We start from the raw sequence: 144,179 nt of genomic DNA, 5'->3' as shown, positions 1-144,179 counted from the left end.
CCCTAAACAATTGATATTATGAATTGTTTGCAAAAAGTATTATAGGAATGTTTGATTCTTAACTATTTTAAACTCATTCATTCATTCAGCCACCATTTAAAAAAGTACTTACCATGTTCATGGCACTATGCTAGGTTAAAAGGTCTTATTTCTGTTTTCTTTTTCTTTTGGGAAAAAAGAATCAGGAGAGAAATGTAACTTTCAATTATTCCACTTACTAGAGGATTCACTTGTGATAAGATTTTTATATTCAGGAGTAGCAGGCCTTTCTGGTTGCACAAATATTTCTTGTTTGACAGTTCAGTGCTTGTGTAACTTTGATAACACACTCAGCTTTCAGTAATTGTCTAAGTCTTACTTTTTCTGAAAGAAAATGTGAAGATTTGCCTCTATGGTATCATGACACCAATTTAGATTATCAGGAAGAATTATGTTGATATGGTTAATTTAATATTAAATAGACTTTCCCCTCAAACTTTTCTAACTTGGATTGTTTGTAATTCATAGATGAAAACAAGTGTTCCTATATTCTGGAAAATAGAACCTCAAGTTCATTCTTTTTTTTTTTGAAATTGGCTTTGCCTATTTCATCCAGCCTGGAAGCACAGAGGCCACCTATTATTGGCCTGACTGGCATGGAAGTTCTGACCTGTTCTGTTTCTGACTTGGGCTTATTTTCCCTTCCATAGGCAGACTTATGCCACCTATTCCCTTGGGGACTTACCATATCAGTGCCAGACTTAGTATAGAGTTCCAATGAGCTTGATCCCTACTGTAGTTCAGAATCCCCAAACTCAAGTGATCCCCCAGTTGTGGTCTCCCTATGTAGTTGGGACCGTTAGTATTTGTTACTACATTTGGTTCTCTAAGTTCACTCTGTGAAGGCAATGCTGGATAGTGGGAAAGCATAGGACCTGGAGTCAGAAGTTTAGTTTCAGTGATTTACCAACTGTGTAAACCTACAAAACTCTTAAATCTTTCTGAGCTTCAGTTTTCCCATCTGTAAAAATGAAGATAATGGCAATTTCCATAGTTCACATCTACAGTTTTAAAAGTTTTTTATTTGCAGAACCTGCTTTCTCTGGTTGTCCCATATTCTAATTGTTATGCCAATGTGAGGCAGCATTATTAGGAGAAATGTAGTTAATTCAAATTCCAAGAATTATGTTATCTGACTCTTGTGACTCAAGAAAGTAGGACTCAGGCTTCTGAACCCAGCAAGTACAACCCAAGTGATTTAAAAGTAAATCATGATGAATTAAATTATATAGCTGTTAAACTCTCATATATACTCTTGGAAAAAAAGCAAGTTGGAGGATCAAAGTGTGTCTGAACAGCTCTATTTAGTGAAGGTTGCAAAACACTGCAGAAAAAAAGGGCCTCTTGAGAAAGGAACTGGTGCTCAGGGGGACTGGTGTACACTTCAATCAGCATGTGATGGAAAAGAATAAGCCTTTCAAATGAATAATTTTATGGCTTTCAACCACACACATGCTTTTTGAATATCAAATTATTTTAAATAAGAACCTCAAAGGGCTCCACCTGCTAAATGAGTAAAAGCTTCATCCAGGTCCTTAACAAGAAAAGAAATTAAAAAAGAGCATCAAGAGTGAGGTTGCTGAAAGAATACAGGAGAGTGCCAGACACCTACCAGCTTATCTTATAACTGAGACAGAGTGAGAATGCTGAAGAAGTCATTCTCTGCCTGTGGGAGAGACATTTCAAAGAAAAACATTGGAATGATAACATGTTTCTGAGTGAACAGAAGAGTCCCCCAACTCTTAATCCTGACCAGGTTAAAGGTTATCATGGGCACTGGGAAGGAAGGGTAAGGTCTAGAGAGAACTGGGATGTAAGAGCAATGTCAGGCTGATTGCTAACACCCACTCTCTCAGTCTAGGATCCTCTCTCCAGTACTCTATTTCAAGGGGGCAGTCTGATAGCTAAAGTTTTCAGTTTTAAATTTACCCATATTAAATTTTCCAGCTTTAGTTAACCATTTAACAATAGTCAATAGTGATGATAAATGTTGCTCAACTAGCTCTCAAAAAAATGCACCCTGAAATGCTTTTAAGGTCACTCCACAATATTAATAGTTACCATCACTTTCTTAAGTCTAGATATCTAACAAGGACAACCACCACAACAAAGTAATCTTGAGATTACTCATGAATTGACAATATCTACTGATTTCTGAGGTGTAAAACTTAACAATTGGCTAGAGTTGGCTCCAACCTGGTAATAACTGACATTTATATAGTGCTTTGTGAACCTTATCTCATGTGAGCTTCATAAAAATCCTGTGAGATATCATGAATACCATTTTTTCAGGTGAGAAAACTGAGGTTCAGGGTAGTTAAGATGATCTTCCCAGGACCACACAGCTAGGAAACATCAGAGGCAGGATTCAAACTCAATTCTAACTCCAAGTCTGTCATTTTTTCCCCCCATTACATCATCCTGATTCCTTTCTTTCCTTGGTCCTTCTCTCTGTTAGGACCTCCCTAGAAGAAATAACACTTTATTTGGGGGATGAATTTCTAAGGATTTGCTTATCTATAGAGGGAGGAGGTCTGGATTGTTTGAGAGCAGGACTCTTTGTTCTCCCAGAAAATGTGAGCTCTTTCAAGACAGGGATTATTTATTTGGTTTTTCCTCTTTTTAGTCTTGAGGCCTCTCATAGTACCTCATGCATTGCAAGCCTTTAATAAATGTTTGTTGGAGTGAATTAAATTGGCTTTCCTTTCAAACATTCTAGAAAGAGCTATGGAGTAGGAGCAGCCTAGGTTATTAACTAAAGGCATTGAATCAAAAGCTTTCCCAATAATCAACCCTAAACATTTATAGCGAGCTCTTCTTAATGTTCAGGCATCAAGCCAAGCATTGGCTAAAGTCTCATGTTCAAAATCCACTTAATTTACTGCATTTGATTTGATGGGGCTTTTGTTTTGTTATTATCTAAAGATCAATAGGGACTTTATGAATGTATCCATACCTGGAGTTCCTCTTTCCTCTTGTATTCAACAAAGGCCCAACAATGCATTTTCCTGGTCAGGCCAGGGAGAAGACTCTTCCATCATAATGTTCTATCAGAGCCAATCAGGTTGATACCCATGTAAAACACTGGAACAATGAGGCAGGGCCATGAAGTAGGTATTAGCAGTTACCTAAACTTTCCCCTTTCCTTTATTCCCAATTCTTGGGGATATCCCAAAGGAACAGTTTCTCTTTGACCCATTGCTCCCACCCTACCCCAGACATTAGGCATAGCTCATGTCTAGGTTGGCACAAGTGTGCTTAATAGAGTCCATAATTCCCATAAGGGAACTCAGTGTATTGAAAACATATTGGGTATGGAATAGTCTGTTCTTTTTCATCCTATAGAAAAAAACATTAAGATGCAAATAAGCTATAGAAGTCAATGGACATTTTTAGAAACAGAAAATTCTCATTAGACTCCTTTGGAAGATAAACACATTCTGGGTGAATAAGCAATCTTCCCTTCAAAGCCTACTTGCCTCAGCAGGAAAAGCAGTCAAGGTTTAGATCTCCTGCTCAACTTGGTATGATTCTAGTTTTCTAGTGAGAGAAATCACATTGGCAATCTTCTTCCTTTTCCCAGAAGTACACTGTTGGGAAAATCTCTCTCTAGGCAGAAAGTGCCTATAGAAACTCTTGATTTCTTTGAAGTTTTCAGTCTTGGGATTATTCATGAAATAACTTCAAAGACTGGGGAAGACCTCTATCAGAATCTCTTCCTCTCTGGGAATGGATAAGCACATGTCCACTATTCCCATGTACTTTTGTAGGAATAATGTTACTAGTGTGCTGGTTGCTGTTATGCTTGGGTATGTAATGTCCATTTTTTTTAGGTTTTTGCAAGGCAAATGGGGTTAAGCAGCTTGCCCAAGGCCACACAGCTAGGTAATTATTAAATGTTTGAGACAGGATTTGAACCCAGGTACTCCTGACACCAGGGCCCGTACTTTATCCACTGTGCCACCTAGCCGCCCCATAATGTCCATTTTCAAGGGAACTCTAGTCTCTGACTAGGAAGGCAAGGCCCATAAACTCTGATGGTAGTGAGGGAATACATAGACTGTAGGTTAGGTGAAAGAAGATTGAGATAAGCAGCACCAAAGTTAAGGCCAGCTTTAGAGATCCTAAGAACAACCTGAACCATCTCTCATTTTCTGAATCATGAACACAAGATTGCCGAGCTTCTTTGCTTCTCCTTTGGATGAAAGCTTGAAGAAATCCATGGAACAAAGGTTCAAAATACAGTTAAAAGAGGAAAGGAGGAGCAACTCCATAAGAGATCAGAGGATTTCAAGTTGAGAGAAATCTTAGAAATCATATAGCCCAGTACCTTCATTTTATAGTTTGAGATACCTGAGCCCTAGGAGACTTTTAAACAATGTGTCTGTCCAAGGTCATACAAATAGCAAACAGCAGAGTCCCAATTCAAACCCAGATCTTCTGCAAATACAGAAGTGAGCTGAACTGATCATCAAGTTAAGGTCATCCAACAAATGCAAGGTAATGTATTTAATGTCCCCTAGGTGAATGCTGGTAGACATAAATGAACAAGTTAATATTCAATCAAGATATTTATTGGGTGCCAAACATCATATAGTTCTGTTGGGTAAGATTTGGGGGGTAGTTCTACCTTTAGTACTTTCATATAAGATTTGAGGTTGGGATGAGATGAGGTACTCATTGGTATGATGGAGTAGTTAGCCAAAGGAGCTTTACTTCCCTTAAAAATAATGAGAAAGGGGCAGTTAGGTGGTGCAGCAGATAAAATACTGGCCCTGGAAGACTTGAGCTCTAATCTGGCCTTAGACACTTAATACTTAACTAAGCTATGTGACCTTGGGCAAGTCACTTAACCTTATTGCCTTGCCACCCCCCCAACTAATGAGACAAAGAGCAGCACAAAATATCTTTGGACATGGCCCTTGGAGAAGAATCATCAATTCAGAATATGGGGTCTTCAGAGTCAGGTTCTGGGGATAACTTTGTCTCCTTTTAGGGAAAATTAATCTCCAAGGATGAGGAAGGAAGAAGGTCCTGGCTTCCTCATATTGTAGCTAGAGGAAAAGAATCTACACCAGGGAAACATTAGTAAATATTAGTCCTGCCACAAAGACAAAATCTTTTTGTCCTCAGGTAGGCCAGGAATTCACTGGAAAATTCACTACTTAAAATCCTAGATGGCTTTTCTAAGTATCAAAAAATAAGCACAGTCAGTGTTACAGAATTATAGGAGAGCAACAGAGAGAGGTTGCCTGTTGCTAGCATTGGGGAAGGCATTACAAATTACTTGAACTGAACCTTGAAGGAGAGGTAGGCTTGGATAAAGCAAGAGGTAGATAGAAAGAAGGGTATTACCTTATCTGGATAAAGATGAAAAGAGAGAATAACAATTATCAGTAGCTGCATAATGTCTTATGCACATTAATCCTCCATCCTCATAACAACCTTTTGAAGAAGGCAGAACAGATATTATCCCCTTTTTTACAGCAATGGAAACTGAGGATGAGAGAGGATGCATGATTAATAAGTCCCATAGTTAAGTGGCAGAGTTTATTTTAGAGACAGTCTAATTTGGAGCAGAGAATCTTTTTTAAAAATTAAATTAAATTTTACTTTTTTCTAATCAATGAAAATTCACGTTCTCTTCTTCCTCCCTGTTCCCTCCATTATGAAATGGAGGAACACAATACTCTAGTTATAAATATAAATTTAAATATAATCAGGCTAAACAAATTTCTCCCATTAAGCATGTTCTAAAGATATTTCTCAATCTGGACAGAGTGTCTTTGCTCAGTAAGGAGTGAGAGAGATAACCTGCAGAGGGCAGCTAGGGCAGGAACAGTCTGTCTCCAAAAGCATACGGGGAAATGTTTCCATAATATTGCTAGGTCTCTAAGGACAAAATGATTCCATAGATATTACAATGGCCTTTTAAAAAGTTCCTTGTTTACATTAGGTGATTTTATTATTCTTAAAAGTTTTGAATTCACTCAAACAATGGAAATATTATTATTTGGTATGGAAAAGTAGAACAGAAGGAAAGGGCTTCTGTATTTGCAGGAGATTTGTGTTCAAAGTAGGATTCTGCTGTTAACAATTTGTAAGACCTTGGACAGACACACCATTTAAAAGCCTTCTAGGGCTCAGTCATGCCAAACTATAAAATGAAGATATTGGGTTATATGATTTCTAAGATTCCTCCCAGCTTGAAAACCTCTGATCTCTTATGGAGTTGCTCCTCCTTTCCTCTTTTAACTGTATTTTGACCCTTTGTTCCATGGATTTCTTCAAGCTTTCATCCAAAGGAGAAGCAGTCCTGTCTCCTGGGTGTAACATCCTCCTCTGCCTTGGGACTCCCTTGGATCTTGCTCACTCCTTTGCTTTTTCAATTGGTGGTGATACTTGGAAGCTAAGCAGTTAAAATTGTCTGCACTAATACATTAACATAGAGCCCCAGGCAAAGGCAAAGACAGAACATTCTATGAACTTTGCCAAGTTCTATTACAAGTGATAGCAGAGGGTTACTTTTTAGAAACTTGAATTTGTGAATGATCCACTTTAGCAGTGGAATCCTGTAACTTGGAAGGGAACAGAGGAAGGAAAAGGGATAGCAATCAAAGTGAGGGTGTTCAGAAGCAGACTTCTTTCTTTGTTGTTATTGAGGCAATTGGGATTAAGTGACTTGGTCAAGGTCACACAATCTAGTAAGTGTCTGAGGCTGAATTTGAACTCAGGTCCTCCTGACTCCAGGGCCAATACTCTATCCATTAAGAAGGGATAACTGTCCTTTCCCCCTCTATACTTTTGTATGTTATTCACAAGATCTGAAATGCTATTTCTTCCCTTTATTTATCTGTTAAATTCCTACCCATCCTTTAAAGACCAAATAAAATGTCATCTTTTCCATGAAGCTCTTCCTGATTCCTCCACTCTGATAATATACTTTCCCCTAGGGCTTCAGAAAGAACTCTTCCTTTCCTGTTTTATGTGTTCATCATCATTATTAAGCACTTTACTTAATCTACATAAGGAAAAAATGATTTTTGTCACTATCAGTAATACAGAACAAAACGTCACTGGCTTTTCCCTTTCCTCTACTCTTGTTGATCAAATTCTCAAAGGGATTTTCCTGGGCTCAAGTAGTGAGCAGGGGGCATGACTTGAACTAGAAGAAATATTGTCCACTAAATCAAAGAATAACTGAATTCAAAAACCTAAGGCAGAAGAAAGAGAAGAAAGCTCCAGGTCAGATGCTCTATCCATTATACCATCTAGCTGACCCAGCAGTTTCTTTCATTACACACTATGCCTATAGGCCAGTTATTTCTAATCACATTATGGGTGATCCTAAAGCCATCATCCCTTTTTCTATATGTGGACAAGGCACTTCTTGCTGGTTCCCAGTTTTCTCCTTTATAAAGCAAAGGGGTTGTACTAGGTGACTTCTAAGGTCTTCTTCCAACTCTGAAATCCTATGGGCCCCATGATTCAATTCATTAACTGACAGGCTAAATTTGTACAAAAAGTATTAAGTGCTTCCTGCATGCAGAATCTGGTTCTAGGCACTGAGGGAGATATTAATTTGAGAAACTAAATCCCTGACCTTATGGAACTTTTAGTCTATGGTTGAGAGGTGGGAGGGGAATATGATACATCTATAACTTAGCAGACACATAGTAGGCACTTAAGGCTGGTTGATTTTATTTGACTGGACAGGGGTAGCTAGGGACTCCCCTCAATCCTGGGATCAATCCAGATAGTCCTTCAATCCTGGGTTTCCTAAAAAGTAGCCCAGTTTCTCATTACACTTTGGTCCAGGTTCCATTTAAAACTGCACAGTTCCCTAGTTTCCATCAATATCTCAACCAGAGGGAACACTAATTAAAGGGAAGACATTGAAATAACATAACAAGATAAATTACAAGAACATGCTGTCCCAACTAATATTCCACCTCCTACAGGAAGTCTTCCCATAAACCCTTTTAATTGCAGTGCTTTTGTTCTTTTAATAATTTCCTACTTCTTTTGCACATATCTCTTTACATATTTTCTTTTCCATTATATCACGACCTCCTTGAAGGCAGGAGTCATCTTTCTGTACCCTCAGCACTTGGTATGATGTCTGTTACCTAGTAGGCTCTTGATAAATGTTAATTGATTGATTGAAGAACAAGTTCCTCTGTTAACACAGATAACCCTATCCCTGGTAAGAAAGAGAATACCCAGAAGAAAAATGAGTATCTAGGGATTATGCCTACCTAAGGAAGACATGGAAAGTGTGTACCCATGTAGCTTGGATGATACACATGGGAATATGGCTGGAGAAAACAAGTGGATAAAGGTAGATGCACTATCTGGGCCATTCACACTCCTAGGCTGGTCTCCTCCACTGGAACAGTCTCTCTCTCTCTCTCTCTCTCTCTCTCTCTTCATTGTTCCTACTTGCTTCCCTGAAGAACTAACTACATCATTTGTTGGCATGGCCACTGGACTTAGAGCCACTTCCTAAGCTTCCATTAATTTCTGAGTCCTCTGCTGCTGGCTTTTCTCTATTGGGCTACCTCTCTCCACTAATGCCATCTGCTGGTTTTCTCCTGAATTTGAACAGCTATACAACCTTTTTTCCCTCAAAGGGGTGGAGATTCTCAACTCTTTTGGATTCTCGGTCCCTCTCTCCTTCCTTCCTTCCTTCCTTCCTTCCCTCCCTCCCTCCCTCCCTCCCTCCCTCCCTCCCTCCCTCCCTCCTTCCTTCCTTCCTTCCTTCCTTCCTTCCTTCCTTCCTTCCTTCCTTCCTTCCTTCCTTCCTTCCTTCCTTCCTTCCTTCCTTCCTCCCCTCCCTCCCTCTCTCCCTCCCTTCCTTTCTTCTTTCCTTCCTTTCTTCCCTCCTTTCCTCCCTCCCTCCCTCCTTTCCTTCCTTCCCTCCCTCCCTCCCTCCCTCCCTCCCTCCTTCCTTCCTTCCTTCCTTCCTTCCTTCCTTCCTTCCTTCCTTCCTTCCTTTTTTTTATTCAGACCCAGACCTTAGCTCTGGTCAGAAGAATCACTGGAAATAAGACTATCTTTTACTCAGGTTTTCTTCCATTTTAGGTTTTTGAATTCAGTTTCTTCTTTGATTTAATGGGCAAGTATTTCTTACAGTTCAAATCATGCCTCCTGCTTACAACCTGAGTTCAGGAAAATTCCTTTGAAATTTTGACTCAGCAAGACTGAAGGAAAGGGGAAAGCCAGTTACTAATTTGCTCTGTATTCCTGACAGTGACAAAAATCACTTTTTTTCCTTATGTAGGTTAGTTAGTACAATGATTAATATATGATGAACATGTGAAACAGGAGAGAAAACAAAATTCTTCCCAAAGTCCTAGGGGAAAGCATATTACTGACCAGAGGAGAGGGATCAGGAATGGTTTCATAAAAGAGATGACAATTTTGGGTCTTTAAAGGGTGGGTAGGAATTTAACAGATAAAGAAAAGGAAGAGATGACATAGATTTTGGGAATAACATGAACAAAAGTATAGAGGCAAAAAAGTATAGTTATCCCTTCCACATAAAGACTTTCACCATTGTGGTTTCTATCCATTTTAAGACAGCATAAGAAATTAAACGGGATTTCTTGGGAGTTTTGATAAAGCTGTGGACAATACACCATAGTTAGCAGATAACACAGAGCCAGTGACTTAATACTTAACCCAAATTGTGCAAAAAAAGAACTCTAAATATCTCTTAAAAGAAAACAAAATATTCAGACTTCTCTGGTTCAAAGGGAGAGCCAAAATTTTTTCCTGGGATTTTCCAGATTGTTGGGATACTGTTCTCCTAGCTACTATGCTGTAGAAGAGTTAACTGTACAGTGTGTTTGGGGAGCATAGCAGTTCAATTTAGGCAGACTGAAGAGTATATGTGTGGGAAAATGATTAAGAGAAGACTAGCCTGTTATAGTTGGACCCAATTTTGAAGGTCCCTAATGTCAGACAAAGGAGCTGGAACTTTGCTCACTATTTAATAAGGAGTTGGAGAGAGTTTCTGAGTGTGAAAGAATTACCTTAGTGGATCTATGTGTGAGGAAAATTGTTGTATTAATAGGATCAAGGAAAAACTGAAGCAAGGAGGAATCTAACTTTCAAGTTTTTTTTTAGGTTTTTGCAAGGCAAATGGGGTTAAGTGGCTTGCCCAAGGCCACACAGCTAGGTAATTATTAAGTGTCTGAGACCAGATTTGAACCCAGGTACTCCTGACTCCAGGGCCGGTGCTTTATCCACTACGCTTTTTAAGAAGTTATTATATTAGGCAATTGACAATATTGTAATATTGTCAGCTGGAAAGTAGAGCTTCTATAGAGTGATGACACAAGGAAGAACAGGGAGGAAACAAGGGAGAGAGATTATAAAATCACAGGTTTAGAGCTGAAAGAAACCATCAAGTTCAACATCCCAATTTTACAGATGAGGAAACCAAGGAACAGAGAAGCTGATTTGACCACACAACTGTCCCATTTTGTCTGAATTCACTTAGCAAGTGTTCAAAGTAGAATTTGACCTCAGTTCTTCATGATGAATCTTGCACCCTATATACTATGCTACACTGCATAAGGTTTACAAAGTAGTCACACACATTAACTTATTCAAATTTAGATGTTCAAAGAGAAGTACAGAAGATGAAAAGATAGATGAAGGGTTTTTCTGCTCAATTTCCAAGATGATAGGAGACTTCTTATGTTCTGACTCTGGGTCTGCAGAGTTGGTGGCACCAAAGAAGGCTTTGCCAAAAAGGGTGACACTCCAGACTGGAATATGCTTTTTATGTTATCATTCTTAAGCAAGTTAGAGAGTCTAGGGTGAACTTCCCTTGTAGCTGGTTTAGAGAACTGGTTCCCTGGGAAAGGGGTGACACCATCTCCTGGAGCCTGTGACAAAGGAAACTGTGACACTCCCTTTTGGGATTTCTAAGAGTCAGGACTGAGACAGGGAGCATTCATCGGTGATGTCTGTTGGAATAACTAGAAGGAAACAACTCTGCAGATATAGGAGTCATAGAGGTGAGGATCAAAATAGGAGAGCAAGCACTGGAATCCCCCATCACTGTAAGAGATTGGAATTGGTACCTGGACGATATTAATAATAATGATAATTAACATTTGTGTAGCACCTACTGTATTGCTGAACACTGTGCTAAGTACTTTACAAATATTTCATATAATCCTTACAACAACCCTGGGAAATAGGTGTTATTGCTTTCTACATTTTAGACATGAGCCAGACAACTGTTAATTGATTTGCCAAAGTTTACATACCTAATAAGTTTCTGAGGCTGGATTTGAACTCACATCTTCTGAACTCCAGATCTAGCACTCTCTCCACTGTACCAATTAGCTTCTTAGTATTGAATACCATCATTACTGAGATGAGTCCTATTTGCTCTCTCCAAGCTATAAAGTAAGCTCTTGTTTTGAGCTTTGTAATCCTTATGGTAGATGGTGACATCTAAGAGGTAGATTGGATTCCAACCTGGCTCCTTCCTACCTTTCTACTCCCCTCCATGAACTCTCTAATAATTTAATTAATTAAACTCACAAACAGTGATGCTGGATTATTGACTCAGTAATTTCCCCAGTCTGTCCCCCATACCTAGAAGGCTCTCCCTCCTCATCTCCACTTCCTGGCTTCCTTTAAGCCTCAGAAAATTCCATCTTTTCTGAGAAGTTTTTCTCCAGTCCCCTTAATGCTGATACTTTCCCTTTGAGATTATTACCAATTTATCCTGTCTCTGTCTTGTTTGTGCATAGTCATATCATCATCATTAGATTGTGAGCTCCTTTTGTCCTTTTGGACCTTTTGCCTTCCTTTGTATCTTCAGTTCTTAGCACATAGTAGGAACTTAATTTATGCTTGTTGACTTCTCAGGTCTTCTGGGTGGGGGCAATGATCCAGAGCAGGGAGGATATTTCCAAAGTACCCTGGATTCAGACACAAAGGTTCCGCTGAGATGACTCTTGTGACAGGGATGCCTATCTAGCTCTGAGAGCAGAGACAGATTCTGAAAAAGACTGATGTATTACCACCAGTTCTTTCCGCCTCATGCCTATATCGATTGCCTTCTGTCACCAGCTATGGTTTCTTCTTTGCTTCCAGGGTTTGCTCCCTGACTTTGCTGCCAGATGATTCTTCCTGCTTGTATGCAGTGCCCGACAGGGTGACTTGTCTGCCACTTGAAGTCATCATAGCATTGGAAGTTGGCTGTCAGAAGCATCCCTGTGGCCCTTTCTCCTATGCCCCCTTTCTTCCCCCCATCATCCTCTTGTTGTGTCAGTTCATTTGACCATGTATTTATTCATTTGGATTCTCAGCTGTCATCTGCCAGTGCCCAGATCCATGCCCTAGGATCTTCCTGCTGGTTCTACTGCTTTGCCAGTCTGTGACAAACAGTGGTTGGGGATGAAAATGCCCGAGATGCCACGTCAGATACAATGTCTATGTCTGACCCAGACCTCACAGCTGTGTAGGAGGCTGTGCCCACTCATAGCTTTATAATCTTCAGTGTGGAGAGGAGAATTCCACTAAAGAGATCCCTGTTGGCTGATTTCCCAGAGGATGTGCTGGCATTCTGAATTCATTTCTGCAGTGGCAATATATAGGTGAACTGAAGAATTCAGTGATGGCTCACTATATAAGGGAGTCACCTTGACTCCTACTGCCTAAAGGTCATATATATTACATCTCATCCTTTCTTTAGGGTTAACTGGTCCCCTTCAGAGGATTTTTGAAGATTAGGCTCTTTGGATTGGTGCCAGTTCCCACTGATAATGATGATCCTCCATTTGTAGGGGTCTCATCCACCCCAGGGATTCATTTTTGCAACAGCAATATATAGGTGTGTTGTAGAATTCGGTGATGGCTCTCACCTGTCAGAGGCTCTCTATAAAAGGGATTACCTTGATTCCCACTGCCTAAAGATTGTATATATATATACATATATATATATATTATATTATATTTTACCCTAGGGTTATCTATTCTTCTTCAGAGAATTTTTGATGATTGGGCTCTGGATTGGTTCCAGTCCCCATTGATGATGTTTCTCCAATTGCAGGGATCTCCTAAACCCCAGCTTCATCTAATCCCTTAACAGTTAGATTAGCTCTTCTAGCATAGGGTTGTGAGAATCGATTGAGAATAGCATGTAAAATGCTTGGTGGATCTCAAAGCACTATATAAATACTAGTTCTTCATATTCGGAATATTGCAAATGGTTTATCCATGGCTAAGTGTGGTGAGATTTTACAGCTTTATATTAAGGAGTGCTTTTTTAATTTTAATTTTTTAAATTGAATTTTACAATTTTCCTCTTAATCTTACTTCCCTCCCTCCACTCCCCCCCCCCCAGAAGGCAGTCTGATAGTCTCTGCATTGTTTCCATGCTATACATTAATCAAAATTGTTTGTGCTGAGAGAAAAATCATATTCTAAAGGAAAAAATAAAATATAAGAGATGGTAAAATTACATAAGATAACTTTTTTAAAAAAATTAAATGTAATAGTCTTTGGTCTTTGATTAAATTCTACAGTTCTTTCTTTGGATACAGATGGTATTCTCCATCACAGATACCCTAAAATTGTCTTTGATTGTTGCACTGACAAAATGAGCAAATCAGTTGAGATTGCTCATTACCCCCATATTACTGTTGCGGTGTGCAATGTTCTTCTGGTTCTTCTCATCTCACTCAGCATCAGTTCATGGAAATCCTCCCAGGCTTCCCTGAATTCCCATCCCTCCTGGTTTCTAATAGAACAATAGTGCTCCACAATGTACAAAACCCACAATTTGTTCAGTCATTCCCCAATTGATGGACATGCACTCACTTTCCAATTCTTTGTCACCACAAACAGGGCTGCTATGAATATTTTGTACAAGTGATGTATTTACCCCTTTTCATGATCTCTTCAGGGTATAGACCCAGTTAATAGTATTGTTGGATCAAAGGGTATGCACATTTTTATTGCCCATCAACTGCTAGGGATCCTTGAGGACCACAGTTCTGAAATGACAAAGGTAGTGGTTTAAAAGACCCTCTTTGCCTCTTGTTTTGCAAACATATTGACTTGGTTTCTCAGGAGACCAGCATGACCCAAACCCTTTTGCTTTTCCATAAGATCAGCATGACCCAGCTTCTTTGTATCTCCTAACATTGATCAAGAATCACCTTATAGCAAGAGCAATGAAGTATGCATAAGAAAATAAAACTATTTAACCAATATGTAATGACGTAATCCATGTGTAACCTTTAATACAATTGGTGCTTAACCTGCTAGCATGAGTTGTCCAGGAGTCATGGAAGTAGACTAAGATATAAGCTGCTGTGTGCCCTAATAAAATTTGGAGTGCTTTACCATCTCTGCCTCCCTGTCTCATCACTGCAGCTGAGAACAGTTCTCTGCTGGTCAGAGAACTTAAAGTAGCCAGTGCACCTAACAATCAATGATGTATTAATGTGCCAGATTTCCCACACCCTTTCCAACATTGATCATTGTCCTTTTGGTCTTATTGACCATTTCTGGGAGGTGTGAGGTGGTACCTCAGAGATGGTTTAATTTGCATTTCTATAATAAGTAATGATTTAGAGCAATTTTTAATACGTCTATGGATAGCTTTGATTTCCTCATCTGTAAATTGCCTCTGCATATCCTTTGACTATTTGTCAATTGGGGAATGGCTTTTTTTTTTAAATTTGACTCAGTTCTCTGTATATTTTAGAAATGAGTCCTTTCTCAGAAATACTAGTTGTAAATACTGTTTCCCATTTTACTACATTTCTTTTGATCTTGGTTACAGTGGTTTTGTTTGTGCAAAAGCTTTTTAATTTACTGTAATCAAAATTATCTAGTTTGTTTTTAACGATGTTCTCCATCTCTTCCTTGGACATAAATTTCTTCCCTTTTCATAGATCTGACAGGTAAACTATTCCTTTATTTCCTAATTTGTTTGAAATATTGTCTTTTATGTCTAAATCCTGTGCCCATTTTTGATCTCATCTTGGTATAGGGTGTGAGGATTGGTTTTAATATATTAACTTTCCATTTTAAAATGTTGTTTGCAAGTACAAAGTTACATGGGATTTATTAATGAAAATCTAACTGTGTAGAGAGCTCTGCCTTAGTATAATTATACTTTTTGGCTTATCATTAGTTTATGAGGCCATGTTAAGTCCTACCTCAAACAATTAATGAGCATTTATTAAGCATCAAGTGTATACCAGACATCAAGTTAGATAATGAAGATATTTGTATAAAGAATGAAAAAAATTCCCACTCTTAAGGAGGTAATGATCTCATAGCCTGACCATTTTCTCCTCTTAATCCAGTCATAATTTATAATGAAATAATAATGCTTCCTTTTTGTAAATGAAAGTTAAACATGGACACATGTGAACATAAAATGAATATAAGTTGTTGCACTAGACTCCAGTCACTCTGGACAAGTGGGTATGTTTGATTGGGGGGACTCATGGTGGAATTTTGACTCCTTGGGGGTGACTTTCAAAATTGAGGGGAGAAGTTATTGGCAACCTGAAGATTCATGAGAGGAGTAACAAGGAAGCTCAAAGGGACCAGGTTGATAATGACACGGTTGGCTCCTTAAGACAATGAAAACTCCATATGGACTCAAGGTCAGATTTCAGTTAGCTGGAATGAGATCAGAATAGAGGGTGTGCTGGTCTAAAGGACATAACAAAAATTCTAACATTGTCCCAGAAGAGCTAAATAATGTACCTGATGCAGGGATAGACTGAATGACTCCATGTCTATTCAAAAAGTGACCAGGAACTTTGGAATTTTGATTGACAACTTGATTTATTATTATATTTCTTGAATTCTAATTTATAGTAGGCACTTGGTTCCTATATTCTCTTATAGTTTATTACCTAACTGACTTCTATATTGTATTACACATAAATGATTATTATTCTATTTTTATTTGTTTATGTCATTTAGATAAAAACAATCCTAGGGCAAGTCACTATTCCATAACTATTCATTTATTCTCAATATTAGCCAAACTATTAAGCAAGCAGATAAAAGTGAGTGCTTTGGGTAATTGGCTAAAAGTATTGGGATACAAGTTTATCTTGTGCTGACTGCTGAAAGTATCTTCAGGGCTATGATGCTTTATGACTGATAGGGATGGTATGTCCTTTATCTTCTTTCCATGTGGTTCTGTTTTCTACTTCTTCATATTTTGAAGTGGGTGGCATTCCATTCCATTCCATGTAGATTACAGTTAGAAATATCTATTAAAAATGGTATTTTTAACTTTTTATGGGTCAGTATTGTGTCTGGGTGTTTGTGGGAAACAGTCTTGTCTCTGATTACGCTCTAGTTTGAGGACAGTTGATAAATTCTCAAGGATATTTGAGGGTTCATGTTTTGTAGCCTGGGTATTTGCCATATGCTGGTTTATGAGAAGCACTTTGGAGCAGCAGAGAGAAATCTAGTTTTGTAAATCCTGAAGACCTGGGTTCAAGTCTAGTCTCTGACACTTTCTAGCTTTGTGACCCTGGTCCAGTAACAACCTCCCAGAGGTCTAACGAACTCTCTAAGACTATGAGTTGTAAAGAAGGTATTGAGCACATCTGAAGGGGGGGATTTTCTCATTCTCACACTAGATGATAAGGCACATGATGGCAGCACCATGTCATGATAAATGTAATGCTTTAGGTTTGCAAAGTACTTTACAAATTGTTGTTGTTAGTCATTTCAGTTGTGTTTGACTCTTCATGACCCAGTGTTTTGGGGGGAGCACAAAGATACTGGAGTGGTTTGCCATTTCCTTCTCTAGCTCATTTTACAGATTGAGGAAACTGAGGCAAACAGGATTAAGTGACTTGCCCAGGGTCACATGAATAGTAAGTGTCTGAGGCTGGATTTTAACTCAGGAAGATTAGTTTTTTTATTCTATACTCAGCACTCTATCTACTGCATCACCTAGCAACCCTTAATCTACTAATACTATTTCATTTTATTTTCTCAATAATTCTGAGAGATCCATGCTTATTTTTTCCATTTTACAGATGAAGAAAATGAAGCAAAGAGAGGTTAGAGGTTAAGTTTTTTATTCAGGGTCACACAGCTTGGAAATGACTGAAGCAGAATTTGAACTCAGTCTTCCTGACTCGAGGTTCAGTCCTCTATCTACTAGATCATGTAGCTGTCTTTACATGGGAACTCCTTGTAACAATGAAATCACAAGTTCCTAACTGGGCATATAATTTTGATCACATGATCATAACTGTCTGGGTATTCAATAGGTGATAATTTTTGTACTATAGCAATATGCTGCATTTTATACTGTTTCCTCACATAATTTACATTGACCAATGTATCTGGGTTCCTTAAGAATGAATAATCTTTCTATAATTTCCAGGGGAAATGACTTGATCCTGAATTGCAGAAACTTTTCTGTTTCTGAACAAACCACATTACTCATCCATTTGGTTGATGTTTCTTTGCCCATGTATTTTTGAAGTTCATGTGTAAATATTAGCCATGGGATTTTTGATTCCATTCTTGAATCTTGGTCTTTTCATGAATTTCATTTTCAGTTAAATCATTTTTTGACAAATCCATTAGTTGCATGACTATTTTTAGTCTTTAAAACTCAGTGAAATTTCTGTCCTAAAAGTATTTCTATAAGTTTGTTATCTGCTCATTCTGAACACATCTTTCAAATCCTCTTCCTGTTTTGATGGCATAATGTTCATCTCCCTATGTCTCTACGTCTAGGAGTGATAGAACCTATGTTTTCTTAATATTGAGTGGACTTTTATTAGAATACTTTCTAATTTTGTTCTTGTCCTTTTTACAGTTAAAAGATATATGTGAAAATTGGCATTACATATGTAACAGCACCCCCCTGTGGCAGTGCCTCAAAAATTCCTATGCTATATATGAGGAGATGGCTGAAAGAGGAATGGACTTTCGGAAAGGCACTTATTCAAATGGTTGATGGCAGAGACACTTGTGGAGGCAGACTCTCCAGAGAGGCTGCTGAGACAGAGATGGGAAGAAAACTTAAAAACAGAGACCGGAGCTCCCTGAGTGGTGGGCATGTAATATGAGGCTGGTCCCATCATGTCCCTTGACCTTCTGTTCTTGTAGTGTTAGAGAACACAGAATGGACCTTTGCTGGTTGAGTTTGTTCTCTCTCTCCTTGTTCAAACTGAGATTTTTCTTGTCTTGCTCCCAGCTGAAGAAAACTTTATTCTTGTATATTCTTTAAAAAATTCTATACTGCAGAGCTCCGATAGTTTCTGTTTATTGTTTTGTGTGAATCAAACACTCTTCTTTTTAAATATGATAGATTTTTGTTTAACCAGTGTTTGGTGGGAAGGAGGTAAATTGACGAATGTGAAATAAAAACTTCCCTCCCATTGGAGTATGCTCAGGGAAGTGGTTTTCTATACCCTTAGACTAGAGATGTTTGAGGTATAGACCCTGCCTGCCCCTCCCCTCAGCTAGGCTAGTAGTGGTGCTGGTCTTTTTACTCTTCACAAGTGCAGGCCAGAAAGATGCTCATATCTATCCCCTCCACCCTCAAATTGTGTTTTTATATTTAGACACCCACCCCCATCACACATCTATGTATAGATCTACTCTAAACATAAGTATAATAAAAACTACTAATAAAAGCTAGCATTTATATTTATTGCTTTAAAATTTTCAAAGTACTTTGTAAATATTATCTCATTTGATCCTCACAATAATACTGGAAGGTAGGTTATTTTACAGATGAAGAAATTGAGACAGATGATTCACAGCTAGTGTGTGTGTCTGAGGCAGCATTTGTACTTGAGTTTTCTTGCCTCCAGAAGAGTCCAGTACTCTTTCTTCTGTTCTTGTTCTTGTTTTTGTTCTTCGTCTTCTTCTTCCTCCTCCTCCTCCTTCTTCTTTTTCCTCCTCCTCCTCCTCCTCCTTCTTCCTTTCTTCCTTCCTTCCTTCCTCCTCCTCCTTTCTTCCTCCTCCTCTTCCTCATTATTATTATTATTTAGCAACAGTAAAACCTATTGGTTCATATATGTCTATTCAAGTGTTCAGAAAACAAAGAGGAGAAGGAGTCTGCCTCATCTCATTCTGTGCTGGACAGGACCTAGAGTGTCTTTGGCTGAGATGGAGGCTTTTGTAGACCAGACCATTACTGCTGCAAGTGATTGGGTGTAACTGCTGCTGCTCTCAAGGATATTTCTTTTTATGAAGTTAAAAACACAGGTAGGTAACAAACAGAGGTGAGCAGTGTCTTTCAAATCTGACCTTTAGCCTAAAAGGGAAAGAGTGTTCTTCAGTGGACCTGACAGTTAGGTTTCTTGGAATAAAGAGTAACTTTATGACAAATTGTCTCTAAAACATGTATGTCCTTTCTCTACTCTCATCAGTAAGTAGTTCAGGGAATATTTTGAAGAGTCCCTTCTCCTGAATCCTGAAAGACTCCATTATTTCATCAGGCACAAAGGGATTAAAAGCTAAGCTCTCCTGAGTTGGGTAACCCAATCTATTTCTGTAGCTGTAATTTTGTTTGCTTTTATATTCTCTTCCTTTAACTAGTAAAAGCTTTGGGAAAACTCGCTTTTGTATCTGGATGACCTGAGGAAAGACAGAGAGTGACTACTTGGCCAAAATATGTGATGGTAGCTGATGTTTTTGAGACTGGGGTGTGTGGCTGAACCCCAGATGGTACTCAACAACATAACAGAAATTATAGAATAAAACAGAAAGACCAGCAAACTATAGGAATGATTTGAGGATTTCATCTGATCCCTTTTTATTATTATTTCTTCATGTTTTTACTTATATTGCTCATTTGGCTTTTAGCCTATCATGTCTTGAGTGATTTGTTATTGTTTCATATCTCATTGACTAAACTGTAAGCTCAATGAGAGCAAGGACCAAGACTTGTACTTTTTGTATCTTCTCCATCATCTAGCACAGTGACTTACAAAAATATTTTTATAGATCTCTATTACTATGACTACTTTCTTTTAGTTAGAATCATCTTTGATTCTTTCCCCTCCTCCTTTCCTCTATCCCTGGTCCCTAAGTCCTGCCAATCCTACACTCCTAGTTTGGGAATCTAGCTCCCTCCCACTCCTACGATACCAACCTAGTTCAGGCCTTCATTGCTATCCTTTGGGGCACAGGCCCTCATGATCATCCTCTGCATTATAATACCCTCTGCCTCCCAACCCTCCTTGATTCCACATAACTCTCTCAAGACAATCTTCTGAAAGTGTAGCCAGATCATATCTCATTCCCATGCTCACAAAAAAAGTTTCAATAGGATTCAAACCATTGCTAATTTACTAATGGTTCCACTTTGCCTATCAAAGAAAGTCCAAAGATTGACATTTAAAGGCTTTCTATGGAATCTGGCTCCAAATTATTTTTGCAGGCTTATCTTTATCTACTTCCCTTTATGGTTCATATATTGAATGTTTCAATCAAACTGTATTATTGGTGATACCTTCAACTGGTTCCATTTTCTCCCAGCTTCCATAACTTTGCTTTCACTGTCCTTTTCTTGCTCTATATCTGGAATGTACTTTCTCTCATGGGAAATATGCCCCATGCTTCAAGGCTACTTCAGGTGCCATCTTCAGGTATTCATTCATTAATATTAATTCAATAATCATTTATTAAATACTGATTACGATCAGAACATCATACTAGTAATGGGAGAGGTACAAAATTTAGGTAAGTCATGGTCCTTAGTCACATAGAATTTATTGTCTAATGGGGGAATGATGAAATATCGATAATTATTTTTACACTGGGGCTTTGGAAAAATGAAATATTACATGATAAATGCTTGAGAGATAAAAAACAAATTATGTAAGGTCCAAAAGGGAAGGTTTAACCTGGCAAAGGTAAGGGAGAACCTTTTGGAAATGGAGGTAACTGGAAGCTGATATAAGAGAGCACAGGACATGTTTAGGAGGAAAAGAGTTGTTTGGTTTCTCTTTTTTGTGACAGTCTCCCTCAGCAGTGGTGAAACCTAAGGACCTTGCAATCTTGTTTTTAAATGCATAAAATAAAATATGTTGACCTGCTAAAGAAATTAATGATATTGAAATATGGCTACCAAAAATTTTTTTAAAAAAGTTCATGGACCCCAGAGCATAAAGCATCCAAAGGAGGGTAATATGACAGTAATGGAGAGCTAAGATGATATCAATTTGTGGCAGATCTTGGATACCTTGCTCCATATGTAGCAAGGAGTCAGGGAAAGGTTTGAGCAGAGGAATGACCTGAGTTAGATCCAAGAATAAGAAAAATCATTTTGGAAGTTGGTTGTCCTGGATCTTCCAGTCAGATGTAATCTCTCTTAGCCCAATGCACTTAGCACTTTCAAATTTGCATTTACTCATTTTTGATCCTGAATCATCTGCCTTACTAGGATAGGGATGTTATGGTGACTAAGGGGTTAAGGTGGTTGTAACATTGAGATAGTGGGTAGACATAGGAAAGCATTAGCTCTTATGCAACGATAGTTTCTTCATAAAAACACACAACTCCAGACAGCCTTGGGCTTCATTGTTTTGGAGGGCATTGAGTGACTAAGAGATAGGACCTTGGGCCAGGCGCCAGGACCTTTTCTCTTTAAAAAAAAAAAGAAAATAAAGAGATACTGCCCCCCTTTCTACTCATGAGTTCTCCTTAACCTTTGGGATGAGGATAGGAGATGAAAGAATCCTCACTGCAGGCCTACTCTTCATTTTTAGGGGTTCTCAACCTGAAGTTTGTGAATTCAGATTAAAAGTGACTGCAATACTAATTGAAAGGTGTTAGGTACACAGGAGTAAGAGAGATTACATTTTAAAGATGTTTTGATAACTCTATTTTTAATATGCATTTAGAAACATGATTCAGAGGAGATTATTGGACTTCGCTAGATTGCCAAATATCCAAAATTGCTCTATACGATTTGTACATCCTCCCTTCCTGGTTCCCCCTCCCATCCCAGGGATGGTTGAGGGGAAGGGTTGTGATTAAAGAGTTGGAGCAGCAACAGGGTTCTTTTGGGCACAGCTCCAGCAGAGGAAATGTGGCAGAGAGCAAGAAGGAAAGATTCATTGGAAGTCACAGTAGGCAGGGAATATGGTAGTTGAGGGGGCTTTATGTATGGGAGATTTGGGGGAACAACTCTGGGGAGAAGGTGTGCAGGGGTACAATGCTCTGGTTGTATTGTTGACTCTTTTGATGAAAAATGAATATTTTTCTTGTAGGATACCTCTTCAACTGAATAAATAGCTTTTAGGCCTGGGTCTTGGCTGGTCTGGGAATCATCAAAGTTGTCTTGAGTTGCAGTTCTGAGTTCTGGTCCTAACAAAGACTGTCTAATTTATCTTTGTCTCCCCCTCAGTGCTCAGCACAATGAGCCACACAAACAGTAAGTGCTTTAATAAACTATTGAGTTGGCATGGGGAGACGTCAATAAGTGTTAAACAAATGTAATTCCTGAGTCTCTTGTCTCTGGCACTTATTGTACTGATTTTAGCCCTTTCATTTATTTCATAAACATTTATTAATCACTTACTAAATAGAAGTATTACCACAAAAGTCCCATTCTATTCTGTTCCTGCATGGAGTCATGAAGACATTATGTCTATTCTGGAAAAGTTTTGTGATTGGGCATGACTATAGGTCATTACTATAGGTCATAGATCTTGTCTAAGGACCAGTCTTGCTAAAAATGGGGAAGAAAACTCATCACCAGGTTAGCCACCAAATAATTAGTGGATAGAAACAGATATCAGATCTGGGATTTCATTGGTATTATTGACTCCCGGGTGAAAAAACTCCCTCTCTGTAATTTGTTTTAGAGGGTAAGACCACAAGTTATATTCTGTTGGAGGTGGTGGTAGTGGGAGAAGAACAATAGGACACATAAACAGGTAAGGAAATTTAACTTGCTTGAATTAAAGCTCAGTTTGATCATGTTACTCCTTTACTCTATAAACTTCTTTGGCTCCCCACCTCCAGGATAAAATATCAAATCCTCTAGCATTTAATTTTCTTTATAATTAGGTTCCTTCCTACTTTTCCAGTGTTCTTATGCTTTAGTTGCTTCTTATAGGCACCCTAAGATCCAGGTACACTGTCTACTTTCTCTTTTTTCACTCCATACTTCATCTCTGGACTATAGGCATTTGAACTTCTTGTTCCCCTGCCTAGAATGCTTTCTCTACTCTTTTCCCCTAGCTCCCAACTTCTCCAGATCCCTTCAAAATTCAGGTTAAAATCCATTTCTTTAAGGGGACTTTCACTCCTCTTCTTCCCTCTGAGGTTACCTTTCATAGCCTGATATATCTCTTACAGGTGCATTGTGATTTGCAAGTTGTCTATCCAATTAGAATGACCTTCTTCAGCAGGGGCTGATAAGTTTTTTTTTGCCTTTCTTTGTATTCTGAGTTCACAGCTCAATGGCTAAGCCCTTGATGAATTTTTGTCGACTCAAGAAATGACAGGGCAGCTAGGTGGCACAGTGGATACAGCACCAGCCCTGGAGTCAGGAGGACCTGAGTTCAAATCTGACCTCACACACTGAATAATTTACCTGTGTGACCTTGGGCAAGTCATTCAACCCCACAGCCTAGAAAAAACAAACGAACAAAAGAAATGACTCAAACATGGAGTTTGGAGAACAGAGTTTAAGTGAATTATCCAGAGTCACAAAGCCAGTATGTGCCAGAGGTGAACCTCAAACCCAATCTTTCTTGGTTTCCTGGACAGGTCTATATCCATGATGCCATGATGATTGTCCAAGTAATCAATGATTGGTCAAAATCCAACGAGGTTATGAAATGGAAAAATCCATAAAATGGGGCTCAATCCTATTTAGCCTTGTGCTGCAGGCAGGGTGATAGAATGGCAGAACAGGTGTCAGAAGGTACCAAGAAAAACCACAGGGGTCTTAGCCTACAAGCATTCACATTTTTCCTTAATGTTTATTGTGACCATTTTGCTGATGCACACTGGAGGAGTGGAACCATCTCATATGCTGGCATTATTATCATAAATGAACACAAGGGACACAAAGGAGATTCAGCTGAGTGGAAGAACTCTGTTTTTTTTTTTATTTTTAGAGAGTCAAATAAAGGAGCTGGCAGGATTGGAATGAGAAATATCATTTTGTGGGACATTCGGTCTTCTTGACTTGCAGTTCAACCTAATTCAAATCAACTAGATTCAGCTAAGCACCTCTTAAGAGCCAGACGCTGTTAGATGTTGGGGATACAATGATGATCAAAAATTGTCCCTGATATCAAGGAATTTATGTTCTATTTGTGGTGATGGCAGTGGAACATAGATAAATAAATTCAAACATGCAATATATAAACAAATTAGATTTAACATTGGAATGAGTACTAGTAGTTAGGACTTAAATTTCCTGTGGAAGCTTCCATGAACTGAGCTTTGAGTTAGAGATCTGGGGATGGGGGGGGGGGGAGCAGAGGAGGAGGAGGATAGGTGACCTAGGAGTACTGGGTTTGGAGTCAAGAAGACTCATCTTCATGAGTTCAAATCTGCCCTCAAACATCCACTAGTTGTGTGATCCTGGGTAACCTAACCCTGTTTGCCTTAGTTCTTCAATTATAAAATCATCTGGAGAAGAAAAAGGCAAACCACTCCAGTATCTTTGCCTAGAAAACTCCAAATAGGTTCACAAAGAGTCAGGCAAGATTGAACAATGACAACAGCATCAGAGATCTATAAAGTAGAGATTTTATAAGTTCTCCAAAGTATGGAGGAATGGACAAAGTCTATTTAAAGAGACATGGAATGGGTGCAATTAGCAAAAGCAAATAGACTATCTTGAATCAATTAATCAAAGAGTATTTATTATGCCCTTTCTATAGCACAAGCACTGTGCTAGACACTGGAAAGATAATTGTAGCCTATATACTAACATTCATTGTATAGGCTAAAATAGGAAATTTGGTGAAGAATTTAAGGGGCATAAGAATATTATTTGATTTTCCCCAAATTATGTCAACCCATAACTGCATTAACAATTTAATGCAGAAATAGTCCTCAGAGGAGGATGCTGAAAACTATGTTTATGTGGTTTAGGATCAAGAAAGGAAAAAACTAAAGACTGGTTAGAAACCTGACAGATGTAGTTCATGAACAATTTCTTGAAGAAGAGAAATGGAAAGCACTGGGCGTGGTAGATATTGAATATTGAGGAAAATAAACTGTCTTTTAACAGACAAGAAATGATCAATTGTCTGCATGTAGTTAGGTCATTGATTGCATAGGACAAAGATCAAATTGTAGTGAACTAAGAAAAAAGAATTAAGATGAGAAGGTACTGGGTAAAATGATAACATTTCCAACCCAAATGGGCCCTCCTTCTCTCCCAGTGAGAAACAGACTTTAACTCCATTTCTAGAGAAAAATTAAACTGATTTAAACAGGTGCCAGAATAAGAAGGTCAAAACCCTCAAAATCTCCCTAGCTAGTCTTTTTGTCAAACATGGCAGGGAAGGGTACACTAATTAGGAAAATAAACTCACCTTGTAAATCATTATGAAGCACAATGGCAGATTATGATCATTTCATTTTATAAATTAGCAAAAAATGGTTGAATAGAAAATTAAGTCTCTAAAAAGCAAGTGAAATTATAGAAAGAACATACATAAATGAAAGCAGAAGGACTAAAAGCAGGTGTGAAATTAAACAGATTTATTGGCGTTGTTTTTTTTTGCAAAGCAATGGGGTTAAGTGACTAGCCCAAGGTCACACAGCTAGGTAATTATTGTCTGAGGCTGGATTTGAACTCTAATCCTCCTGACTCCAGAGCCCATACTCTATCCACTGGACTACCTAGCTGCCTCCTCTACTGGTATTTTTAAAGTGACCTCATCAGTGATGATAATTAGACCTTCCTGCACTTATACTCTACTACTTCAGTATAAGATGAACTATACCAGAAAGGAGGACTGGCATTTAAGAAGATGAAATTGGTAAGAATGGCTAGAATTAATGAAATTATAATCTGGAGAGATTAATGCTAAAGGTCTCACAAAATTTTAAAGGTACTCATTATTTACAAGATAGATAAAAAAAAGACAATATTTTAAAAGAATGGAAAATGGTTGTCAGCAGAGCTCTTTAGAAAAAATAGACAAGTGAGAAGATACTAACAATGAACTACAATTCTGCCCTCTAATTTCTCTAAGATCTTTATGTGAAGGGTCTAGGGACATCATGAAGGCATTCTTCATGGAAACATGAAGAAGCAGTTGGTAGGTTCTCTATAACAGGACATTAAATAGTATCTATCCATGATTTTCTATTACATGATATTATTGTTTTTACTGCCCAATAGAGATTATAGGATCTCCATGTTTATTTAAAAAATTTAAAAATATGACTTGGTAGAACTAAATGCAACCTTAAAATTTCTCTTCAGTCAAAGTGTTTCTCATGAAAATGTAAATGTATGTCACTATGATAGATGTGGCTATAGAGATAACTTTGTTCAATGATTCATAGAAAGTATGGTGTAAAACAATGAAATGTGTTCACCTAAGGAGTTTTTTAGTATTGTTATCACAATCAGAAAAACAGTCAATTGATCTGTGGAGTGGGAAGGCAGTGGAGGTATCAGTCTTTCTCCTCTTCTGAGGCTGTTTGTATCTAGCTTATTTTAAAAAATAAAAAGCAAGGCTAGTGCAGGGATCTGAACTAGTATTTCCCTGGTCCTCCTACTCCATGACTGTGTTTTCAGAATAGAGGGTTAGGGGGTCAGGTGAGACCTCTGTGTATTTGTGTTCCTTTGTGTTGTATTTGTCCTCATTTATGCAGTGGGCTACTTTGTAAGTTCGTCAGATCTTAAGACATATGAGACACTAGAAGACTTAAGAAATGATGATACTGTGCCACAAGTTCAGTGATATCTGCATCCTTGACAGCATCTTTTGCATCCTTCTTTTTTACCCTAGGTGTGTCTGTGTACTGGCACCTATGCTAGAGGACACAGAGACAAATAACCTTTGTCATTGACAATGTTTTACAGATAATCCAAATAAAAGAAAGATTCCAGATTGACTCAATTCAATTTAACGAACATTTATGGATGGTGAAGTTCTTCAAATGTTCATATTTCCTAATGACATTGTTGCAATTACATCAAACCTTGGAGCACGCAAGACCTCCTCTGTAAAGTCACAGAATCTAAGCATTAATTTGAACATCAATGACTGAGCAGTCCAGACCATACTCTAAAAAAGCTCTACTGGAATATACCAGACAAAAGATTGTCCAGCTTCTGTTTGCAGAACTCCAAGGATGGGAAACCTGCTCCTCTAGGCAAGTCTGTTCAACATGATTTATATGGACATATGTTTAACATAGTAATGTATAACCTATTTTAGATTGCTTTCTGTTAGGGGAAAGAGGAGGAAAGGGAGAAAGGGAGAAAGGGAGAAAAATGTGAAACTTGAGACCTTGCAAAAAAAAAGATGATTTTTAAGGCAGTCTATTCCCCTTCTGGACAGTTTTTCTTGACATAAATCTGAATTTCTAATCACCTTCCACTCCCTACTTCTGGTTCTGTTCTCTGGGGACAGAAAATACTTGAACAAAACTATCATGTACACTATTCCCCACTCATGTCTTTTCTTCTTTAAGATAACCATTTCTAGTCCTTTCAATTTATTCTCATATGAAGTAGACTGCAGGTCCTTCACCAACCTGGTGGCCTTCCTCTGGAGACTCCTATTATTCATAAACTGTGGCAGCCAATATTACACATAATACTCCAGTTAAGGTCTAATTAAGACAGAGTAAAAAGGAATCATCATGTTCCTTTTCCTGAAAGCTATACCTCTCCAAAGCAATAAAATTTGTCTTTATTTAAATCCCCAAGAAACAAAGAACCAATTCATCAATAAGCATTAATTAAATGTGTGTTGGGTGCTAGGTATTCTAAGAGAAAAATGAAACAAGACAAATATGATGCCTACCTTTATGGAGCTTCCAGAGTTTAAGGGAAAATAAGACATGTGGAAATAATGTTGATGTGATATATTGATAAATATAGACACAATGACATAATGATAAATAACATTATGATATTTTGTTGATAAATTATGATAATAACCTCTCAGATATAATAGGAGAGATATGATGTGCTAGGTTCAATCAAAGGAGGGAGAGTGATGCCTTCTGCTTAAATTGGAAAAATTATGATGGGATCAAATGCTTATTTCTATTCTTTGTTGTCTATGTAATTCTGAGAAGTAGAAATAGAATTATCATATAACAATAGTATTCCATTGTTAATACAGCATGAGGTTTGACATGATTAACTGTTTGGCCATTGAAGAGCTTGTTTCTTATTGCTACTACATCCCAAACTTGTTACTGATTTAAAATAAAACAAAATCTAGTGGCCAAGTGATCAGCCTCTCTGGACTACATCCCCCATAAGGCTTTGTGTCAAAGAGTGGCGCTCATTGGTAGAGAGCTCTGGTTGTCACATCTAGGAGGATTATGCATATCCAAGAGGACAGTGGATGTTTCTGAGTGTGGGGGATTTTAATCATGGCCCCGTTATCTAATCCCTAAACCAATCCATCATAAATGGCAGAAGATGTAGTGGCAAGGGATAGCGCAATGCGGAGTCTTCTTTCCTCTCAGCTGCCTCCTTGGTAGAATGGGAGCAGGAAAGGTTCTCATCATCTTATAGTTCCATATAGAGAATCTGAGGTTCTGGTCTCAATGTTTTATAATTCTGGTGCTGAGATTACTGGCAGACCCCAAGAAATAAAGAAAGAAGGTTTCTGAAGACCTTCCATAAGTGCTCAAGCTAGAGATTCTCATGCTATGTTGGGGAGGGAGAAGGAACTAGCCCAACTGCTCACAAACTGCCTTGGGTTCCTTTCCCTGGGTACAGATAGAAAATGGGAGGGGACTTGATTTGCATTAGGAGAAAATGAAGGCGGTTTGCTGTGAGCATCTATTGGATGGGGCATCCCTTTAAGTGTAGGGTATGTTCCTTGTCCTTTATTTACTATGTTCTTTAAGTGTCTTTTGCTTTGATCTAGTTTAGTCCTCTGGTTGATCTGGGTAAAGGAATATTGGTTGGGGTAGGGGTGGGGTGCTCATGATCTATGGCTTTGAATGGATGCCCAAATCCTTGAACCTGTGATGATTTTCAAGGGACCCATCACTGAGAGAGGTCTAGGCTTATAGTGGAAACCTGCTATGAGATCGGAAAATACCATGAGATTGGATTAATGAATGCCCTATAGAGATGCAGCTAATACAGGTGACTGAAAAAAGTTTTAGGTCATAATGAGATGGCTAACTAGATTGGTTCCCTTCCCTTCCCCCTTTCTCACAGGTCTTTTACCAAGTTCACTTGAAACATACCTCATCTATCTGCAGAAAAAAGATATGGTTCAGGTGAATATCCTTCTGGAGTATGTGTACAGCCTATGAATCAAATGAATGAAGCCTTTTACCCTGGCTCCTTAGGCACAGCAGGCTATGGAATTTTGAAATGTAACTTATTATTATTACCTAGGCAGGAGAAATGGGAGAGAAGATATGATATCACTCAGAGCCTTTTTACTTTATTAAAATAAAAAACTCCCCACAAAAACCCAACAGTCCAAAACAAAACCGCTCACATAGTCACTTTCTGTGGTAGCTGCATTATCATTATTTTCGGCACTCAAGGGTACAAAATGAGATTAGTTGTAGAGAAGGGATGAGGGAGGGTGAGCCTTCAAGTACTGGATTTAAATCCAATTCTGCAGGTTGAGCCTGTGTTAATGCAATATTATAGGATTTGAAGGTAAGGGCCTCAGTGGCTTAATCTAAGGGTTTTTCAAACATCTGGGTCATTGGCAATGTCACTGCTGCTTTTATTCTAACTAAATCAAGGGGATGGCTAGGGACACACAGAGAGAGAGAGAGAGAGAGAGAGAGAGAGAGAGAGAGAGAGAGTGCTCCTAATCCCCACAATTACTTGTCTGTGAGCCACCCAAAAGACACTTTTGGCAACAAGCCTTTGTTAGTTACTGGAGACCTGAAATAAAAACAAGGATTTAACCCTTTCCAATAAGGGGACACTGGGATAGAAAAGCTGGCAGCTTTCAATGAGATCCAAACTAATTCCAGATAGGAGAGTCCAGAGATCAAAAAAAGAGATGCAAATTTAATTGGATTTTGGCTTCTGAGCATCTGCACTGGCAACAGCTGGGAGACTTCCAGGGATTTGAAGAAAAGTTAAAATACACATACACATGCACACCTGCCAGATGTGTGTATCTTCAAACAAGTAAGCAATAGTGGCCAGTCTAATGGGAAGCTTGTTGCAAACCAAAGCAGGCTTTCAGATTTATAACTGTATCTTAGTGCCCTTCCACAGAAATGGGATATTTCGTGATGAAAGGGAGATCACCATAGGTTCTTGAAGGCAATGTCAGGTCCCATGAAGCTGAAATGACTTTTGGCATTGTACCATATATTATATATATACTTATATATATGGAGTCAGAAGATATCTATATCTATATATATATTTACTTATATATGGAGCCAGGAAGACCTGGGTTTCAATCCCACCACTGACAATAACTTTGGGCAAATCTTTTAACCTTTCTGTGATTTATGCAATTCCTTAGGACTTTTCTAAGTTGTATTAGAGGTATTTTTTCTAAATATATCACCTGAGCCTAGGAACCATGTTAATCTTTCTTGCAGAAAAATGTCCTCTGATTACAAATGAGGCATTTGGTTGATATTTTATAATGGCCCCATGGACTTAAAATGTTATGAGGCCCTAAAAAGTTGTTGTGGCAAGGTTTGTTGGTTTTTGTTTTTATCTTTTTGGTAGCAAGTTTTTGTTTAAATGATCATTTATTTGATGAGTGAAGTTTTAAAACTTGCTTTGCTGTGTGAAATTTAAAAAGTGTTTTTCCAGGCCAGAACAATAAATGTTGCTGTGCAGTTTAAAGAAAAATTACTGGAGTGACTTGACATTTCCTTCTCCTGCTCATTTTACAGATGAGGAAATTCAGGTGATACATTTCGAAAAGAAATCATGATTTTTTTCTCTTTTACTGTAACAAGCAGACATTGAATTTTTCTTTGTGATCAGGAAAGATGGAATGACTTCTGCCCCTCTCTGGCAGCTATCACCAGTTTTTCACCCATTATCTCAATATTTGAATAGTCCAGCAACTGGAGATAGTTCACATAAGTCATTACAGAAGGCAAGAAGTCATCTGGATTTTGTGTTGACTCAGAGATCTTGTGGACAATTGTCAAAGGAGGATTCAAACTTTGGAAACCATCTTTGACCATCTACCACTCACACACTGAAGAATAATCTTAGCTGCTCATTGTCAAAACCACTGAGAATCTCAGACAGGTTCTTCATAGTATATAACCTTGATCAGACCTACAGCTTTGCATTTGTATTTTTACATTCTAAGTGCATTCCTTCATCTAGAGCCTGGAATATAACCAGTTGTATATGTTCTTCTAAATTGTGAATGGGTGACAGGTATATCATTTCCCCCTTTCTTTTCTTCTTTTCTTTTTTTTCCTTTTGTTGCAAGACAATGGGGTTAAGTGACTTGTCCAAGGTCAAACAGCTAAGTGAGTATTGAGTATCTGAGGATGGATTTGAACTCAAGTCCTCCTGACTCTAGGGCTGCTTCTCTATTGACTGCACCACCTAGCTGCCTCCCTCTCCCCCTTTCTTTAGTTCTATGTTGGGACACCCTGGAAATGTGAAATTCAATCTTAGATCTTAAAGTGAGCAACCCTTCATATTCAAGGTCTCCAGCACACTGTAGACTCTCTTTGGTCTGTGATTTATCTTGATCAAATTTTCTTTTGTCTGACAATATCTTTTAGATGACATACTGATCCTGCTGCAACTGGGTCATGGAAACCTGAGTTCAAATCCAGCTTCAGACATTTACTAGCTATTGTGACCCTGGACAAGTCACTCAACTTCTCTCTAACTCAATTTCCCCATCTATAATATAGGGGAGATATAATAGAATCTATTTCCAAGGTTGTTTTTAAAAATTATTTTTTTTAATTTAAGGCAAATGGGGTTAAGTGACTTGCCCAAGGTCACACAGCTAGGCAATTATTAAGTATCCGAGGTCAGATTTGAACTCAGGTACTCCTGACTCCAGGGCGGGTGCTCTATCTACTGTGCCATCTAGCTGCCCCCCAAATGTTTTCTGAGATAATCTCTATCTAGTTTTAAGCATGTTACTTGGTAATATGTACTATATAAATGATAACTAATGATATGAACCTAATGATGGGCAGAGAGGCTTATCATTAATAAGTCAGACCAATGGGTGATCATTTCTTGGTCCCAGTAATTCACCGAAACACACTGTATGGTCAGAGAGGATGCATCTGTTATTGGGGAGGGAGCACCAGTCTGGATGGAATCACAGATCCTTAAAATAAAGAAGGAATTGAGATGTTCAGAGGAGGCTTCACAGGCAAGTTGAATCCGCTTTCCCACAGTCCTGGCCTAGGGCAGATTGAATTGAGATTTCATCCTCTCAGCAGGCAGCAGCTCCTTTAAGGAGGCTGATAGGTTTCTTACTAGGCTGGCCTCTCAGTTGGAGGGCCCTCTCCCATGGATAGCACTTTCCTTCCTTTGCCTTTTTAGTGAGACTTCACAGCTTGAAATGAGACCATATTCTTAAAGGAAACCCAGTATTTTGTTCCTTTCATAAAAGAACAAATGGTCTAGGAGATCAGGGATGCAGGAAGCAGTTAACCCAAGAGGGAGTCTTTTACTTGCCCAGTGGCAATGTGGTCCAAGGTCAGGTGGGCAGAAGTATTACAAAACATCATGTCTCCAGAGTAAGGAAATGAAGTGGCAGGCTTTTGATACCTTTGGAGAGCCTTGGAAACAGTTAGGGGTACAATGGTTAGAGGACTGAATTCAAAACTCCCCTGAGATACTTATCAGCTACTGGTAAGTCACTCAGCCTCAGTTTTCTCATCTATAAAATGGGGATGATAAACAATCCTTCCCTTATAGGATTGTTGAGAGGATCAAATGAATTAAAGTGAAAGCATCTAAAGAGCCTTTTTTTTTTGCAAGGCAATGGGGTTAAGCCACTTGCCCAAGGTCACACAGCTAGGCAATTAGTAAGTGTCTGAGGCTGGATTTGAACTCAGGTCCTCCTGACTCCAGGGCCTGTGCTCTATCCACTGTACTACCAGCTGCCCCCTAAAGAGCTTTACAAACCTTAAAAGGTTATACCTATTATAATTGATTCCTCTAAAAGGATCTCCCTGCAATTCAGTGGAATGATATTACATGGCACATTCAACAAACATTTTAAAAGTTCTTCCTGTGTGTACCTGGGTGAGGTACCAAAGAAGTGACATAGTTTCTGCTTTCAAGAAGCTTTTAATCTTATACTTGGTTCAAACCCTCTGTCTGAAGTTTACCATCTATATGACATAGTGTTCCTAGGTTTCATCTGAAAAAATGAAGGGGTTGGACTCTATATCCTTTTCTTGCTCTAAATATGGGATCTTCTATGTAATCCATCTTTTGGTCCCCTGGAGAACCCAGGTAATTTACTTGCTAACTAGTTTACCTAGCACTCCTTTAACTCCTGTCCTCTTTCTCCTGACTTTGAACTTGACTTTGGGAAGGAGAAGAAGCTATTGTGGGTGACTGGAGGAAAAGTCATAGTTCCATCCAGGATGGAATAATATTCCCCCACTCCCCTATCCCCACCCCTGCTAGTTCTAATAGCGTTTCCTGTAGCTACTCATTATGACTTCTTCATTCTAAAAGCCTGCTCAAGTCCAAGGTTAGTGGCAAGACTACAGGTATGGGGAAAAACTGAGTCCACTGTCTAGCCAGCAAACAAATGAACTTTGATCTCCCATAGCTTCCATGTCATTGCCCCTGTGGTCAGGGACAAAAGGTAGTTTACATATGATTTTAAGGACCCCATTGTGATGACATTAATATACAATATGCATAAGTCCATAAGAGAGTTAAAAAATATGATATCTGAAGGGAATGGATGAAATCAACCCAAGGATGATGATGATGATAATAATAATAATAATAATAATAATAATAATAATAATAATAATAATAATAATAATAATGTTTGACATCAGGGAGGTGATGACATGACAAGCATATGAAGTGGATTTGAGTGAGGGGCTATTGTGCTAAGTCACCACACCTCACTTTCTCCTCCAGAGCCATCTGGATCCAGTGGTCAGATATGGATCAGGACAACTGGAGATGATGACTGGAGATGACCTAGACTTGAGGCAATCAGGGTTAAGTGACTTGGCCAAGGTCAAACAGCTAGTAAGTGTCTGTTGTCTGAAGTTGGATTCCAATTCTTGTCCTCCAGATTCCAAGGTCAGTGCTCTATCTGCTGCACCACCTAGGTGCTCCACCCAAGGATAGAGTTCTTAGGAGGAGGTGCTATTTGCATTGAGATTTAAAGTATGAGTAGAAATTCAACAATTAAAACGGAGGGAGGAGGGATGTTCCAGATAACAAGAAATTACTTGAGTAAAGTTGTGAAAAGAGAGTTGTACATCTTAGTTGGAGGACAGAGACTTCAGGGTAGCAGATTAATGTGAGAGAAGACTAGGGTGGGGTGGGTATCAGGCCTTGAATGCTAGGCAGCTGCATTTGAATTTTGCTTTGTAGGCAATTAGGGAACTGTTGCTGCTGAGATGATGGCTTAGAGGTAAGGCATAATAATTAGGTAAGAAAGCTTATTTTGGCAGCGGTATCAATGATGAATTAAAGATAGGTAGAATTGAGGAACTGGGAAGACCAGTAAAGAGACTATTATAATACTTCAGACAGGGGCAAAGAAAACCTCTATTAAGTTGGTTCCAGAAGAACAGAAAAGAAAGGAAAGATGAGAGAGTTATAGAAGTGGAATCCAATAGCACCTGTGAATTAAAAATAAAAAATAAATAATATATGAATATAAATAACATATATAAATATAAATAAAATATAAATAATATAAAACAATAAAATGATGAACCAAGCATAGCTTCAAGATTATGACCTCAAGAAACACAGTGAATGAGGATATCATAGCTAGAAATAATGAAGTCAGAGAAAAAGGTCTGGTTGAGTGGCAGGGAGATAAAGAATCCAGAAAATGATGTAATCTCTTTTGGACAAGTTGAGTGATTCTTTATTGTCTCTGGTCCAGGGGTTTTAACCTTGTTTATATCCTAGGTTCCATGGTGAAGCCCATGGATCTCTTTTTGGAATAATGTTTTTAAATTCTGAAAACAAAATATAGACTATTTCAAGGGGAGTTAATTCTACTGAAATAGTTATCAAAATGCTTTAAAAAAAAAACGTTAATGGACTTCCAGCTTAAGAACCTTTGTTCAAGGCAAAATTCTTTAGTCTAAAATGTTAAGCCCTCTTAAGTTATTATGCACTTACCTATCTTCCCAATCTTATCTCATTAAATTGTTTCTTAGTACAATTCTCAGTTCAGATTCCACTGACCTTCTAGATGTGCCAGGGAATATCCAAGTAGAAATGCTCTGAAGGTTATCAGTGGTGTGGGCCTGTTTGGAACTCAGAAACAAGCCCAGGACTGGAGGTATAAATTTAGAAGTCTTCTGCATGTGAATGAAATTTAGAAAGTGAGAAAAAGAGCCAAGGACTACCCATGTTGAAGATTCATAAAGAGGATATTGTTCTAGGGGCAGCTAAGTGGCTCAGTGGAAAGAGGAGCAGCCCTGGAGTCAGGAGGACCTGAGTTCAAATATGACTTAATAATTACTTAGCTGTGTGACCTTAGGCAAGTCACTTAACCCCATTGCCTTGCAAAAACCAAAGTAAATAAAGAAGATGCTGTTTTTCAGTCATGACTGATTCTTTTTGATGCTATTTAGGGTTTTTTTTTGGGGGGGGGGCAAAGAGACCAGAGTGGTTTGTCATTTTTCCAACTCATTTTACAAATGAGGAAATTGAGGCAAATCAGATCAGGTAAAGTGATTTTCCCAGGTTCACACAGTTAGTGTTGGAGGCCATATTTTACCTCAGGAAGAGGAGTTTTCCGGACTTCAGGTCTTCCACTCTATTTACCATACCCATGAAAAGGATGATTATTTGAGAAAGAGTAGTTAGAGAGTTTTGGCGGGGTGGGGTGGAGAACTAGGAGAGTATGATGTCTCTGGAGCCAAGAGAAGACAGGACAACCAGAAGTGCATGAACAACCATATCAAAATCAACAGAGAAGTTCAGGCAGATGAAGACTGAGAAAAGGACATGGAATTGATTACCCTTCAAGTTGTTTCTGGGCTAAACTCTTATGATCCTATAAGGGTCTTATTATCTTATAAGGGAAGACACTCATAGGACTGGGATGACCTGACTCATTGTAGGCAGATGGGAAGGAAGTGAGGTAGTAAGATATTTGAGTATTGGGCAGGACCAGAAGAATAAGGTGCCATAGATAGGAGAATGGAATGGAATCAAGACAGCCAATAGAACTGTAAGTGCTGTTTAATAGTATTTGTTTTCAAAAAGGGTAGAGAAAGTCATGACATTGAGAAGGATTGAATGAGGAAGGAGGGGAGCTGAGGAGCTGGTCCTTATCAAGACCTGAATCTTTTTAGTGAAGAAGGAAGTCAGGACAAGTGAGGGAGTGTTTGGTTTCCAGAAGGGACAAGAAAAGTTTTGAAATCATTATTGGAGGGAGCAGCATAACCTTAGGAGTCATTAGACAGAACAATAGTTGTATCTAGCACAATGAGGACTCAGCTGAAATTATATAGCATAAACTGTGGTTGATGCAATTCCATTATATAAGGGAAAAGGGGCATGTGACCTCCCCCACCCCCCCAGCTCATCTGTGTCGAAACCTCTTTGGCCCTCAACTTCTTCATCTGTAGCTGAACCAGATGACTTCTAAGGCATTTTACTTGTTTCTTCAATGTTCATCTCTGCTCTCTCCCCTTGGGTGCAGATGTTCTGTTTTGTGGGCAGCATATGCAGGCAGAAATCCACACACACACATGATCCTGGATGATGAAATTTTCATGTGGTAATAAGTGATTAAAGTAATTGTAAAATTATGCCTACACTCAATGATCCCTTTATGAAGTAAAACCCTTTTTGTGGATGGAATTAAAACCTCTTTGGGAAAATAAAAATTGAAAATACTTATGCAGGGTTTTAAGTAACTAAGTTCTAGAATTCAAGGGAATATAAGTTCAAGAAAGCTTTGGGAAGAAACATTTTCATGAGTGGGGAATGAATTTCTCTCTCTTCTCCTTTCCTCCATTGGCCATGGTATCTAGCATTAACTTGTCCAGAGAGAAATATGTATCTGCTTATTCTAGGATTCATCAGATCAGGAGTTTAAGGCACAATTTAGAGAGGAGAGATATACTTCCAGAAAGACTAAGATACAGAAAAATGGTATTTTGAGGGAGCAATAAGCTTTGAAGAATAAGAACCCTGGAAGCAGAGGAGAGAGAGTCAGCTATGGACTCAAGAGAGAACTAGCTTTGGTAATTGAGATAAAAGTTGTACTGAGTAACAGACCATGAGGACCCAACTGAGCAACCCATATGCCAGAGATGCTGCACAGAAGATATACTTGAGAACTCTGCAAAGAGAGAAAGGATTTCTAGTCCTGGCAGTAGAGGTAGTGAGTTGCCTTTGCACCATACACACAGACACACACATAACACAGCCTATATTTGTTGTACAGCCATTGCATTATAAGTTTGAGGTCATTCTTCTTGCTCAGGATTGTGGGGGGAGAATGTTTTAGCTACTGTTTTTATTATATCATCTTAATGAATGCCTTTTCTAAGAACCAATTGTTGCTCCTGGTAGAATTTAGAAGGGAAACACACTAGTGGGGGTTTGTAAGCTATAGGAACATGGCTCTACAAAGAAGAATCCTGAAATCTATGAGAGTAATAGTTATCCCCCTGGAAACCTAATCTTTGAGCATAAAGGAGAGGGGAATAACCTAGAGGGATTTCTACATAACTTTTTTCTGTAAGCAGTCCTAGAAAAGGAATGAAGAAATTGGATGGTGGGCTATCTAGGGAAGGGGACAGATAGGTTAGGATGGTGTAAAAAATATGTGCTTATGGGGGTAGCTACTTTGACCTTGACATGAGGATTAGTTGTCACCCCTTTGGCCCTCAGCTTCTTCATCTGTAACTTAACCAGGTGATCTCTAAGGTATTTAATAGTTTCATCAATGATCATCTCTTCTCTTTCCCTTTGGGTTCAGATATTCTGTTTTGTGGGCAGCATAGACAGGAAGAAATCTACTCACAGCTCTGTCTACCTTTCTCTTTCCTCCCCAAATGTGACAATACCCTTGATAGCTTTCCTATTTGGAAAGAACATAGAAGGAAATACCCAACCTTGGACATCTGGGTCATTTTGTGTTGCCTGGCTATCATGTCTATACTGCTGTGGAAGGCCTCATCTCATCTCTACCTTCACTCTCTTCTTCCTTGTGTCACTATATATAGGTCAGCTTGATCAATGGCATTCCAGTTCTGATCCTTCTGTTCTCCAAAATGCCCCAGTTGGGCTAGCATCCTGCCCCAGCTGTTCTCTGCAGCCTGGCAGGGAAGAGCATTCCTGGGGAGGGTCTGACACTGTATTCTGGGTCCCCCTGCCCTCTCTCTGTGCTTTTCCCTGGCAAACTCCAGAGGTGGCCTCCACACAGGTTAGAACGCAGCTCCTGGTTGATTAACATGATTTGCTTGCCAAGCCAGAGATCTGCTGAATTAGCCACAGGAAAATGTCCTGCCTGGGCCTAATCTATTTATCTTCACAGATCCCCAAAGGATGAAAAGCCTGTCTTACAAAAATATCCATCAGAATCTAGGAGTTATCCAAAGGACTCCCTTTGAAGCCTTAGGAAACTGGCTCACAATCTTTTCCAAGCACACTTCTCTTTTTTTCTATCTTTTTCTTCTTCCCAATTAGCTAGACTTTAATTGAACATTTCCTCTCTCATGGACAGTAGATGTTCCAAACCCTCACCGAGGCTGTAATTATTCTCACTGTCCTCCTGTGACCTCTTTAATTTCCTTTTTGAGCCGAGACGACCCACACTGAAACAGTCTTCAAGGTCAAGATGCCCCAGTTTGTGTTATACACCTTTTATGTCACGGATCATTATGGTGTGGTTTTACCCATTCCCAGGTTCTTAATACAGACTAATGGCTCCTGTAAGCTCCTCTTTGAGCTCTGAGTGGACATCATTCTCGAGCTCTTCTTCATGGTACTTTCAAGATCTTTTTTCTTAAGAAGTTATAGCTAGTTCAGGGCCCAACAGAGAGCATAAATAGTTTAAATTGCTCTCTCCAATGAGTGCTGCCTTACATGAACCAATTAACTTCATCCAGCTTTCCTCATTGCTATTGTCTCCATGCCCCTACCCATGTCCTTCCTTGTCCTTCCTATCCTGTGCCTCTGAAAGGGGGGAAAAGAATCACCTAGAAGCACTAGATTTGTACTCAGCAGTTCTGGAGTAGAATCTAGCCTCTGCTACATGTTACACATGTGACTTTTGGGGAAGGTACTTCCTCTTGCTGAGTCTCAATTTTTTCAGCTGTTAAAATGAAGATTAGCTAGATAATCCCTAAGGCTCTTCTCTGCTCCAGATCTATCAACCAATCAAATGAGACTGTTTTGTAGGATTTATTCTTCTTATTTTGTGGTGCATTTTTCTGTGTTCAGAGTGTTCCATAGAAATACATGCATATCAGTCCCCTGCTATAGAGCAGGGATGGTATTCTACCCATCCCTGTATTTCTGGCAGAATTTATCAGGGAAGTAGGAGTTTAGTTAAAATTTCTTGAATGGATGGATAGCTATATCAATATTTAACTATGCAACTATTTATGTATCTATATAAGGGTTTAAATATCTATGTATGCATGAATGTATATATATAGGTCTGTCTATCTATCTATCCATCTGTCTGGCTATCTATCTTTTGGTCTGTCTGTCTGTCTCTCAGTCAATCTACCTATCTGTCTGTCTGTCTATCTATCAATAGGTCTATCTATCTATCTATCTATCTATCTATCTATCTATCCATCTATCTATTATCTATCTATCTATCTATCTATCTATCTATCTATCTATCTATCATCTATCTATCCATCCAAAGGAAAATTGTATCAGTTTGGGAACTGGGATATTAATTTCCCATAACCATAAAAATAAGTAACAATTAGATAACACTTTCAAGTTTGCAAGGTATTTTTACATACTTATTTGGGGGGAGATAACCTTATGAGATAAGTATTTCAGGTATTATCATCCTCATTGTTCATATAGGGAAACCAGCTCAAATAAAGGTTTAACAACTTGCTCATGGTCACACAATTAATAAACCTCAAAATTGGGATAGTAATAATAATCAACACTAGTATTTATATAGTACTTTAAGATTTACAAAGTAATTTACAAATATTTTCTGTTGTGCTCACAACAACCTGGTAGAAAGGTGCTATTATTACCCATTTTACAGATGAGAAAATTGAGGCACAAAGAGGTTTACTTATTTGTCTAGTGTTACTTAGTAAACTAATCCTGTTGAAGGCAGGATTTGAACCCAGAGGCTTCCCAATTCCTGGTCTATCACTCTATCAGCTATGCCATGTTATGTCTTACATGGTATGGACATTTAAAATGTGGAAGTAGAATTTAATGCTAGCTTTAAACAATGCCTCTTTGAAACTGCTCGTTCTACAAGGTGGTTTACATGGGCATATTTTTGCATTTTGCCTGGTTAGGCAGCAATGAGGCAGTGAACAACACCATAAAAATACCAACAAATAAATGCCGTTGTACCTTTCCATGCTTTGAATGATTTACAATTATAGCAGTACATCATTCCCTCTGATTTATGGCATCCTGTTAGCCACAGAATTACTTAGCAAAATCAGTTTGGCTCCATGCAAGAACCTTTCCTTGTGGAGGAAAAATTTCAGCTTGAAGAAAAGATGACATTAATTTAGGAATAGTGGAGCTATCATTGAGTTATCAAAATAAATCTGAAGACATAAATCAATTCTACTGCATGGAAAATGCTAAATCGATAAGACAGAAAGACTATATTGATTCTGGACCTATCACTCAAAGGCTCTTCATTAGATTCCTCAGCCATCTGTTTAATTGAAATGATAATGTTGATAACTTTTGGTAAATCCTGTGCATCATGACTTTGAGGCAGGATTGTTCAAGGTAATAGAGGCGGCTTAGTGAGCTTGACTCTCTCCTTCAAATTCAAGGCAGTAGACCTGTCTGAGTACCAAAATCCTCCTCCCAAATGTCCATCCAGTATTTTCTCTGGGAGGTAGGTCTTGCCATTTGTGGATACTACTCTTTAAGCTACCAGGAATACTGCCCTTTAAGCTACAAGTTTACTGACTTTAAGCTACCAGGAATATCTCAGTTCAGACATGTGCAGAGCAAAATACCCAGTTTTACATAGGGGTAGGGTGAGCTTTCTGGAACTCCCTCTACAGCCCTAGAGTTATTGTGTGTTGTAGAAACTACATTTGGGGGTTGAAAAAAATAAGATATATTTGCTCATGTAATGGAATATCAGAGGCATCTTTAAGCAACAATAATCGTTTGCTATTGATCATGGCCATTGCCACCACCCAAGGGTTAAAAAGAGGGAGGGATCTTCTCTATATACTGTGGTCTTGAGAACACAACCTTGCCCATGGATTCTTCTCATCACCTTCCTTCAGTCATGGCAAACTGGGCCAAGTCATGGTTAAGATCAATGTTTTCCTACCTGCTGTCTTCTTTAAGATGAGAAGGTGTATGTAGCTGTGTCAGACCTCAGTGCCTGGAAGAAAAGAGGTCATGACCACAGCTCTGTTCTTCATGTCTTTGTGATGTGCTGTTTTTTTTCTGGCTCTTTTTAACTTGTTCGATAATTTATTCTTCAGATTTTCTTCCTATTCGACATCATTGGATTTAGCTTCTGCTTGGTTTCTGTTCTTTCCTGCTCCTTTTTTTCCCAATGTTCTTGCTCCCTCCTGGCTTCCCTGACCGCCCCCCCCCCCTCAAATTCTTGGCCTGACTTCCAGGTTCATCCATTAACCCCCTGCTTCCTCCTGTATACTAGAACTGCCTCTGACAATGGTCACATTCAATGAACTGCTTAGAGTTCAAGAAAAATCTTTATCCCAGAAGGAAGAATCTTTGAATAGGAAACATGTACAAATTATAGGCTTTGTTCTTGTGTCTCAGAAGCAGGTTCTCCTCCCACTATATTTCCTTGGCTCATTTTAAATTATTTAAGTTAGGTGCAAAGGTTTTATTCTTTATTCTGATTCAAGTTTATGACTATGTCCTTGGGTCTGGTCTTTTCAAAAGGGTTTCCTACAGACCAAAGGGTAATGACAAGAGAGGAGAGAGGGGCTGCTGAAAGTCAGATACAATCTCCCACAGAGAGACTTGTCTTACCACATGGCTCCTTCATGGAACCACAACCTCCCCCACCCACCCAAGGAAAACAGTGACTGAAGGAGTTCCTAGACAAAGTGGAGCTCCTGGACCAAGCCAAAGATTTGGTTAGAAAAGGGTGGGCTGGAACAGAGGAACAGTGAAGTGTATAGTTGTGACACCAAGGAAGAAGCTTGGATTTGGGACGTCCCTCCATATTAGGTGATCTGGGCATGCTCCAGTCTCTAAGGGTGGCCCCCAGGGCATGCCTAGGATAAAACCTCATTACATCTGTAAAATGGGAATGATAATATCAGAAAACTTACTACTCAAAAGACAAGATGGATATAGATTTTTTTAAATAGAGGAGGCAGCTAGGAGGTGTAGTGGATAGAGCACTGACCCTGGAGTCAGGAGGACTTAAGTTCAAATGCAACCTTAGACACTTGACACTTAGTTGTATGACCTTGGGCAAGTCATTTAACCCCATTGTTCCACAAAACAAAACAAAATAAAATAACAGAGTGCTGGCCTTGGAGTCATGAAGATCTAGGTTCAGGTCCTTTCACGGAACCTTACTCAGTGTTTGATCACTGATAAGTTACTTAACTTCTTCCTCTTTTGTAAATGAGAGATTAATAAAAGAACTTGCCTTATGGGTTTTTTGCAATAATAGACCCTCCCTCAGATGGGATTATGATAAGTGAAGTACTATAAAAATGGGAGCCATTATTATTAAATTGAAGGATTGGAACTCCAATTCAGGACTTCTGAATCTTTTGCCTTTTAGTCCAGTTTTCTTTCCACTACATGAGTTCATTACTCCCCAAAGATGTTAATTGGCCATCATAGATGCAGTCTTAATGACTTTCATGTGATATTTTTGCTATGCTATTTATTATGCCACATCTATGATGAAATCATTACAAGATGTGGAACCCCCAAGAGGACATTAACAGCTTTTGTGGGAATGTTAATCCACTTGCTAAGTGGCAGTACAGACATGGTCTTTGCTGAGGTCTGTTCTCTCCTGCATTGTGGGGAGATAGGGAAGAGGTGGGAGACAACAGGTTGAATTTAAGCTCCAAAGGGTGGTGTGCTATATTCCTGGCCTCTTTCTGAATGGCACCCCATTTTCTTGGGAAAGTCAATTCTGAAAAAAATTATTTATTCTAGAAATAGAAATATAAAGGCAGAATCCATCTACCTCTATAACACTATGTCTACCATACCGGTATGGGGAGTGGTTCCCTCTAAGTCTGAAGGTGAAAGGGAGAGGGAAGGGATCTGTGATTTCATTGATATAGAGAACTCCCTGGTGAGAAAACGCTATATTGCAGATCAGCACCATCTGCTCTCCATCTTACAGTCTAAGAAGATTTCTTAGAGCACTAAAAAGGGAAGTGACTTACCCAGGGATACATATGTGTCAGAGAGACCTTGAACCCAAGTTCTGAGGCCAGGCTCTGAGGGCAACTCTCTATCCATTACATCATGGCTATCTCTTCTTTATGTGGGGGTGTATAAATTAATTGAATACCGTATGTTGAATAATTCTATCAATTACAGGATGTGAAGGTCACATGACAGTAGAAAGAATATTAGATTATTAGTCTGAAGGCCCTGGGCAATGTATTTTATTTTGCTTCTTCATTTTTAAAATGAGAGTGTTCGATCAGGCTAAAATCCCTCTCTTATTTTTATTTTTCAAAAATCTTTCTATTTTAAAAAAGAATTTGTAGGAAGAACCGGAAATTTTAATTCTATTTCTTATAAACTCTGAAATACTTTGGGTCATGTCCTAAAACATACTCTAACCTTATGGAGAATTCTCTCTATTCTGTCTTCTTTTAATGTTTTTTTTTTTTGGAGTAAATATCCCTATAACTAAGGGAGCATCTGGGAACTGGGAATGGGTGCTTTAAGGGGATGCTCGAGGTGGACTTTCCTTGGTGACTGTTACAAAAAGTCTGGTGACTGACTCTTTGGAGAGCACCAGACAGTTGCATATTCCTGGAGTGTAGCTGATAGGAACTGAATGGTATAATTATTAAAGGTGCAATGAGATTTTCCTTATGAATTTAAGGCAGGGAAAGGAAGATGAAATCTGGTGTTAGTTATTTAACTGCTCCATAGCAAGTGCCTATGGTAAGGGCAGGAATTAGGAAAAAATTCTTTATATTGAATAGTAGAGACTATTGCTGAATTATCAGAGGACTAGTATTATAGATATAAAATTCCTAGAAATTTCAAGGTCATTAAAATATTTTTATGGGAAAACAGGGAAATTAAAATATATTGAGTGCTTTTGTTTAAACAGTATGTTTGCTGTATAAACTATATCAAATTGCTCCTCTTCTCAATGGGGAGGGGAAGGAAGGAGAGAATTTGGAACTCAAGTTTTGAAAACAAAGAATGTTAAAATTGTTTTTACACGTAATTGGGAAAATAAATGTTAAATTTGTTAATAAATTAAAAAATAAAATGGTGAATATTTTAAATTAAAACACAGCAAAATAAATAAATAAAAGTAAAATAAATTAAAAATAAGATTAAAAAATAAAAATATGTTTGCAAATGAAAGAATCAAAGAATCATTGCTTTTGAAAGTTAGAAGGACACTTAATGGTCATCTTTACTAACCCATATACTTCAGGAAATGTCTACTGTACCATTCAAGTGGTTAATCACTTTCTTCTTGAAGGAACACAATGAGAGAACTACACTGATCTCTTTACAACTTCCATTCTTGGCTCCTGGTTTTGTCCTCTGTAGTTTAACGGAACAAGTGGAATCCACCATCCACATACCATCCCTTCATATGCTTGGCAATGTGGGTTGTGTCTCTAGGGGATACTAAGTATACACTACTTTCAACTGCAACTCATATGTTATGGATTTAAGGCCTGTAACATCCTTCTTGCCTTCTAGACATTGGCTATTTTTTCAAGCTCTTTCTTAAACCATGATACCCCAAACCAAATACAATACTCCAGATGAGGCCTGGTGCTGTTTAAGTGGGATCACCACCTTCTTACTCCTAAGAAACAGAGTCCTACTTAATGAAGTCCAAGATCATTTTAGTGGGTTTATTTTTTTTTGGGGGGGGGCTGCCATCTTAAACTTCTTACTCATATTGATCTTATAGTTCACTAAAAATCCAGAGCCTATTCAGAATTGTATCCATCCATACCTGTCCAATCTTGTAGCTATAAAGGTGAATTTTTTTTAATACTTCAATGCTAGATTTTACATTTATCCCATTTGAATTTCATTTTCTTAGATTCATCCCAATGCTCTAACTTGTCAAGATCATTTTGGATCTTGACTATGCCATCTAGTATATAAGCTATTCTTTTCAGTTTTATCTGATACTAATATGATTTGTTTTGCAAATTTTTTTGCAAATCATACTAGTTTTTACTTTATCTAAGCCATTGATAAAAATGTTAAATAACACAGATATTTCACTGGAGCTCTCCTGTTACATTGTCATTGAACCATTAACAACTTACTTCTTAGTCATCTAACTAATTCTGGATCTGACTAACTCATACCTCTCCATCTTCTGCATAAGAACAGCATGAGATTCTTGAACAAAAGTTTTGCTCAAATGTATATTAAACGCTATCTATAGCATTCCTTTTTTTCTATTTTATTTAATCCTGCCCAAAAAAGAGAATGAAATCATTTTGTTATGACCTATTTTGATGGGACTATCCATGTTAGCTCTATGTAATCACTACTTCCCTTTTTAAAATGTTTATTAACCATTTCTTCAATGAGCCATTCTAGAATTTCCCCAGGAATGGAAACCAAGTTCACTGCACTGAAATTTATAGAGTTTGTTTTCTTCTCTTTTTTTGAAAATTAGGACCACATTTGCCTTCCTCTTATCTCATGGCACTTTTTCCATTTCCCATGATATTTTAAATATCACTGACCCTGGTTCAGTGATCAAACTTGTAATTTCTTGCAGTAGTTCATCTGGGCCAGGTGATTTGAATTCTTCAATGGTGGGTAAATATTCTCTTACTATTTTCTCATTTATCTTGGGCATTGACTCCCTGTTATTTTTGTTCTATCTTTTCCAGTGTATAGGCCATTCTTATTGGCAGAGAAAACAGAAACAAAGTAAAACTTGAGCCCTCCATTTTTCTTTCTGTTCTCAGTTAGCACAGACTCTTATTCTATAAACAAAAGTCCAATCCCTTCTTCGATCCTTCTTTTTCTTCCAGTATAGACAGCCAACAGCACTTTTCATTGTTGTCCTTAGCTTCCTTCATGAGCCTCCACTCATTCTGAGTTTGAACGTTCTGACACGACAGGGCCATAGTACCCTCTTCTGTTTATCTTTGTTTACCTGGCTTTGCTTCCATCTTCTATATATCTCTTTTAAAAATCTAAGTGGGGAGGGTCTGCCCTAGGAGTTAGTGGGTAAGCCCTCAGTTGGAGGTCTATAACTAACAACTAGTTAGGGATGGTATAGAGAGTATTCTTATTCATAGCTTAATGGGGCCTTGGAGCTTGCCCAGATCCCCTACCATGGAGGTACTCTGCTTCCTGCATTCTCTTATCCCTTGGGTGGGCCCAGCCACCTTCTATTGGCTTCCTAGCTGGAACAGGTTTTCTGAGTCCAGCTGTAGGAATGACTCATGGAAGAGTTAAAATAGTCTTGAGACGTGGAGCTGCCTCACAAAGGAACTATAAACACTCCCTGTAGGGAAGAAGCTGCTTGGCAGCTGTGATTCACTAGAATATGGACTTTTCAGGCTATAAATCTTCCTTATTCCATTGGTGCTCTGTGAATCAATAGAAAAGAGCACCCTTTTGGTTATCGGAAAGAATATTTTCACTTGTTTTTTCTTGCTATTCCACTTTATTAAATGCTTTTTACTAATGATTTCATGTATCAAATCTGATGCAGTTTATGAGAGAATATTCTGAATGGGGCTTGAGATATATTTTTTAATGAATACTTAACTATAGTACCTTGGATCTGGTCTTGTTTTTTAGGGGTTCATGATATGGTGACATCTAGGCTACATTTAGGAACACAAAAATATATTTTAGATAATTGAAGTGTTCTCTTCCTTCTCAAATTTTCCTAGAACATGGTTTTACCTTTTCCTCCCCCTAAACTCCCTTTCTTTATATTTTGCTAATTTCCATACATAATGTGTCCACATTCCATACTATACAATAATATTCTTGTTGGCAGGGACCATTATTCTGAAATATTGTTTTACCAGCTTAGCACAGAATACCCTACACATTGATTTCTGGTCCAGATCTCTACACTAGTTGGGGTAGACAATTCCTAGTAAAGAAATTTCCACTACTAACTGTTCTCCAGGTGATGGTTTTAGAGAGTTGTAGGGGAACTGAGAGGTCTGGGGACTTGCTCGGGGTTATACAGCTCATATTGACTCTAAGGCTAGCTCTCTATCAACTAAAACAAGCTGCTTCTCTTAGTTGGAAATTAAAAAGTATTTGTTGAATTGAATTGATCACACAGTTTCCTACCTTTTATGATCTGCAGAATTAATATAAAGCAGCCCTGGTGCCAAGGAAACTACTGGCACATCTCTAGTCTTAAAAGTCCTCATATCTTTATATAAGATCAACAAAATGTAAGTTCCTTGAGGGCCAGGATGGTTTTATTTTTGCTTTTATATATCTACAGCATCTGTTGTCTAACACATAGTGGGTGCTTAATAAATACTTAAGTTAATTCATTATAATCATATAATATACTATATAGTATATAAATATATATTATACATAAGTATATATAATATAAATTAAGAATCAAATAATAAATACTTACATTAATATATAACATAGCACCTGACACATAGTAGATGCTCTAATAAATACATTCCAAACAACAAATAGTGTCTGACACATAGTAGGTGCTTTAATAATTACTTTAGTTAATACTTAATTGGGGTTGGAAAAAATGTGAGATGAGTAAAAGGGATAACTCCTAACAGGTCTGAAGGTCTTTATGTGGGGCAATGCTCCCAATTGATCTTGTTTGTTTTCAGCCATGGCTCATCTAATGTTAGGTTGTTCCTGGTTTAGGCTGTTAAGTCATTTACTGGGGCAGCTCAGCCATTGTAATCACATCAGAGAAAATTTGTGAGCTACTGTTTCAGATTTAGAGAGATTAATGGATTACTAGAGAAAATATTTTCTGCATTAGGAATTTCCTGCTTAAAGACTGAGACCTGAAAGCCCAAATCTTGGATTATGATGGAGCAGTTCCAATCCATAGTTTTTCTAAGAATATTACTGTCAAATAGATAAGCAAAGTGTGGGATATTGAATTTAAGAAGTAACCCTGGCAATATCAATGTGTCAAAAAAGATTTAGCTTAATTCAACAATAGCAGACCTATATTGTGTACTCACAAATAGATCTTGGGGAGGTTACATGTTGAAAGCAGGTTTTGCAGGAAAAAAATAAACACAATAGCCAGGAGGAAGTCACTACATTTTTACTTGTGAATAACAAGAGAGAGAAAAGGAGGTTGCTTTATAAATCAGAAAGAGCTTATTTTAGGAAGTAGGTACTCTCCCAAAAGATGTATTTTCTCTGCCTTTAAGATCACCTATCTAAAGTGAGCAGTTCCTGTTATTCTCTGCTGTTTTGGTGAATGTTTAATAGCAGGTGGTGGATGTCTCTTCCTTTTTGTGAAATGTGGTAATTTGTGTAATTTGGCACTTGCCTCACACATACCTCATCTCTCAAATTCACTCATTTGCACCACCTAAAATCTTATCTCTCCTTATCACTGCCTCCTGGTGCCCCTTCTTCATTGCTAGCATCTTCCCTCTGAGCATAACTTCCATTTACACCATGTATCTTCTAGGTAGATAGTTATCTGTATGTTGCCTCTCCCATTAAAATATGAATTCTTGCAGGATAGGAATAATTTTTTCCTGTTTTTTTAAAATCCTCAGTTCCTGGAATTTAAAAGCTATTTACTGACTGATTATTCTCATCTCCTCTCCTCTTGGTATAAGGAAAAACGATTTTGTGTAGTTTGAGTCATCCTATCCATTTATTCCAAGGAGATTTTCTAGGGCTTTAAAGACTGAAGGAAATATGGATTGTGCTCCCTTGGGTGGGAGATACCCTGCCTGGAAGCCTGAAGGAAACTGGACGTCAGTTTTTGTTGTCACTATATTTGAATTAGTGGAAGTGACTAGATGCCACCTGTAAATAGGGTTGAGATGTTCAAGATCCCTGGGTGAATTCCTGAGACCAGAGGTGAGAAAGTGACAGTGATCCAGAGGAGAAACTCTGCATACCAGGTCCTATGACTGATAGTATGTTAGAGCTAAGATATAAAGATGATGAGTTACCAGATTTAGAGTTTTGAGAGTCATTTGAAAGATGGCAAAATCTAAACCCAGATACAGGAGATGACTAGCTGGTTTTCTGAACCCAAAGTCCATTACTTGGGAGAACAATATCTCCTGTCAAGACAAGGGAACTCTGGAGGATTTTCATGACAGTGTGAAATTTTCTCTGCCAAAGGGCTAGCAAGACCTGAAGACTGGAAGAGCAAGATGGCCAGAGTGACTGTCATGAGGAGCCATGGTGGGGTGGTGCCACCTGCAGGGAGATTGTGGAGGAGAGCAGCCTCTGATACTATTTGCCGAGAGATCTGGAGGAGGGCAGGAGCCACCTGCCCAGGAACAATACCAGGTAAGGTAGACTTGGAGCCCTGTCCAGGAATGACTCTAACAGACTGAGACACTATACAGGACTCTGGAGAGAGGGCTGCTCCTGGGGGAAGGGGTCTTTACTTTCTATGGGTTCTGTTAGAGTTTCCATTTTGTTTTCTTTGACCCTCCACAAACTCTTTTGAGTTTTGTAAGTCATGTGTTTGCAAGAAGATTGGGGGGGGGGTATAATATAGTGAGTCTACCAGGCTTTCTGAGTCAAGGCCAAGGACTTGAGAGTTGAGAAATTCCCCAAATATGGATTCTTCATCATGAGAACCTGAAACAAGAGACATCTTTGTCTCATAGATTATTGCCTCTTCACTGTTGGGTGTGAATCTTCTGATAGATTTAATGGAAAGACATGAACAAAAAACCCTCAAGAAGCAACAGTGTAGATCAAATAGGATTAATATCAGTGGAAGAAGTCATGGGAAAACCCATGTTCTGGGTTGGATCAGTTCTTTGCTAATTTATGTGTCCTATTGGAACAAAATGACATAGCTGAAGGTCAACAGTTAAAAAAATCATCAAGGATGTACAGCAAGGATATATTTGATGATTCAGTGGAGAGAAGTTCTCCAGCCTTTAAGAGGATGGTTTGTTGGCCAGCACAGAGTACACCTGAGTACTTCCTGACTATTTTGTACTCAGGTGACCAGGAAGCATTATTGAGAGCTTATCCCTTTAATCCCTTGAACCAATTATGTCTCAAGGATGGTCTAGAATCTTGTTTTTAAAAAGTTAGCATAACTTTGTATAGTGTGGCAGAATAAAATGTTGCTCCCATCACAGCACACATTGATGAAATAAATCTTAGATTCACAAAATTACAAAAAAAATTTGTTTTTTCTCCCAGAAGCTTTTGGCCTTCCTGGAATTTTTTAATGACTTCCAGAGATCTCAGCAATCATTCCAAATAGCATAATTTTCACTCACAGAGGTCCAATAAATAAGGCTTAAGGGAAGTGTATGTCTTCATAGCAACCTAATATAGAATATCTGATCTTAAAACGGGGAGGAATTTGTAGTGATTATCTCTTTCAGCCTTCTGCCTTCAGTCAGAGAAGGGTCTTATTTATCTCCATTACACAGAAGAAGTAGCAGAAGTTAAATGAGCTGTCCAAGGTCATACCATCAATAAAGAGGTGAAAAATTGGGATAAGGGTGGCCTGGAACCCCAGTTTTCCACTTTTTAGTGCATTAACCATTTCAGTTTGTAATCTAACGTCTTTTCATGTTTCAATGGGCAAAAAAATGAAAAGGTTTTTAATCTTTATCCTTTCAATTTCTCAAATTATTGAGATAAAAATTGAAACTAGAACCTCTGTAGAGCTGAAAAAAAACTTGTTCAGTTTTTATAACTTTTTCCCCCCATAGATTTCTAGATTGCTTAGAGTGGGATGACCCTTTGAGATCATCCCCAGAGGTTCTTAACCTTGGACTCCTAAGGGGATCATGAAGGAGTGTGTTAGAACCAGTCTGAACTACCTCTGCTTAAGAGAGTAGATAGATGGATGAGCTTTTTCATATGAGCAATTGTCTTAAGAAAAGGATAGAGAAAATATTAGTGAAGCAAATTAAACTTTAATATGTTGTCTCCTTTTTTCCCACCCTCCAAGGTATTGGTTGTTAAACATTTACCATCACTGGATCCACAAATAGATTTCAGGGGGTCTGTGTTGGATGGGGAAAACGCACACATATATATTTTTTTTTATTAACTTCTAAGTGTAGTATTTCCTCCATTTATTTAAAAATGTTATTGTGAGAATGGGTCCATTAGATCCAGACAAAAAATATTAAGAACCTGCAACTGGTTGAATTCTATCCTTTTGCAGAAGAGGTAATTTGAGGCCTGGAGCAGACAAATGACTTGGCCAGAGTCACACAGCTAATAGTGTATCTGGACATCAAATTTGGGGCTCCTGACTTGTAGACTAAGAAATTTTTGTAATTCTTTCCCATAGTCCCACCTTGAGACTGGATCGATTAAAGCTACTGAATTTATTTAGTCTTGCTTGGGGGTTGGGGGAGTGATGATGTCAGAAGACCTCTAATAAGCATAAATAACCTGGCTGGGTGGAAAATCCTTTTTTAAGGATTGAAACCTTTGCTCTTTCAATGCTTTTCAGTCAAATTAAAGGGGAATGATGTTTTGGATGATTAGGCCTGTGATGAAACTGGTTATGGAATCGATTTCAGAACCGCCATGGTTCTCACTTAATTCTGAACACGGAGACAGTCCAAGATACTCCATCTGAAACTATTTCAACCTGTTACGGTTTCATGCACATGTCAATATTCTCTCCTTTGCCAAGGTAATCAATAGCTAAAGAAAAAAAAGTAATTTGCATGGAAAAATAATTTCAGAAATCCTCTGCTATATAAATCTACTAGTGAAAACCTGTAGCCTTCAATTCTACTTACGAATTCCAATTGGGTTTTTAAAAATACATATTCTGCATCCTGAATTATTTTTGTTTTGTAATTGGTTATTTTCTGACTCAAAGAATGCTACTATAATATAAGCAGAATAGATTCAAAACACAGTGAAACTAAGAACTGATAATTATCTGATTGATTTGATTAACCTATTATGAGTCTCAAATATCAACTTTGGAGCCTGAATGTTCCAAACCACTGCTGATGCTTGCTATTTTTGTGACCAAATTCCTTAACCACTCTGGAAATCAGTTACTTTATTTGTAAAATGAGGGGGTTGGACCTCTGAGATCCCTTATAGCTATCTCTAAACAAAGGATATATCCTATGATCTTTGTCTCATATTGCTCTTCTCCCTTAAGTTTAATAACTAGATAACAGTGATATGAAGAATTACTTGAGTGTTCTCCCTTAGAACCAGAGTCTTGTGAATTCAGAATCTTGTGACCTTCGAAGTTTGCTTCTTGGAAGATTACAGTCAATAAATCATGCCCATGCACAGTGATTTATTCTTTAAAACAAGGGTGTATTTATCAAACATGGAGCATTGATATATATATTCATCCTAAGGAAACTTGAGCTCAAAATAAATATGCCTATTTATTAGATGACTTCATATTGTATGGGGAAAAATCCTATGAGTATGCATTAAGATAGGACCTAGAAAGGGATTATGAAATTTCCAGGGTCCCTTTGAAGTTTGAAGCTCATTATCCAATATTTTAGAAGCTCCCCCCCCCCCAACCCTCAGCATTATGAAAATTCTCAATCTCTGGAAAAGAGAGTATAGAAAAAGGCCTAAAGAAATGTTGGTGGGGTTGGGGATAGGAGTGGGGGGTATGGGTCAAAAAATCTCATTTCCTAAGGTCCTACCACCTCCAGACTACACTTAGTAGGACTTAGCATGATACAGTTGTAAATTTAGTGACTAGAATTGGAAGCCCTGGGTTCAAATCTCACCTTGATTATTATTATGATTGTGGACCTCAGTGGTCTTGTTTACACAATTTGAGAGTTGGAAAAAGGAATAAGCAAATTTTAAGTGCCTACTCTATCATTTGCTCTTCACAACAACCCTGGGAGGTAGGTGTTCTTATTACTCCCCCTTTTTTACAATTGAGAAAACTGAAACGGAGAGAAGCTTAAATGACTTACCCAAGGTAACATAACTACTAAATATTTAAAGCAGGATTTGAAATCAGGTCTTCCTGACTCCAGATCTGGCACTCTGAGGTTGATTCCAGGTCTAATTTAAGCCAACTAGAGAAGGGAAAAGGCAAAAAGGTATACCTTAATACAGAAAAATCCAACTTTTGGTACAGCATGTGAGTTTTGATATGTAAGTAAATATTTCCATGGTTCTGAAAATTCTGATATGATCTGGAGTTCATATGCATGAACTTGGGATAACTCTTAGTATGTTTTATGCCTATCTGAATTCCTATTCATCTGTGATGAGGTAATTAGGTAATTACCCCAGATATAATTCTATTTAATTCAATATAGATGGTGCAGTGGCCTTGGAGTCAGGAGAACAGGAGTTCAAATCCAGCCTCAGACATTTACTAGCTGTGTGACCTTGGGCAAGTCACTTAACCCTGATGACTTTGCATCCCTAGGTATCTCTAGTCAGTCTGATTCATATCCATCCTGGTCACTGGACCCAGATGACTCTAGAGGAGAAAATGAGACTGATAACAGCACAGCAATGCCTCACTCAAAGCCAATTCATGTGCTTGTCATGGCATCACCTCCCTGATGTTGTGTTCTTTAAGAATGAAGGACAAACATCATCATAATCATTATTATTATTATTATTTATTTAGTTTGATTATTGTGGGGTATGGATTTAGATAGGTGATTCTAGGTTAAGAGCATGGACAAATGAAATAATCTTCCATTTCTTAGACTTCTACTAGTTAGTGTCCTTCTAAATTTTCTATTACTAGGTTCAGACAGTCTAGAGGGCAAACTCTGGAATAATGTTAGAAACTATCAAATTTATAAAAACTCTCTCACTAGTTTCTTTAGTGAAAGCCAGGAAATTACCTTCTCCCAAAGGCTAGTTTTCTTGCTCTCAATCTCAAACCCCAAACCTATTTTCTTAGACAAAAATCAGTTAGCAACTATAGAATTTATTAGCAGAGATAAATAATAAAGAAACGCAGTTGAACTTTTAAATTGGTATATCTGCAAAAGGGAAAGAGTTGCTGATTGGACTTTGCTCTTTGGGACAGAAGGTACTGATCCAAAGAATGTTTCAAACTGAGTGACTTTTCTGGGATCACACATTTGAATTCCTTCTCTCTCATAGATATTACGTGAAAAAATGGAAATATTAATAATTGCACCACTTATCTCAACTGAGAACTCTGTCTGGTCCTTGGTCCTATATATTCCTCCATCTTGTGACTTTTTCTCCTCTTGGATAATATTTCCTAAACTCATCTGTTTCTGTCTTACTTTTGTCTCACTGTTTCCATTTTTGGAAATCCAAACACTGAAGCTACTGGATCCTCAGAAAAATGGACCTTTCCTGAGTCAACTGAGCTCTTTAGAACTACCAACTCTCCCATCCCATGATTCTTTTACTCTTCTTAGCAAAGATTCTTCTTCCAATGATACTATGATCCTGGGTGTTGGTAACCTAGAACTACAATTATTAAGCAATTCCTATGCAAAACATGGTGGTGGGTCCCAAAATGGCAAGTTATTTCAGAGTGCATTTAAAAGACCAATTATATTATGTCTTCATAGTTTTAGCTAACTTCTCCCAGATATTCAAAGAACCACATGGCTCCAGGATTATCCTTATATAACAACCACTTTCTCAAAAGTACCAATCAATGAAAAAAACATTAACTTTGAACAAAGCTGTCTTAAAGAATTTCCATTTTGCTGCTTCATGGGATTTGGTTTTAAATGTAAAATAAGTGTAGCAGGGAATTGGCTGGCTATGGGGGAGTGGGCAAAGCACTGGGCATCAGAAGATGGTGGGTTGAATCTTGGCTCTGTCAGATACTAATTGTGTGACTTTGAGCAAGACACTTAATCTTTCTATATCTGGGGCTATAGAAAGGGTATAGCAAACAAAGAGGACCCATGAAGTTTTATTCCTGGGAAATTACATAAATTGTGGTAAGAATAAGAAAGGGGTCTGATCCTCTTTACCTATTTATTGTTCTTGTCCTGCCTTCATTTGCCTGCCAATCCAAGAGGATCCTGGGAGAGGGATTCACTTCAGTGCCCAGCACCTGTGGGTTTCTTGAGCTGTTACTCAAATAGGTTTGGAGGATACAGAATCCTAATCAGGTATGTAAGATGAACTAAACCTTGTCAGATAGTTTTCTAGCTCTAAGAATTGAATCAGCACCAGGAACAGGAAGTTAAAAGGGTGGGTTTTTTATTATTTACTTTTTATTTATTGTGTGTGTGTGTGTGTGTGTGTGTGTGTGTGTGTGTGTGTGTATGTGATGGACCCCTTTAGTTCTCTAATAAAGCTTAAGTTTCCTCATCTGAAAATTTAGGATTGTAAACTTCTTGAGGGGAAGGAAAGATTTGTCTATTTTTTAAATCTCCATTACTTAGCATTGAGTCTAGAACATTGAAGACACTGTGATCCCTAAAATTGTAAGAACCTCCAAAACTTGGGGTTAAAACAAACATAACAGAAAACTATAGATTAGACCTGAAGTTTTATTCTCTGGGATTTACCAAACAGAATTTATGGGTAATGGAGACCATTCCATGATGATCACAAGGAAAGTGGGAAATTGAGTGGATTCTTTTGTCATTTGGGAAATGGGAAAAATTCTTAACATCTTTGATGACCTAGGAATTTGCACCATATTGCTAACTGAAACTAATCTACAAAGATTATCATTTTTGTATGTCTTCCTAAATTCCTCTCTTGTCTCTTCCTGGGAGGATGGTTTCCTTACATTCTGAGCATTGGTCTCCCAGATTTTTTGATTAAAACCGGTACTTCATTTCTAACTAGCAAGGCAAGATGATCGGATAAAGACCTAGTATTCTCTAAAGGAAATTAATCTTGTATCACAATATAGTTATGAGAAATTATTATTGCTTTGACAAGACAATAAATATTTGCTGATTGAATTGGATGAAGTAGTTAAATAAGATGAAAGGTCTGAGAAACAGAAGGCACCTCTGGGTCATCTTGTTGCCACTGGGATCTGGGGTAACCAGATTAGCATAGGAATTTGGGGTCCACTGAAAAGCAAAGGAATTTGTATACTCTCTGGGATGTTAAAACTGGATTTTATTATGAAATATAACAAAGTAAACAGGTAAAAAGCTTTTCTTCCAGAGGGGCCTGGTTGGCAGAGAGTGAGGCAGAGACAATAAGAGGGAGATAAGCTGCCCCTCTCTCTCTCTGGCCCAGTTAGCTTTCTCTGACATCTTTCCTTATCTCCCTCTCACTGTCTCTGCCTACCAGGCTGCCATACCTAGCTTTTTGTTATTCATTTTGTCTCAAAAGCTTGTTGATCCTTCAGAAGGAAAGGGTTTTTTTTTTTTTGCCTGCTTGTTTTATTTCATAATAAAATCTTGAGCGGTTTTAACATCCCAGAGAGAGCATGAGAATTCATTCCCTTTTCAGTGGCCTCTAAATTCCTGTGCTTATCTGGTTATCCCAGATCCCATGGGCAACAATCTGATCTGTTCCCTGTCTACTGGCAGGTAAGGTATTACTATTATTACTATTCAAATGAATCAGTTTTTAATTTCCAGTTCCTCTATTTATTACTTCCAATTTACACTGTACAGTATACTGCTTATAATGTAAATAACTATGAAACTGTGGGATCCTTTGGGGCAGGGATTGTCTTTTGCTTTTCTTTGGAACCTCATCATATTACTCTATATCTGGCATATATTGGTGCTTTAAAAATGTTGATTAACTTAACTACTGGAAGACTTGGCATTTCATGATTTTACAGTTTTCTAGGTCTGGATTTTGGGATAAATCACCTGGGTCCTCAATTGGTTGCTTTAAGAAGCATTAGAGAAAATGTCTCAGTTTCCAACAATCAGGAAACTCAGATGTTTACAATTTTTTTTCTTGTTAACCCCAAGAATTAAAAGAAATCTTGATCACCTGGAAACTTCTCCCTTCTTTCTTCTTTTCCTTTGACTACTTCCAATGTTAGTACCTCCTCTCTCTAACCCTAGCCTTTGTTTTCACTGTTCTGGACCCTGCCTCCATTATCACTTTCTCTATATGTTTTTGCCAGTTTGCTTTTCTCCTTTAGATGTCCTATGGACCCCTTTAGGTATGTTGGAGTGGGACTTTGCAAGGCAGGAATTCCCTTAGATTTTTTATAATTATACTTTTTGATATTGCCAAGTTCCTCTTGGAGGAAAGAGGACAGGTCTCTCTTTTCAATGCCACACAGAATTCGCATAGCTATCCCTATCTTCTCTTGGAAAAGTCTTGTGGAAGAAAACAGTCAGTATTCTTAGAAAGCAGCCAATTATTCTTTCCATGTTCTATGTAGTGAGTGTGAAATAAAAAGATTGATTTAGAGGAGACAAGGGGAAAGGCCACCCTTTTCTTAAAAAAAAAAACCCAAAACCTTCATGCTTCCCCCATAGAACTTTCCCTTGTAATTAAGAAAAAAAACAGCTAAGCAAAAGAAAAAAACCTCAGCAATAATAACAACCTCATAGCAATTTGGCATGATGCCATATTCACCATTCTGCATCCATAGTTGCTACTTTTCTACTAAGAAGAACATTACTGCTCTGTCACCAAAGAACATTACATTTAATCTGAATTCTGCTGTCTTTTAGTGTTGTTTCATTTCCATTATAGTGGTCACTGTGGGTATCATTTTTTTGGTTTTACTTCAATCTGCAGTTGTTCACATAACTACCAAGGGAGAGGGAAGTCACTCTCCTAGAGCTTCTTCTAGACAAACAGGTTCAGAGGAACTCAAATATTCAATAGAGTCTTTTCTTCTTGGTAGCCTTATGTTGACCAACACTAATCAATAAGCAATCCCTATGCTGTTCAATACCAATCAGTAAGCAAAATGTTCTTTTTGGAAAGACTTTATGATAAGGGACTTGCCTAAATTCCTTTGAAAGTGAAGGGTTCTATTTTTTTGGCCAAATGTTTCTGAACCTTTGCTATTAAACAGAGGTGTCAAAAAAGGGTATTTATCTATACACTGGCTCCTCAAGGGTATGTGTCAACTCACTGGTGTTGTTCCCATAGAAAACAAATGAAACAGTTTGGTCTCTAGTCTCTGGGAAATCATGGTCATTGAGAAGTTCACAGAAATTAATCTGTCAGATTTGTTTAGAATAGCTGCTTATTTATCTGTCAAACTATCCACCTTCATCCAGAACCCTCTTTCCCACACTACAATCCACTTCAGGATGACAGCTTGAAGCAGCAAGCATCCTTTAATTTTGACTAAAAGGAAGTAATGCTAATCTTAGTTCTGTGGCAACCCAGCCATTTGAGTAGAAAAGTGCTTCTTGTGAGACATGCCCGGAAGGGTGAGTGAGTGATGAGTTCTGTACTAGTCTTTCTTCTTTCTTTACACTCTCTCTTTTGTTGACCCCATCACTTCTCCTGACTTTAATGATCTACACACACACACACACACACCACTCCCAGATCTATGTACTCCAGACAGTACCACAGGCCTTTTCCCTGAGCGCCAATCCTGTATTAACAACTACTTGTTAGACATTTCAAACTAACTATCCTTTAGGGATCTTTAAACACATGTTCAAAACAGAAATTAGCTCTCCCCTTAAAAACCTTCCCTCTTCCAAATTTTCCTGTTTCTGTTGACAGCATCATCATCCTTCCAAGAAACAAGGTTTATAGTTAGAACCACCCTAAAGTCCTATCTGCAAAACAATTCTTTCATCTCATTTCTTCTCCATGTCCATCCACTGTCCAAATTCAGTATCTGGAGTATTACAGGAGAGTCCTAATTGACTTTCTTCCTTGCTTTCTTCTCTACAGTGATTTTCATAAAGCACAAATTTAATCTTGTCTCTACTTAAGGAATTTAATCCAGACTATTCAAGGTCAAATATTGAAACTTAAATACTTTGGCCACATATTGAGAAGACAGGATTCGTTGGAAAAGACTCTGATATTGGGAAAGAGTGAAAGCAAAAGGAAAAGGTCACGGCAGAGGATAAGATAGATAGAAACAATGAATATGAACTTGGATGCACTTTGAGAGATAGTAGGGGATAGAAGGGCCTGGAGTTTCATGGTCCAAAGGGTCATGACTAAATGACTAAGAACAATCATCATTCCTTTGCTCAATAAACTCTTGTTGTTACCTATTGCCTTCAGGATAAAAATAATTCTATTATTTAAACCCTTAATAAGGAAGCTTTATTCTCCCTTTCCAGCATTATTAGACATCATTCCTCTTTACATACTATATGTATTATTCAAATTAGCTTTTTCATGTTATTCTTCAAATATAATATTATCACCCATCTCCAAGCTTTTGTACAATCTGTCCTTCAGCCTGGAGTATACTCCCTCCTCCCTTTCACTTTTTAGAATTCTTAATTTCTTTTATAATTCAGCGGGAATACCACTTCCTATCTGCCTTTCCTGATTCTCCCACCAGATAGTGCTATCCCCCAAATTACCTTGTAATTTCATAGTGTTCCAAACATCCCTTTTTTTAAAAAGGTTTTTGCAAGGCAAATGGGGCTAGGTGGCTTGTCCAAGGCCACACAACTAGATTATTATTAAGTATCTGAGCTTGGATTTGAACTCAGGTACTCCTGACTCCAGGGCTGGTGCTCTATCCACTGAATGATGCAGCTGTTCTGTTCCAAACATCTTAATTTAGTTTTAAACTTTTATAGATTTTATTAATAGTTTTTGTTATTTATAGCTTTTATTAAAGCTTAAAATTATGCTAACACTTTTGGGGATATCCTGTATTGTGTATATACTTCTATTTTCCCATATTATTTCTGCCCAGGAAAGTGTAAACTGTTCAAAAATGGGATAATTTCATTTTAATTTTTGTATCTCTCATATCTGTCAATTTTTGATACTTAATGTGAACTAAAGCTAGAAATGGAGGCTGGAAGTAATGGAGATTCTAGAGTGTAGTCTAGGATTTTATTCATAGGTTCAAAGAAGGACTGTTGAAGGTCCTTAAGCAAAAGAATGACTGGAAATAATGATGTTATATGATAATTATTTTAGTATTGATTAGAGAGGGCTTGGCATTAGTGGCAGAGAAGAATAATAAGACTGATATGAAGGCTATTGTAATAGTCCAGGCAAGACATAATGGAAGCCTGAACTAAGGTGATGGCATGAGGGACAGAAAAGAAGGGAAAGATCTAAGAAATAGGTTCCCAAGGTGCTTGCTGTTCTTGTAAGGTGCCAGCTAACTCCCAAGATTTTTTGATCAAGCTTTAGGCACTGGGTGGGTCAGCAGTAAGGAACTGGGGGTTTCCTTTAGATCAGAACTTCTTTTTGGAGTAAAGAGCTAGATTTTCTCATATCTGGTAGTTGTGAGAGATGCTCTGCCAGCCCTTTGAGGTATGGGATTTCATGGGGAGCACTCAAGAGGCAACTGCAGGTCTGTTGAGCCTAGGCCAACTCATGGGGAAGGAACTGGAGTATAAGAGGCCTTAGTAATTCATGACTTTTAACTCATGGTTGATGGATGGGACATGGTGGATGGCTAATACTTGGGGTGGCAAAGAATGCATCAGAAGTGGAAGTACAGAGCTGATGCTGACTGAAGGTCTTCAGTGCATCAGGATGATACAGCAACTTGGACCATAGTTGCAATAATTCTTTTCCTTTCATTCTTTCAGGAACTTTCCTATTTTAATTTTTTAAATGTTTCATCTTTTCTCCTTCCTTTCCATCTGCTTCTTGTGGGAACTTAGGGTAGCATTTCTATGTTATTGAGGAAATATAGCAAACTGGTTCTTATTACTCTGTCCTTTCTCAAACTTCCTTTACATTCATTGAATTTGCAAACACTCTTAAAGTCAATGAAACTTAGTACTGGTGGGGTTGGTGAGAACTAACTGATAATGTTTCAAACTGATGGAATATGTGATGTTACACAACAAAAGTTACAAAAATAATCCTTTGACTGAAAACATTTAGTTGTTGGTAGTATATCCTGAAAGTGTTATCAAAAATAAATTTTCAAAAAGACTCATCTATTAAAGATTTTCAGAGCAGTATTATTATAATTGGTAAAAAAAAAAAAACTGGAAGCAACTAATGTCCACAATGGAGGAATGGTAAATAAATTGTGGTACATTAATGTAATGTAATGCCATAATACAATTAAGATCGACAAGGATGAGGAATATAAAAAATCGTTATGACATTTCATGTACTGACATTCATTTATTTAACTATAAATAGCTGCAAACTGAGCTTAACTGTATTGATATTGAATATTAGGATAATTCATTATGCAAAAGTGACAAGACCAGGTATTAGATTTGAGCAGGAAAGTGCAGGAAAGGAAAGACTTGGGGATAAAACTAGTTTTGACTGTGAGTGACTGGCAGGATGATGGTTCCATTAACAGAAATAGGAAAACGGGTAGATGGAAGAGGGAGTTTGTGAGGGAAGATGGACAATTAGGGTTGAAAGACTGGGTGAGAGACAGAAATTTAGACACCCTTGATTTTGAGGTGACAGTTGGATATTTTGGAGTAGAATAGATTGCTAAGAGGAAAGATTGCCCTCAGGATACCTGAAATTCTAATATTTGGGCAAACATCCTAAGGGATTGTATTTTAGGTGAGGTATCATGGTGAGGCATGATAGCAGAAAGGGTAATGACTTGAAGTCAGGAGAGAATATTCAGACATTCATTGTGTTACTGTAGCTAAATTTTTTTTTTGAGACTTAGTTTCCTTATCTGTGAAATGAAGGTAATTGTTGCTGTTCTTTAGTCATTTCAGCCATGTTTGACTCTTCATGACCCTTTTGAGGTTTTCTTGGCAAAGTTATTGGAGTGTTTTTTCATTTCCCTCTTTAGCTCATTTTTACAGATGAGGAAACTGAGGTAAACAAGGTTAAGTGACTTGCCCAGGGTTACACAGCTTACTAAGTATCTGAGATCAGATTTAATTCAGGAAGATGAGTTTTCCTAATTCCAGGCTGGACATTCTATCCACTGTACCAATTTACTGCCCTTTATTTTGCAATATTACTTGTTTAAATATTCTCTTTCTTTATTTGAACTTGTGTGTCTTCTGTTTGCTCTAGTGAGTTCAGGGCCTATGCTTTTCAGTGGATGCTAACCTTCCTAGAGCAATCCTTGCACCTAAGTGAGCTTTCTTGGGACCCTCGATGGAAAAGAAATCCTAACACCATATTGTGCATAAGTTTGATTAGCTTCCCCTTCCTTTCCTTGCTCCACCCTCAATCTTTTGGTGAGCAAATGAAATAACTGAGATAGAAGAAGTGTTAGAATGCAATAGAATGGCAGAAGAAAGGGGAGGTGGTAACAGAGAGGTGTGTGTTGGGGGGAGGGAAGAATTAAAAAAAATCCTGTATTTTTTATAATTTTCTCCAGGACAAACCCTGTTAGCAACAATCCCCCCCCCCCCCACTAGACCAAGGGCTGCTGAAAATTTGATTTGGTCTTGGATAACAGTTAAGCCAATTGAATTGGGACGTGATAAGGTTGGTCCAAACCCCCAGTTTTCCCCGTTAGCTCTTCTGAGTCTGTTTTTGTAAGAACTACTGGCCTATTTGAACACCCAGTGACAGGTTTAACAGCTTTTAGCCCCCTTGATTTTCTTTGTGGGATAAAGAGACTTTTCGAATAGCTGCCAGTCAATGGATTTTTTTTTTTGTCTTTAGATGACATGAATGCCTTTTTGTCACATTACAGAGCTCATAATGAAAGGGCAGATTAAGTTTCTGATTACACGGGTCTATTGGCAATTCATCCTTAGTTAAATGAGAATCATTGGGAATCACAGGGAGAAGGATTGTTTGATTTGGGTACATTATAACAATGACCCTTTTTAACCAACATACCCTTCAGCATCTTAATCCTTAGTCAAATATAAGCCAGAGAATACTTGTTAAATCCTAGATTCTCTGATGTTGATGGTTAACATATATTCTCATCTCACCAGATGCCTTTTCATTATGTTTCTCAATTGATTTATTCATTTTGACAACAACCTTTGATTGACAAAGGGCTTTGTGGGTTTTTGCAAAGTTGGACCTGTAACCAAGTAACCATTTCAGTTCTTAAATGTGATTTCATGTTGGGTTTCAAGCTGAGATTTGTGCTCTAAGCTAGTTCCTGATCCTTAGGTCTAATTTTCTGTTCTACTTTACCCATTTGATTATGTTCTAGCCAAGCTATTTTATCTTCCATCATCCACACGTGCTTTTTCCCCTTTCCCCTTCAGTTCATTGCATGCATCATTTCTCCAATCAGAAGCTTTTTCAGAAAACCAGGGTCTGCTATAACCTTCATGCTCTGCCTTTAGTTTACAATGTGACCTTGGGGAAGCTGCTTCAACTAGCAAGACTTCAGTGGAGATTTAAAAATGAAGGGATTGGATTAAATGGTTTCCAGGGCACTCAAACACTCTGTGATTCACACAATTACAGAATCTTGGACACTTAAGGGTCCTCAACCGTCATCCAGTACTACCTATACTTAGGAAAGAATGACAGCTACAGCATACTCAGCAAGTGGTCAACCAGTTTCTGCTTGAAAGTCTCCAACAAGTGGGACCCCATTCCCACTGGTAGTCCATTTTACTTTAGTATAATTCTAGTTATTAAAATTTTTTTCCTGATGTTAAATCTCCTTTGGTTTATTTTCAACTTTATTCCTCCTGATACTTTTCTCAGAAGTCAAAAGAACGAGTCTAATTCTACTTAGAATTAGACATTTGAATTACAATGAATGTGACACCCTTTAAAATATTCAAAGAGCTCTACTATGTTCCTTATCTATAAGGTGGGAATAATTGTTGTTGTCCAAATATTTCAGCCATGTTTCTTATTCCTAGGTTAAATACTCCCCGTTCCTTCAATTAATTTTCTTGATGTGGACCCCCCATATCTTTCATTATTTTGGTTGCCTTTCTTTAGGTGGTTGTTCAGTTGTGTCCGATTCTTTGTGGCCCTGCAGACCATAGCATACTCATGCTGACCATGAGGTTTTCTTGGCCAAGATATTAGAATGGTTTGGCATTCCTCTTCTAGTGGATTAAGGCAAACACAGAGAGGTTAAGTGACTTACCCAGGGTCACACAACTAGTAAATGTCTGAGACTAGGTTTGAACTCAGGTCTTTTTGATTCCCAGGTCCAGTGCTCTATCCACTGAGCTATCGCCTTGATTCTTTTGGATACTCACCAGATTATTGATATCATTTCAAAACTGTGGCTCTTAGAACTATGCACAATATTTCAGAAGGAGTCAGACTTTTCAGGAAGAATTCAGAAGGGCTGTCATGTCCTCATTCTCTGAAACTCTGCTTCTTAATCCAGTCCCAATACTATAGTAATATAGTGCTTCAGTCTACAGTGGTAGGTATTTTGGCTGCCATATCACAACATGCACTTAGGTGGCAAAATGTACAGAGGGTTGAACCTTGAATCAAAAAGACCTGAGTTCCATTTCAGCTCCAGACATTTCTTAGCTTGCCCTAGGCAAGTCACTGAACATTTCCCTCCCTCAGTTCCCTTATCTGTCTGGACCGAGATGACTCTGGAGGAGAAAATGAGGCTGGTGACTTAACACAGCCCTCCCTTACTCAAATCCACTTCGCTTTCCTTGGCATGGTCTTCTTTGGGAAGGAAGGACATATAACAGCAACAACTAATTACAACTACCACTAACACCACCACCACCAAAGCAACAACTGTCTCCCTTATCTGTAAAATGAGAATAATAATAGCACCTATCTTACAGGGTTGTAGTGAGGATCAAATGAGATTTATATGAGCACTTTGTATCTATATGTGTAAATATATATATATGCATATACATATGCATACATCCACATATACCTACATTTATTTGTATATATATATAAACCTATTCTTATACATATATATTCATATTTCTACATACATCATAACTCACAGAGCAATCACTCCCTGGGCCCAGGCATCCTAGAAGCTAGAATTGGGTTGACCTTGGTTGCTTCAAGAATCAATGATCATAGAGTATGTTGGTTCTGAAAAGGCACAAAAGGAGCAAGCATTTTTTAAACATCTACTATGTACATAGTCATCTCTAAGATAGGGAGGGTTGGGAGGGAAGAGAAAAGAAAAAAAGAAATTTACATAATAATTTTGTTTATTGGGAGAGAATAGAAAGTTGTATATGGTAGATTTGCAGGTTCAGGTGCAAGCATCTTTTTTATTGTACTATATTATGGAAATGTTTGTTTTGATCTGTAAATTGAAAAGAAAATAAATGTTAAAAAATGAAACTGAACAAATAAAATAGAAAAAAACCCTTAAAAATCTCTATTAAATTTCATCTTGTTAGATTTAACTCAGCCTTCTAGACTAGGGGTTTGCAGACTATGGCTCATGGTCCAAATCCAACCCACCCCTAGGTTTTGTACAACCTGTGATCTAAGAAGACTTTTTTCCTTTTAATTTAAAATGTTAAAAATATTTTTGGCTTATGGGCTATACAAAAACAATGATAGGTTGGATTTAGTTCGGGGTTTGTTGATATCAGGTCTGGACTTACAAAAGAGAGGGAGATGTTAATATTCAGACTTAAAAGTGTTTTTGTAGTATACCTCCTCTCTTCTCACTCCCCATCTCTAGCCTTCCCCTGCCCAGAGAACCTGTTTTTACTCATTTACCAGCACATCATGGGAGGGGCACTATCACTATGGGCTCCCTTCTAGTTATGACAACCAAGTATTTTTCCTTTTCTCTTTTCTTCCTTTCCCCCTGTGATACATCAGATTATTTTGGGCTGTTTTGAACTTCTGAATAGCAGTAAAAGACTTAAAAAGTAAAGAGAATATAAAAATGCATGACTTCAAAAAAACTCCCCAAGAACTCTCAAAACATCTTAGACTCAACGAAAAATTATAGATTTTTTTTAACTTGAGTGGCTGACTGGCTAATTGGCTAATTATGTGGGCATTTAAATAAATTGATTGGGAATAGTTCTGGTTAGGTCTCAACTTCCAAGAAGAGATTTTGAGATCAAAATCAGATGATGAGAAGAGAGAAGGAACTGGGACAATTAAGAGGCTGCCTGTAGTATTTGCATTCAGATTCAGGGAAATGAGAAGAAAAAAATGAAAGTCTTGGATTATGACCATGGTCAACACTTGGTTTTCATAATTTTCATTCTTAAATAGATTTTTGGAAGGAATGGTTTGCTATGAAAAGTTTGGCAGGAAGGCAAGGCAAGGCAAAGCAAGGCATCAAAGTACATGTTATAGGTTTCCCCTTTTAAATTTGGTTCTCTTTGAAAAAAGTCTGGGGTTTCCCTTACCCCAATCAAATGAAATAATGCTTTTTAAAGCACTTAGCAAAATTGTACATAGTAGATGTTTAAAAATACTTGCTCCCTTTTTGCCCTTTCAGAACCAACATACTCTATGATCATTGATTCTTGGAACAACCAAGGCCAACCCAATTCTAGTTTGTAGGATGCCTGGGCCCAGGGAGTGATTGCTCTGTGAGACAAGTTTCCAGCCTCTATTTCCTCATGTACCAAAATGTCAAGAAGACAGAAGCTGAGAAGGAACTGAGGTGGGCAACAAAGGAAGTTAAGGCTTACCTGCATGTATTCACTTTGCATCCTGAGATATGCACCTGAGTGGGATGAAGAGCCTTCTGTGAGGGAGGGGAAGAATATAGAAGAGTTTATTGGGATGCTTCCTGGTGGGAGAAGAAGGCTGTAACTGGGGATGGACCACAGAGAACAAGCTCAGAGTTGCTGAGAGATAGAGGGTTATCTGCTGAGATCCTGTGAGTGTACAATAAGATACCCAGATTAAGATAATTCAAGATGAAATTTATAGTATGAGAAATTTAGGCTAGCTAAAATGCAGTGTTTCCTGACAATGAAGACAGCCAATCATTATAGCAGTGGCTCTTTCCAGCTTTCATCTTCCATGAGTTCCCTAACCCTGGAATGGGAGTTTCAGTAGAGACTCTCCCCCTACTCTTCACTGAGGAATGGGATTCTAATCCCTGAGTATGTGTATACTGAGAATGCTTTCCTATTTCTTAACTGTTTTATTTTTGATTAAGTGTTTATATTTTATAATGCAAAGTAAGTGGCTCAGTGGATAGAGTGTTGAGCCTGGAGTCAGGAAAACTCATCTTTCTGAGTTCAAATTTGACCTTAGTTACTTACTAGATGTGTGACCCTAGGCAAGTCACTTACCCTTTTCCTTCATCGTAAAATGAGCTGGAGAAGGAAATGGCAAACCACTCCAGTATCTTTGCCAAAAAACTTCAAAGAGTCACTGAAAATGGCTGAAGAAAAACAAAAACAAAAAAGGTCCCTTCATTAGTCTACTAGATAACCTATAAACTGAATCAAAGTGTTCTTAGCTGAGCTGGAATGGGGGCTGGAGCTAAATTTATATGAATTACACAACATTGAATGTAGTTCCTTTGAATATTCTGTTAGGTGATAGTTGGGTAGGGATAGACAAAACAACAGACATAAAAAGATCACTATGGAAGAAAAGCAATTTGTGATAGCTTACACTATTGCTCTCCCCCTGGGAGGAAAAACGTGACAAACACTTAGGATGATAAGAATTACTTTATCACTGTTGCAAAAATAGAAATAAATTTGTTAAAGAGAAAACTTTGCTATAATTGTCTTTGCTCTAATGGGATTTTACCTGTGATAGGATGATGAAAATGAAAGGACCTAGGTTATTTAGCCTGGAAAAGATGGCTGAGCAAGGGATTTAATAACATTCTTCAAGTACCATAAAGTGAAAGACTCACCAGATGCTTCCCATCTCCACTGAGCAGAGAATAAGAGCATTCAAGATAAAATTTGTAGCATGAGAAATTTAGGTTAGTTACAAAGCAGTGTTTCCTGTTGATGAGTTCTGGCAATCATTATAACAGGTTGTTGAGGGAGGTTTTCACATTTCCTTGGAGGTCTTTAAAAGCAGAAGGTCTCAACTATTTGGGATGATTTTGTCATGGTCTTGCTTAGAGAAAGTACAGTAAGGAGGATAAGACCAGAATTATGGATCTCAAAGAGCCCATCCAGCTGTTTGGAACAATCTCCTCTCTCTCTCCTCCCTTCCCCTCCTACATTTTCAGCCTTTTATCTCCTTGGTTTGGATGAAAATACATTCAAGATAATAAATTCTTAGTAAGAGAAATCAAAGGATAGTTATAGGAATAGATTAGTGACACTAACAAAACCTCTCTGGACTATCATGACCACCCAAGTCCTTTTCCCAAATCATGTTTTCATGATTACTCATCTTCTGCAAATCTGAGCTGTGTCCATCATTTCCTTATTCCTCTGTTTGCTAGATGCCCCATGGGCCTCTTTAAAGAAGCCATATGAAAATTATAAAAATTAACTATAGGAAAAATATATGCCCCAATGTATTCTTTTTATGCAAGTCTAGGCAGTGGTAATGGGGAGGGATGGGAGGTTCATCTTTGTAGCTGTTTTTTTTTTATGAGCTGAATTTGGTCATTTTCCTTTATGTAGTAAAAAAAGAGGTACTATGGGTATATTTGCTGGTGGTTCTGTTGTGCAATTAGATATCTATCAGATTCTACAAATCCAGCCAGTGAGGATTTATAGGTTGGTCTTCCCTCTATCACATGGGATTAAACTTGGCATCCTATTTCCTTTATGAAGCTGGTGTCAGTTGGGTAAGCTATACTTAGTAGTTCCCATGGAAAGTAGTTTCCCCTCTTTTTTTCCTTCCATGCACAGGAGTTGGGGATGTGTGCTTCAGGCAGATATTTGAGAAGACATGAAGTCGCACTGTGAAAATAAACTCTGCTCTCCTTGCCTAAAGATATCTGGGAATATATGAGATGTAACAGGTTTGGGAGTTCTTGTTTTTGGGACTAGTCACCTGAGCTCTTTAGAAATGGTGGTTGTGTTCATAGTCCATTTAGCCTGCAGCCACATCTTTTTGTGACATTAGGTAGCTGTGACCGCAATTCTGATCAGCCAAGGTGCTGAGGAAGTGGGAGGTAAGGACAGGAGGGTGACGCAGAGGGCAGAAAGATTGGGACAACAGACTGAAAGGGGAGCTAGCCAATTACTTTCTTGTCAGAAGGGATTTGTGTGTGTGTGCGTGTGTGTGTGTGTGTGTGTGTGTGTGTGTATGTGTTTGTGTTTCACAGATTCATGGATAAGGCTGGAGCTATGACTAAAGACTACTTACTTGCTCCTCATCTTTTGTCTTTTTTAACCACATCCCCAAGAGACTCTTGGATCTATTGAATACTTGTCTTAGTGATGCCCTTTTGCAAAATGGCTGGTTTGGAGGGTGACTTAAAAAGTCATAGATATTATTTTTTGTGTCTTTTGTTTTTTATCGTATAGTAATATTTTGGACCATTCCTCCATCTTGTCCCCAATTCTGGACTTTATGATTCTTCCTTTGGGGCAGCGAGTACCACTCCTGGAGTCAGGAGGAGCTGAGGTCAGATACTTTATATTTACTAGCTGTGTGACCTTGGACAAATCACTTATCCCCATTTCCTTGCCAAAAAAAGAAAAGACCCTTCCTTTAACAAAGAACGGTTAAGTAAACCAGTCTAATATGTTGTTAATACCCAAGATAAATAGGGAGATGCGGCAGGTAGAGAACACCTAGCTGTCTTTGTCCCAGATGAACTATAGGATACAAGATACAGAACTCAGGATACAGAAAGAATGGCTCAATGATCATCAAAGGTTTCTGAAAAGTTATAGAAGCAAGAAGAATACTTCAGGTCAAGACAAATACAAATTCTGTCTCAATTTTCAAAAAAGGGATAAGAATGTAGTCTGCATAATGAGCTTGACTTTAATCCCATAAAAATTCTGCCATCACTTACAGAAAATATGGCTGGCGAACAGCCAGAAGAGGAAGCAGTGATCATGAAGAATCAGTTTGGGCTTTATTAAGAACAGCTCATGGGGCACTGATCTCATTTCCTTTTTTGACAATGAGACTCGATCAGGGAAAGGCTATAGGAAGAGTTTACCTAGTTTTTGGTGATGCATTTTACAAAACTTCATGGTAATATTGTGGGCAAGATTGAGGACTAGATTCTGGTTGAATATACTCTAAACTGGGTGATGGGTCCGATCCAAAAAGAAACCATTAGTGGTTTATTATTAATGGAGTAGTGCAGGGATTTACAATTTAATATGGAAATTTTTGTTGTTGCCATTGTTGCCCATATAACTTTGTATCAAGCATTTTTTTTATTTACTCAAAATGAGTGGGGGGAGTCAGAAGGACAGAATAATAAAAGATTAAAAAAACAACAAAAGATAGTTAAGTCATGATAAATCTCATTCCAATATAATTTATTGTTGTACAATTGTATTTATTTAAATTCAAAATTGAACCCTGAACCACATCACCAAAGAATTATCTTGTAATAAAAAATTAAGCGTTTCTATGCATCATCTTCATAAGGCTAGATTTTAACTAATGTCAAGAAGATATGAATTGAAATCTCATTTCAAATATTCACTGGCTATATGACACTGGGTAAATCATAACTTCTCTCAGTTTCAGTTTCCTCATCTGTGAAATGGGAATAGTAATAGTACCTTACAGGGGTGTTGTAAGGATGAAATTATATATATATATATATATATATATATATATATATATATATATATATATATATATGACCATCGGGACATCATCTCTTGTTTGGGCATCAAGGTGACTGGTGAAAAAGCAGGGAGTAAAGAACAGAAAAATATTAAGTGCTAGACTTGGGGTCGGGAAGACCCATGTTCTAATCTCACTTTTGATGCTTCTCTGTGTTACTTAAACTCTAAATCTCAGCTTCCTCATCTGTAAAATGGGGGTAATAATTCCTGTGGGACCCCACAGATATGGAGTAACTGGAGTCAATTTAAAATTTTCAGTGTGGGCATTACTAGCAAAAAACACATCAGAGTTTGGTTTATTGTTTTGTTGATTCTCTAGACTGAAGAAAGTGATGAAGAAAAGTTTAATGCAGATTAAATATAAAAGTTTGTCTTTCTCTCTCAACTTCCTCTCCCCCATTAAAGATCTACCTGGAGCACCATTGCCTATAGGGCTCTTATTGCATGAGATACTAAAAATAAAACTTCATCCTCTCAATATTAAAAAGGAAAATTTTGGTGCTCATTTACCTGGGGCATATCTCTGCCAGGGCTAAAGACCAAAGATTATCTAATAACAGTAGAGAAAAAGCCAATTAGCCACATTTTTAATGAGAGTCTATTATATTCAACTCTAATCACTGTTTCTTTTAACATAAAATCCACTTTCTATTGTTAGTCTCGGGTGTCTGAGTAAGTGAGGAAAATCAAATGATTCTAAGAGGTGCCAAATCTCTATTAAGGCCAGTCATTATTACTGGGAGGGCAAAAACCATAAGTCAGAATCAAAAGTCATGGCCAAGTACTGCAAACAATTGCTTAAAGGGGCTGAATAGCAATGGTAAGAGTCTAGAGGGCAGAGACAAAATCAAGCTTAAGGTCCCAAGTAAAGGGAGGTAATCAGGATGGGTTGTCAGGGAACCTGAGTGAACCTGCATAAATTAGATGATTGGGTCATCTACTGGCTTCTAAGCAAGGGAGCATTGGTGCTACACCTGATCCACTTTTGGGCCTCTTAGAGGTGGTGGCAGCTCACTTTCTAATTCTTCCAAATGGGAGACAGGGGTCATCAGCAGACAACTGAAACTTAGAGGGAATAGTTCCTTTGGGAGAGGTCCATCCCCAATATTAGAAGGCATGAAGGATACAGATTTGTCTAACAATTTGGAAACGGGAGAATTATTTTTGAGATCTTATCCATCACTTCTTCATCTTCCTCTGCTCTCCCTCCCATGTAACTCAATGTAAAATTTGGTCTTCAGAGTAGATCCATGTAGATAGTGGCCAGAAGCCCTTGTGGCTAGAGCTGTGAGCTTTGTAGGGAAGAGCTGTAACCCCAGGCTACACTAGTCCGCCAGTCAGCAAACATTTAATAATCATTTACTATTTCTCCCTCTTACTCTAGGTCCCAACTTTCTCTGAACTTCAAGATCATGCTCCCTCTACTGTTGGCTTATACTGGAACATCACTTATGGCATACTCATCCTGGACCACTTCCCTGTTTTCTCTCTTTGGTGAGTTCCTTTTGAGACCTCCCTTTTGTAGAGATGCTCAGGCTGAATACCCTCATTCCTCTCCTGGTCCCATCCCGGTTTTTTACTTTTACTGAACTTTAACATTATACCTTCCCTAACTTTCTGTATATTTTCTTCCCCCAGTAGAATGTAAACCCCTTGAAGAAAGGGACTATTTTTCTTCTTGCTTGCATTTCTATCTTTACAAAGATACAATATGCCTGGCACATTACTACTACTTAGGATATCCTTCCTCCCTCCCTCTCTCCCCTCCTCCCCTTCTCCCTCCTTTCCTCCCTCTCTCCCTTCCTCTTTCCCTTCCTTTCTTCCTCCCTCCCTCTCTTCCTTTTCTGTTAATCTAGTTTTATATAAAAAACCATCAAAGGACATAATTAGCTTATATGAAAAAAGATTTCAAAACACATTTGTTTTAGTTCTACCTTCCTGTTGCCTGTTAGGTCCCTGTCTTTGTCTGACTTGGAAAATGAAGTCTTGCTGATAGAACAGTTTTCAGAAAGCTGACTTTTTCAGTCAATATTCTGACCCCTGAATAGCTGTGGACTCCTTATGTCTATACCATTTGATAGTATTAGACAAAAGGACTTTGTTGGAGAACCATAAGCATTATTCTAAAAAAAAATTCTGTGCTTTCAAGGGCAGAGAAAAAGCACATTCAGTTTAGTATAAACTTTTTGGCCCTGCTGCTTCTGCCTTTTGTATCTCTCAGTGGTAGCTGGCCATTTCATCCTTCTACCTCTGCCTCCATAGAATAAGAGGAAATACAAGTAACCTGCAGCAACATGTCACTTGAGGCAGTAGAAGGTAGTAGATAGGGTCATCTGATAATTGAGAGCTGAATTCAGTAGAGGAAAACAATTATTATAATCCAGTAAGACCCTAGCAGAAGAAGACTATTACCTTATTCAGGAGTTGGGTAGTATCATCATAACTTAGATCAAGTATGGTAGGTAGATGAAACTTAGAACTAGGGTATACTGGCCACATGATATTAAAAAGAAATTAGTACCTACTGGAATTTTACTCATTGAAATAATAAGAACTTATGCCTTAGTTTTAGAACTTGAAGGTTTCTTGGAGATCATTTAGTCCAACCTCCTTCATTTTATAATTGGGGAAACTAAGATTCAGAGAGATCTGGGATATGCTCGAAGTCCCATAATAAGGCATGTGACTCAGACTCAGTTTTGCTGATCCTACATCCAATGTTCTTTCTATTACACCAGGTAGAAGATGCATAGCCAAAGACAGTAATTTTTAGAACTGGGAACAGTGGTAGAATGAATATGGTTGGAGAGGGTAGGCTCACACAAGGATGCTGATTTCTAGGGGAGAAAACCCTCTTGGGACATGGGGAGCTTCCGAGATTCTAAAGGGGAATCCCAATCCCAAAGTTGCTATTCGGGAACAGATCAGCAAGGAAGAAAACCAAAAGAGAGATAATATCCTTTGAAGACTCTGTGAAGTGAACAGACTCAAAGTCATAGTACTTTCAAAAGAGAATAATGTCTCCTGAAGGCTTTCCCCCGCCCCAATCATCCAAATACTTTTTTTTCACAGTGAGATTGATGTTACTAGAACTGAAAAATGAATCTGAATATGGGATAGTAGAGGTGGAGAGAAATGTTCTATTTGACCTTAACTCTGAGTTGGGGAGAAAGGACCCATTGCTCTTAGAGAAAGTATGGTAAATAGATGAGTTGTGAAATCCATGGGCTAAGAAAATACAAGATTAGAAGGGATTCCAGTAGTCATCCAACTCAATCATGCCCCAAAAGGAATCACTACTCTCCTGTGTCCAACAAATGATCATCTAACCTAAATATTGGAGACTTCTATGAAGGCTCTTGAAATAACCCATTCTACTTTTCAATAGCTCTCCTTGTTAGGAAGCCTAAATTTGCTCTTTCCCATGGCTACTCCAATGTTCTTGGTTCTGTTATCTGGAGTCAAATAGGAAAAACCTAATTCTTTCTCCATATGATATAGCTAAGCACTTCCAGAATCTTCATATGATATCTCTGATCTGTGACAATAGCCTTTAGAAGAAAAGACTCTTGGGATGGGAGATGTAATAACTATCTTCAAGTAAAGATCTATCATACTGAGAATATCCAAAGGAAGACAGTTTGTCAGTGTTCTGCAGAAAATGTGGCACCAAGACTTAAGCACAATATTCTATATGAGGTGGCACTAGAGAAGCATACCAGGGGAACAATAGTTTCCTATGCCTCAATTAGTGTAATCCAAGATCATATTAGATTTTATGGCTACTTGATCACATGACTGACTCATAATATGCTTTCCACTCACTAAAACTCCCAGATATTTTTAGATAAATTTCTGTCTAGCCATATTTTGTCCTCTTGTATTTGCAATGTTGATTTTTGAGACCAAATATATAACTTTATATTTATTCCTAAGTTTTTCTTTTATTTGATGGTTTGACAATCATCTGCCAGGCTAATGCTCTAGCCTGTCAAGACCTTTTTAGATCCTAACTCTATCTTGTACTATTTTATCTCTCCTGCTGAGCTTTGTGTCATCTGTGAATTTGATGAGCATGCCATCCATGCCTTTATAGAAGTCACTGATAAAATGTTAAGTGCAAAGCCAAGTACAGATCCTAGGGCATCATTCTCTTAGAGATTTCCTGCCAAGGTGATATGGAACCAATAATGAGAACTTTTTGAGCCTGGCTATTCAACCAGTTCCAAAGCCTCTTAATTATATGACTGCATTGTCCATATTTCTCTGTTCCAGAAAATAAGAGGAGAGTTTATCAAATCCTTTGCTAAAATCCAGGTAAACTATAACTTGGAAATGGATAAGCTGTTTTACAGAACTGGCCCTATGATTTTATTAATATAGGGTTATCTGAGGAACCAGTGTGGGTTATCAGTCTTTATACACAAACAAATCCCCCAAATTGAAATAATAATGACCTTCATTCAAGCTAGTAGGAAACAACAGAGATACAGAGAGAACCAAATGCAAAATATTTGCCAATTAATATGGTGATGATGGAGATCACTGATAACTTTGGAGCTCAGGTAGGAAGGGACACTTGAGTTGAACCTTGAAAGGAGGCAGGGATTCCAAGAGGATAGACATGAGGAGAAAACATTCTAGATATGAGAGACAGATTGTACAAAAACATGGAAGGTCAATTGGACTTCTCTATAGTGTGTGAAGAGGAGCAAAAGCTTAGAGCTTAGGGAGACAAAATATCGCATGTGAGAAATAACAAATAGGTCAGTTTGACTGAAACAGAGAGTACATAATGGGGAGTAAGGTGAAATCAGTCTTGGAAGACAGTTTGGAGCCATTTTGTCAAGGACTTTAAATGACGAAAGGAGTTTGTATTTTATCCTACAGGCAAAAGGAAACCACTGAAGCTGATAAAAACAAGGAACAAGTGCCAGCTTTGAAAAGTACAACCTAAAAGAGTTGGGGGGGAGGTTGCTCTTTATTTTCACCAACTTGGTCTTCAAGGTTGACATTTCTTTTAAATTTAGATTGCTTATTCTGTGAGCCAAGGTTATCTTGGACAAGGGAAAACTCTCTGTCAGACCACCTGCCAGCCAATGGGTGTTTGGAAGTTTGACAGTCTCTGAACTGATCCCACTCTTGCATGAAAGCTGCTCTATCTAGCCTATAATTAGAAATGAAATAGTTTTAAATGGCTTCTACCCAGCTTGACTTTCAAAGAGGATCCAGTTACATATAACTTCATATAAACAGAGAATCCTAGAATAGAACCTGAGAGCATAGTTCTTTCTTACTAATGACTGGGAGGCCAGGACATCTGGTTTCTATAAAGGACAGGTCAGGTAATCCCTCTAATCTATGACCCTTTGTGGCTTGGGAAGACTTGTTCATGATTATATATAAACTTCTTAGGAGTTATTAAAAAACTACATGGATTCAACTTGAATGTAAAATCTAATTGTCTGGAATCCTATCCTAACCATAGGCAATTACTTGGGGAGAGATATTCTACTTTATAAAATAAATATTTTCCCTCTAAAGGTTACCTCTTGCCCTGGCTTCAAGGGCATAAATTTCCCTTAATAAGTCCCAAACACTCAAGTTCCTTCTCTATTTAATGCTCAACGATTCAAGATTTTGCATTCCAAATGAATTTAGCATTTTGGAAAAGATTAAATATTATGTAGTCTCATTTAATTTTTCTCTTTTCTGCCCTCCTATTTTCATTGTGAAAAGGAGGCACAGTTGTGGGGTTGGAGTCATTGGGCAAATACCTCATTTGTGGTCTGAGGATCGCCCTTTGAAAGTTTTTTTAATCTCTTGAGCTTCTGAGGATCATTGACAAAAGAACAATGATGCATCCAGTTACAGCCACCAGTGACTGGCAAACATGATAGGAATCCTACATTGCCTAAATTTTTTTTCCCTTTTCTTCCACAGTCCTTGAAGCACTTGACAGTGATTCTTAGAGCAAATAACTATAAGCAGCCTATGTGTGTGCCCTGTGCCTGTGAGAGAGACAGAGGAATATAATTTGTAAAATGGTTAAAAGAACTACCATGTACTTTCCTTTCAGGTCTCAGATTAGGGATCTGATTGGTCTAGAGAGAGAAGGGTTAGACCATCTCTTATCCCTTTGCTGCCTATTCAATCCCTATTTATCTTTCAGGGTCCTCTGTTTAGCCTTATCTGACTACATTAGTCTTAGGTTACAGTCATCAAACTCACTCTTTCTTCCAGAGTCACAGAAGTCCAGTGACAGGACAAGGATGACTGGAGATGGCCTGGGATGCAGTGGATGACCTTGGTGTCTTTGATATATGGCCAGGCTCTAAGAGTTGCACAGCAATTACTTAAGCACCTTCATAACCTTGGGACAAATTGTTCTCATCTGCCCATTCTACCAGGTGAAGTCTTCACATGTTTGAGGTAGATACTCCACTAACTCATCAATGGGTTTAAGGTCTGTTAGTTTCCCTCAGTCTCATTTATCTTGCTTTTAGAGACAATTTAATGGGGTGTGGCTGTTGCATATGCTATAGTTTTGCAACCACAGGTGAGAATTGGGAGAAGGTGGACACACACCAAAGGTATGAGAAGCCCTGGAAAGGTCTCAGCAAATCCTCGCACTAGAATGCTAGTCCTCCCTGAACATGTACCCCAAATTAACATGACATTTCTTAAAGGAAGATACACTTCAGAAATCTTTTGGGAAAATCTCTATCATTGAAGGAATACTTTGCTATGGCACTGATCTACTTTGATACTCTAAAAATCCTGTACTCATCTTGATCTGTGAAAACAGAATAATAATATTTTAGGGAAGAATTCTGAAGTCCAAAGAACTCTTTCACATAGACTCCTGGGATCATAGCTTTAGATGCAGAAGGTATTGTAGGGGTCACTGAGTCCAGCCCTTTCATTTTTCAAATGAAGAGGCTGGGATCCAGAAAGTTTACTTGAGCGATGAGTAAGACACAAGATTCAAATCCAAGTCTCTCTGACTCCAAATACCACATTCAATTTATTGTATGACCTTGCTTCTCCTCTTCATCTCATTTGATTAATGCTTTACTGCCAAACCAGAAGAAGTGTGGAAATTTTGTCTTTTTAATCAAAGATATTTAATAACATGGTATAGTTAGAAAAGTAACAAAATGTTTGCTCTATAAACTTGGAGCATACTTTCTCACAAATGCTGAGGCCATCAGTAGTAAGAGTGGACTCATGTAGGGAAGAGAAGGGAGTAAGCATTTATTAAGAGCTTGCCATGTCCCAGATATTGTGCTTTTATAGATATTCCATTGGATACCCTCTGCTATTCATGGTTTGTTAATCAGAGTTAGAGAAGAGGAAGCCTCTGAGAAAGAGGAATGGAGAACTGAGGGACTGCCTCAAAGTGATGGAGCCTCTTTCCTACTTGGAGATTTCCTGTACTCCTTGCCTTCCTAGTAACATCTGGGCTAGCCTATGAATCTCCCTTAAAATTTGATGGCATTCTTTTTGTCGGTGATACTCGACCATTGCACAAAAACTGAAATCATTGAAAAGCTGATCCAATCCTCAGCATAGCCTAATTTGCTCAGAAGCATAGTCAATCTAATTATTTTGAATCTTGTCAAGATAAGATCAGACTGACTGAAAACACCCCAATCCACACACCTCACATCAGCTGATCAATGTCTATTAGACATGGCCTAATGCATTTTGAATGGTAAATGACCAATTCTTTGTGGTTTGTAGTAATGTGATTTTTCAAATTATTCTAAATTTTTGTTAGTCATTTTTTTAATGCATATACTTTTATTCTCATGGTGGTATGGTATTATTTATGCATATGCATATGTATATACTCTTCTACTTCATTAAGTAATTTCATCAAAGCCTATGAATTTAATTAACATCTCTAGGTTGAGGAATCTTGGAAATACGCACTCTGTCCCAGGCTCTCTACTAACCTCTGGTCTTGCATCTCCTCCTACCTTTCAGGCATCTCAAATAGATATCTTAAACTCAATATTTCCAAAATGGAACTTATTGTATTTCTCCCTAAATCCTCTCCTTCTTCTGACTTCTTTATTACTGTTGAGGGCAGCACCATAGCAGTTTAGGAGTTATCCTGGATTCCTCCTTCTCTCTTACTACCCCTGTCTCCATGGTCATAGCCAAGCTGGTGTCAAGGCCTGTTCGTTTCCATTTTGCAACATTTCCTGAATATGCTCCTTTATCTCCTCTATCACTGCCCCACTGTAGGACAAGTCCTTATTACCTCATGCTTGGATTATAGCGATAACGTGTTAGTGGGTCTGCCTGCCTCAAGTCTCACCGTATTTCACAGCTTCAACCATGACATCCCCTGATTACCCCCCCCCCCCCAATAAATTCTATTGCCTCCAGGATCAATTCTAAAATCAAATGCCTTGTCTTCAAAACCCTTTATAGCCTAGCTCCCTTCTACCTTTCCAATCTTCAACCTTACTCATCTTTATATACTCTTTGATCTAGTGATACTGGTATCTTTGCTGTTCTGTGAATAAAACACTTTATCTCTAGGCTCTGAGCATTTTCTTTGGTTGTCTTCCAAGTACATGTATGTGTACATACCATCTCTTTTACTTCACTAAGAAATTTCATCGGTACCTATGGATTTAATTATCATTCATCTTCTTTATCTCTGTCTACTTCCATCAAGTTTCAACTAAAAATCCCATTTTGTATAGGAAGCTTTTCTTAATCCCTTTAAATTCCATTGTCTTTTTCTGTTAATTATTTTCCATTTCCCCTCTATATAACATGTTTGGTATATTTGTTTTATTTTTGTCTCCTCCAATGGATTGTGAACTCCTTGGGGGCAGGGATTATGTTTTACATCTTTTTGTATTCCCAGGTCTTAGCACAGTGCATGATCATAGATGCTTAACAAATATATCAATAGTTGGTTGCTTATTGTCCTTTGTTCTTGAAGAAGACCAAATGACAACAATGACTGTGGTTGATCAGACCAATCCAAATTCAGAAAGCTTGACCATAGGTCAGGCACAAATAGTTCACATATGTCTGTGTATATACTTACACTCATGTGGGTATAGATGTATGGGTATAGATGTGTTTTTTCTGTATAAACATACACATATGTGTGTATGGATGTGTCTTATTTATGACTGTGTATTCATTCATTCATTCATTTGGTCATTTGTTTATCTATCTATTTATCATCTATCATCTGTCTGTCCATCCACATATTCATCTAATCCATCTATCTAATCTATTTATCCATCATCTATCTATCTATCTATCTATCTATCTATCTATCTATCTATCTATCTATCTATCTATCTATCTATCATCTATCTATCTATCTATCTATCTATCTATCTATCATCTATCTATCTATCTATCTATCTATCTATCTATCTATCATCTATCTATATCGCTAAACCTGATAGTAGTGGGATCTAAAAATGTATTTATTTTCCCAGAATGCCTTATGCCCCAGATGCAAGCATGGAAAGGACTGAGCAGGGGAAAATGAGAGAAGAGGGCTTCTGAGAAGAAGAAAAGCCTTGAGGAGACAGACTAGTCTTGGGGCGAAGTGAAGGGAACATTAGAGGGGAAACCTAGGAGTAGCTGAGCATCATGATCAAGAGAGTATTGGAGACTGCTTTATAAAATGCCAGTATCCATGAAACACATTGATACTGGAATAAGCAAGTGAGCAGAAATCCTGGAGGAATCAAATGTGGAGGAGATGCAGACACTGAGAGATAAGGAGCTCTCAAAAGCCTCATATTATCAAAGGTCATTCACCATGTCAGCAATTATTATTTTGGTATTGTGAACTTTTTTATGTCAGAACTGTGTGTATCAAATACGTGAGAGAAAAAAGAACTTAGCATGAATATTTCCTTTTTAAAAATTTTTTTATTAAAGATATTGAGTTTTACAATTTTACCCCCAATCTTACTTTCCTCCCCACCCCACACAGAAAGCAATCTGTCAGTCTTTACTTTGTTTCTATGTTGTACATTGATTCAAATTGAGTATGATGAGAGAGAAATCATATCCTTAAGGAAGAGACAAAAAGTCTAAGAGGTAACAAGATCAGACAATAAGATATCTCTTTTTTTTTTTTTTCAAAATTAAAGGGAATAGTCCTTGGCACTCTCCATTGCAGACAGCACAAAATTATTCCCAATTGTTACACTGATGGAATGAGCAAGTCCTTCAGGGTTGAACATCACCCCCATGTTGCTGTTAGGGTGTACAGTGTTTTTCTGGTTCTGCTCATCTTACTCAGCATCAATTCATGCAAATCCCTCCAGGCTTCCCTGAATTCCCATCCCTCCTAGTTTCTAATAGAACAATAGTGTTCCATGACATACATATACCACAGTTTAGCATGAATATTTCTACCTATACTCATCCTCTTGCTACCTGGGGTTTGGGAGTGAATGTCATTTCTATCCTTCCGTGCTTTGTCAGAAGTATTTTATTTTCAAATTTTTATTGGCATCCTTGGTAGTTTGCAGTTCAACAGATAAATCTGGAAGTTTCCAGAGAATTATGAGTGGGAGTAAACTTAAGTCTCACTGATGTTATTGAGACCCTACCCAATATACAACCCTGTCATACTGGCCAGGTTAGAGGGACCATTTTATTTGAGAAGGATATGTTTTTTTTACTGTGTTTTTTATCATTTTCTTTCAAGTAACAAGTATATTTTATATATTTTTTTAAAAAAGCTAAAGGAGTCCAGGAATTCCATTTCACACTTACATTGTTGTTTGTCCTTCGTTCTCAAAGAAGACCATGACATCAGGGTGATAGTGCCATGACATGCTAGTGAATTAGACTTAAATGAGGCAGGACTGTGTAAAGTCACAGTCTCACTTTGTCCTCAGAACCATCCAGGTCCAGTGGCTAGATATGGATCAGGACACTGCAGACATGTTCTTTCTTTAGTGTAGTAGTAAGCACTGTCACTTCATATGTGAAAGGTCCCCTTTCCCTGAAACTTGGCACATGGAATGATTTTTCTCTTAATTATGGTAACAGTTGATATGTATTCAATATCAATTTGAGAATATTGGTACCAATATAATCCCTGCTTTATAATGTAGGTGTTTTCCTAAAAAGGTTAAGAACAAATTAAACTTCTGCAAATAAAATCCTATCTTCTGATTGTCTTACTTTGTAAAGAAGTTTCAGAATAATTTTTGTATTATTCTTCAGATAAGAGCATCTGCTAAAAAATAGATTCAGGTTTATTTGTCTTATTCCCAAGCCCCTCTGCCAAGTAGTTAATGCTCTGTAACATGCACTTGACTGTATTAAGGGAGTGTGATATTTAAACAAAACCTCTAGTGAATCCTTTTGTAAGGTGAATTATTACCTACAAATTTATCCTGGTGTCATGGTATTATGTAGTATTAGAACTGAAAGCAGAGGTGAGCTGGTTCTCAGTGAGAATTGGTTCTCAAAAAAATGAACACAGGATATACTTTTAGTTTAAATATTATATAAATAATAGTTATTTTAATTTACTTAATTATATTATTTTTATTAAGTTTAAATATATTTTATTTATCCATTTACATGTTAAAACAATTAACTTTTAAAAAAATTTTCAGTTTCATATTCTCTTTTCTCTCCCTCTCATCCTTCCTCCATCTCTGAGATGGTATATATTTTCTCTGTCATTTGCTAGACCAGGATCAGCAAACTATAGCCTCTGAGTCAAATCTGGCCACTGCCTGATGTTTTTTCACATCTTGTGAGCCAAGAATGGTTTTTATATTTAAAAAATTTAATATATATTTTAAAAATGTAAAAAAAAAGATATTCATAGCTTGCAACAAAACGGGTATGCTGGTTTGTTCACTCCTCTGGTTTAAACTATCAAAAAATAAACAAATTTTTAATACTGATTTCTGAGATGTAGATGTTCAAACTTAAAAATGAACAATCTGCTCTTTTGAACCAGTATAAGCTTGCCCCAGTTCAGCCATGCCTGGAAGGGAACATCTAATCCAAACCAATGCAAAGTATGAACACCCTTTAAAGCATCTTCAAGTGACTCTGAAGACCTCTAGTGATGGAGAATATTTCTATCTAAAATATCCCATTCCATTTTGGGATAAGTAATTATCAGCAAGTTTTTCTTTGTTTTGAGCTGAAATCTGATTCCCCTGAAACTTCATCCTCTTGCCTAGAGGTGGGTGGGTGGCCCAGCAGATAGAATGCTAAACCTGGAGTTCAAGCTTGGCCTCAGACACTAAGTAGCTGTGTGACCCTGGGCAAGTCATTTTAACCTCTGCCTGCCTCAGTTTCTTCAAGTGTAAAGTTGGGATAATGGGTCTACAGGGGATTAACTTTTGGAAATGCTGTTTTACTTCCCTATACCAAGGCTACTGCACCTCTCAAAAGTTCTGAGGGGATTAACTAGTACCATGGCTTACAAGACATCATCTGATATATTGGCTCCAATATTATTCAACCCAGTAACTACTATCCTCATGTGCACAATTAATTTCCCTCAACATCAATTAGTCAATATCAACTGGTTTTGGCAAAGGAATATTTACTGAGAAGATAATAGCAAAAACTGATGAACATTCCCCTGAAACTGAAAACATAGTCTGCTCCACCATCTTAGTCCTAGAAGAGAGTGAATTCACACTAAAAGTGATGAATGCCAACTCATCAAGTTTACTTTTGAGAGTTGGGTTGTTCCTTATTTTCTTGTGTGACACAGTATCTCAGCTCCTGAACTGACTCACGACTGGGCTGAGGAAGCAGGTGGCTTCTAAGGAATGGTTCTTCATTGGTCTTGGCTGCTGTGTCTACAGATTCTTTTATGTCCTCTGGATTCTGGTTCTTCCCACCTTTGGATAGATCATTACCTGGTCTATTTCTCTCTCATAGTCTTCATCTAAAATGAAGAAAGAATAGACACAATAAGAATAAAAGAAATCTCTGCATCATGTACAAGGCCACGTGGTGACCCAACATGGGAGATAAAGCAGCGGCAGTAGCTCCTGTAGTAACAACAGAGGTTGCCTTTCTACCTACCCAGAAGTCTACACCATTTCTTACTCTTGACTGGAAAGTTTTTTGAGAGAGAGAGAGAGAGAGAGAGAGAGGAAGAGAGACAGAGAGACAGAGAGACAGGGACAGAAAGAAAGAGACAGAGAGAGAGGGGGAGAGACAGAGACAGAGACAGAGATGGAGGGAGAGACAGAGAGACAGAGACATAGACACAGAGAAACAAAAATAGAGAGAGAAAATTCTTGCTCTTAAGGAGTTATATTCTATGAATCAGTCTCTACTTTGAAGGTTTTGAGTTTGAGCTTTTGCCTCTTTTCCTTTGTATGCATACTTAATTATAACTCAGTAGCCATTTAAAACACTTTTTATTACCAAGCAGTAAGTGGTAAAAGAGACCTTCCATTACACGTGTTTGTAAAAATGTTCACTAACACTCCTGTGGGCTGCTTACAGATGGGGTTTGCTATGTTGAGTCTAGAGACTGGGCCTTTCATTGGTCAGGTCCCTTCCTCCCATAGCTTGGAAAAGATATTTGACAAGGATGCAACAACTCATTTCAATAAAGAAACCTGTCTTTTTAGACATCTGTCGAGTCTGAAGGATGTTGGCTCTTCAAGGGCTGGTCTTCTGGGCCCTTGACTATTGAGAAGCTGAGGTAATTACTTAAGAAACAATCCTCTGAACCAGTCAAGTGTCAGGGATGACTTTCCTACTTTTTAGAGTTAAACTAGTCTGGTCCGTGTGGTAGGACCTTAAGTAACAGAGAGGTTATATTGATTACTGAAACATTAATCCCATGAGCAAATGAAGTTTCAGGAACAGGTTCTCTGCTGTTCTCAGGAAACCTGGACTCTGATAGATGAGACTTTATTTTTTTCTATCTGTCCATCTGTCTATCAGGTTATCTGTCTATCTACGCATCCATTTATCTGACCTATATATCATCTATTTATCTATCTATCTATCTATCTATCTATCTATCTATCTATCTATCTATCTATCTATCTACCTATCTATCTGTTATATCTATCTATCTAATTTAATCTTTATATAAGTCACTCTCTTAAGCCTGTGCAGGATGAAAAGGAATATATATTTAGATGGTGAGTAAAACTTTTCCTCTCCAGCATGAGGTCATGTTTGACTTTCCTTCTTCCCCTCTAATGCCCCAGATCTATTGCTCTACTCTAGGTAGTCGGGGGGAAGCACCCTGAGTAATTTTGCATAATCTTGTCCACTTGGTCCTAGAGGAATGTGTAAAGTCCACGAGACCTCTGTGGGAAATGGCACTCAGGAAAATAAGGCCAGTGGTTTGTTTTAAGATCTATGTGATATGGAGAGGAGATGCATTGCCTGGATGTTAGGGAAGAGAAGATATCAAGCTATGGCATTCATCCTGACCCAACCAATGTAGATTCATTTGGGAGATAAGTTGTCCATCATTTTAATCCAATATGAATGCAGAGGCAAACAAGAAATTTCATTGTAGATACTTTTCCTTGTCTCTACAGTATAGTTCCTCTGGACATCAGGCTTTGCAGATGTTTACCTGATCTGTTGGCAGACTTAAGAGGGAAACTTAGAGTAGAGGTCAGCACATCACAGAGTTCAGTACTATGTCTTAAACCCAAATCACTCTGGCTCTCACTGATTGGCCAATAATAGACACCAACCTAAGTCTCATTTGGTCAGTGTTTGAGTTTTGATGGCTTAGAGTGAGTGTAAATAGCAATTGTTTCTGTTCTGGCCAGAAACTCTGAGGGTCCTCTCCCAGTTTGATTTTTTTTAAGTAGGCAAACTATGCCATCTTTTATTTCATTTCTCAGTGGGAGACAAATACCGAACAATACTAGAGATAACATTTGTTCCCCTTTTTCTCTCTTAATTCCAGGACAAGACTCAAAATGATTGAAATTAAGTAAGTTAACCCTGAGGAAAAGTGGTCATAGGTCTGTTTTGTTACTTCCTGCAGTATTTGGTCTTTGGCTTCATTTATTTTCTTTGACTTGTGAACAAATCCCCTTTCTTTGGGTTTTATGAAACATATATTTACAAGGGGAATTGGCAAAAATACAGAGGCTATTGGAGCATGAAGTTCCTAGTTTTTTGGTGGGAAGGATATTTGGGAGAAAGAGATAAGAAGTTCCTCATCCTGATCAGAGAAACTTATACTCCAGCATGGTAAGATGAGCACATTCCATTTTATTCAAATGTTGGTTTTTGTTTAATCTGATTTATTTGTGCACTAAGGTTCAGAATAAAAGAAAGTAAAAATTGTTCATGACCCCTTCAAAAAGAAAATGACATTTAGCATGTGACCAGATTATAGGAAACCTGTCTGATACTATCAAGAAAGTTAGCATTCATAGAATGGAGAGTTGGAAGAAACTTGGAGATTTGTGTCATTTCTTCACCTTTTTGGTGTCTTGGGTTCCTTTGGCACTCTGGTGAAGCCCATGGGCCCTGTATAAAAATATTGCTTTAAAATGCATAAAATAAAATAACAAAGGAAACCAATTACATATATTGAAATTATTGTTGTGGAGCTGTTTCAGTTGTGTCCAAATTTTCATGATGCTTTGTGGGGTTTTCTTGACAATTATAGCGGAATGGTTTGCCATTTTCTTCTCTAGACATTTTACAGAGGAGGAAATTAAGCTAAACAGAGATAAGTGACTTGCCCAAGGTCACACAGCTAGTAAGTGTCTGAGACCAGATTTGAACTCAGGAAGATGAATTTTCCTGACTTTGGACCCAGTTCTTCATCCACTTCATCACCCAGCTGTCCTGTGAATTGAAATACAGTTAGCAAAAACCCCTCTAAATTTTGCTAACCACAAATTAAAATTAACTACTTAAATGTTAGCAAAATTTAGGGAAAAAATCCCCCACAAGTTCACAGGCTCCAAGTTAAGAAATTCTGATTTATTTCAATTTTCTTATTTTTTTAGAGGAAGGAACTAGCCCAGAAAGAGAAAGTTCCTTGCCCAACATCTTTTTGAGTATTAATTAGGAAAGCCAGGATTCAAACATGGATTTTCCATTTCTAAATCCAATGATATTATTCTTTTGTTTTGCCATATTGTCTTCTCACACCATTCTGCTTCCTCTTTAGCCTGTCTACCTTGAGTCTTGTTAGAAAGGCTAAATCTCTAATCCATTTGGGCTTAATGGGGAACTTTATCTGGAATTAACCATTTTTTAGTGAGAAGAAATAACAGAATATAGTCTATTGCTGAGTGTTAGTACAATTTTGGCAGAAATGTGTTGTGCAGTCCTGTCAGGATATAGACAAAATAGATTAGATTAAGTGGATAGACATAACATATAGTTGTAAGAATTTTCCTGTTTTGAGGCAGTAACTTTGCTTTAAAATACTTTTTAATTATCGATTTAGTGATCTGGGTGATATTTATTTGGGGTTTGTAAATTAAGTCATATTTTTTATGCACAGTCAATGGGGAAGAACACTGGGATTTCTTTGAACCTGATGTGGCCAAGATTTGGTGCCATCTCTTTCCTGGTATTTGGAACCTGGTATGAAGTAAATAATTAAATAATTAGTTAGCAAATTAATTCTCAGTAATCTCTCAGTAAATAATTTTAAAAGTTCACTAGAAATCTTTTCCTTTTTCAGGGATTAAGAGAAACCAAGGACAGAGGATGTCAGATAGGCAGCCTAAATATTCCACTGGTTACCTTAGCAATATCAGGAGGAAGTCCAAGAGGGCTCCATCTTAGGTGGAGTCTTTCTTCACAGTGAATTTACATGAGGAAACATCTAAGAATTGTACAGGATGTGCAAGTATGGATATATTGTGATTAGTGTCTTTGGAAGCAATATCCAAATTGATGAATATTTGAGTAAGGGACTAAGGCAGCATCCTTCCCATTGAAAGATATGACCGGGATCTGAGAAAAGTTATCCCCTCCCCTCCCTTGGGGACAGTGTCATAAAACCTAGGAGGGATATTTAAAATATCTTTTTGTGGCTTCACAAGGATGGATGGAGAAAAATGTTGCTTTCCTCTTCATTTTTCTACTATAATCCTCTTGAAGAATCTTAGCTGGGAACCCTTTGGGAAGAACTGAAAAATTCCTTCAGGATCCTCCATTATTCTCTTGTGAAACCTTAGGGGCTTCCCACATTCACAAGTCAGGTCCCCCAGAGAGGATGCTATCTTAGGTTAAAGCTCCCCAGGGGTAACTTTAATAGCACAATGAATTGAATTTAGAAAGACCTGAGTTCAAATATGACTTCAGCCACTTACTAGCTGTGTGATTCCAGCCAATTTATTTGAACCTATTTATCAGTGGCTTCTTAGGATGCTTCTAGATCTAAAGCTATGTTTGTATGATTTTCATCACAATACATTCTCTTAGTCAATAGACATTAATACTATAACTACCACGATGAGTGTCCCAAAATCTTTTTAATTTAAAAAGGGGACCTCAAAAAAAGTTTGGAAGTCATTGTATTGTTGATCTCTAGCATACCTTGCATCTCCATAGATTTATTAATTTTGTGATTCTGATCTCAGTTCTGACCCTAATTATCTATGGTATTTGAGTAAGTTACTCAGGTCCTTACTTTTCTCATCTCTAGAATGAGTCATTTGAAAGCATCAAAGATCTCAACTCAAATATATTTTGTTTCTTGGCAAGGTGCAGCAACATCTTATGATGGAAGCAAATGGTTTTAGGAGACATGTGACTAAATAGAAATGTAGATAATTCAAAGACATAGTTTCCTAAGCCCCAACCTTCAGAAGAGGGGTTTCTGAATTTTTTAGACAGCAGGATTGTGAAATCTAACTTCTGAATGGGAAAGAAACTTTCTGGAGCAGGAGCCCAGTTTTGAGAATTGCCTCATGTGTAATTCTAAGACCAAGAAGTTCTAAGTTTGAGCATTTCAGGCAAGAGATCATTTAAGACATAGATTTCCCCATGCTTCCTGCTCCAAAGAGAAGGAAAAAAGCAATCTAGATTATCTTTGCATTGTATTCTCCTTAGAGTGTAAAAGATTTCAGATGAGCCAGATGCTAGAGGTAATGGAAAGGTAGTTTCTATTTCTACAGCCATGTAATATAAGAAACAAGTGGTAGAGTGATATTGAGAGAAGATTTTGAAACCAACACCAGCAGGAAAAGGACCCAAAGTCCTGTAACTTCAGGCAAATTAGTTGTCTTTTCTTATTTGCCTGTGCCTTGGCAATATGTGTTCCTTATATTTGTGCCTTTTTACTTGTGATCTCCATGAGCTACAGATGGAGTCTTTATTTATGGATCCATAGACTCCTTGAAATAACTTGGTGGCTCCTAGCTTACCACCTGCCTATCTACTCCAATGCCATTTTACATAAGAACAACCTGAGATCTTAGAAATGAACCAACTCCCTCATTTCAAGCCATGCTAAAAGTCTCATCACTGATCACACAGGCAATAAGAACCAGTGGTAGGATTCAAAAATGACTTTAAATCCATTTCTATTTCCACAGGAGCTTTTAGTTTTGGTAAGATCATGAACCTAGAGCTGGAAGTGACTTCCAGAGGTCATTTATTCTAACCTTTCATATTTTAGATAAACCCTAGGAAAATTAACTGATCTAAATCCATATAGGTAGTATTAGGGATAAGATTTGAACTCAGCTTCCTTGATTCTAGAGTCAGAGTTTTTTCCACTGAACCATATTGCTTCCTAAAGGAAATTAATAAAACAAACAAACCATATTTTCAGCAAGATTCCATTTGTGCCTTTTTCCTCCCCATCACTTTTTTCTCCAGAAACTTGAAGACCTGTGTGAGGCAAAACTGGAAAATAGGATTTTGTTTCAGAAATTCTGCATCTTCAGTACAAGAATAGAGTTAGTTCCTAGGTCAACACGTTTTTATTAAGGGATTCCAATATGGCAGATAATCTATTAAGCACTGGCCTTACAATGAATGGTCAAAACAATTCCTGCCCTCAAGGAGCGCATGTTCTAATGGGAGAGGAAGCATAGGAATAACTAAGTACATAAAAGATATTGTCTACAGAATAGACAAAAGATCATTTGAAAGGGGATGAAAAGGCCTCCTGAGGTAAGGAGATTTGAGTTGTCTCTTGAAGGAAGTCAAGTCCCTAAGAGGTAAAGGTAAAAGGAAAGAATATTCCAGGTATGGGGGACAGCGAGTGTTACAAAGATGGGGAACTAGACATAAGCATTTGAGATAATTGTGAAGACTTTTCTGTAATTATAGCAAAGAAGTAAATATGCCAGTTCTTTTCCCCACTGTTTGAGTTTAAATACTTTCTGAAGATCTGACAAGACATTTTCCTGAAGCAAGATGTTTTTACTGGATAGTAAGCTTTTAATGTAAGGCACTTGGAGAGATTTAATAGGTGTTTCATTCACAAATAGCCCTGAAGAAGGAAGACATTGTGTCGGCCTAGTAATGTTTCCCAATAACACTTGCCTGAAATAGAATGTCACTGCTCTGTCCCCTGCAGCAAAAGATCGTTCTGTACCTATATCATCCATTGACTTCACATATGGTGCAGGGGAAAGACTGATTGTGCCTCTTCTCATTTGAGAGCTAGTATTTCCTGAAACAAGAAGTAATATAAAAAAGGTAACAAAAATACTGTCTCCTTAGGAAGAGATTGTAACAATAATGGTAATAATGATGATGGTGATGATGATGATGATGATGATGACTGGTATTTTTATAACTCTTCTTAAGGTACTTTGCATATATTATCTCATTTGATTCCCATGTATATATATCTCTGGCTCATTTTCTCCTTCCAGATAGAATGTGGGAATTCTAGTATCTGACACTACCCTGAGGCCAGCCACTGGTTTCATTTTTTTTTAAATAAATTTTTTTATTGATATCTTTTGTCTTACATTGTCTATATCTCTCTTGGTATCTCTTCTCTTTACTCTCAAAGAGCCACTCCATATAACTCCATATATTTTTCAAGAAAAAAGAGAGGAAGAGAAAAAAATCAGAGAAACATATCTATATCTATTTATCTATATGTAAAAATCTAAAAATATGCAATGCTTTATACCTAGCTATTCTTATGGACCTCCCACCTCTTCAAAGGAGTAGAGAGAGATTTTTTTCTTTTCTCTTCTTTGAGACCAAGCTTATTTTCTCATAATTCTCCAAGGATGAATTTTAATTATTTTCTTCTTTTTTTCTTTCCATTTACTTTGCTGGAGATACTGTTTAGATTGTTTCCTTGGCTTTGTTTACTTCACTCTACATCAATTCATGCAAGCCTTTCCATGTTTTTCAGTATTTATCATTTCTTATAGTAGAATAATACTCCATTACATTCATGTACTATCATTTGTTTAGCATTCCCCAACAAATGGGCATTTACTTTGTCACAAGCTCCATTTTTCAAGTGCTCAGACTCTCAAGGCTCAAAACATAAAATGGTTTTAATACAAATTAATGTGTCTGGAAAGAACTTGTATCAGAACTCATGGAATTTAATGAGAACTCCCTGTAAGCAGCCTCCCCCCCCCCCCCATTAGACCTGTCCATTTTCTGGAACTTAGAAAGGTATTATCTTGGGTGGGGTTCAAGCAAAGGGGGAAGTCAAGGTTTGCTCTTTGTTGGTCCCTTTTGCCTTCCCTAATTCTGCTGCTTATAGATAAATTGAATGTAAACTCTTTAAAGAGCAAGCATGGTTTCATCTTAGATCTTGGATGCCTGCCATCTTGCCCAGTAACCAGCAAAAAACTTAAATGTCTGTTGAATTGAATTGAATTGAATGGATCACTTGGCATTGATGTGACTCTACGCTTTAGCTCAGTTACTTGCTCCTCAATAGCCCCACATCCTGCATCAAATGAGATGATGGTTATAGAAATACTAAGCATATGGGGCAGCTAGGTGGCACAGTGGATAGAGTACCCAGCCCTGGAGTCAGGAGGATCTGAGTTTAAATCCATATTCAGACACTTAATAATTACCTAGTTATGTGACCTTGGGCAGGTTACTTAACCCCATTGCCTTGCTAAAAGAAAAAAGAAAAAGAAAAAGAAAAAAAGAAATACTAAGCATAGTTATTGGTATGTAATAGGTGCTTAAAAAATGCTCATCTCCTTCCTTTCTTCCTGATCCTCTCCTAGTTCCTTGTAACACCCTAGCCTCCTGTAGCACCATTGTTCTCCACAGCTCTGCTGATTTTTTTTCCAACCAAGGGTACTAATTGCCTTTCCTAGAAGACTTTGTAACCACTGCAGCTTATATTGGAAGATATTCTGAGTTTTGGATGATTTTATTTATGTTTTGGAAACATACAGCCAGAATAGAATGGATGCCTTTGTTTTCTGAGAACCATTTTTGGGGTTTAACTTGGACTCATACATAGTCCCTGTTCTTTCAGTTTCAAGATATACTACAGAATCTTTGCACCTTTCAAATTATTCACATTCTACCCACCTGTCTGGGCTATGGTGAATCAGTTCCATTTGCTTCTTTTCTCCCCTGGTGCCTAAAGGATATTTTCTTCAATCATGTGAATATCCTTTTATTGACTATTGGGCCTTAAAGTGAACACTTACTGTCTTTCACTCTCATTTTTCCATCTGCCCTTTCTCTAGGGCAGTTGAGTCAGATTATTAAAATTAACCCAAGGTTGCTTTGCAGAAGATCTTCAAAATGGAGATGAGAGTTGAAGGAAGGAAATAGAGCTAATTCCTTTAGATGTATGCACCTTTACCAAAGGAGAGAGGTCTGGGGTTATAGGGAGGGAGATTGTGGAGTCTACCACAGTAACAGGAATACTTAATATAGCAGTTTCCAATAGAGTCTTTTCCTTCAAACCTCATCTAACACTTTGCTTCTTTAATCTCTAAGATAACACTGGGCAGCTAAATTGTGCAGGGGATAGAATATTGATGGAATCAGGAAGACCCATCTTCCTGAGTTTAAATCTGGCCTCAGACACTAATTGTATGACTCTGGACAAGCCATTTAGCCCTATTTGCCTCAGTTTCTTCATCTGTAAACTAAGTTGGAGAAGGAAATGGCAAACCACTCCAGTAACTTTCAAGAAATCACCAAATGGGTTCACAAAAAAGAGGGACAAGACTGAAATAAATGAGCAACACCAACAACAAAATGTGACCCTTAGTTGCTTAAACTCTTTTAATCTCAGTCTTCACATCTATAAAATGATTTTACATTTTACAACTGGAGTTGTAAATTCATTTTAAAACAGGTAGTGCCAAAGGTAAGTTAATGAAGTCCAATACTAGAGCTTTCTACTCCTTCTTTTAAGTGGGAGCATGTGAGGTGCTGGGAAGACATCTGTTATACAGGTGTGCAGAGGTGCTGAGCCAGAGTGGGGGCAAGTTAGTCTGGGTGATACCTGGACAAGTGAGAGAGCCTTAAGCTTGAACACTGAAATAGGTATGGGAAGAGGTTTTCAGCACCACACACATCTACTTATGGATAGACTGATCATTTTTAGCCTGGAAATTGTTAAATGAATGGGACATTATCATAGCTCAGAGGGAATGAGGGATTACATGGATGGAGTACCTAGATTCAACCACTTGCCATTTATTTATCTAATTTGATCATTTGGGACCAAAACTTATAATACTATTGCATTTTAGAACTGGAAGTTACCTTTCCCAGGAGACTCTGTAGCCACTCTAAAATGCTCTAACCCCCTTACCAGAGAAGTAGTGATTGTTCAATGTCACAGTTTGCTAGTAGCAAAGTTTAGATTAAAATGAATGTCTTCTGATTTCTAGTCTGATGCTGTTCTCTAAATTTTATTTTATTTAAAAAATGTTGATTTTCTCTCCTTTCTTTTTCCTTCCCCAAACAAAAAAGAGAAACAAAATTCTTGTAATGAATATGCAGTAAGAAGGCAAAAAAATTTCCAACATTGACTATGTCCAAAAATACACTTCTCATTTTGCACTTGAGTCCATTGTATTTGTCAGGAGGTAGGAAGCAAACTTAATCATCAAAAGATTGCATTGATCAGAACACTTAAATTTTTCAAAATTGCTTGTCTTTACAATGATAATGATATCCTTATGGTTGTGTGCACTTCTCTTTGCATCAGTTAATTCAAGTCTTCCTAAGTTTCTCTGAAACTACCTTTCATAAGCAAGTTAAGTGATATAGTGTATAGAGTACTGGGTCTGAGGTCAGATTCTCCCTCAAACACTTCCTAACTCTGTGACCTGAAAAAGTCATTTAACCTTTGACATGTCTGATAGAACTCATTATCATTTCTCCCAAATACATCTCTCTGAATATTCCTATCTTTGTCAAGCATTTCACATCCTTCCAGTCACCCAAATTTGCAATTGCTGGTACATCCCTGGTTCCCCACTTCCTTGTAACCTTTTCTAAGCCATTGACTAAGTCTTTCTGATTCCTTCTCCACAACATCTGTAATCATCCTCTTTGCACCATTCCTGTGACCACCACCCTAATTCACCTTTCACATGAACTATCCTAATAGCTTTCTAATTGTTCTTCCTGCCTCCTTTCTCTCCCTTTTCTAGTCCATTTTCTATAGATCTGTCCAAGTGTCATTCCTAAAACAGAGTTTTCATCATATCATTTCCTAAGACAATAAGCTCTGTTTCCCCTTCTCTTTAATTCTGCATCCAATAACAGGGTCCCCCCTTTCTTTTCTCTTCAATCCCTCTTTCAAGTTCCACCCTTCTTCCCTTCTTACTTACAGTTTGTTTTGCTTAGGATTAAGCAAAAAAATTGGCATTTCAAACCCACAATCTGACTTCAACCTACCTTTCAAGTCTTTTTTCTTAATTATTCTCCTTCAAGCATGTTAGTATAGCCAAACATATTGTTCACGCATAATGTTCCATCTCTTCCACACCTGGAGTGCACTTCCTCCTCACTTTTGTGTTTTAGACTTCCTAGCTTCTATGCAGTTTAGTTCAAATGGGACTTCCTATGTGAGGCTTTTCTCAATCCCTCCAGCAACTAGGGCCTTCTGACCTCAAATACTTTACACACACACACATACACACACACACCCACACACATGCACAATTCAGATAAAATGAATGCTCCTTGAGGGAAGACACTGTTTTATTTTTGTATCATACCTTGTATGTACTAGATACTAAATAAATGCTTGTTGATTGATTGCTTAGCATCAGTGAAATGTTGATACAAGTCTTGCCAGCTCCTTGGTATTGGGAGAACCCAACTTTTAGATTGTTGCAGTCAGTTTCCTGCTGAGAGATTGATATAGAAGGCAGTGAAGAGGAGTATGGGCTGAGATGCACATGTAATGGATGAATTATTTACTTTTATTTAGTTATAATGGTGATCAAGCATTGTATCCAAATAGCTATATTTTTAAGGAAAGCTCAGTAAGGATGAATCGAAGGGAAGAAATTTCCCTAAGAAGATGGATTGAGCCACAATTTATTGGATAATACATCAAAACTTTGATTACCTAGGAAAAAAATGATACCACTCATAAATGGGCAGATCCAAGGGGGAGATAGGCAGGTAGCACTTGGAGAGCCATATGGAAGCCTGGAGTTGATACCTTATACTTTCCTCTGATGCTAGGCAATATATATAGATGGGATGAGTGCTTGAGACAGTACAGGTTCTGGTTTTTATCACTGTTAAAGAGGACCAGGCACTCGTCATATTACCTATCTCTCTCTTTCCCAAGTTAAAATTTGTTTTTAGTTTCCTTTAAACTATTCTTTTGTGTCTCGAGCCAGGACTCAATAATTTCCACCTTATTTGTCACCAAAATATCAGAGGGACATTTTCTAGAATTTCTTGCTTGTTGGATGATAGACATAGTAGCTCTTAAGGATTTATGTAATGTGTGTGTGTGTGTGTGTGTGTGTGTGTGTGTGTATGTGTGTGTGTCTGACAACACTCCTTTCAATATTCATTAACTTATCAGACACTCCCAAAGGGAAAGATATTGTTTTAAATGGTAAAATATGAACAGGAACATGTAACTTTTTCTTTGTTGAAAAAAAATGCTAAAGGTGCACAGCAAGTAAAATCAGACGACCAAAATTTCTCTTATGACTCTCAAAATCATCTTGATAGAACCACTGGTTCTTAAAGTAGGAAGGAACATAGAGATATTTCATCTGATTTTAGGAATTCCCTCTTCAGCACCCCTAATCAATGACTATTCATTCTTTCTTTGAACACTTCCACACAGGAGAAAACTCAATCAAGGTAGCCTGTTCTATTTTTGGATAATTGTTAGAAAACTCTACCTGGAACTTTAATGGATTTATCCAAGTTCTACTCCATGGAATCAAACAGAATGAATGTTTTATCTATTTTTTACATCACCAAATTTAAAACAAGATTCTCTATTTTATCTGTTCATAACCATTTATGGATCTTAAATGAATCTAAATCTTGAAAAGGTTAACTGAATTTGTAAAAAAATAAATATGCCACAGAAATTTTTTCATTTTTAATTCACAAGATTAGGTTTCCCTTTACAAAGGAAAATTAGTTGGGAGAATTTTTCCTAACACAAAAACCTCCACAAATAAGGTATTTTGTAGTTACTTAGATTCCTTTTACAGTTCTACTCATTCTCATTATTCCCCAATTTTCACAAGCTGTTGCATTTTCTCATTTGGTGAATGAAAGAGCAAAGAACAAAATAGGCCAAATTATTTCTCTAGCCCTAATCGACACTTCTTTCCTTCTTTCTTTTTCTTCTAGCTAGTAATTATGGAACTTTACAGGATATATCTGAATCTAATTTCTTACCCACCATTAAATAGTTCTTAAGCCTAGCAAACAGAAAGAATGTGTTGATGTGCTTGTAAAAAATCCTTAGTGCTGAAAACGTGGGTCATTTCATCGAGGACACGTCCCCCCTTCTTTTTTTCCCTTTGTTAAAAAAAGAGAGAAAAAAGCAACAACTCGAAATACTTTGCTTTTGCCAGGAGAGGTCACTCTTCTACCTTTCATTGTGACTCAAGAATCTGAGGAAATGCTGATTTCTCAGCTTGGAGAGCAGATTAAAAACTGGTTGAAATATATAAATATATAAGTTGAAACATATAAGTTTTTCAGTTTTTATTTTCTTATGCTCTAATTAGGGGTGTTGCTGGACCTAGAACTAGATGTCACTATACATATAATGTAAGGAATTTACAAACATCCTACCATCTAAGGGGAGCTTATATCTAAAACTCAGATTTGACAGATATAGAATTCAATTCCATGAGTATTTTTTTGAGCACCTACTTTTATCTAGTATGAACCTGGGCTAGTTCTCTATCTATGAATCATGGAGTAGGTTGTCACAAACTCATAAAAAGAATCCTTCTATGATTTACAGTAGAAAATGGGGAAAAATGAGGAAAGAAGGGAAGGGAATAAGCCTTTGTGTTAAATGTCTTACAAAGACTAACTCTTTTGTTTCCCATAATAATGCTGTGAGTTAGGTGTTTTATTATCATCATTATTTTTGGCAAACAGAATATAAATGACTTGCCCAGGTAGGTTTAATACTAACAGGTACCTGAAGTTGGATTTGAACTCAGGACTTTCAGACTGCTGGTCCAGTACCACTTAGCTGTCGAATAAGAGGAAATTTCTAGCCTTTCTTATCTTTGGTTTTCTTCTATATTAAATGAGGGGGTCTTTGAAAGATTTCTTTTGGCTCCAAGTATGATGCTATTCTATTGGGAAAAAGAAGAATTAAATATGGAAATCTGTGACAAGTGTAATGGAGAGATAGGGTGCTGAATGGGGAAAAATAACTGGGCCTGGCTTAAAAGGACCTTGGTTTGAATTCTGACTGCTAGTTGTGTGAACTAGAACAGATCACTCTAGGACTCAGCTTCCTCATATGTAAAACAAAGACCTTAGACAAAGTTGTCCTAAGATGTTTTCAAGATTTTATGACTCTATAAATAAATATTCAGTTTTCTATGTCCATACCCTTAAATTAAGTGAGGAAAAAGAATATTAAAAAAAACTCTTGTTTTCAACTCAGTTTTGTGGGGGGAAAGAAATTGTGACTAAATTGCTCTGTTTTTTTTTTTTTGCATCATGGGACTCTTTTGGGTGAAGTAAGGTAAAGCCTAAGGACACCTCAAAGTAATTTTTTTAAATGAATAAAGTAAAATACATAGCTTTACAAACTAATAGTATTTCATCATAGTTGTCAAAAGATTTTTTAAAAAAAATGTTCACACTCCAGGTCAAGAATCTTATTTTATCATACATTGATTGTAATTAAGTGCCAATAAGTATGGAACCAACAAAGAAGAGTCATGGGAGATGGGGAAGGGGAGGAAACTGGGATGGCTGAAATCACTGAGGAGAGGGAAGCTTTCCCTTTATTTTTTGGGTGCTGAATAGGGGATTTGTTTGAAGTGGAACTTCTCCCAGGGATAGTCTATTGACCCCTAAGGTCTGACAATTTGACTATTTCCAAAGATTGTCATTTCAGCCAGAAGAAAAGAAGGGAGCACAAGGAGAACCGACTTGACCCACCATGAAATGGATTGACCAGTTCTCTCCCAATTTATCAAGTTAGTCTGCCAGCAACGGGGAGCTGACCCATATTTCGTGAGGTTTCAACCCCAGTGGAGGGGAGACTGTGGGAGGGGAATTATGTGAATCCTTTGTTTTGTCTTCCAAGTTTAGGAAGTACAAAGAAAATAACTGCATTCATACTAGACATCATGATGTATAATAGAAACAGCACTGACTCTGAAGTCAGAGAACCTGGTTTAAAATCTTGCCTCTGATGTTTTTTGTCTGAGTGACTCCTAAGGTATTTACTTAAAATCCTAAACTTGTCTCATCTGTAAAATGAAGGTATAGGGCGAGAATGTTTCTTCTAAGCTCTGGGTCTATAACTCCAGGCTTTTCTTTTTAATGGTGGAAAGGTCCTCTTCAAATATGTCACACCATTGTGTGTGTGTGTGTGTGTGTGTGTGTGTGTGTGTGTGTGTGTGTGTGTGTGTGTGTGTGTTTCGCACCTTAGCAACTGGTTGTTAATCAGAGACCGCCCACACTGTTTCTAATTTGATCTGGAGACTGTGAAATGGGAAGGGGGAATATAAGCTCTCAGAGGGCAGGAGCTATTTTACTTTTGTTTTAATCACCAGTGCTTAGCACAAAGCCATAGTAGATCCTTAATATTTGCTTATTGATTGATTGATGGTTTGGGTCTATTTTATTGAAATAAAAAAGAAAAATGAATATTCATATGAAAATGGGACAAAGAGAAGCCAGCACAGAACAGAGAACAACTTAAGTAAAGAAGGCTCAGTCTGTTTTCTCTTACTCCACCATTTTTGTGACTTAAAGCGGAAGAGGAGTTATTGGTCCTTCAGTGTATCAGAATACACATAAATTAAATCGAGGTGGAACTGTCTGCTGGAGGTGTGAACAAGGCAGACAAATCCCTTGGAACGTACTAAACATCTGCTCTTTACCCAGAAGGCTCAGGGTTCACTATAAAATTGAAAAATCCATGGCTGGAATATTCCTTTTTCTCTATTGGGATATATAAAGATTCATTCCAAGTTTCAGGAAAATTCCACAACAGAGGGAGCATTTGTGAACAATCACTGAATCACAGACTTGGAGCTTTGGGCTAGTCCATAGAGATCATCTACTTCATCTACTTCTGCTTATTTTACAGATGAGGAAACATGGACTGAAAAGAGGTATAATTACTTGATCAAGGACACACATCAAATTAGTGGCAGAGTTAGAATTAGAATTAGAATATTTTGACTTCCAACTTGCTGTACTTTCTACCCTATTGATCAACCAAACAGTTTAATGATCAGTTTCTTACTTCAGCTATTAATTTATCTGCCTGTTTCCAATCCAATTTAATTCTACAAACTTTTATGGAGAACCTCCTGGATTTAAGATATGATGGGTGATCTAAAGATTCCTATGGCCTAATCCTTGTCTTCCAACAGCTTTGAAGCAATCCTAAATATTAATTCAGGTTTCATCTGCATAATAACAGTCTCATTAAAATCAGAGGAAGATGCTTAAATCCCTACAAAATAGGATAAATGTAAGGGAATCTGCATGTGAGAGTATTACTTTGTTAATGCAATTTTGTACTTATTCTGAAATATTAATATTATAATATTAATATAATATTATACAATGAATTAATATTATATAATTGTATAATATAAAGAATTAAATATAATTAATTATCAGATTAAAAATTGGCTAGAGAACAGAGAAGTTAAGTGAGTTGTGTAGTGTCACACATCTGAATGCGTTAGAGGTGAGACTTGAATCTCCCGTTTCCTATCTCTGACCTCAGACAACTCTAGATAACATGTTGGTACAGATGCAATAAAGGAGACTTAGGATGCAATTGAGAGACTTGGGTTTAGGTTATCCATCTGGGTTTTTGTGAGGACAGTTAGGCCAAGCTCTTTTTTTTTTTTTTGCCAAGCTCTTTTATGCAATTTGGGGCTTGATGTAGTCAACACAATGTTGACCAGCAGAGAGGAGCATTTGGAGGACCTCATTGTCTAGAGAGAACTACCTAACTTGGCTTTTTTTTTTTAGTTTTTGCAAGGCAATGGGGCTAAGTGGCTTGCCCAAGGCCACACAGCTAGGTAATTATTAAGTGTCTGAGGCCAGATTTGAACTCAGGTATGCCTGATTCCAGGGCTGGTGCTCTATTCACTGGGCCACCTAGCCACCCCTTGGATTTTCTCTATGACTATAGTATGCCTCTTTGGTGAACATACATTTCCCTCTTTGAGTCCTTGCTTGGTGTTAGGGGGCAGAAGATTTTCAAACAAAGTTATGTTTTCTATTATATATTTATATTTGTTATATTATATCTTCTAAGCAACATTATATAATTTATATAATATATACACATACATGCATCTAAAGTTCTATATGTATAGTTATCTCTTCCACATTGAGGTTTATATATCTCACATGTCAGCATAAGAAATTAAATGAGAATTTTGCAGAAGCAGCAGATGACACACAAAGGTCATCAGATGACACAGAAAGAGTTTAGAAACTCATAAATGCCTAAAATATATAGATAATATTGTATACTATCCATATATTTTATCTTTTAATACCATAATAATTCAGACTTTTTCTTTGATATGAAAGGAGAGCCAAAATATTTTATGCAGATTTTCTAAGTTGTGAGGTACTTTACCTCTAATCCAGCATGATATGGAAGAGATAACTATACATACATACATACATATATATATATATATATATATATATACACACACACATACATAATACATGTATATGGAGGGCATTTTGTTAAAAGAAAACCTTTAAGGTAGTATTTTTCTCCAAGGATCAAATGTTTTCTCTCTGCAGTCACAATGAGCACAGGGTGATTTTTCATTCATTCTAATTTCAGTCAATTCTCTGATGGTAAAGTTATGGGGCATTGTAAAATATTTTAGGGAAAGCCTTCCTCTTCTCTTGGTGTATATATGTAGATTATTCTTTCTTTATTTTTATGGTTTTTGCAAGACAATAGGGTTAAGTGGCTTGCCCAAGGCCACACAGCTAGGTAATTAAGTGTCTGAGGCTGGATTTGAACTCAGGTACTCTTGACTCCAGGGTGGGTGCTCTATCCACTGCACCACCTAGCTACCCCTATATATGTAGATTATTCTTACCAAAATTGTATATACCTGGGAAATAGGTACATGGACTATCAGTTCATAGATTCAAAGAATTTTAGATTTGGAAGGTATCTTAGAAGTCATCAAATGTAACTCATACTAGAAAAAAAAATCTCCACTATACTACACTTGACTTATGGTCTGCTTGAAGCAAACCAACGAAGGGGAATCCACTACTTATCAAGGTATCACATCCTACTTCTGCATCCTTTCAATTAGTAGACAGTTTTTCTGACATCACACCCAAATTTTCCTTCTTGCAAGTTGTTAGGACTCCTGATTCTACCTTGTGGAGCCTAACAGTAGAACTCTAACACCTCCTTGATACAACAGAACTTCAGATACTTAAAGACAATTATCCTATACCTCCTGGGTCCTCTCCATGCTCAGCAACTTAAGCTTCTTCTACCTTTCCTAAAATGTCATCAACTCATCCTGTTTACTCTCTCATAGAACACTGGACAGCTTATTAATGTCCTTCCTAATCTTTGGTGTTCAGAACTAAATAAAATACTCCATAATAGGTTCTGAACAGGGAAGAGTAGAGGGACTATCTTATTCTTATTACTGGAAGCTATGCCTCTCTTAATGTAGCAACTAGGTTAGATTTTTTGGTGGCCATACCATACTACTGACTTTTTCAGACTCTGTTCTTTATCTCTTCCCCATCCTGTCTTTGTGAAGTTAATTTTTTGAAACAAATACTTTACATCTATCTATCTTGAATTTCATTTTAACAAATTCAGCCCAGTATTCCAGACCGGAGATGAAGAACCTTTATTCTGCCAAGGGTTATTTATATATTCATAACATCGTTTTCTGACTTATATTTAGTCAAACATTTAATTAATTGACTTACTCCTAAATGTATTGAATTTTGAGTCCTACCTGCAGTTGCTTTGCCAACTCCAGATCAATATGACTCATGGGCTGGAGATTCTTAATCCTTGTTCTGGATAGTCAAGATTTTTTTTTGGATTCTGATCTGTGAGCTAATGTTTGTTGGGTGTCCTTTTCTGCTTTGTATCATCTGAAAATTTAGTAAGTTTTCCATTTCTACCATTATTCCAGATATCAACAACAAGGTTAAACGACATTGAAACAGAAACTATTGAAGACCTGTGACAACTTGAAAAGGAACCTTGCATGAGTACTGTTCAAGCCTGGCCATTTGACCAGTTCTAAACCCTTCTAGTGGTATTCTCATCTTATTCTCATTCACCTATTTTTACCCCCAGAAGATTGAGAGGAGAAGCTCAATCAACTATTTTGTTTCTGCTTCATCCTAGAATGAATTCCCCAATTACAAGTAAAGATAGTTTTCAACATTCATTTTTTGTAAGATTTCGATTTCCACATTTTTTTCACTCCCTCTCCCCTTGACAAAGAGTAATCTGATATAGGTCATATACCTACAACTCTGCATTCAGATTCCATAGTTCTGTCTCTGGTTGTGAATGGCATTTTCTATCACAAGTCTTTTTTTTTTTTGATTGCTGTATTGCTGAGAAGAGCTAAGTCTATCTATCCTAGCCGATCCTCACACAATATTGCTATTAATGTGTACAGTCATCTGATCCTGCTCACTTCACTCATTCAGCATCAGTTCAATCTGTTAAATTGCATGCATTTACTAAATCCATGATGCCTGATAAAATCTGGGCTAGGTCTCAGTGGACAGAATGCTAGGCCTGGTGTTTGGAAGACCTGAGTTCAAATCTGATCTCAGACACTAGCTATGTGACTCTTGCAAGTCACTTAAACCTGTTCTTCCTCTGTAAAATGAGTAGAGAAGGAAATAGAAAACTACTCATCTTTTCCAAGAAAAACCTAAATTGGGTCATGAGTTGGACACAGCTGAATAACAAGATTTTTTACTTAATTCCATTAATGTTTTAAAAAATGGATATACAACTATTATAACATCACCATGAATCAGCTCAGAATTTTCCTTCTGAATCAATAGGTAATGATTTATAAACCATGATAGGTAACATAAGTTTCAAATTCATATTCAAGTAGAGAGTCAATATCTACATTTAAAGCATCCTCTGATTTATCAAGTAAAAATACAACAGCAAGCATTTTGGTACTCATTATGTCCTTTTCTAGATTTTTATTAACAAGTTCTTTAAGATCTGTTTTATGTTTCCACAAATTGAAGTGAAATTCACTAACTAGAGAAATTTTAGAGATTATTCTTTTGATTTTAACTTAAAAAAGAACACTAATTGCTCTTTTCCAGAATGGCAGCTCTTCTTCTCCTATATGTGTGATCTTTCAAATATGGCAATATTTTATCAGTTCTCCTTTTGTTTTTATACTAATTTTAAAATCACAGAATAGGTAACAACTTAGGAATATGTTGGTAAATGTTTAAAATTCTTTTATCTGGAAAAATGCATGATACACTTTTAAATTAAATCTGCATCATTAACATTCTCTATGTCACTTTCTTAATGTAGACAAAATAATAAAATCAAGTCTTGAAAGGAAGAGTTTGCTAATTTCTGAGGTATAAATGTTTACATTGAAAATTTAACAAATGGTTCTCCTGGGCTGGTTCAAGCTGGTCCAATCCCACTCTTGGTGTCTACCATGCTATCTGTCCTCTATACACAGTATAAAGACGGGACTTCTGATATACCTCTAACCATTTATGCTATGGTGGTGATGATTTGAAGGAGGTAGGCATTCATATTTTTCCTACTTGTAAGCCTATTGACCATTTTAATTTCAATGTTCTTTGCAAACAAGGACAGGCATTTTTGAGCTAGTTGATGAGGGATAAGGATACACAGAGTGTGATTGAGGAGACAGACAGAGCCTAACTGGTTCGATTGAGGATGAAACCTATGACTTGGCCTAAATAACTAGAGGAGCTGTGAGGATGATTCTTTGTTGAATTGTTCTGAGCTAAATTTATTTAAGCTTCCGACTTTTCTCGGCTCTTTATGTGGTTTCAGTTTTTGTTATCAGCAAAATGCCACAATAGAGAGTTTCAGAGTTAATTTAATTTCAAGTATTTAGGGAGGAGTAGGTTGTAATGCTCTCTCCATGGTGCTGTCCCAAGTCTCAAGGACTTTGAAGGTGGTAAGCTACACAAGGAAGAGAAGTAGTGTTGGAATGTAGTATAAAGGAATCAAGTTTGAATCTCAGTTCTGTCACCTGAAATAATATAGTCTTGGACAACTTGATTTACTTTTCTGGCCTTTAATTTCCTCATCTGTTAAATGAAGAGGTTGGATTAGATGACATAACTCTACCTATGAATATGGGGCAGCTAAATGGCACAATGGATAGAGTGCTGGGCCTGGAGTCAGGAAGACCTGAGTTCATATTCAGCCTTAGTCACTCACAAACTGTGTGACTCTAGTTAAGTCAATTAATTCTGTTTTAGCCTCAGTTTCTTCATCTGCAGAATGAGTTAGAGAAGGAAATGGCATAAGTACTCCAATATCTCTGTTAAGAAAATCCCAATTAGGTTCATAGTCAGACATGACTGAAATGACTTAAAGATAGCATACCTATAAATACCAATATATATATATATATCATTATAAATATAACATATATATGTAATGTATATACAAATAGGATGTATGTATAAATATAATCCTTTGAGTGTTGGACTTAGTGTCAAGAAAAAAACTAGGTTCAATCTTACCTGACACTAACAGTGACTGGTGGTCAACCTTTCTTAGCCTTTTTCTTTAAAAATAAAAAGGGGATAATTGAATCTGTAACATCTATCTCTCAGAATTGCTGTAAGGATCAAATGAGATGCTGAAGGCAAAGTGCTTTGCAAACCTTAAAAAACTGTATGTGTAAACTACTGTTATTTTATTATGTCTGACTTTTTGCATCCCATATCATACTAATGCTAAATGAATGAATGCATGGATGAATAAATACATTTGAAGCTATATGATTTCCTATGAATTTGCTTAGAGTGTCTAAGATGAAAGGCTATGCTGGCTATTCAAACTTTCAATCCCACTAGTTAGGAAAAGAAGATTTCAAATGTCATTTGTTACAATGATTGAATATAGAAAGTACTTCTAGTCTGATTATTTGCTTCAAAGACTTAATAGGCTGAAGCTCACATATTTAATCATTAATAAAATGTTCTCTTATTTTCTATGAAGCCAATAATCTTGTCTCACAGAACTATAGCTTGCTCTCTTCCTAAGTTAGGTTGCTTTATTTCGTGGCCCACGAGGGTGTTGGTTTAAGACACTGCCACACAGGAGACATAGCAAACTTCCACCTTGGGAAGTATCCAGCTCCAGGTTTGCTCAATGAGATGGGAGGGAATATTCTTGTTTCAGTTGTGGGAAGCAGTTTGTTTAGATGAGAACAAACTAAAGATTTCAGCTTATGGGGAAACTTTATACTGATCACACATGTTTTAGACACTTTCGAAAAAACAAACAGCTCCATACTTGCAATTACAAGGTCAAAAAGTCACATGTTGGCCCCAGTGCCAATTTAGCTAACTGACTCCTCAAACAGTCAGCACTGATGTTGTTAAGTAAAGGTCTGATGTTGCCACTTAACTGGTCTCCACACCTGGAAAAAATAAAAAAAAAAGTGAATTTGAAACCAGAGAAGAGGTTGAAGTTACAGTCTTAGAATATAGTGTGTCTAAGCTGTCTCTCCACTCTAGAATCAGTGGAATTTTGAAAGGGATGTATATTTGTTTCCAGAGCCCCTTCAATCCATATCTCTGGGGCAAGATTAACACCACACTAACACCCCATGTGTACATGGATTTCGGGAAATATGTTCTCATAAACAGTGTCCTAGTGACCATGCTGTCCTCTTCTTCCTTCCCTGTCTGGGGGCCAGCTGTTCTGTCTCCTGAAATGTAGTATTTTCCCTCTCCCCCCCTCCATTGTCAGCAAGTATGAAAGAGGCTCAAGAAGAGAAACAGCTGCATTGACCCCAATAGGCACTGCTACAGAAACAGATTTGGGGAGCACACCTGCACTGTCAGTCGTCTAGAGTTGGGGAAGCAAGAAAATACCTTGGAACATCAAGAAATCACGTCCAAAGGAGTGGATGGCTCCAGGGGTGGTTAAATAGATCCTGCACTATTCACCTGTATATCATAGGGCAGCATCTGATTTCAGTTAGTCAGAAGGTTTACTCAGTTGATGGCTAGTTGCTAAGGTATGGGAAGGGATTGGTTGGCTGAAATTCAGTTGCTAATAAACAGGTGCCCTAGGTCATAAAACATAGAGAGCTCCTCAGTGAGTCTTTTGATAGAAAGGAATAGAGTGAAATGAATGAAAAATCCTCATCTTTTGATGGTCCTTTTGAGGCGTGACCATATGCACATATGGGGTAGAGAATTGGGACAATTACCTAATCAATTATACTTCTGTATAATTAAAGTAATTCAGTGTTTTTAAAAATTACTTATTACATGTAACATAACATTTTTTGTGCTATGGAGAGATATAAAGATGAACAAGACATATTCTGTAGGATCTTATAGTCTAGTGATGGAGGAAGGATAAGAAATGAGAGTCCTAATATGAAGACTTAGGAATTTCAAAAGCCCAAGAACCATGCCAATGGCATTTTATAATGCTAAACACAAGGCTGAGTTGATCACAAAACTCTGGATAGACTAGTCTTTGAGTTTTAATACTTGAGTTTAGATAATTGTCTTGACTGTTTTCATGTCATTTGGATCCCACTACATATGAAAAGGAAAGATATATTCAAGATACCAATCTTTCACTTTGTTTTGATATTTGAAGTGAAAACCAAGATTTTTGCACATGCCAATCTCAAGATCATGGATAATTTTCAAGCCCTCAGAACCTGTTGAAATACATTGAATTATAGAAATTCATAGTTTGTTTTTACAATTATGTGGTAAAAGTATTGTAGGTATTTTTTTTTTTTTGAGTTACAGGAAAATCTTGAAAAATCCTTCAAGATTGGAGGTGGACATAGATATTTATTTCATATTGTGTAAGAAAGTAGATTATTTTGACCTGTTCTTTAAGTAACCATCTTCAAAAGCACTTTCCACAAAGGATATCTTTATCTTACCATATCTTTAAGACAGACTAGAATCTTGTAGATTTAAATGTCTCAACTGAAGAGAAAATGTGAGTCACTGAAAGAAAGGAATAAAAGAACTTTGTTCCTAAGAGTCTGAGTTGAGTTAGCTGACAAGGAGAAAGTGTCTGAAGAGATATTTCCCAAGAGAACTGAGTTTAACTATGATCTTGTGAAGATCTAAGGAGAATTCTTGAGGTATAGATATTTTAATGAAATGAATTGTTGATAGAAGAGTTAATAGTTATAGCTGATGGTTAGAGGAAACTATGGCTTGTGACTTTTGTCACAGTTGATATATTACTGAAATATTTAGACATATCTTTGTATTACATTGTTAACAAATTGTATAGTCAGTGACACCAATCTATATTTAAGCCTATGGAACTAGGAGGTTTGATACTGAAAGAAAGGAAAACTTATGTGAACAGAGGTTTTTCTGACTTATTTAATGAATTGAGGTGGAGGTGTCAGAGCTAATTTATTAATAAATAAGACTTTTCATTTTTTATTCAATCATAAAGAAATATTAACATGTTCCCCTTGATTGTCCTAGAACCTGGAAGAGAATCAACAAGGCCAGTAGTAAAGGCAAAAATAATCAATCCACCTAGGGTTCTCATCTAGTGACTAACCTCACCTAACTCCCATGACTGCGGGGGGGGGGGGTTTCCTAAACATTAATATTAATTTAATTATTGAACATGAATTTTCTTAAATATATAATACAAGAATAATATAATAATGTAATATTATATCTATCTATATAATAAAGAAGTAGTTTATGAGCATTTCAAAAGGGGAAACAGTGATCAAGATAAACCAGTATAAGTTCATTAAGAATTAGTAATACTAGACTAAAATATTCTCATTTTCCATAGGATTTCTATCAGAGGATCTTTTCTGGAATGTTCCAGATTGTCAAGGTCTTTCCTAAAATTAATGTCATTAAGAACATAAAAATGATACTCTAAATGTGCTCTGATTGATGCAAAGCACAGAATGACTATTATCTCCCTAGTTTTGTACAATTGCTCTAAGACCATACCAGCTCTTTGGCTTACATTGTTGACTTAAATTCAGTCCATCAGATAATAAAAATTTCTAAGCACTTAGCCTCTGAATTAAGTTCTAGGGAGCAAAGGAAGCCAAACAACATTCCCTTACTTGTAAGAAGCTCATGGACCAATGAAGGAAGATGATACATGAAAGATGAAAAGTTCTGGAGGTGGATGAAGGAAGATACTAGAAGAGAGACATGAGGACATGAGGTATATAGTGGTATGGGAAATGATGAGATGGTTGACTTGGGCACACCCTTTAAATATAATACCTGGGAGGTGCTCCTACTGTCTATCTTCCATCTTCTCTAATCAGATGATTTCTGAGTTTTGTTACTGTTAGCCATTCAGTTGTCTGAATAACAATTTGGTATTTTCTTGGCAAAGATGGTTTGTAATTTCTTTTTCCAGTTCATTTTACAAATGAGAAAATGGAGGCAAAGTTAAGTGACTTGTCAAAGGTCATACAGCTAGTGAGTATCTAAAGCTGGAATTGAACTCAGGTCTTCCTGACTCCAGGCTCAGCAACCATCTAATGACATACATACTGAACTTAAAGTTTTATTAAAATGAAAAAATTTCCATGTCTTTTGATGTGAGAAAGTCACATGTAGCAATAGCTCCCTCATTCTATGCTTGTGCAGTTCATTTTTTTGGAACTCAGCTGTGGTGCTCTTTATTTATCTTGATTATGCTTCTTCTAATTAGATTTGACCCTTTGTATTAGTTTATAGTTAGGCCTTGAATTGTGTGAATGATAAATCCTTTTAAGAGGTAGCATTATTAGAATTCACACTGTATACCTACATTGGTCTTTAACCAATTACTATATTTTACATAGTTACATTTTTGAATAGTATAAATTGGAGTCCATGTGACTATTTCCTGGGATTCATTATTGTACATCACATGGAGATATTTTTAGATTCTGATTTGGACACCTAATGTGTTAGCCATCCTCCAGCTTTCAGCCGCCTGTGGATTTAATAAGCATACCTACCATCTATGCCTTCAACGAGTTCAAGGACAGAATTCTAGGGTTTTTGCTCTAAAGTTCTCCTTTCAAGTTACCATTGATTTGTTAATCATTGCTTTTTAGATCCATTTGTTCAAATGGCACCAAAACCACGTAATTGTACTGTTTTCTAGTCTTCAAATATTTACTCATTGTGTCCACAAGGATTTAGGGAGAAATTTTGTCAAGCACCATCCATGCTGAAATCCATATAGATGAGTTCAGAGCATCCCCCTCACTTCTGGCATAGTAACCCTGACAACAAAAGGGAATGTGACCAGCTTAGCTCTACTTAGGTCTCATGGACTCATGCTGGTCTGTAAAAATGAACTTTGTAGTGCCTACTTCTTCCATCCTTAAGTGCCCACAAACCACTTCCTAAATAATGTAGTGCAGGGTTTAGGATGACACCCCTCACCCCTTTATCAAGTGCAATCAGTCTTTTCCTAATGCATCTTAGAATTTTTTTTCATGAATTGGCATCAAGTTCACAGACTTGAGAATTTTCTTTCTTCCTGTTTTTGAAATGTGGGATATTTGCCTGCCAATACTCCCATGGCACCATCTCCTAGTTTCAGTGATTTTTTTCCCCCTAAGAGTGACTAAGCAGTAACATTTACAAGGTCTTACGGTGCTCAAGGATCAAGTACTCCTGAGCTTGGGCTCGAATTAATTGAAGAATAAGCTAGATGCTCAATTTAGTTGGGTCCAATTCAACTTAATAAAGATTCATTAGACGTATATAGATAGAGGATCTAGTGCTGATCCTGGAACCAAGAAGACATGAGTTTAAATCTGACTTCAAATTTACAACTTATTAGCTGTGTGACTCTGGGTAAGTCTCTTAAGGGCTGTCTGTCTCAGTTTCCTCATCTGTAAAATAGTAATAATAGTAAAACAGTAATAATTCACTATACAGGGGTATTGTAAGGATTGAATGAGTTAATATTTATAAAATCTTTAGCATATTTGATACATAGTAGACACTATATGAGTTATCTATTACATAGTAGACAAAGCACAATGCTCTAGGACAAAAATCACATAACATGTTTTATATCAAATACTTGTTTGGCATTCTATAAGCCTATTTATGTATATATGTATATTGACATATATAGAGATCTATTTGTCTTTCTAGCTAGACATATATCTCTATAGATGAGTATGTATATATATATATATATATAGATGTATCAATCTATAGATATATATATACATATATACATTGCTATTTATAGATATATCTCTGTTTCTAACTCATATAGATCTCTCACACACAGGGACACACAGACTGATCCTTAAGAATAAGGACTGTGCTTTTTTTCAGCACATACACACAAAAAATATAATACAAAGTAGGGCATCATGGGACAAAGGACTATAAAGTGATCTTGAACAGAGATATCGAATGGAGTAGCCCACTTCACTATCTACACTGAACCAGATTAAATTGGCAAATACATTTTAAATGAGTAAAAATATATTAGTACATATATGGGTTTTTTTAGGTTTTTGCAAGGCAAATGGGGTTAAGTGGTTTGCCCATGGCCACACAGCTAGGTAATTATTAAGTGTCTGAGGCCGGATTTGAACCCAGGTACTCCTGACTCCAAGGCCGGTGCTTTATTCACTATGCCACCTAGCCGCCCCTAATATATGGGTTTTTAAGTCAATATGTGGCCAGGAGGGATCCTTATTGGTTTAGTGACCCATTTCTACTAATGTTGTAGAAAAATTTAAGTAAGGAGGAAAATGATAAGGGAGACTATGGAAGGGCTCATGGGAGAAGTAAAACTGGAGTTCAGCTTTAAAGAAATCAGAAAATTTCAATAGGTGGAGATGAGGAGAAAGTGTCTTCTGGGAAAAGGGAATATTCTGGAAGAAGGCATAAAAGTGGAAGAGAGCCTGAAGACATCAGAGAGCAGCCAGTACTGTCTAGATTGACTAGAGAGTGCAGAGTGATTGAAGATGAGTATTGGGAAGGCTGGAGGCAGATGGTCAAAGATAGAAGATACATCTTAAGGAATAGGAAACAATGTAGGGAGGGCTTGGACTAGGAACATGAATTGATCAAAAGCACTATGGTATATGGGAACAAGCATTGGACTTAGGCAGGAGAGAACTAGGTTCAAAACTTAATTCACATATTTTACTCTTTGATCTTGGAGGGGATTCTGATTTAAGCACAGATTGGACTATATGGTCCTGTTAGTTTTGAGTGTCTGGGAGATTTTTGTTTGTTTTTGTCGTGCTGGTTCTTTCTTTTCTTTTTTCTTTTTGAGTAGGAATGAGTTCCTCATTACAGGGAGTCATCAAATGGAGGCCTGAGGGTGAATTGCTTGGCCTGGTCCAAAGGGTATTCCTGACCGAGGTGTTTTAGGAGTAGATAACCTCTGAGATCCTCTCTACTTCAATGACAATGTAATTCTCTTGTTCTAGAAGTGTAGGAGGCCTGAGAAGTGACTGGTATTCATGCTCCTGGTAATTTCTAGGCTTATAATGGGGCAATTGTAAGTTACTATATTATCCAACTGATTATATTTTGACAATGTCTTGTGAATATGATATTATCTTTCAAAACCCTTGAAATTGGCAGGTACTTAAGGTACCATTTTTTGCTGAAAATATCAGTATAACTTGTTGAAATATTCACTTTACATCCAAAGTAGAGACACATAGACTTGGTGGTGGTTTATCCCATCAATCAATCAATCAAAAAATCATGGATGACTTTTTGTGTATACATAAACTACTGTATTAGTCACTGGGGGTAGGTAGAGGAAGAAGATAAATAAGAAGGCATAATCTTGAGATTAGGATAAGGGTTAGGAAGTTAGCCTGAGGAAGCACTTTTTGGCCAACAATCCCTGACAAATTTTTTTTTTTTGCCTTCTTGATTGGATCAATAATTTATACTCATAGGTTGTTACAGGTGGAAGGGACCTTTAAGATGAATTAATTCAGTCCTCTGTTTTACTGAGAGATGATGTATTATCTAAAAATCTCATAATCAGCAAATGACAAACCTGGGGTTGGAACTAAGGGAACCAAGCCCAAGCTTGGTGGTCTTTTGTATATATACCATAGAAGCCTCATGCTCTGCAGCTTTCCTGAATATCAAACTTATATTAGGTCACACATGATTCAGATCACTCAGGATTCTATCAACTTTTTGTGACACCAAAGGATATGTATCATATCTCATCAAAATATTTGGCACTGTCAAATGATTTAAAATCAGATATAGTAATGACATTAAATAAAAGACATTACCTTCTTTTCCAGATCATTCCATCTGACTTAACTGAAATCTTTTATATGTGCTTGTTCAGTCATTTTCAGTGGTGTCCAACTCTTTCTGACCCCATTCACACTTTTTTTGGGGGAGGCAAAGTTACTGGACTGCTTTGTCACTCCCTTTTCCAGATCATTACACAGATGGGGAAATTGAGGCAAACTGGGTTAAGTGATTTGCCCAGGGTCGCATATCTAGTAAATGTCTGAGACCAGATTTGACCTCAAGAAGATGAGTCTTCCTGGCTCCAGATGCTGTGTTCTATGCATTATGTCCCATCCTGTATATGTTTCATCTCCCCAGTAGATTGTGCATTTCTTGAGTTCAGGGATTGTCTAATTTTTTGTTTGCATTCCCAGTGCTTAACAGAGCCTGGGTACATAGTATTGTTTATATATACCTTTCAAAATTCCACTTATTCATTTATATATTGTGGGAGGGCATTTATCCATCAAATATTTATTAAAGAAATACTACTCCAGGTACTGCTGGTTGTTGGAGAATGATTATTATTTTCCTTTATGCCAGCCTCCAAGATGAGCAAAATCTTGCACATATTCTAATATCCCCTAATTTTTCCCATTTTTAATCTGTCACTTATAAATCTATCTGAACTTATTTTGATGCTGTTTCTATTTTCAAAGACAACACCCTCTTGGGGGAAATAAGCAGTAAGCTTTAACTCTGTTAAAATAGTGCTTTCCTTAATTGGTGGTAAGATTGCTTCTCTTCAGCTTCCCCAGAAGACTTTATCTCCCTTCCCCAAACCCCTCCCCAATCTCTCTAGTTCTTTTCCTGCTTCCCAGGAGGAGACTGAAGTCTTTTACAGCAGGTGCACTCATGGCTAATCAGAGGCTGGGAAGGCAGCCAATAAACCATAGATTTGAGGTGCACAGTCAATAATTCCTTGCATAGAGCACCAGTGAAGCACCATTCGTTCAACAAATAAGTATTTGTTGAATGAATGAATGAGTGAAAAATGATTTGACTGAAAAATAGTCTGTTCAGTGACCCTATTATAGACACTTGGACCATAGGACCCTCTTCAAATGGTGAGCAAATAAATAGATGAAATGCACAGCTGGTCCTAGGCCAGCCTGTGAAGTGGGCAGCGTTTGTATTTGGAGTTACCACCCCTTCCCTTTCCGTTGCCATTTTTCTCTCTCCTTCCTCCCCTCCCCACCCCATCCTCCCTAGTAGCCAGGTGTTCAGGCACCTCTCAACAAGCTTCTTGGCTGTCCTGGACTCCCTGTGGTGGAATCCCATTCAGCCTGCACCTTATGCAGGGAACTTTCCCTTTCTCCCTTCTTCTTTAAATATTTCCCTGTTCTCTCAGAGTTCTGTGAAAGAGAAAAGTGGATAAAGTGATGCTCTTGAAATAAGAAAAACTTCTAGTTCAAATCCTGCCTCAGACACTTACCTGCTGTGTGAACTTGGGGAAACCATTTAACCTCTGTCTCAGTTTCCTCATCTGTGAAATGACTGGGTTAGATTGAATGTCCTTTAAGTTTTTCTTTTATAACTCTGAATCTGTGATACTATGTGAACTGAGAAGTAAATCTTTAATAATAAGTAAATATTTAATAATAATGGGTGATATTGAAATATTTTACACAAGACATCAAAGTCTTAGAAGAGTTTTAAGGTATTGAAGTTTAAAGCTTCCCTAAGACTGTCAAACACCCTATACAATAGAATATTAGTACACATACACTTGAATAATTATTCATATAACTTACACATATCTCAATATAGAATAATTATTCTGTTTATATGTATCATCTCAATATATAATATGTAATTTATACATATAATTTAAATATACAGTTGATAGTGTGTCCAAGTTTAATTAGTTTAACATTGCTAAGGTTTTGGATTCCTTGTCTATTTAAGAATATAATAGGTGATAACGAAGTTCTCTGGGCAGTTTGTGAATTTGGAGACAATTAATTTAGCTTTAGAATTCCTTCTCTATAAGATATCTCACACACTTCTGGGCCATTTTCTTCATTGATGAACTGAGGTTGGTTAGTTAATAAGTTCTCTAAGATCCTTCTTAGTTTAAGTCCTACAATCCACCTGCTTTATAATAGTTAAGATTAAGAGACAGAGTGGAAATATTGGACACTGAAGCCAATTTGGTGGAGGGAAGATATTTTCAGGAAGGGTTGCTTTGATTTTTTTCTAAATAAAAAAAACACATAGGTGATTACATTCTACCTATAGATATGAGTACCATAGATTAACTAAACAATTTTACAAGGTCTCTCATCCCTTGGATCAGTTACTATTATACTTTAAGATGACCCCTTCCATTTGGGATAGTTCTAATAGGTAGAAGCATCTTCTTTTGAGACTGCCTCCTTATCTATAAAATGAACTGGAGAAGGAAATGGCCAACTACTCCAGTAAGAAAATTCAGATGAGGTCAAAAAGAGTTGGATCTAACTGGAACAACTGAACAACACAAACTTCTCAACCTCCAGTGTGGGAATATTGACTCTAATATGTTGGTCATACCACTATTACTTAAATCCTTCCAAAGGGAAAGAAAGTTCATAACTTTTCACCATATGCAATTTTATTTTGTTCTGTAGGGAATCAGTTATTGGTTACTTATAAGGATTTTGTTATTGGGGGTTTTGAAGTATCTCCTTATTGGTTATTTAATATTTTTTTAGATTTTTTTTGCAAGGAAATGGAATTAAGTGGCTTGCCCAAGGCCACACAGCTAGGTAATTATAAGTGTCTGAGGCCAGATTTGAACCCAGGTACTTCTGACTCCAGGACTGGTGCTCTATTCACTGTGCCACCTAGCATTTTTTTTTTTTTTTAGCATTTTAAAGCATCTTTTGATTCTTATATGATGAAAAATTTCTTTGTTTTTTTTTAAGAGTGATCTTGTGAGTTGGTAGTTCTTGTTTCATTTTTGTTAGATGTCAATAATCAATAACCATTTATATGCCAGATATTGGGCTAATTGCTCAGGATTACAAAGAAAGGCAGATGAGTACCTGTGCTCAAGGAGCTTACTCTCTAATGAGGGAGAAAAGAGGCAAACAGTGATGTACAGACAAGCCACAGACATGATGGATGAATTAAGGATAATCAACAGAAGGAAGGCACTAGAATTAAGAGGGATTGTGAAAAGTGGAATTTTTACTAGGATTTGAAGTAGCCAGGAGGCAGAGAGGAGGAGATTCCAGGGATGGGGGACAGTCAGAAGAAATACCCTGAATTTATTGTTCAAAGAACAGTAAGGAGAACAGTGTTTTGGGATGCCTTGCATAATTTTTTAAAAAATTTCTATTACTTTTGGTACTTTAGCTAATTCAGGGATTATATAGAATTTTAAAGCATGTTGAAACTTTGCTCATTTTTCATTTTGGTTGATTTTTAATTTGTTTTGAGTCATTTTTCTTATTTTGGGGTTTTTTGAATCTTTACTTTTTTGGGTAGATTAGTGAGGAATCTGGTTTTCTTAGGCCTGTGTCTTAGATCAGTTTCTCTCCTAACTCTCCATTTTTCAAGGCCACTTCTCCCATTGTTTGATGTTCTAATAACTAGAGGCTTTCTTCTTCTATTGAGACCCACCTATAACTTCCACCCCATTAATTCTATTTCTTAGAGCTGTAAGTAGGGCAGGGCAATCGAGGAAATGGAATTGAGAGGGTGACAACAGTACTTTCCTGGGGCATGCTTCCTGTCTTCACCTCAAGCTTCCAGACAGGTGCACTCCTTCCTTGCCAGGTCCTGCCCCTTTATGGGGTGGCCTCACTTTCTCCCCCAGGCCTCTATTTTTGCACCTTTCCCTTTCCTCCCCAATACAAAAAATGGAACAATAAAGCCTAAAGTATGATGGGGAGAGAGAGGCCTAGCTAGGCTCAGAAACAGTAGAGACCACAGGTGGGGCCCATGATGTATGTCCTGAGAGGCTTCAGCAAGGGATGCAGCTGCTGCCAGGCTGTCTGACTGCTCAGCCCTTCTTCCCAGGACTGCAAAGGATGGGACACTTATGGGAAGCAGAAAGAGGAAATGAGAGGGGTGCTTTCTTGGAGAGCCAGATGTGATTTCTATGGGTGTAAGAATGGAGGAAGGGAGGGAGGAGCCAGGTGAACTTCTGTTTATGATTGGGGGGCATAGCCAAGTATCTTGTCCATCTCCATTGTTCAGGGTTAAAGGAAGAGTCCAGTTTTTATGTGGGGACAGCATTAGGGGCATTGTGGTGATTGTTCTTGAGACTTGTTTGACTTTCTCTGCCTTTGTTGGTGCTACTTTATTTAGTAGAGGAATTTTAGTACTAATTAGTCTGGTCTTCAAAGCCTTCTGGTCCAGCCCCCTTATCAAACATGTGAGGACATCCAGGGGAAGGGTCTATGGTGAACCAACATGCCTAGGGTCAATGTCTTGCTCATAGAAATTACTTAATACTTTGTTGAAACAGATACCTCATCTTTCTCCTAACAAGTCAGATAGCCTTTCATATATCTGGAGGCAGCTAACCTATTGCCATTAATCACCTCCCCACCATCTTTGCTTCTCCAGGTGTTTTATTTGTTGTTACACTCAACAAGACTACAAAAAATCTTACCATCTGGACTTTACCAATTTGTCAATATTCTCTTTGTTTTGTTTTGCAAGGCAATGGGGTTGTGTTGAACAAAATTTGCCAAACAACTTTGACTAGGTTGGACTTAAAGGGGGAGACCTTCCCTTTTTCATTACAGTTATGGAATTTCAGAACCAGAGAAGTAGTACAAAGAACCCTGGCTATGGCACAGATGGACTTGAGTTCAAATTCCAGGTCCTGACCCTTTCTACTTGGGTAAACTTGGAGAAATTTTTAATCTCTTTGAATATCAGTTTTCTTATTTGTAAATTACAGAAGTGGACTGCCCTTCTGGCAAGGTCCCCCATGTTTGCACAAGGAACCTCAGAGATCATATAGTCTAACTCATACTGAACAAGGATACCCATTACAATCTCCCCGACAAGTGATTATATCCAACTTTACTTAAAATCTCCCATTAAAAGAGGGCCCTTAAGAGACTGGCGGATAAAATGTTACCTGGGTCCAATCCAGTTTTAGCTATTTACAAGTTATATGGCCACAGGTAAGTCACTTAATCCTTCTGACACTGAGTTTTCTCATTTGTAAAACAGAGATAATAATACTACCTTCCTCAAGGGATTGTTGGAAAGGTCAAATTAAGTGATTTACATGAAGAAAGTACTTTTGTTTTTTAGTTTTTACAAGGCAATGGGGTTAAGTGGCTTGTCCAAGGCCACACAGCTAGGTAATTATTAAGTGTTTGAGGCCGGATTTGAACTCAGGTACTCCTGACTCCAGGGCCAGTGCTCTATCCACTGTGCCACCTAGCTGCCCCTTCATCTTCAGTTTTGATGAGTAGATCATCTATGTCTTTATCCACTAGTGTGGCACATATCCACAACTATGTCTTTATCCATTAGTGAAACCTTAAAGAGTATAGGGCCAAACCTGTATCCCTGGTATTTTTTATGAGACATTTTCTAAATATGAGCATAAAAACCATGAATGGTTCCTCTTTGGGTCCAATATCCAATCCTCCTAATTCTACTGGAGACTGGCCCACATTTTACTACATACCCTAAACGAATAAGATGAAGGTTTTGTCAAATGCTTTGTTAAAATCTAGGTCAAGTATATATGTTATTCCAGTGATCTACCTATCTAATAATTCTATTGAAACAGGAAATGAAATTAGTCTGGCATGACATTCTTGATAAATCTAAGCTGACTTTTGGCAGTCCCTACCTTCCCCCCCCCCCCCCTTCAGTTGTCCACTAGCCAATCATCCTTTTAAATGATGCATTCTGGGATTTTGTTAGAATTTGAAGTCAAGCTCATTGGGTAATAGGTTACAGACTTCAGTCTCTTTCCTTTTTTTGAAAACTGGGTCATGTCTTCCTTTCTTTGGTTATGCAGCACCTTTCCTATTCATCAGGGGCATTCAAAGATCTTAGATAATTTTTGGCAATGACATTCACCCTCCCCTCTCTCTGCATACTAATTCCTTAATATGTAGTTTTGGGAACTACATTTGGATCAGGGTATTTAAACATATCAAAGACAGTCAACAGTTCTCTTGCTATCTTTCTATTTATCTCAGATTATCAACTATTAGCCATTTTCATTCTGGCCTTTTGGTTCAAAGGTCAATCTCCTAGGTCCTAAATCTAGAAGGAGAGTCAGAATCACACTACTTTGCTTCATTGTTAATGGTTGTATCTTTTCTTTCCCCACATTCATCCCATCCAAAATAGATAAAACCCTCCATTTTGAGTTTTCTTTAATTTTTCTTGCTAGGCTCAGTTTATTCAGAGGTTAAACAAGTCTTGATAATCTTTTGAGATTATGATATACTTTTTAATTCATCTGCCTTTATCTGTTCTTGTATCTTTATTTTTGTATGTAGTTTTACAAAATCTAATTTAATTGATGAATTCCTTCTGTCTTCATGTGGATCTCTTTTTCATTAGAATGTGTTGAGAGCTGCTCAGGTGAGCTTGGGTTAAAGGTCAGTTTATGACTAAAAACTCATGTTTAGGTGACCCTTGGGCTGAAGGCTTTCCACAGAACTCTGCTGTGATAACACAACTGTGTCATCTGTGACCTCACTTGGTGATAGTCCTGTACCCAAACTTCTTGATTTAGGTTGCATCCTGCTAGATTATATCCTGCACCACAAGTTAGAGAAAAGTCATTGTTTTATCTTGTATGCTAATTTTGTGGTTTTCTGTTATAAAGAACTGATACTATCAACAAACGGCTCTGCTAGTTGTCCTGCTAGCACCCCCACCTGTATGTATACATTTCATCTCTCTCTTGAGCCAAACTGCTGGTGGGGGGTGGGGTCCTATCAGGAATGGCCTCTTTTTATGTTTTCGGAATTTCACTTTTGAGATTCTCTTACCTCTTGTAGTCTGACTTCCATTATTGATCTTCACTTTATAAGATCCTATGCATCTTTTGTCCAAACTCTTTGATATCTATCTACTCTCCTCAAAACTGGGAGTATTAGAATACTATATTTTTATTCATGAAATCTAAAATCTCAGAAATTTTAAAATTAAAATTTATTATTATTGTTATTATTATCATTATTATTTAGCAGCCACATTATTCTTTGGATATTAATGAGTTTATAGTCACCGAAATCTTCCCTCACCCCCATTTTTTTAAACATGATCTAATGAATAAGTAAGTTATCCTCATTCAATTTTTTTGTGTTATTTTTGCAAGCAATTGGGTTAAGTGACTTGTCCAAGGTCACAAAGCTGGATAATTGTTAAGTGTCTGAGGCTGAATTTGAACTCAGATCCTCCTGACTCTAGGCTATTATCCACCCCATTAAATTCTTTACATATAATTGAGTGCATTCCTCTTTGGTCCATGATGATTTGAAGATGAGCCTGAGTATCAAATCTGCACTATTCTGGAAGAGCTGAGCTGGTAGCAAATTTTTTTTTGGATGCTGTCTCATAGAGGTCATGTAGAATAGAATCCATTTGTTTAAATTCATCCTGTGCTGCTATTGTTATTCCCCATGAATGAAGAACACCTGGCAACTGTCCTCCTTTGTGCTTTTCTTTATCACTTTCCTTTGATATAGAAACAGGTGTGTTACAAAGACCCAGAATTTTAATTACTGTTCAGAGGGTTGTGTGTGTCTGTGTGTGTGTGTGGGGTGGGGGGTTCAGGAGCATCTAAGACCCCTTTTCTGGTACAGGATGATTCAACCAGTGGGGGATCACTTCCGTGTAATTTTTTAGAATGAATTCTGTGTTGGGATTGGGTTTGCTGAGCAATTCATTTTAGTGGTGTTGCCTCTGTGGGTGGTCCCCAGTAAGCTCATCATGCATGGAATCAGTTCTGATTATTTCAAAACAACTTCTTAATGATGCTGTAATTTAACATTTAAAAATTTAAAAAGGAGAATCTTTAATAACTCAGAAAGAGCATGAAGGAATGGAGAAGAACTCCCGTACCATCCCTAATGAAGTTACTTTTAAAGTTCAATAACAGAAGTGTAGGCAGTGAACTGAATATAGAACATCACAGTCAGGCATTCCTGATGGTGAGAGTTGATGTTTATAAAAGTCTTTATGGTTTGCAAAGTGCCTTATATACATCATTCAGCAACCATAGGACTACAAGGTAGTTATCTCCCTTTTCCAGAAGAGGAAGCTGAGGTCAGAGGACAAGTTGCCTGCCTATTATTATATATAGTTTGTATAGTTATATATGGTATACATTGTCTTAGTAGAGAAAGGAGGATTGAAAATCCACTGAAGCCCTGAATATGGAGGAGAAAGGGCTTTTTTGTTTGTCTCCATTGCTTCCTGACTAAATTCAAGCAATCTCAAAGTTTTGACCAAACTTCCCACTCCTCTTTGTTCCCAGAAATGTCTTTCTTCACACCTGCAAAACAACAACCAACCAAACAAGAAAGCTTCTTGTCATACCTGCCCATGCTGCTGGGCAAGCCCCTGAGCTTGAACATTGCATCCTCCATTCTGTGCTTTTACACAGTTATCTAATATTTCCAATTTCTCCCATTGGTTCATATTCTTTCATCTTTGAGAAACTAGGAATAGATGGTTGTTGTGGTTGTCCTTCTTTTTTAAAATTTTTTATTTTTTTTGAGTTTTTTTGTAAAGAAATGGGATTTAATAGTTTGCCCAAGGCCACATAGTAGGTAATTATTAAGTGTCTGAGACCAGGTTTGAACTCAAGTCCTCCTGACTCCAGGGCTGGTTATCCATCCACTGCACCACCTAGCCACCCTGGTTGTCCTTCATTCTTGAAGAGAATCAAAGGCAGGTGATGAATGAAGATGATATCATTATTTGCAAGTGAAATGAATTTAAATAAAGGTGGGTTGTACAAAGTCACCAGCCTTACTTTCTCCTTGGTTCCAGAGGCAAGATGTAGATGGGGATGACTGGAGATGACCTCCTGTGCAGTGGGAGATTTTGGCCTTTTTTAAACTAAGGTCTTTTGAGTCTCAGTTTGCTTAAATTGAAACCCATTCAGTGGTTAAGCCAAAGTAAGGCAAAAAATGTTCTCTTTTACCAAGTCAAAAAATCAATCTGGAAGGGGAAGATCCTCAGACTTTCTGGCTAGAATAGAAACAATTACTATTTACATTTACCCTGAGCCACCAAAACCCAATAAATGATCAAGAGAGGGGCTTGAGCTGATACCTATTGTTGACTACTCAGTGAGAATCAGAGTGATTTGACTTTAAAGCTTGGTCCTTAAAATATATATCTAGCCATATCTTATGAGGTTTCAGTGATCAAAGTTTATATTCCTTTGGGCAGAGCACCCACAGGTAAGGGGATGAGTCCCTATGTGGACAGGTAAAGAGGAAGGAAGGAAGGAAGAAAGGAAAGAGGAAAAAAAGCAAGGAAAGAAAGAAAGATGGAAGTGGGGGGAAGGAAAGAAGGAAAGAAAGAGAGAGCAGCATTGTCCCCAGATAATTAAAGTCAGAAAGTAGGAGAGCTGAATGAAGTCACTGGCTCCCTAACCATCTAGTCCAACCTCCTCAGGTTGGACTCTGTAGATGAGGGAACTGAAGCATCAAGAGAAATAACTTGTCCAAGGTTTCATAGGTAGTAAGGGGCCAGAGCTGAGATTTGAACCCAGCTTCTTTGACTTTAAATCCAGTGCTCTTTCCACTCTGCCTTCTGTATAAGTTATAGAACTACTTAGTACCAAAGTAGAGACAAGAACCCAGGTCTTCTGGATCCAGGGATTTTATTAAAGTCAGTGAAGAATAGTAGAAAGAATATGGGACTATAAGTCAGAAGACCCAAGTTCTTGTTCTATCAACTTCTTGGTTGGGTAGAATGGGTAGACTGAGACTTGTGCCACCTCACCTGCCTCTTCCTTTGTGAATGCTATGTGAAAGAATGCTTTGTAAATTCCAAAATTCAACGAGTTTTGTAAATTCCAAAATTCAATGACATTCAGGCGAGCAGCCATGGCTTTAAAGCTTTGTTTTATGTCTCCAAATTGGTCTCCCAGAGGATTAAACTCCCAAATGGTATCATCTCCTGTGCTTCATGGTGTCATGGAGCTCCTTGGGATCCTTCACAGTTCTTCTTGACATCACTGCTTGGCTGAGCTAGCAAGGGCATCTTACAGGGGGGTTTCACAGAATTTGAAATCACAGTTTGCTACTCACATTGAGTGGGTTGTTTTTGAAGTCTTTGAAAGCAAAAACAAAATAACCTGCCATTAACGGAAAACTAGAACATTCCCTCCACTTGTAGTTCTGACAGGTATACTTGATGCTGTCACCAGTCTGAGAGCCTTTTCAAAATCTTTTTTCAGCTTGTTAAGCAAAACACAACAAGGTGGATTAATTCCTCCTGTTCCTCTGTGACATGTTCATTAGTGGCAGCAATAAAGGGAGGAATCCATCTCCATCAGTCTGATACTCCTCAATGAAAGGTGAACAAAGTTTGTAAGAAGACAAAGGGTCCCTTGACCCCAAGGAATTCTAACATCTGAGGGGCCAACAGAGTTTTCCACTTTGACTCACAGTGTTCTGGGATCCAGTTCTAATGCTAAGAACTCAGACATAGTGTTTAATAAAGTGAGGGGAATGGCATCTGGATCTGGAAGATGTGAGTTTTAGTCTTGCCTCTGGTATTTACTGCCTATTGTCAAATCGAATAACCTGCCTCAGACTCTGCAAATTGAGTAAAAATATTGCATTACTGGCTTTGGTGATGAGGATAGAGCTCATCATGTAAACTTTAAAGACCAAGTAGCATTTACCTTCTCCCCAAGTGTATTTTAAAGCTTTCATATCTTTTCAGAGCTTCTATGAGAGGCCAATGTTTTAGAAATGTCTAAATAAAGGAAAATAATGTATATGCATAGATGCATATACATATATATGTTTATATATATTACACACACACACACACACACACACACACACACATATATATATGAAATAGGTTGGCATTTTCCTGTCATAATACATCCTGATCTTTTCCATCTTTTCCCTCTGCTGTCCCATGTTCTTGATGAGTACCAGAAGGCAGGGTTTTGATAATAGTGAGTTAGGAACTAACAGAGGGACAATCCCTCCATTCAGGAAAAAAAAAGTTGTCAGTTTTGATACCTTTCCAGTTCTTTTTTGTATTATTGCTCTCCATGCCACTCCTTCTCTAGTTAAATTGACTTGCTAGTTGTTTCTCATTTGTTGTTTCTGTGACTTTGCTTGAATAGTTTCCATGTCTCTTCTTGTGTCCACTCTTTGATCCTTCATTTTCTTCAAGAAGGAAGTTTCTTGAAGATTCCTGAAGCATCAGGTCTTCTCTGATGTGCCCCAGAGTTAAGATTCTCACATTGAAATATGGCAGCTAGATGTCACAATAGGCAAAACACCATCCTTTAAGTAGGAGGCCCAGAGTTCAAATTAAGCTTCAGATATTTACTGACCATGTGACTTTGGGCACGTCATTTAACCCTCTTTGTTTCAGTTCTTCATCTGTGCGATGAACTGGAAAAAGAAATGACAAACCACTCCAGTATCTCTGCCAAGAAAACCCCAGATGGGGTCATGAAAATTTAGACAACAACCAACCATAACAACAGCAAAGCACAGCTGTCATTTTTAAAGTGCTGTAAGACTTACAAAGTGTTTTAATGCATTATTTCCATGAGGTGGCATTGCAGATGTTATTATTTCCACTGTGTAGATGAGGAAACCTATCATATTACAAGGCTAAAAAGTTTCTGAGTTAGGATTTGAACCCAGATCTAATGATTCTCCTTTTATTCACTTTGCCTTTGTAATTAGAACTTCCTTAAATCATTTATCTTTGTCTCTTCTCTTGTTACTGTTTTTCTTTTTGACTTGTGGTGGCAACAGGTCTCCAGACCTGTGATGGTATCAGTGTATATAGTCTGGTTAACCAAGGGTCACTACTAAAGTTTGCATTCATGTGAGTAATCTCTTTTGCTCTGGATCTCTCTTCTTTCAGGACTATGAAAACATTTTGGAAGGTAGCCGGATAAATTATTTCATACTTCAAGGGTTTGTGATTTCACTGTGGCTATTCTCTATATTGGTACAGAACCCAACCACTATACATCATTTGATAGATAGTCTTGGAGAGTTATTGTAGCTGAAAAATCCATCAACTGGAGACATACTTGGTGATTGGCCCTCCCAACTCATCTAAGCTGCTTTTCTGATAACATTCATGAAGTTTGTTGCTAACCTCATATTCAAAGACTTCCTGACTCAGTAGGACCTCCAACCACTTAGATTACACAGGTCTGGTGATCTATTCCATACAATGAGTGGAAGAAATTAATTTGAGAAAAGTTAGTAATGAATACAGACTTAATATGTTACCCTGCCAGAGGATATATAAATTTATAAATAGGGACCAATGGCTTAACTCTGGAATGAATGACTAATTGTAGATTTTTTGACAGAAAATGGTTGTGGGTTGTATTTTCTAGTATTCCTCAATCAGCACTATATGTGCTGATCCTAGAGAATTCCATTTTGATAGCAAATATTGCCTGACAAATCTTTAATTTATTTCTAATTCTTGAACCTGATATGACTCCCCTTACTTACTTCTTTCAATGACATTTAGAAGCCTGGCTTCTTTATAAAATGAAAATATTATTTCTTGTATTGTATCTTAAGCATAAACTCCTTGTATATATCTACAAAATGGCAGACATACTCCTTGTATATATGTATTTACAAAATGGGCAAAATCCCATTTCTCTATGGGAGAGAAATTATCCCTAGGGTTTAAATGTTCATTTATTTATGGAAAGATTGGAAAAAATACAGCATTTCATGTAAATGTTTGTTTCAAGCTAGTGTGATTTACTGTATTAAAACCAAAGTTTACAGAGAAAATGTTAGTTTGTATTAACAATAAGCATGGGGTGGAATACTGACCCTAGAGAGAAATAATATCAGGAACTCCATCTGTATCCATTAGGATGAAATCAAGTCCCTAAATCATCTTTGCATTGTTCTCCTGCTGGTACCCTAGTTGGAAGCAAGTTTAATGCTTGTAACAGTAAGTGTACATTGTTTGAGAGAGTGTAGAAATGGATGGCAGTAAAGCTTCAAAAGACTGGGTTGGCTTCTTGATGATGATGTGGATTTTTCCCCTTTAATTTTCCATCGTGTTGATGTGTGTGGCTTTGGCTGCTGTACCTTTGGGAAGTAGAGGTCAATCGTGTTACTGTTTCCATGGTGATCTCTCATGGTGCCTAGGCTGGTTCTGGGCTATCTGGGGACTGAGTCACAGAGTATATCCAAGAGGAATAGCAGTAATGCTATGTCCTCTAGATTTCAACTTCAGAACTAAATTTTTGTTGGGTGGTTACATTCAATATTTGGGGGACATACCATATTTCTTTCTTTATATTATTTCAAGGACAGTTAAAATAGTGGCTTTGCATCACCAGGGAGAGACTCTTCCTTCCAAATCAATTTTGCACTCAATATTTCAATGTAATCCAGAACTCATTATCTTCCTCCCAAACCTTCATCCTTTCCCAATTTTCCTATTATTGTTGAGGGCACCTTCATTCTCCCAAGTTAGCAACCTTGATGCCATTCTGGATTCCTTACTTATTGTCAAATTTTCTTTTTCACTGGTTATATCTCAAGCCTGGAATGTTCTCTTTCTTTCCCTCTACCTCCTGACTTCCTCAAACCCCACTTTATGTAGGAACCTTTCCCTAGTGCTCCTACTCTTTTTTGGGGATTCCCTTTCATTTACTCTGTCACACACACACACACACACACACACATATATATATATATATATATATATATATATATATATATATAATAGGTTTTTCCATGTTGTTCCTCCAATTAGATTGTCAACTCCCTGAGGACAGGGGCCATGCTTTTGCCTCTCTTGATATTTCCACCAGCATTTAGGCCATTCTTGTTATATGATTAAATGAATTCAGCAATAATTCATTAAGTACTTCTTTGTGAATCCATACCTTCAATGGTGTGGGTACTCTTTTAACTGGTGAATGGCAAAAATAACATTTTCAGGGTATACTTCATGTTAGGATTAGGAAAAATTAATTCTTTCCATCTGTGACTCAGTATCTTATTGGGGAATGAAACATGTACACAAAGAAGTCTACAAGAATGATGGTAAAAGAGAAAAAGGAGAGGTCTAGTCTAAGTGATCTAGAGAATTTGAGGAGAGATATATCAGCTTTAGCCCGTGGGGTGGGGAGGGAGATCAGGAAAGGCATTCTGAAAAGGTAGTATCCCCACTGGGCCTAGAAGGGAAAAAAAATTAATTTCAGCAGGTGGAGATGAGGAGGGAGTAGGTTCCAATAGAAAAGAAAGTTTGTGTAAATTTATGGAAGTGGGGTAGTGCTGAGTTAGCTCAGGGAGCAGCTAATCACTTGGTTTGGCAAACTTAGAATACTAGCAAAGATACCAGCAAGAAATAAGGTAGATTGGATTCAACTTGCAGAGAGTTCTAAAAATGAGGTTAAGGAATTTGTATGTTATCCTATAGGCAATGGGGAACCAGTGAAACTTTTTGAGTAGGGGAGGAATATGGGAAGAGTTGTGTAGCAGTTTCCTTCAAAGCTTAGCTCAAGGATCACCTTCAAAATGAAGCCTTTCCTGATTCCTTTGCTGCCATAACTCCCATGGAAAAGTTACCTGGTATTTATGTGGCAGGGGACTGGTTGAGAATAATTCCTAATGAACAAGGCTCTATGAGTGAGACAAGTGCTCTGGCCTCTAGCTAAAGAATGTCTCACTGGAAAGGGGCCCCAGCTCTAAGGGAAGCATGCCAGTTCAATCCCCTACTACTTTTGAGCATTCATTGTAGATATTACATATATTGTATACACACTTATTTAATACACAAATATTTGCAAAAATACATACATGTACATATGTATTATATTGAAATAATATGAATACAAATACATATACACATATATACCGAGAGAGAGAGAGACAGACAGACAGACACTTTTAGGTACATAGGGATTATTTCTTTTTTTATTTAAATTCTCAGCAACTAGTATAGTGTCTGGCCCTTAATAAGCTTATAATAAATACTGATTTTTTTGTGTGAATATAGATATATACATATATATTTAGAGATATACATATATTTTGTATATCTAGGTATATATGTGTATCTATCTTTCCCAATGGAATGTAAGCTTCTTGAGGGCAGGAACTGTTTCTTTTTTGGATTTGTATAGTATAGACACAGAGAAGGAATTTAAAAAGTATTTTTTAAAAAATTGATTATTTTGGCAGCTATATTGAAATAGCAGTTGAATTGGAGAGGAGAGAGACTGAAGACTGAGATGCCATTAGAAATATTTGAATACTGTATGAAAGGTAAGAAGGACCCAGAGTTAAGGTGATGGCAATGTGATTGAGGAGGAGAGAAAAAAGTGATCTTGTGGAATTAGAATAAAATAGACTTGACAACTAGTTAGGTTCTAAGGTAACTTCAAGGTTTTGAACCTGGATGACTTAGATGCTGGAGATAGGAATTGGAGCCTTGGGATAAGGGTGGGATTAGAAACAATATGAGTTTACTTTTGGTCTTGTTGAGTTTGAGATAAAGATAAGAATAGACAATATAGATGGATATGTCCTGAATATTAAAGATTAGCTTTAAAAGACTTGAAACTCTCTCTTTCTCTTCATTTCTCCCTTTCCCCCATCTCTTTTCATTCTCTTTCCTCCTCTCTCCATCTCTCTTTTCCTCTCTCCTCTCTCACTCTCCAACCCAATCTCTCTCTCTCTCTCTCTCTCTCTCTCTCTCTCTCTCTCTCTCTCTCTCTCTCCCCATCTCTTTGTCTCTGTCTTTGTCATTTACATAGTGATGATATTTGAAACACTCAAAGATGATGAGACCATCTTTGTAGATGTAGAAATGGAAACAAGCCAAGGACAAAGTCTTAGTTGATAATGCATATATAAGGAGACAGTTGTGGGCCAGGATACTGGTCGAACTGGGAAACTTGAGTTAATCTCCCATACTCCCATAGCATAACTCAAGACTTTTATGACTGAAGGAGGTATAGAGTATACCTGAGGCAGTTTGAGTTAATTTTGCCCCCTGATGGATTGATATGAAATCCATCTGTGGGCCCTTTGGGCAAGGAGAACATAAAATCAGCTATAAGACTCTGGCAGTGAGATCTGGAGCCCCCTAGAGAACTACATTGCTCATTGCTTTTAACTTCCTTGCCAGTGACTTAGCTGATTTTTTTTTTCTTCCTGTGAAATTGCTTTTTACCTTTCTAGGGCCCATTTTTATCTGGGGACATTTGAATATGCATTTATTAAAAGGATTAATTATTTGAACCCTCAGGATTTCAGAGTTCCATCCAACCAAACATTGAATCTCAAAAATGGAAAGAATAATGAACCAATGAAGAAGATTCAAATTCAGTGTAGAGACAAGAAGGAGAATTAAGAGTCTTATGACAGGGAGAATATTAAGTATTGTTCAATACTTACCTTAATAAATCGATTCATTGATAATTATGGCTAAAAAGATTCATCAACCTTTTGGTGAGAAACATTTCTCAATTTAGCTAAACTAGTCCTGAAACAACATTTCCAATTCCATACTTTCCAAATTGCTAAGTCCTGCCATATCTGATCCATGCTCTGTTGGCATGGCTTTCCAGAACACAGGGTCACCAGTGCACCATAATGATGCATCAGAGGAAGACTTGAATGGAGTACCAACCATTTAGGATAATAGTAATCACAGCAGTAGCAGTAGTAATGACAGTGCCAACAATGGAACTAGAACAACAAATACAATAACAATTTCAATTTTTGTCATTGGCCCCCCCCCCCTTCTGGCTTGGTTACAGAGTGAAATCATAGAATTCTGCAATCACACTGTAAACACTGGAGCTGATGTCTCCCCTCATTGAGAGGGCATCTGTGGGATGACAGGAGGGGGACAAAGGTTGTAATGTAAATTATCATGTAAACTACCACTGTGTTTGAGTTTACTGCACCTTTGCCCCCTTGCAACTGGAGCAAAATGGTCTCATGTGACTTCTAAATAACAAGAGAATTGCGGAACCTTCCAAAGTCAGTATTACCTAAACAAGCCCCATATGTTTGGCTGCATGCAGCTACTGTAAATAAATTTCAGGCAGCTGCTGAAAATGGGAAAATCCAAGCATGGCGAGCCTCATGATGCTCCCCTGTTGGATGTTTGTCAGATTTCTTTTAATGCTGGTCCTAGCAGCAACACTAATATGAGTTTACACTGGTAAGCTAAGGGATCTGTTTAGGAGACACAAATGCTTTTGGCTTTATCTGTTGGGTCTAGACTATATTGTCTTTTTTTTGAAATAAGTTTACAGAATACATATGAAATGAATCAGTGAGTGTTGGACCCTCTTCATGAACAAATTTTGACGCTGTATACTTCCTTGTGCCCTAGTCATGAGTTGAATGATGTCCACTTGGTGGTTAGCCTCTTTTGATTAGATAATATCATTCCTGTCTTGGCCAGCAGCAATTTTTTTACCCTTTCTTTCTCATTAGATCACATTTGACTTGGAGGGGTTAATATTTCCAACCTAGAATGGAAGGGGTGGGGTGACATTGTTCAGAAGAGACTGGATGTTGGAATTTTTATTATGTCTCTAAGATTATAATCATACTTTGAAGAATATATAAAAGAACCATCTTTGACACTGAATGAGTTTTGTGACTTTAGGTCTTTTCCATGGAACTCAGTTTCTCCATTTGTAAAATGTTGGGGTTGGGGTTGGATGATATCATCTTAATAGATCCTTTCTGGCTTTGACATTCTCTGATTCTGTCATGAGATACTAAGGGTAAGGGATGAAAGACAAAGCCCTGGGGAAACTACAAAGCTCATTCTGGATGGTTCACACTTTTATAGCAGATTGTATGCAGCATAAGCCCTGTACTTTCCTGTGTCATTGCTTTTGGTCATTATGGTTTTCTTTTTTTGCTTATAATGTCTACCCAATGGTGTCCTCCCCTGCCCCTACCTCACCTTCCTTTGTGAGCCTAAATCCAGGCTATCCTTGAAGATCCAGATCAAAAGCCACTCTCCTTTATGAATTTTTCCCTTTGCCAATAGATCTTTCATTGTGCTCCATAGTATGTGAATAATGGAAAATGAATGAATACTCAACTAGTATTTATTAGGTTTTTACTAAGGGCTGTTTTAGAGATTCAAGTGCCAAAGTGAAGACTATGCCTACCATCAAGGGGTTATATTCTAATGAAGAGGCCACATGAATAGGTGAGTGCTGAGGTTCTATTATAATGGAAAGACTACTTTTATAGGGGACTGGTGACTAGGGAGAGATTTTGATTTGGAAAGTTACAGGAATGACAAATAGAGCCATAGTTAACTCACTCTTTCCAGGAGTCATGACTGAGTTGATTCAATTATAGTTCTGGCTTTGGTGGCATGGTGGCTGATGGGGAGGGGGGGTGTGTGCAAGAATGAAATGAAGTATGACTGGAACCAGACCTAGATATAGCATATGATGGGAGCCACCACTAATTAAGACAGCAGGACCCTGGGAGAGGAGCCCTGGAGAAGCATTTACTTTTAATATTGACATCTCTTAGAAGAGTAAAGCAGTTACCATAAGGAAGAGGGTTAAATTGCCCAGAGTCACTTCAGTTAGCAGTCTCTTGTTGTCTTTGCTAAGTGCTCTGCAGACAGACTTGCCATTTATACAGCTATTTGATAATTCTCAATTAGGCTCCCAGATCTACTCCATTAAAATTATATTTTAATGATGCATTTTGTCTTGATATCACAAAGTAAAATTTCTTTTTGAGAATCTAATATCTATATCTTCAAGATTGCTCATCAGATATTTGAATGGGTTACTTATCTTGGTCTCCTGAGACTGCAGGACCTTCTTGTTTTCCGATTTCACAAGTCTCAACAATGTCTTTTATTCCTCTTGGTGAATAAACTTATTAGAGTTGAATGGTTTAGAGATATAACCTATCTCTAGCATGGTAGTTGCTGCTCTAATTATCATCCTCACCATCATCATGGCCCACCATTTTAATTCATTGCCATCAATCCCACCATTACTATATCCCTGATTACAACTGCCATTACATCCACCACCTTTACTGCCACCATGACAACTACTACCACTAGTCCTGCTACACTACTACCATCACGATCACAACAACCACTAACATGATCACCATTATTATCATCATTGGCAGGAGTACTACTAACAACATTACCTACCACCATCAATGAAATTAAAAAAATAATAGAAAGAAAGTTCTTACTCTGGCTCTACCATTAGCTAGACCTTGAACAAATTAAAGCTGGATATCATTTTACTTATTTGTAAAATGAGGTATTTTTATTGCTCAAAACTGATGATTTTATGTGTTCTAATGGTCCTGACCCATCTCAAGTCATGCTTGTAAAGGGCTTTGGGATTGAATTGATGTTTTGGAATGGGTTTCACTCAACTAGTCCCCTGGTAATTTAGATTTGCTATTGGAATACTAATAGCTCATTCAATGACTAATAGGTCATTAAACAAAATGAAGCTTACTAGGCAATTTTCAAAGGAAGAAAACTATATATAATCATATGAAAAAATGCTCCAAATCATTGCTGATCAAAGAAAAGCAAATTAAAGCAAATTAAAATAACTATGAGATTGACTAAGATGACAAAAAGGGAAAACAATCAATTTAGGGAGAGGTTGTGGAGGTTTTGGACATTAACACATGGTTGGTGGAGTTGTGAACTAATTTAATCATTCTGGAGAACAACATAGAACTATGCCCAAATAGCAATCAAACTGATCATATCTTTTGACCCAGAAATAGCACTACTAGGCCTATATCCAGAAGAAATCTTAAAAAATGGGAAAAGTTCCACATGTTCCAAAATATTTGTAGTAGTGCCTTTTGTTATGGCAAAGAATTGGAATTTGAGGGGATGCCCATCCATTGGAGAATGACTGAATAAATTATGGTACATGACCCATATGGTATATGAGTCTTATAGACTAGAGAGTAGTCAGACTCTAGAGAAGCATGGAAAGAATTATAGGAACTGATACTGAGCAAAGGAAACAGAACCAAGAGAACATTATATATATTAACAACAACATTGTGAGTTTATCTACTATGATGAATGCTCCTTTCAGCAGTTCAGAGAGCTAGGACCACCCTGGGAGACCTGTATGGACAATGCCATCACCATCCAGCTGGAAGAAAAGCCCTCCAAAACCTATAAACCACAGAATCTGAATGTAGACTTTTAAAAAAATTTCTCATGCTTTTCCTTCTTACCCCATATTTTTTTCCTTTTCCCTTAGTTCTAATTTCTCATACACAAATGACTTAATATGTAAACATGTTAACACAAATGTACACATACAGTGTTCGTTAGACTATTTGCCCAAGTGGAGGTGGGTGGGAAGGATGGAAGAAAATTGTGTGGCTTATAAATATGCAAGTGGATGAATGTTTAAAACCTTTCAAAACATGTAATTGGAAAAATAAAATAAAATAAAATACCTTTCAAAAACCCAACAACAACAACAACAAAAGGAGTTTTACTTAGCCGGAGCAGCAGAAAGATATTTACAAGGCCAGGCATAAGGATTCCTTGAGCTGATGCAGTTGAGTGAAGTACTTTTACCTATGTTACCTATTGTGTTCTACCTCTGTGATCCATCAAATATTTCTGAAACATCTCACTTCCCCTCCCCTTTGTTTTGTATTCGGGCTATGAGGAAATAACATAACAATCTGAACTCTTAATCCCCAAGATCAATCAAGTCTCAAGGTAATGAGAAAGGCCTCAATACCTTTTTATAAAAAAATATGTACTGTATTTAAAAATTTTTCCCCAGCTACATGTAAAGGCAAGTTTCCAGCTAGTTAAGCTAGTTAATAGCTTAAACTGCATGGGGTGGAGGGGAGGAAGGGCTGAGATGTTGCTCATTCTACAATTGATTATATGGGCTGATTTTCAAAACCTGAACTGGATAACTGAGGTACCATGGGCTAGTAGGAAAAAAATATTGGCGTAATGGTTAAGAGGGTCAGCAGGCAGTGCAGAGGGTAGAGTGCCAGGCCTAGAATCAAAATGACTCATATTCCTGAGCTCAAATCTGGCCTAATTTACTAACTAGCTGAATGATCCTGGGCAAGTCACTTAACCCTGTCTGCCTTGGTTCCTCATCTAAATAGGCTGATGAAGAAAATGGTAAACCACTCCAGTATCTTTGCCAAGAAAAACCCTAATGGAGCCATGAAGAATTGGATAAGACTGAAACAACAGCAAAAACAACAAATTGTCAAGAAACCTGGCTTCCTATCTTTATGTTAATAACTGGTATTCTCAATGTTGTGACTTCCTTAAATTGGGAATTCTATTTGCCTTCACAATGTCCTCCAAATGTAAGATATGAGAACGTGTACAGTGTACCACCACAAGAAAGCATGGGTTCCACCACAAGAAATCAATCTAACAGAAAAATGCTCTTTCCATGTTTCTTTTTCTCAAAAACCATTAACATAAGAAGGATTTTACTGTGATATTTCACATTTTCTTTATAGTTGATGGTCTTTTAATGGTTGCATTCTAGTTGCGTATAGAAAACTCATTCATTTTAAGATTTCTATGCCTTAATGGTTATTTGTTTTGCTTGGTTCCAGTGAGGTAAAAATCAGTGATATGGACAGACTATATTTGTCTTGGCATTATGGCTCATTGTCTTCAGTAAATGCTGTTTGGCCTGGCACAGCCCTGGTTTTCCCCATCTGTTTCTGATGTTTACATTGTGAAAGCTATAATAGACATACAGGACATTGCCACATGCAGAGAGAAAACCTTTTTTCCCCCCTCCCTCCATCCCAATGCATCAAACAGAGGCTGAGCACATAATAAACCCAGACCCAAATTACACTTGAGCCTCCAAGCTGTCAGGGTTAGTCAGAACACTTAGGAATTGATTGCATGAACCCTGGAGGATTTCATGGCAGGGATACAGGGCTTCTAGTGGAATCCAGAGACTTTTTTGAAGAGTGAGACATAGACAGATAACATTCCAAAGTGGGATCCAGAAAAAGGGCAGAGAGTAGACATTGCTCAAAAAACATAAAACAAAATACAACTCTCCAAATCTAGAAAAACACTGAATAAACTGTCAGACTTCGAAGAACACTCAGATTAGATCTTTCTCTTATTGGGCACAAGTGGATTTTCCCTTGTTCACAACTTAACCCCCTCTCCTTGATTGGGTGAAGTGAAATGACTGCTGAATGTGTATTTAAAAGACCTAGGTTCGAATACTAGCTTTTTTAATGCTTTCTAGATAGAAAGAGATATTTGTGTTCCAAGTAGTATATAAGCTCCTCAAAGACAGGTAATCCCCTTCCCCTCCTCTTTCTCCTCTCCCCCTCCATTTCTCTTTTCACTTCCCCTCTCCCTTCCTCATACTTTCCCTTTCCAAGTATCCTTGTTTGTGCAATGAGTTGTTTTAATGCCAGCTGTAAGTTTTCCCAAAAGAACTTACTCAAGGAAGGCATTCACATGATGGTCAACAGAAGCAATGCAAAGATACCCTTGAGGTCTCTCTGCAGAACTTTGGAATAGGTTGTGTGACATGGGAGACACTGGCATAGGACCACTTGGCATGGTATTCCCTTATCAAAGAAGGCACTGTGCTCCATGAGCAAAACAGAATTGCAGCAGCTCAAAAGAGGGTGAGATACTCAAATTTAGAGACATCTCCACTCCAAAGGATGGCAAAGACTGTGCCCAATCTGGGGTAGAGCCTTCTGAAATCACATTGGTCTGATTTTCCTGAGTCACACACACACTGTACCCGTGACTCTAACCTGGTGGTCTCGTTTTGGTCCTTTTTGAGAACAAAGGACAGCAATCAACCAACCTATTTAACTCACAGGATTGACTTTGAGGAAAGTGCTTCCTATCCTGTGAAATGCTGGAGAAATTTGAGTTTATTATTATTATTACTAATCTTCTTATTTTAATTCTCCCTATTTGAGTTGTTTATCATTATTATTATTATTACTATTCTGCAATTTTAAAAATTATTATTGCTCTTTGTCTTCTTCTTCCCCCCATGGGGGGAAGGAGCCAATATTGGTGTGAATGGGCTTTTCATCCCTGAGCAGTTCATTCATATGCATTCAGCATATGTCAGCTGCACTAAAGAGGCAGGAGGATCTCCTTTTCATTTTAATGGGGCTTTTTCAGAGAGTAAAATCTCTAAACAGGAATGGGGTAGGGTATTTATGGTAAATTCAGTGGATGAAATAGAGAGCAAGCACAAAGGGGGTCACATCTTTTTATTATATCTCCTAAATTTGCAGGAAGAATGCTTCTATACTTGGAGTCATAATTTTATCAGGATAGGGGTTCAGATTACTGCTCTTCCATGCTCCCTAATCCTGGGCAATTCTTCTCCATGTCTGGTCACAAGTACTTGCTAAAAATATTTTACCTTATCATTCTGGAGGCTTTCTTCTAGGCCTTTAGTCAGTCATTCTACAATGAATTTATTTTTTTATATATTTAAGACCTTCAAGTATTTCCTAGGTTCTAGTGCCTATAGGATAATTTTGTATCTGTCATCCTTCTCATTTGATAAACTCTTGCCCTCTTCCTTTTCTGATAGTATATCTTCAGGACATCTTTTATGTCTCTTCTTGTGAGCAAATGATCATAGCTATTAGGCTGTAGCCTACTTGTACTTATCATGTTTCCCATTGCCTTTTGGGTCAGCCACAATTTCGATTTCTTGGAAATTCTAGCACTCTGTGGTTTGTAGTCACATCGCATCACCAGCAGAATACTGATATTGAAAGGGTGGATTCTTGTGTTAGGGAGCAGTTTGGGATTGTTGAAAGCATGGTACCATTTCCTAAATGCAGTCCAGCTGACTCTTCTATTTCATTCTGGGTCCAGATCACTGACTACCTGTAGTGCTTGCCCAAGAAGTAACAAATGGACTCAATAAGATGCTTATCCAAGATTATGTGTCCATGATCTGGACAATATTCATTCTGTTCTGCTTGTTTTGTCCTTTGTAGATCTTTAGGTCAATATCTTCTGAGGAACAGTGAATCACATTAAACAAGGGCTTTATGCAATCAGCATATATCATCTTTGAGGAGGATTATCTTTTAAACCTCATCAACTATAGGAAATCCCTGTACCCTTTCCAGTCTTTCCAGGACATCTTCCATTTCAAAGTCAAATACCTTTGTCAAGCATGTTTCCCTATTTTATATATCGCTTGATTTTAATAATCATAATGGTATTGAACAAAATTTTCTCTGTGGCTATATTCTTTTCATGTTTTTTCCTCTTAGCTATCTTGAATCAACCAATCAATTAATTAAGCAATCAGCCTCTAGAAATCATCACCATATCCCAGAGATTGTGCTACCCTTTGTAAGCATAGGAAGTCCTGGATCTCAAAAGGATTTTTCATTATTTAAGGACATGCACGGGTGACATTTTGTTGGAGAACAGCTTTTTAAGCTACATTTTATTCTACGGAGTCAATTTTTTTTGAAGACATAACTGAAACATGCTTATTCAACTAAGTTTCTAATGCTGATCGATTCAGGGAGTAATTACCTATTAGGAGAAAATTACTATGGCTCCTTTTACTATGAGTTTGATGCCTATAAAGTAAGGTATAGATGATGTGAGATTTCTGGGCAAGAGAGAGAGAAGGAGTGAAATTAGATTGAGTAGGCAAAGTTACCATCAACAGCTTGACCTATTTATGAAACCCAGTGAACAAAGAAAGAGAAAGATATTTGGGTTGTGTAGAAGTGGTGAGAACAATGGATATTCAAGCTGGAAATGTAGGGGTTGTGTGAATTATGCTGGCCTTATGTTTGTTCCTAGTGGCAATGGGGAGCTTCTGAAGCTTCTTGAGCATCATCACAATGACATAATCAGACCTACACTTTAGGAAATGTGATTTGATCGATTTTAGGAAGATGGATTGGAGCCATTTAACTGACCTTTGTAATAATCCAAGTAAGAAACAATGAGGAGCTGAATTACATCAGTTGTGATAGAAGAAAAGAGAATGGAATGGTTGGGGTAGGGGTCCCAGGAGAATAGGTAAAACTTAGCAGCTAAATGGATATAGAGATTGAGAAAGAGAGTGTAGACTGAAGAATGATTAAGAGATCACAAACCAGATTGAAATGGATATAGTGAAACACTAGACAGAAATAGAGAAGTGAACAGGAGGATGAATTTGGGCAGGAATGGAGTGGGGTGGGATCGTGGGGATGATTCAGTTTTGGATAAATTGAGTTTTTCAAAGCCAGTGGGACTAGTGGAGAGCAGGCAGATGGAAAATATAGCACTGGAATTCAAGAAAATCAGATCTCAAACAATGGGAGCTGATGAGATCTCAAAAAAAGTAATAGAGGGAGAGAGAGAGAGAGAGAGAGAGTTAGTTCATGCCAGAGAACATTTTATTTATTTTTGTACCAACAAATTAGCTAATATAAAATACTTGGCATATGGTAGCTGTTGAACAAATGTTTGCTAAATGCCTAAAACCATATTATTTTATTAATTCATTACTGCTATTAAATTCAATAGTAGGGTCCCTTGATGAGGGGAATGGGAGACAGGGGAAAGGAAATTTTGATGACTGAGAAGAGAAAGGAAAGTCTGATATTTGTTCATCAGGGGAAGTACTCTATTAAGTCCTGGAGGGGTTTCAAGACCAATTTTGCTCACTATTTTGCAGAAGAGTAGAATGAGGAAATGGGTGTAAACCCTGCTTGTGTCACTTATTACCTGGGTCTCAGTTTCCTTATTTGTAAAATTAAAAAAAGTTGGATTGGATGTTTTTTATGGGACTTGAAGTCTCAAATGCTATGATCATTTGTGTCATTTGGAAAACAATTTAGAGCAAATCTGTTTTCACTGGGCAAGTTGAGCTATTGATTTTTTATCTTAAACAGTCCTTATTAAAATTAATAAGAGGAAACTTTATTTGGGCAATTATTTTATTTATACTATGTTAATTACATCCTTAACACTCTAGAAAGAATTAAGATTTGCTTTATTGTAGAAAGTTCCATATGGGTTATGGAACTGAGAGACAGACCTAATAAAATGATGAATAGCTCTTCACTGTTTTAACAAATGATCATTAATTTTCATTCTTATGGCTGACATCTGTTTTTGATCTTTGTCCTTTACAATATAATTAACATCCTCATCAATATGTAATGTATCATTAAATGTTGCAGGTAATTATTCTATCCTTCTAATTCTCCACCTGGTGGGTCTAGAAGCCCAGTTGTTGTATTCCTGAGTTTGTGTACTATAGAGACTCAGGAATAGATATGAGAAGTGGGAGTACCTAGGGAGTCTGGAAAATGTGTTTCTTCCAGGTGTGCTAGTGAAATCCTTGGTCCTAGAGCAGCCCTGTTTCACTTTGAGTGAACTGTTTGCATTTCTTCTAAGTGAGATGTTGGTGTGATTTCTGAGGGCCAGAAAACTCCCTTTGCTCACTAAAAATTCCTCCAATCTCCTTACCCAAACCTGAGTTTCATTTATAGGAGATAAAGCTTTTGATTTCACAGTTAGCTGTAACTCTTCTGCCTGGTTGAACATTGCCATGGAGATATGAGACCCAGGACATGGCCAGAGAATGTCCCATAATTCCTAGATGGGTGACATTTTGAACTTGATGTTCAGACTTTTGAGAAGGAAAAGGAGAAACAGATGCCATCTTAAAAAAACAGGCAGAAATATGGGTGTTATTGGAATATTTAGAGAAACACTCCCTGGCAATATATCTATCTTTCCCTCATGTCTTTGTTTATGCTGAAAAAAGGATACCATCTCAATCTATTTAAAGGGTCAAATTCTCCCCCCCCCCCAACTTTCTCTCCCCTGTTGATATTAATCATAGGAAAAGGGATTAGCAGCTGCTAAATTTCCTTCCTTCCCTCCTTCCTTCCCCCTTCCCTCCCTCCTTTTTTCCTCCCTCCCTTCCCTTTCTCTCCTTCCTTCCTTCCTTCCTTCCTTTCTCTCTCCTGTCCTTAATTCAGAAAAGGTGATAAAAGGGAAGACTTTCATTTAGAAAGGAACAATTATTTTGGGTTTTAGTTTCTTAATCTCTCAAAATGTTTCCTACCCATCCAATCTTGAGCTATCTCCTTGGGCCTCAGTTTTCTTATCTGTAAAATGAGAGTAATGGGCCCTGGAGGTCCCATCTAGCTTTTAGATCATGAGCTATGAGGTTGGACTGTATTTCCCTTAAGATCTCTTCCAAATCTAAATACTATGATCATGAAACCATTTCATATTTTTGCTGTGGGCTGGCTCACAACTCTGTGCATTCCCCAAAGTCCCTACTCTATTGATTTCTTGCCCACTTCTTAGAAGTATAGAGATTACAGTGCTTCTCCTCCTCCATATGCTTAGGGAATCCTGTATCCCAGCTGTTCAGGAGAAAATTGACCTTGGCGTAGTATATTTAAGAGGCCATTCTAACACCATCTCCCTTAATAAGCCACTTGTATATATTCCAAGCAAAAATGATCCATCTTAGATGAAACAAGTTCCCCCCCCCTTCACACTAGGGAGAAGAAGGATAGATGAACAGAGTATTTTTCACATACCTGACTTTAACCTGTTTGAGGATGATTGTATTATAATAAGATCTGTGATCTCAAATTCCAGGGCTTTACTCCAAGGTTGCCTTGCATTCTCACAAGCATGCAAAATCAGCAGAACACCGAAGACTTATGATGGTGCCTTTCCTTACATCTCTTATGTTTGTGAAGTCAATTTCTGTTCCTCATTTAAGTTCAGTCATGGAATGATATCCGGGAAAGGTATGAGCTTTTTTTAAAATTTGGATTCTCTAAGGATGGTAAGAATTTAGGTGAAGGTTGGAGATTTATTATCATCCCTTTATTCTCAGAAAGGTAATAAATACTAGCACAGTAAATACTGGTACATCAAAGGTGCTTAATAAATGTTGACTGAGTGAATGAATGAGAAAAAGGAGGGATAGTGTGGGGGAAACTGTGCTGAATTTGAAGATAGCAGTACTGGTTCAAATCCCAGCTCTGTTACTTATCTAGGTAACCTTGTACACAAGGTCATTTGACCTCTTTCAACTGTATAATTAAGGAATTGAATCATATTGACCTCTGTGGTTCTTTTCAGTTTCAAATTTATAGTCTTCTTATTAGCAATAAATATTAATATTTATCTATAGGAGAGGTTTTGGTTTTTATCCTCCCACAAACAGGAGAGAAAAATTCCCAAACCCTACTGCAATATAAGGACCAAAGGTCTAAAGAGATGAAAGACCTTAAAGATCTTCTACTCTTTTTAAAAATTTTCATTTTCATTTATCTATTTTCCAACTATATGCAAAAATAGTTTTCAACAATCATTTTTTCTAATGTTTTGAGTTTCAGATTTTCTCTCTCTTCCCCTCCTCTGACAGAGGACAATAGGTCTCATATATATGTATATATATATATATATACATATATATGATATATATGTATAACTGTGTTAAAATATTTCCATATCAATTATGTTGTGAAAGAAGAATCAGAAGAAAAAGGAGGGAAAAAACCATGAGAGGAGAAAAAATAAAAAAAACCAAAATTTGAAAATTGAAAATAGTGAACTTTGGTCTGCATTCAGACTGCACAGTTCCTTCTCTGGATGTGGATGGTATTTTTCCCCATAGAGGTGTTCTACTCTTAATGACGATAAAGATGAGGAAACAAACTGGGAGAGTTTTAAATTACTTGCCCAGGGTCATACATAGGGCTCACTATCTTTAAGGAGGTGCTTAATTGAAGATGAAACTGTCCCAACATCTGTATCGGCCTACCTCGTTCAGCGAACACAGTTGAATAAATGAAGAATATCCACCAGGAAGTGAAGATGAAGACCTCTTTGATTGGTATGGAGGAGCAGGCCAGGATGACTAGAAGAAAGTTTCCCTATGGGGTCGGGAGAGGTTTTTTCTTCTTTGAGGGTTGTGAAGCTATAATCAGTTTTGTCTGGAGTAATTAACTGGTCCATTTCTTGATAGCATTCTTCTGAAGTGTGTATTCAACAGAAATAGGTATAGATCTTTTGATCCTTGGGTCAAGTAAATCTCTATTGGAATCTTACTATGATTCTAACAATTTAGAATAGGTGGGATGTATATTAAATAAAAAGAAAAACAGGGGTAGATTCTATTTGTTAGAAGTATTTGATTCTATGAAGAAACTACTATTTTCCTGCCTTCTGAGCTATGCTTTTTTATTTGCATGTTTTTAATGGCTGAGGCTCAGGTAAAACCAACAACAATAACAAAATCGCTTGGATTACTGCTGTTGTCTTTATTAAAAAATCATTTGCTTATAGAGAAAAGTAAATATCTGGAGGAAGAAGGGAACCTTGGAGTTAGATGGCCTTTTATGATTAGAAAAAGAACTTGATGAAATTTTTTCAAAGAGCTCCATCAGAACACAACTTCTCTTTGCCCCTCCCTTTCCAATTCTCCTCCTTTCCCCCTTCTACCCCTTTCCTTTCTCTCTCTTTTTCCCTTTCCCTCTTTCGCCTACTTTCCTTTTCCCATGCACTTTCCTTCCTTTCCCCAGGGGTCATGAAGCTAAACATCACTGCTGAGAAGATCTCTGATGAATCAGTAGTAAAAGCTTAACTGATTAAAGAGGAATCAAAGGTTGAAGGTACTACACCTGCAGGAATACTAGAGCTCCCAATGAGTAGAGGCTGGGGACTAATTGCTCATAAAAATGTTTTGTTTTTTTATTTTGTTTTTTCTGAATCAGGAAAAATAATCAGAGAAACTAAACCTACTGCTTGAGGTAGCTGTTTGAGATGGGTACAAAGGGCAAGGTTTGTCATATGTTTTCTCCTCCAAGAGGAAGGATCTTTACACTGGGAAGGACAGAAAAAAATTACTAACAGAACATTGACATCCAGGGGAGATGTCTAAGAGAGCACCATGCTGTGTTTGATGAATTCAAGTCCCAAGCCTAGATGAACTCTAGTGTGCTGAGAGAATGGGCAGATGAGATTGCTCAGTCACAGTCAGTGATTTTTGGAAGAAATATGAAGAAAAGGATAAATTCTTGAGAAAAGAAGAGAAATGTTATCTTTTTTTAAAGAGAAGAAGGTAGAGTCTACAGGCTCTAAATTGGTGAGTTTGATTGTAATACAGCCAAATTTTAGGATTTGGTCATAAAAGA

The 144,179-nt window shown here is 37.6% G+C and overlaps 1 long non-coding RNA gene across 1 annotated transcript; it reads left to right on the top strand.

Moving 5' to 3' along the window:
- Positions 1-50,116: 50,116 nt before the first annotated feature.
- On the top strand, positions 50,117-141,779 carry LOC141491680 (uncharacterized). The gene is made up of 3 exons (XR_012469704.1): positions 50,117-50,281; positions 72,995-73,104; positions 141,631-141,779. It is a non-coding gene; the product is annotated as an uncharacterized LOC141491680 (long non-coding RNA).
- The last annotated feature ends 2,400 nt before the right edge of the window (positions 141,780-144,179 follow it).

Source organism: Macrotis lagotis, chromosome 6, assembly GCF_037893015.1.
Source record: "Macrotis lagotis isolate mMagLag1 chromosome 6, bilby.v1.9.chrom.fasta, whole genome shotgun sequence".
Taxonomy (NCBI): Eukaryota; Metazoa; Chordata; class Mammalia; order Peramelemorphia; family Peramelidae; genus Macrotis; species Macrotis lagotis.
The sequence above is the reverse complement of the archived record's forward strand: the minus strand, read 5'-3'. Positions and strand labels throughout refer to the sequence as shown.